The 128,346-nt window shown below is 43.0% G+C and overlaps 2 protein-coding genes and 1 long non-coding RNA gene across 9 annotated transcripts; 2 read left to right on the top strand and 1 right to left on the bottom strand.

Annotated features, from left to right (window-relative positions):
• Window positions 1–41,409: 41,409 nt before the first annotated feature.
• On the top strand, window positions 41,410–56,731 carry ISYNA1 (inositol-3-phosphate synthase 1). The gene is made up of 11 exons (XM_026670972.2): window positions 41,410–41,530; window positions 42,594–42,714; window positions 46,472–46,633; window positions 48,395–48,524; window positions 48,714–48,907; window positions 51,360–51,509; window positions 52,576–52,791; window positions 54,295–54,459; window positions 54,615–54,728; window positions 55,022–55,236; window positions 56,172–56,731. The coding sequence occupies exons 2-11, from the start codon at window positions 42,601–42,603 to the stop codon at window positions 56,368–56,370; spliced, it is 1,659 nt and encodes a 552-aa protein (XP_026526757.1). The 5' UTR covers window positions 41,410–41,530; window positions 42,594–42,600; the 3' UTR covers window positions 56,371–56,731.
• A 917-nt stretch (window positions 56,732–57,648) lies between these two features.
• Window positions 57,649–116,054, bottom strand: SSBP4 (single stranded DNA binding protein 4). Of its 7 annotated transcripts, none has more exons than XM_087952563.1 (19): window positions 115,749–116,054; window positions 101,233–101,305; window positions 97,191–97,252; window positions 87,868–87,952; window positions 82,242–82,328; window positions 80,130–80,213; window positions 76,886–76,945; window positions 72,105–72,171; window positions 71,248–71,318; window positions 68,958–69,025; window positions 68,762–68,807; window positions 68,119–68,154; window positions 67,877–67,922; window positions 65,328–65,395; window positions 64,792–64,870; window positions 63,649–63,677; window positions 62,500–62,607; window positions 58,581–58,634; window positions 57,649–58,483 (listed from the first exon to the last, which is right to left on the bottom strand). In XM_087952563.1, exons 1-19 carry the CDS (start codon window positions 115,802–115,804, stop codon window positions 58,475–58,477), a joined length of 1,188 nt encoding a protein of 395 aa, XP_087808689.1. In that variant the 5' UTR covers window positions 115,805–116,054; the 3' UTR covers window positions 57,649–58,474. The 7 variants fall into 7 exon arrangements, with proteins under 7 accessions (XP_087808689.1, XP_087808690.1, XP_026526754.2 ...); XM_087952564.1 differs by having other exon boundaries at window positions 71,248–71,315; XM_026670969.2 differs by having other exon boundaries at window positions 58,373–58,634.
• LOC148133516 (uncharacterized) lies at window positions 58,630–61,647 on the top strand. The gene is made up of 2 exons (XR_015746938.1): window positions 58,630–60,070; window positions 60,380–61,647. It is a non-coding gene; the product is annotated as an uncharacterized LOC148133516 (long non-coding RNA).
• Window positions 116,055–128,346: the final 12,292 nt, after the last annotated feature.

Below are 128,346 nucleotides of genomic sequence, written 5' to 3'. Positions count from 1 at the left end.
CCAGATGCTGCTTTAATGTCCTTAGCATGGCTGGCCATTGTCAGAGAAGCTTGTTCAACTTGTCCTGCCTTCTCTATGCAGCAGCTTAGTTTTATGAATTGCCGACTGCCCAGACAGAATATCTGTCTCTGGGCATTAATTTTAACAGAAGGGAATCTTAGAATTGAGGCTTCCCTGTTTCTTGTGATCAAGACGAAGAGTCCTGTTTCACTGTGAATGATCCTCAGATCTTTCTGTCATCTCATTTGGTGGGATCCTTAACCCTCCCCCTTATGTGGAGGGGTGGGAGGCATTGCAAAATGTGGGTCTGAGTTTCCCCTTTTTTTTAACTGAACTTCTCCAAAGGGAACAGCACAAAATCAAAAGTCATAGTAGAGAGGCTGCTTCGTTTCTGAAGAATATGTACAATTTGTTTTTGTTTCTCTGTTTTGCTCGTTTTGCCAGCCACAAAAATCAAGAGTTCAGGCAGAGGATCAAAAAGCACAATTCTGCATCTGCCCCCTTCCCCGCCCCCCTCCACATTCTAATTTTGTGGGTGTGATTTTCCTCTTCTACATCTGCTGGAATTAAAAGTGGAAGGAATGCAGAATGTTTCGGCTTCGAAATGTTTTGTGAAATGGGCTGTTCTGACCATCCCGCTAGTGTTTTGAATTCAAAACATCTCTCAATTCCAGTTTGAGGGCAGATGTTTTGAGCTTGTGACAGGGCCATTTCCCAGCATAGATGGAGCAAAGTGTTTTTAATTCAGAATGTTTTCCTGGCCCCCGATAGACATGGTGTCAGGACTGAGGTTGCCACTCTTCCTCCTGATCTTTTCCCTCGAGTGAAAATCACCCAGGATGAAAAAAGCAGCCTGTGTCTGCAGTTTTTCGCTCTTGACATTTTTTGTGGTATGGCAGGGTAGAGATGGGAGAATTATTTGCAAAACACTTTTAAGATAAGGCTGGCTTAGGATAAGATTGGGGGCTCTCTTATCTTCTGCTTGTTTGTAAACAGAAAGATTTCTTGTGCTGTCTACTCTGAACAGAGAGCAGATTATTTTAAAATTAATTTCCTTCTGCTGCAGTTCTTGCGTTAGATTGAAATACAAGCATTTTAGCTTCCAAGGACTTTCCCAAACACTGGTGGGACCCGGCCCAAAACTGAAGTCAAATACTCCTGTTATAGGAGCGTTAAGAATTCACATCCCGCTCTTAAATTTTTGCAGTTGTGAAAAAGAGATGTGACTTACAAGGGAGGGGGGAATTTTCAGCTGGCAATTTGTGTGTCGTCACGAGGTGCCATTTCCTGTGAAACAATGCCGATCAGTTTATGAGGCATTGGCCAAGGCAGGAGGGGAGCTGTAAGTATTTGTATCCTGTACAGGACTGAGACTTCGGCCTTGTGTGCTCCAATCCTTGTCTTTCTTCCCATTACCCCATTTTAATCGGCACTTGCAACTTCTGACAATCTTAAATCCAAGCCTTACCATGGTAGGACTGGGCTATCACTGAGAAAGCATCGCAGCAAAATGTTACAAGGGAATCCAGTTTATGACCAAAAACAGCATTTGGGTCTTGTTTCCTAATTTCCTTGAAAGCTCTTAAAACGGAGGTGGGTGGCATGGGGCGCAAAACACTTCCAATCTAAATTCCCTTAAATAAGGAACTGTGTGAAACGGAAGGGCTGTAAGTTGACTGTTCTCTCTTTAATCTTTTTTTTTTTTGGGGGGGTCTTGCAGAGTTGGGAGGGAGGGAGGGGGAAAATATTTTTGGAGGGAAATTATTAAAAGAGAGGGATCTCAGTTCTTTATATGAATAATCTGTTCAATATAATATTTTTGCAAATCAGAGTTGGATACAAAGATGTATTGTGTACATTACACAGGTGTGTGTATATAAATAAAATAAAATATATATTCTGGAACTTTCTAGAATTTGGAACAGATATTTAATGACTATCCAAAAGAGGGAAAGTACTGTGAGGTTCTGCTTTGCTGCTTCATTCTGAGACTGTTTAAACGAGCATAGTTTTGTTTTGTCTTTTAATTTTAAAGGTATGTCATCTGCTTTATTTCCATCTTAGCAGTTTATAAAGCTCTAGGCAAATATTTCTGCAGGGGTAGGTGGAACTTTGTAAACCCCCTCCCCTCAAGCCTATTTGAATATGATTTAATTTATTCATAACATGTGTTTTTGTAATACTTGTACAATGACGAATAAAAAGATACTTTGAGCCATTAAGCTGTTTACAAAAGACTTAAAAACAACAGTTTTTTCACGCTGCCAAAATTATACTGTTTAAAATGGCATTTCGGCCTTCTTTTTTTCTTTTATCTTCTGAAGAAAAAAAAAACCGGTGGTGGGGACGGATTCATACACAGTGAGGGAGAAATAAAATACAAAGCTGAATACTGATTTTTATTATTTTTGCAGCACATAATAAAATCACTGTTTTGGAAACGCATACCGACTTTTTTTTTTTTTTGCATCTGGTATCTCAGGTGTCCCAGGCATTGTAGCCTTTTCAAATGCCGAACATGAATCTTGAGAGAATCACCGGCTTGGGGATTTCTGTGATCTGAGGGGACCTAGAAGTGAATATGTTGATTAGAGATCTACCCACCTTTTGTTAAAGAGGTGCAAGTTGTGTATATTGGACCCTTTCCCTGTTTTTCCGCCACAACAACCCTGTTAGGAATAGATTGGGATGGCAAGAGAATAGTCGTGACAGATTCAACCAGCATTCTTGTCAGAAATGGAAGTTTTGGCTACTTTAGAAACTTTTTAATTTTTGTTTTGTTTTTTTAATCAAAAGAGTAACATAACGACTAATGGAAACTTAGCATACGGGTAATCCTCAACTTACAACCATTAGTTTTTCCAACTTTGAAGTTACAACAGCATTGAAAAAAAACTATGCCCTGTCATGGTACTCAATGACCACCGCATCACCGTTATACAGGTAGTCCTCAACTTAACAACAATTCATTTAGTTGTAGTTTTAACAAATGTCTCACTTAACAGCAGAAATTTTGGGCTCCATTGTGGTTGTACGTCGAGGACTACTTGTAATCACATGATCAAAATTTGGTGACTTGGGAACCGGCCAGTATTTATGATGATTGCAGCATCCTGAGGTCGTGCGATCCACCTTTCCCAGCCAGCTTCCAAGGAGTAATCAATGGCAGAAGATGGATTTGCTTAACAACCACATGATTCACTTAGCGTGACGCACTTAACAGCTGTGGCCAGAAAGGTTGTAAAATCAGGCATGGCTCCCTTGACTACCCTCTTGCTTTGCAATGGTAATTCTGGTCCCAATTGTGGTTCTAATTTCAACACTACCTCAACTTGCTGCAAGAATTACAGGTAGTCCTGGATTTACAACAGTTCATTTAGTGACCGTTTTAAGTTACAACAGCGCTGAAAAAAGTGCAATGGCCATTTTTTATACTTATGCCCGTTACAGCAACTTCATGGTCATGTGATTTACATGCAGATGCTTGACAAGTGGTTCATATTTATGACGGTGGCAGTGTCCCGGGGGTGGGTGGGTCAGGTTATATCACCCTTTGCGACCTACCTGACAAGCCAAGTCAAGGGGGAAGCCAGATTCACTTAACAACCAGGTTACTAATTTTAACTGCAAGGATTCACTTAACAAATGTAGCAAGGAAAGTCGGAAAATGGGGCAAAATTCACTTAGCAAATTGCTAAATTGTGGTTGCTTTAATGGGCACGAAAATGTCCATGTATTTTCACTACATGCACCGTGCCACAAAATTGTGATCGCTAATCATCCTGAAATTCACATTTTAAAATACATCTTGGTGGGTACTTTTGAATTTTAAAGCAGTTCTACAAAATTTGGAGAAGCATGGACTCCCAGGATAAATTCTGCTGCAGTATTCACCAGAAAATGCCAGGTAGATCTCAGTTGCCTTGACATGAAGAATCAAAACAAATATTAATGTTTTGTTTAATCTCTGCTCTGTTAATTCCATTCAAAATATCACAACCAAATTGGAAAGTACCCTTTGCTTGAGCACTCCACAACCAGGAGTTATTTAGAATCCCTCAACATAGCTAGTTTCTCTTAACAACTATTAAAAGTATTATTTTTCCCAATTGGTATCTTTTCTTCCTGTAATTTAAGACTCTTATTTCCACCTTCTGAAGGCTTCCTGAGGAATTAAATTAATATACCCCCCACTGCATTTGGCAAAATGCCGTGGTGTTAGTCTGTGGGACCTCCACTCAAGTCCTTGTAAATTGCAATTTTATTTTCCACTTTAGTCAGGTTTTTCCTCAAGGCAAAACTCCCTGTTTCCTCTCCCTTTTAAAACCTAATTTTATTTTATTTTTTATTTTATTTGTCAATTGCTTACAAGATAATAGGTATAAGTATAGACATACTTATAAATACATGGATACATATAAGAAAAATAAAAGAAACAATAGGACAGGGATGGTAGGCACGTTGGTGCGCTTATGCATGCCCCCTACAGACCTCTTAGGAAAGGGGTGAGGTCAATAGTAGACAGTCTAAGACTCTAAGGTTAAAGTTTTTGGGGTTTGGGGAAGAAACCACTGAGTCAGGTGGAGTATTTCTGCTTGCCTTTTTCACACTGGGCTCACTTAAAGTGCGTGGGTGACCACAGTCCTGTCTCTAGGGTTTAGCCTATCCAGAATAAAATGGAACTTGTCCTTTTTATGGTTGGGACATCAGGCTTCTTTTAGTGCAGCCTAAAATGGCACCTCCCCTTTGGGTAGCCACATCCCACTTCATTCACCCTTCCTCTATCCTATCAAAATTATTTTAATTTTGTCCTGTTTGCTGAAGTATTTTTTATTGAGCAAATTTATATAGCTGCCTGTTATGTCTCACCTGTACAAACAAAGTAATAAGTCCAAATTTCCAACTGAAACACAAATAAGCAGTCAAGTCCGGTAATTACAGGGTTAAATTCCTTAAGCCGATAACATTCTTGGAAGTCTCACGCAAGCTGTCTGCCAAGTTCGCCACACACAGGATAATTCTGAAGCGTCTCTCACTAAATAACACGTTGTCTCGAACAAGAACCCAGAGCTAACACACCCATTTTTATTCCCTGTGGGGCGTGTCAGTCCCTCATCTCATTCTCTGATTTGTCCTTTCTTTCTGCGTTGCATCTCATGCTTTTGCCTGCGTCTTTGCCTCGCATCAAACCAACATTCCTCAGCTTGATCCTTAGTCAGAGGCTCTGATACGCCCTCCTGGTTATCTGCCGACACTTGAGGCACAACCAGGGAGGAAGGTCTTGCCGAAGAGGAAAGTCCTGGGGAGGAAGGCAATTCCAAATCCTCTAACAAAGCAGGCTCAAACCTCAGAGCCAAATCCTCCTCTTCCTCATTGTCCAAGTCTGTGTCCTCTAACAAAGCAGGCTCAAACCTCAGAGCCAAATCCTCCTCTTCCTCATTGTCCAAGTCTGTGTCCTCTAACAGAGCAGGCTCAAACCTCCGAGTCACAACAGCTGCCCATCTCACTTAAAGTGACACCCCCCCCAATGCCCCCTGCGCATGCACACACAATCCCCCTCCCACCACCTCCTTACCTGCAGTGCGCCCCACTGCTGATGTTCAGCTGGTTTGAGGCCTTTTTCAGCCTCCCAGAGGCTTGAAAAAAAAGCCTCTGCAGGCTTTGCAGGATGAATAATAGGCCTGTTTCGTCACTTCCAAAAATCAGCTGTGAGGTGCGCGTAGTGAGGTAAGTTTGCCTGTGGCTCACATGCCGGCACAAATGGCTCTGCGTGCCACCTGTGGCACATGTGCCATAGGTTTGCCATCATGGGGCTCTAGTGTATCAATAGAAGAGAATATTTGTAGGTCAGGTTTGGACTTTGCAGACATTTCATTATCAAACTAGGACTAGGTAATATCATCAGTGAACTGATGATGTTACTTAGTTTGGCAATGAAACATCTGCAAGGAAACTACCAAGTTCAGAAAGCACCAAGGACCCAAAAGCTACAGTGCAATTAAGAAACATATTGGTGGGAATCACAATCTTGCAACATCTGCATCTCTTTTCTGCAATATAATATGTGCAAAAGCATCACCCAAGTCATTTTAAACTTAATCATAGAAATGTAGATGTAAAAGATGTCACATCAGGTCCAACCCTCTGTAATGTGAAGGAAACCTAGTTAAATAATTGAGCTGAATGTTCAGCCTCTTCTTAAAAACCTTCAGAGACTGACAATCTATAATCTTCACAGGTAGACTGTTCCACTGTTTATAAATCTTGCCACCAAGAAGTTCATCCTTAAAAAAAAAATCTGCAACTTACACTTATTTCTGGTCTTTGTTTCTCTCACCACAAAAAAACAAAACAGTTTTTGTTTTATCTTCTCTATTGGTTCCCTTTATTTACTTCTCTGTGGCTATTATCATTTAATGCAGCTTGATAATTATGTAGAAAAACCAAAGGAATAAAACACTGGAGAAATTGAAGACCAATCTTGGCACAGGATTGAGTGGTGTTAAGGCTTCAAGCATGTTAAGGCTGAAATGTGTTGCTCTAACAAGGCCTAGTGGGAATAGAAGGAGCTGAAAGGGAACAGACAAATAAGTCTCAAAGCACGGATTGAAAAGGCACTGAGCGCAGAGGTGAATTTCTTGAGATAATGCTAATTTAGATTCAGTTCCTTCCTATTGAAAAATATACCTTTGGAATCCTGAAGCAGTGGCAGCAAAGTTTATTGGATAAGATTTATTTTGGAATGTTAGAGAAGCCAAGTTTGTTTTAACTCAGCTAAAAACAAAACCTTGCTGCTAGTTATCCTCTTTTCTTCTGCTCTTCAGGGCCTGTATAACTTTGAAGGGACATTAAGCGAATGGTTGCAAATTGAGGAGTACTTGTAATATTTTATTTTATTTGATTTGATTTGTCAATCGCTTACAAGATAATAGGTATAAGTATATACATAGTTATGAATACATAAAATGGGTACATATAAGAAAAATAAAAGAAACAATAGGACAGGGACGGTAGGCACTTTGGTGCGCTTATGCACGCCCCCTACAGACCTCTTAGGAAAGGGGTGAGGTCAATAGTAGACAGTCTAAGGTTAAAGATTTTGGGGTTTGGGGAAGAAACCACAGAGCCAGGTAGAGTATTCCAGACATTGACCATTCTGTTGCTGAAGTCGTATTTCCTGCAATCAAGTTTGGTGCGGTTAACCCTAAGTTTGTATCTATTGTGTGCTCTTGTGTTGTTATGGTTGAAGCTGAAGTATTCATTGATAGGTAAGTCATTGCAATGTATGATTTTATATACCATACTTAGATCAGACCGAAGACGACGTAATTCAAGGTTTTCTAGGTCTATAATTTCAAGTCTGGTGGCATAAGGTATTCTACAACGAGTAGAGGAGTGGAGAACTCTTCTCGTGAAATATTTCTGGACTTTCTCAACTGTGCTAATATCAGATACGTAATGTGGGTTCCAGACTGATAAGCTGTATTCGAGTATTGGTCTAGCAAATGTTTTGTATGCTCTAGTTAGTAGTGTGATATTACCAGAGAAAAAGCTACATAGGATTAGGTTAACAACTCTTAATGCCTTTTTGGCTATGTAGTTACAGTGGGCTCCAGCACTTAGATCATTAGAGATGAGTATTCCAAGGTCCTTTACAGAGCTTGGATCATCAACAAGGTCTTGACTATTCAGCTTGTATTTTATTTTCTGATTTTTTTTTGCCAATATGTAAGACAGAGCATTTATTTGTTGAGATTTGAAGTTGCCATTTGTTTGACCATTCTGATACACAGTCAAGATCTTTTTGAAGGGTAGCAGTATTGATTGTGGTATTGAACAGCTTTACATCATCAGTGAAAAGAACGCAGTTGCTCTTAATATGATCACAGAGGTCATTTATGTAGAGTATGAAGAGAGTTGATCCCAGAACACTGCCTTGGGGGACACCACTATTGACAGGTACAGATTTTGATAGGACACTCCCAATTTTGACCATTTGTTTTCTGTTTGACAGGAATGCTTCTATCCTGTTATGCAGTTGTCCAGAGATACCATAAGATTTTAGTTTTAGGAGTAGTTTATCGTGTACCACTGAATCAAAGGCTTTACAGAAGTCTATGTAGATTGCGTCTATTGTTTTGCCCTGATCGAGTTGTGTAGTCCATATGTTTTTGCGGTGTAAGAGTTGTAGATTACAGGATAGTTTTTTTCTGAAACCAAATTGTTTATTGGAGAGTAGGTTGTTTGTTTCTAAGTGGAGGATAATGGATTGGTTAATAATTGATTCCATGACTTTACAGGTGACGCAGCATAAGGAGATTGGTCTGTAATTTTCAACTAGGCTGGGGTCTCGCTTTTTGAAGATGGGGATGACTGTGGCTTGTGACCATAGGTTAGGCAAGGAGCTGGTCCTGAAAGATTTTTCAAAGATTATGCTTAGAGGTTCGGCTATGGCAGTGGATAGCTTTTTTAAGAAGTAGGCACATATTCCGTCCGGTCCAATAGATAGAGATGGTTTTAGATTGCATAGTGCTTTTTCAACATTGTCTTCTGTAAAATCGATATGTATTAGATCATTGTAGTTTTCTGTGGTTCGGCTAGGAAATACTGGGCATGATCCATTGCTGTTTACAAATACTGAGCTGAAGAATGTGTTAAAGATGTTGGCTTTAATGGTGTCATCGTTGCAGTCTTTACCATTAGGTCCTTTCAGGGGTGGAATGGACCTTGAGTCTTTTAGTTTGTTGTTTACAAAATTGTAAAAAGTGTGGGTGGAATTGGTACATAGAAGGTTTTCCTCTTGTTTAATGTGATAATTGCTGCATTCAGTCTTTATCTGGTGGCATAAATTTTTCTATCAGCTTTTGAAATTGGCAATGTGACCAGATTTGTTTTTCCACCAGAGTGTTCTCTTTTTGGATTGAAGTTTCCTTATTGTTATGGGTAATCTGTTTTGTTTTGTTTTGGGAGTTGTTGTTGGTACATATAGTTTGATGACTCTTTTGACTTCAAGTAAAAATATGTTGTAATGGTCTTCAACAGTATTGCATCCAGTGAATAGAGACTGCCAATCAAGGGATGAGAGATCGTTGTCTATAAGATCATAGATGCCTTTTTTAAAGTTATAATTGGGGATTACGTCATTGTGATGATTTTTGTGTGGGCGTATGTTGAGACAAAAGTCAATCATATTGTGGTCACTGCTGGAAAAGGGTTCTTTAGTTTGTATTCCATAGATTAAATTCAAACTATTGCAGAAGATGAGATCAAGGCAGTTGTTTAGTCTAGTATTGTTTGTTACTAATTGTTCCAGACCAAGATTTGTAACAGCATTGTAGAAGGTTACAATGTTAATAGTTACAGCAGGGGTCCCCAACCACTGGTCCCCGGACTGGTACCGGCCTGTGGATCATTTTTTACCAGGCCGCAAAGCTTGGGCGCCGCCATCTTGTTTCGACAGCGCTTCCGGGTTTTCGGTTGCTTCCGGGTTTTTGGTTGGAAAGTGCTTCCGGTTTTTCAGTTGGAAAGCAGCGTTTGGGTGCTCACGCCTTAGTTTCGTCAAAGGGGGGGGCGGCTTCGAACGAAGAGCCGTCCCGATGGCGGTGGAGTCTCACGTTACTCAGGTACCTATCCGTGGAAGAATAAATAATCGTGAAACTGGTCCCTGGTTCGAAAAAGGTTGGGGGCCACTGAGTTACAGTATGAAGCTAGAAACCAGGAAGTGGTGAGTTCTAGTCCTGCCTTAAACGCAAAGCCAGCAGGGGGCGGAATTGGGAGACAGTCCTTCACTCAACAAGGAAGTCACATTCATCTCTGGCCGAAGGGGACGTATGGATTACAAGGATTTGCTTTTGCTCAAGGGACACCTGATTGTCAGCTCTGTTTGATATAGATCAACGCATGCAAAACAGACGATGTGGCCCTAAATAAAAAAGCAAGGCTGGTCATGGGCTGTTTAAAACCTACCCCACGACCAAAGTGGCATTATCTAGCAACAGCAATAGCATTTAGACTTATATACCGCTTCACAGTGCTTTTACAACCCTCTCTAAGCAGTTTTACATTGTTGCCCCCACCAACAATGTGGGTCCTCATTTTACCCACCATGGAAGGATGAAAGGATGAGTCAACCTTCAGGTTTGAACTGCCAAATTGCAGGCAGCCGGCAGGCATTAGAAGTAGACTACAGTACTGCACTCTAACCACTGCGGCTCTAATACAGAATTCCCCAAAGTTTCCAGCTTTGCAAACTGGGGGAGGTGGGAAGAAACCGGGGATGATGGTGTTACGTGAATGGCCAGAAAGCGTGCCTGCGCTTGGCCATAGGAGCATATGTGTAAACAATTGGCCACTGTTCATGCAAGTGAGGATATGTGTGTGTGCACATGTGCTCGCCAACCATTTCCATGGCCCGGTTGCAAACCCATCATGGCCCACTAGTGGGCCACAGCCTAAAGGTCAAGGATCTCTGATCTATCTGGTATCCCCCCTTCAAAACTCTGCTGATAAAATGCTGCACAGAAAAAGTGGGTTAAAGCGACGTCTACAGAAACACAGCTATTAGACCAACATCAACCTCCAAGGTTCAGACTGAGATTGAGGAACAGCTTCCTCAAGACGTCTGCCCCTCCTAACAACCAACTGCCACAGGTCACCCTGGAACTATGGAAGGTGAGTAAGAAGCTACCGGGCAACTGGTTACAATCACACGACTGTCTGCCGCCTGGTCAAGAACAATCTTGGCCTGTGTGGAAATTGCTAAATAGATTATACACCGTGGTAGGAAGACCGAAGGACAATCTAAGAAAACAGGGTTTCCCTATAGAAGATACTGTGTGTGAATGTGGAGAAGAGCAATCCATCTCACATATGCTCAGTGGTGGGTTTCAAGTAATTTAATAACTAGTTCTCTGACCGGTTGCTGGGTGGTTGTGACCATGGTGGGCCTGGCCTAGTCAGCCTCCTGCACTATCCTGGGAGTGAAAATGGGCTGTGGAGGGCTCAACCTCCTCGGGCTCCAGAGGCTCTCTGGAGGCCGAAAATAGGCCCATTTTCGCCCTCCATGAGCCTCTGGGAGGCCTGTTTTCCATCTCCCCCCTGCACTTACCTGGGATCCCAAACAGGCCGTATGGGGACTTCTGGGAGGGGAGAAGCAGGGTGGGGTGGGGCTTGCCGGTCATTGGAACTACCGATTCACTGAACCGGACGTAAAATTAACATCTGGTTCACCCGAACCAGCGCAAACTGGCTGAAACCCATCCCTGCATATGCTGCAGTTCATACAATCAACTGTCTATCCAGGAGCTATATAAACGAACAAGACTCTTCACTCAAAAACTCCATTGATGATGTTACCTAGTTTGGTAACGAACCATCCAGGAGCCAAGTAGCAAGCTCAGAAGACAAACCTCTGCCAGCCTAGATTTACAAACCGAGCTACAGATATTCTCTACAATTTTTAACATACAACGTCCTTCAACTTGTATGGAGGAAAACCTCATGTTGCGAGAGAGAAAATGCTGTCGACGTGGTCCAAGACTAGGCAAATGCCATTTAGTTTTAATCCTATTTATTTTCTCCCAAGCTCTGTTTTCACTGGCAGAGGGCTGCAGGAAGCCGTCGCAGCTGAAAATGGAGCTTGAGAGCCCATTTTTGCTGGCAGAGCAGCCAGGCCACCACAGGCGCCCCTGACACGAGTGATGTTGAGCTGCCCCCCCCCCCCATCACAACAATGCACGAGCACACAATAGATACACACTCAAGGTAAACCGCACCAAACTTGATTGCAGGAAATACGACTTCAGCAACAGAGTGGTCGATGCCTGGAATGCACTACCTGACTCTATGGTCTCTTCCCCAAACCCCGCAAACCTTAGACTGTCTACTGTGGACCTCACTCCATTCCTAAGAGGTCTGTAAGGGGCGTGCATAAGCACACCAATGTGCCTACCGTCCCTGTCCTAGTGTTCTCTTTTATTCATATCCATTTCATGTATTAATAATCATGTTTATACTTATATCTGTTATCTAATACATGCTTGACAAAACAAACAAATATATAAACAAACAAACAAATAAATAAAGCAGAATTGCAAGCAGACAGCAGCAGACACATCTCACAGATAGGGAAGTGCCTGTATTTGTTTTAACTTCCATAAACCTGCCCAATAGTCCCCCCCACCCCCCCCCAGGCCCTGCTAGATTCTGCTTTCCATCCAGCTGAGTCGCCCGGCCAGGAGTGGAAAGTTACAGCTCAACTCTCTCCCTATTGTCTCTTGATCCTGCTTTGGTTCCACTGCTGAAATTTTAATGTGCCAGCACAAGCCGTGTGCAGAATATTAAAGCAAAGGTGATTTAGAAAGAGTCTCCCCTCACACACTCTTCACAAATTCCCAACATCTTGATTTTTTTTTTTAAAAAGGCAGCTGAAATAAGAGGATTCTTTGTTTAACATTCTAAGGTGTTTTTCCCCCCCCTCCCTTATTAAAAAAAACCAACAAAAACAAAGGAGTGTTTGGTCAGGACACTTGTTCTCGAAGTATCTACTTCTGTGTGGACTCTTGGAATGGAATCTATGCACTCAAAGTTAAACTTTCCCAGTGGAAATTTACCAGCAAATGCTCCCACAGCTGTTGTCTACTTACTGTATGGAAACCGTCCAATATTTTTCTGGGTGGGGAGCGGGGTGGTGGGCTTTGGGAACAGCAGTGGGGACAGAAATAGAGCTGACCTGGGGTTCTGAACACCCTTTTTACATGCAGAAAACTTCAAAATGCTTATGTTAGGGATGTTAATAATGCAGTGGCTAGTCAATCACTCAGGAAAAAGGGATGTTTCTGCAGTCAAACTGATCCTGGTGGATAAAAGAATTGAAGAAGGAAAAAGCAGTTTTGCATGTTTGAATGCACATAGTCCTAAATTTACGACTTACATTTATTTAGTGACCATTCAAAGTTACCACAGCACTGAAAAAAGTGATGTACAAACAGCCCTCGCATTTTTAATAGCAATAACACTACACATGTAAGTCTCTATGGAGATTCTCAGTCATTCAGGTCATGGTTATCCCAAAGGTGCTTTTTTTCAAGAGGCAACTGGACTTCCTTGTTTTTCTCCGAAGACATTTCGCTTCTCATCCAAGAAGCTTCTTCAGCTCTGACCAAACGGGAATCCTTCCATTCCCCACCATCCAGTCAGAGCTGAAGAAGCTTCTTGAATGAGAAGTGAAATGTCCTCAAAGAAAAACAAGGAAGGCAGGGGTGGGATTCAATTTTTTTTAACGATCGGTTCTCTGTGGGCGTGGCTAGGTGGGCAAGGCCATGTGATTGGGTGGGCATGGCTTCTTCCTTTTTGGGCAGCACCCACACACTCCGTTTTGGGGCTTTCTGGGCTTCAGGGAAGCCTCCTGCGAGGTGTTTTTGCTCCCAGGAAGCTGCCCTGGGTCCCAGGAAGGCAAAAAATGGAGCCCTGGGGTGGGGTGGGTTTGCTGCGCCTCCCCCCCTCCATTTTTTGCCTTCCTGGGCCTCAGGGAAGCCTCCTGGGCGAAGCAGTAAGACAGCGAGGGTGATCCTGGCACAGCTGATCATAGGAATAGCTGATCGTCGGGAGGGGAAACAAAAGAAATACCTTAAGGAGTGACTGGGAGGGGGAGAACGCAGTCAGCGATGTCAGGCATGCGTGATAAGGACTGCCTGGGCGGGGAGGGGAGGGGCAGGTGGAGAGGGAGGGGCAGGTGGAGAGGGAGGGGCCAGCCAGGGACACAATTTGCTGGTTCTCCAAACTGCGAAGAATCATAACAACCGGTTCTATAGAACCAGTCTGAACTGGTAGTATCCCATCCCTGAAGAAAGTCCAGATGCCTCTTGAAACAAAAAGCACCTTTGGGACATAAATGTAAGTCTTATATACCACTTCACGGTGCTTTAGAGCCCTCTCTAAGCGGTTTACAGAGTCAGCCTATAGCCCCCAACAATCTAGGTCCTCATTTTACCAACCTTAGAAGGATGGAAAATTGAGCCAAACTTGAGCCGGTGAGGATTGAACACCTAGTTGTGAGCTGAATTACGTTTCTCCCCAAAATAAGACCTATCACAAAAATAAGCCCTAGCATGATTTTTTTTACACATGCACCTAATATAAGCCCTATCCCTAAAATAAGTCCTATTAAGAGCCTGTGCAGCCGGTTGCCCGTTCATTCTGTCTGGTTGCTCATGGCGCTGCCAATACGAGGCTAGGTGAAGCAGGTGGGGGGAGTGGAGCTGCCTCACATGCCCTGCACTGGCTTACCTCAGGGCCCCTGCAGCCAGGCCATCCACACCCTGACAACTGCCTCGCGGCTGCAGTACAAGCAACCATGTCCAGCAGGATCCGTGTGGCCGCTAGCTCACTTCTGCTTGCTCACATGGCCACAATGGAACATGAGGCTGAGCAATGTGCCGGTGCCATGGCCACAAGGCGAAGCAATTGTCAGAGCATGGATGGCCTGGCTGCAGGGGCCCGAGGTAAGCTGGTACAGGGCATGTGGGGCAGCTTCACCCTCCCACCTCACCTCATGGCTGTGGCACCAGCACATTGCTCAGCCTTCTGCTCCGCTGCGGCTGAGACCAACTAGAAGTGGACTGGTGGCCATGCAGGGTCCTGCTGGACATGGCTGCTGGTGCTGCCACCATGAGGCAGTTTTCGGGGTGTGGATAGCGTGGCTGTAGGGGCCCTGAGTAAGCCGGTGTGGGACACATGGGGCACCTCCAACCTGCCTGCCTTGTAGAAGTAGTATTAGCATGCCATGTGGCCTCCTACCCCATTGTGGCCATGAGCAAGCAGAAGAAGTGGGCCTCCCATACATGGGGAAAAATAAGAATTTCTCAAAAATAAGCCCTGGTGCTTATTTTGGAGCCCACAAAAATATAAGAACGGGTCTTAATTTCGGGGAAACACGGTAGCTTGCAATACTGCATTCTAACCACCGCATCATCGTGGTTCCTCTCACCATCACAGCATCCCACAGTCACGTGAACAAAATTTAGGCTCTTGGTAACCAGCATATATTTATGACAATTGCAGCATCCCAGGTTCTTATTTTGAGACCTTCCCAGTTGGCTTCCATCAAGCAGAGTCAGTGGGGGAAGCTAGATTTGCTTAATGACCGCATGAGTCACTTAACAAACATGGCAAAAAGTCATAAAATTGGGTGTGACTCAACAACTGCCCTGCTTAGCAATGGAAATTCTGATCTAAATATGGTTGTAAATCAAGGACTACCTGTATTGAAAGGGCTTCCTTGAATCAAACTCAGCACCCAAGGAATCCAGGGAAATGTTCACAATTGTTTCCATAGCAATATAGGTAGTCCTTGAATTATGACTATAACGGACCCTGTCCATCACAGTCATAAATCATGAGAGTTATAAAATGGTCATACGACCAACACAACTTTACCACTTTTTGTGGCAGATGTTAAGTGAACCCTGAAGTTGTTAAGTGAACCAGTAGGTTCACGATAAGGCACAATTATGCCAAAAATCAGAAATAACTGCCGATTTTCAGCAAAAATGTTTTTAAAATGCAGTTCACTTCACCATAGGACGCTGCAAACGGCCGTAAATACAGACTGGTTGCTGAACATCTGAAGTTTGGTCACATGACTTGGGGATGGGGCTGACCACTGGAACTTGAAACTGGGGTGATAAGTAACTCCCAAGTAAGTGCATTTATAACTCTGAATGGTTGCTAAGCGACCAATCATAAGTGGAGGATTATCAATAATGCAGACATGACAAGGCTATCTGCAGGGGGGGACGGGTTATCTAAAAAGTCAAAATGGCAGCCAAAAAACACATTAAAAACCCAAACTGAGTTTTGATTGCATGATTGTGGAAATTATCTTGACCTGTGCACATCCCTGCCGATAGTTGGCTTCTGTTTTTTCTAATAATCTTTTAAAACCTCCCAATTTAGTTGCCAGCCCTGAGAATTGCTATAATCTCCCATCTGGGTATTCTGACTTTGCTTTTGATGTTCAGCGGAGTTGTGCTTGGTGTTGCAATAAGACAACACCTCACATTCTCCAACCAGGACACTGGCAGACTCGGACTTACTGGCGAGATTTTAAGTGAACCATCCACCTCAAACGATTTTTTTCATAGTGTAGATCACTGTTTCTCAACCCCAGCAACTTTAAGATGAGTGGACTTCAACTCCCAGAATTCCATAGCCAGGATGGGGTTGGTTGAGAGTAACCTTTTCAGGATTGGGACCAGAATTTCCATTGCTCAATGATACAGTTACAAAGTGCAATCTCTGGTGGCAATCTCTGCAGTCCCATGAGCCACAATGGTGCAGTGGTTAGAGTGCAGTATTGCAGTCTATTTCTACTGACTGCCGGCTGCCTGCAATTTGGCAGTTCAAATCTCAGCAGGCTCAAGGTTGACTCAGCTTTCCATCTTCCACCGTCGGTAAAGTGAGGATCCAAACTGTTGGGGGCAATATGCTGACTCTGTAAACCACTTAGAGAGGGCGGTAAAGCAGTGTAAAGCAGTATATAAGTCTAAGTGCTATTGCTGTCTGCTGTCGTAAGCTGAATTCTGCAGTTGTTAGGTACGCAACTTCCTGCTGACTTCCCACAACCAAAGTCATTGGGGAAACCAGCAGGAAATTCCAAGTCCCAAGCAAAGAAGGCAGGTAAATGGCTCCTGGGGAGGCTCAGGGAGGATGCAAGGGGATGCATGAGGGTGCAAGGAAGGCATGGTGAGGTTGAGGGATGGGGTATGGGATGTGCGAGTGGCTGGCACAGTGCGAGCACAGAGGATGATGAGGAGACATACATCAGTGACTTCCTGCCGGCTTCCCCATTGACTTTCTGGGGAAGCCAGCAGGGAAGTTTGTAAATGGCAATCACATGATCATAGGGTATTGCAGCCTGTTGCCAAGCATGCACATTATGATCACATGATCATGGAGATGCTGAGTCAGCGGTAAATCTGAGGATGGGTCTAATCACCACTCCTTCAGTGCTGTGGTAATTTTGAATGGTCACTGAACAAATAGCCGTAGATCAAGGAATGCCTGCATTTCATGCTCCCATTTGATAACAACCAAATTCCTAATTATCTCTTAGCCCTGAAGCCTATCCTAAAGGCCTATCTGGAACCAAGCTGGATTACGGAGGATATATAAACGAATTAAGGGCTTCAAAAGATCGGTCGGTGAGTGATTGTGCAGGTAGTCCTCAAGTTAATGACCTCAGTTGAGCCCAAACTTTTTGTTGCTAAGTGAATTTTGCCCCATTTTACAACCTTCTTTGCAGTTGTTAAGTGAATCATTGCAGTGAAGTTAGCGATTCACTTGTTAAGTGAAAATGGCTTCCCTATTGACTTTTCTTGTCAGAAGGTGCCAAAAGGGGATCACATGACCCCCGGGAAAGGGTGACATCATAAATATGAACCAGTTCCCATGCATCTGAATTTCGATCATGTGACTATGGGAGATGCTACAATGGTTGTAAGTGTGGGGAAAGGCCATATGTGCCTTTTTTTTCAATGCTTTTGTAACCTTGACCTGTCACCGAACAAACTCTTATAAGTCAAGGATTACTTATTTGGTTTTATAAAGCAAAGAGATGTGTTAAATTCACCAATTGGATTGTGCCTGGTGCTTTCTTCACTTTAAAAACATGTTCCTTTTTTTTTTTTTTTTGCTCCTTTTGGGGGGTTTTTTGGATGCTGGATTAAGAATGCCTCCTCTCCAGAATTGCTTTTCTGGCCTTCCTGTGACCCAGCGCCTGCCCCAGGCGCCATATCAGCCATTCCAAGCGTGCCAAAGGGGTTGGGAAGTGAGGGGGGTGGGCGAGAGAATCTTCTTTCTCACTGCCTGCTAATGCCCTGGTCAGAAAAAATAAGGGGGGGGGGGCAGGGAAGATAAAAAAAAACTTTCCAAGTTGGATGTACTAGTCTTTGTAACCACTGTGGCAGATTTTAAACTGTATCTCCTTATTACACAGATTCACAAGCAACAGCAAGGCCAAATCCAGGGTTAGCAAAAATGATACTGCTTGTATCGCTAGGAAATTTATTTTAAAAAGTCTCATTTATAACCTTCTTGTTATTGTAGAAAACTGTGGTTCTACTATAATTGCACACCTGCTTTGTTGCTACCTTTGTATCTTAACAGACCTGCAACTTACTTCTTGCAACCCCCCCCTTTTTTTTGTAAATTTTATTTGAGTTTTCACAAAGAGAAAAAAAATACAAATAAAACATCTTTTTGTGAAAGCAGCATAATCCCGTGTTACATTTCTTCGTACAGACACAAATTCAGGTTCATGCTCATTTTTATATTCTATTCCATATCTTATTACTATTTTACATTTTCTGCATAGCTTCTCCCCTCTTTTAATTTTCTCAAATTTATTTTAATTATCTCATCTCAATTCAAATCATTGTATTTATATTTTTTGTCTGTCCTGTTTCAATTATCTATTATCTTTTCTCATTAAACAAAATTTCTCCTGTAGTTACTGATTGGAGTATGGTGCCTTTATATCTTTTCCCTAAAGTTGTAACATTCAATATAATACATAACTTCCATTCGGATTCTGCTTGGTACATTCTTAAAATACACACTGTATTCTTAAAAAAAGAAAAAAATTATAAATGTATATAATTAAAACAACATTCCATTCCAAGTCAATTCTATCATTAATATTAATATTCCCTTCCTAATTCAATTTTCTCATTTATTTTATTTCACTTATTTTATTCACAAACATTTCACTAAATTACACTATTTTATCCCTCATTTTAATCATACATTGTTTCCAATTTTCTAAAGTTATTTCTATTACTAATATAACAATACAATCTTATGTATCTTTACAGAATCCCTTTTTCAGTTACATTTTCATTCCATTATCTCTAAATAGGTCCTGTTTCTCTATATCTTGCTCCGGTCCTTTGTAACTTCTTTTCCTTTCCTTCTTCCCTCTCTTCTTCTCGCTCCCCTTTTTACCCCCTTGTCTCTCTACCTCTATTTCTCTCTTCTGTATTCCCCTTTTCTGTTGCTTTCCAGTATTATACTTATTTTTTGAATTATTTTTCTTTTCTTTTGTTGTTTTGTCTTAAATTCTCCATTCTCTTTCCCCCCTTTCCTTTTTCTTGCCCACATAAAATTACTTGTTCATTAAAGATGGCTTCTTCTTTGTCCCAGTCTTCTTGTTTTGCAGTCTTTTCTTGTTGTGTCTCATAGTTCCAAATCTCCATTTCTAAGAATTGAAAAACGAAGCCAAAAGAACCCTTCCCTTCTTGTGCATCCTCTTTGTACTTTTTAAGTTCCATTTTCAATTCATCCAGAAGTGGTGCCATTGTATAAAATTTTAAACAACCACCCAATTGATTTTAGTCATTCAAATATAATAACCAAGAATCCAAAGATCACCAAATAATCCAAATACACGCAAGCTGTTTCTTTTTTGCTCTTTTTTTTTCACTTTCTCTTCCTGGGGTTACTATTTAGTTGCAAAGTTTCAGTTAAAATGTATCTTTTAGAAGTCTTGTTGAAGTTTAGATTCTTTTTAATTCCAGGCAGTCTCCTCCCTCTTCCAGATCCTGCCCTTATTCTTTTTCTCTCCCTTCCTGCTTATGAAAAAGAAAGTTTTTAATGTCCAGAAATCTTTATTATCCCTTTGGCATTTTATTTTATTTTCAGCTTAATTGCCTATTGATGTCAAAGTGGATTTTTCCGATTTCTTATTTAAGTCTCTTAGTTGTCAGTACAGGGAAGGAGAGAGAAGGAAAAAAAAAGCCAAACCTTTCCCTTTTCACTTTCCTTCACTGCTTCCGACTCTTCTTTGGGAGCGATGTTATTTTTTGTAAGTTTAAATTCCAGGGTACCTTGGTTGTTGCTTTTACAATTTAACCCGGTCAGCCAAAACTTTCACTTCTTATCTTCCTCCTGCACATTCTTTTCCGGTTGAGTTCTCCTTTGTGGTGGCCATTTCTGACCACCGCTGCAACCGCCTTCAGGAAAGGGAGTAATGGCCAGCTGAGGAGGAGTGATGCGGCTCTCCTCGACCCTGCTGGCGGTCTCCCCCCTCTTCACCACCTCTACGGGGTGGCTTAGCCCTGAAACCAGCTGGCTCGGGGCGCTCCAGCAGCAAGCCCAGACAGAAACCGTGCATGATCACGGATTTCTGTCTGTCGCCAAAGCCCTTCAAACCGGAAGTCACTTCTTGCAACCTTTTTTTTTAAACCTGAGAATTGGATTATTTTTTTGAAGTTTCCATCCAATGATTCTCTTGCATTAAAAAGACCTGTTCTTTTAGATATGACTATTTCTAAACAAGAATGGTAAGCATTGTAATTCCATTCATCTCCAATTTTAGGGGCTTCTGTTTCAATTGACTTTTTTTCCCCAGCCAGCAGATTCCCAAAAACAATGGTAACGATACTGGGCACAATATAACCTTGAAAAACATTACTGTACAAGTTTTCAAGAGATCTGGGCCATTAAAATATTTGCAAGCAGGGTGTAGAGCTTCAATTGTTGTGACTATGTTGACATTTTCTTTTTAACCAAACTCTGTGGAATGCTCTATTTGCAAGCACTGGGATCACCACCATGGAATCAGTGAGAGGATTTGAGAGCGCCAAGATCCTTGAAAACAATCTGAAGTTGGTGTAATAATTTTTGATCCACTTTTCTAGAGTGCAAAATTAAGAATAATCGCCAAAGGTGATGAGAAACTAAAACTTCCAGTGATGAAGCACCCGTAACTTCTGGAGACAAACCATTCCACTGGTTAATTGTTCTCACCATCAAGAAATTTCTCCTCAGTTCAAAAGGCAAAGAAATACTGGACAAAAATACATACACGGTTGGAAAAAATGATAAAGCAACATATAGATTTAAAATCAGAAATATTTTTGTTGGGCATCTTACCGGAAAAGTATAACAAGAGGGAATACGTATTTGATTTTACATGTATTAACTGCAGCTAGAATTGTATTTGCACAACAATGGAAAAGTGGAGAGATCCCTACAGATGAAAATGTAATTAAAAAAATATTAGAATGTGCAGAAATGGATAGACTAACACTTAAAATTAAGGAAAAGGAAGCAACTGAATACTTTCTAACATGGGACTCATTTTATCAATGGTTAGCCAATAAAAACAGAAGTTAGAAACATGGAAATATAGAGAAGGACTAATGTTATAAGGAAGGTTTGCTAAAATGGATAAGCAAATATTATTATTATATGACTAATACCAATGTAATGAACATTACTGTAAACATTATGACTATTATTTCCTAAAATTATTTATACCTAGACAACACACTGTTTATTTAGAAATGGAATTTTATATGTAATTTTTAAAAAGAAAATAAATTTATCCTCAGCTCTATGTGGCTCTCTCTTTGTTGCGATTCATTGCTTCTTGACCTACCCTCGGTTGCCTTGGAAAATAGATTACCCCCTCTTTTCTGTGACAGCCCCTCAAATATTGGAAGAATGCTATCATGTCATTTTGTTTTTGTTAGACTGGACATATCCAGTTCCTGTCAGCTGGATGTCAGCATTCCAATGAAACTCCCCATACCATTCAGCACTCATTCAAGTAAGAATTGGCACACCTGGGAAAACCCAAATATGAGAGTTCCAGGTTTTCCCTTCCCAATTGAAAATCAAAAACCCATCCCCTGCACCCACCAATCCATCACATAGTCCAATCAACCATCGTTCCAACTGGAGACATTCCTCCAAACATTCCTCTGTGGGTGCAGGGTGACTTGTCCTTGACTTTTGAAAAGAATGCTGTTGAGTCTAATCTTCCTCCTCTCTATGAAATCCCCCCTCCCTAATTCCCAGGCACTAAAATATGGCAGCCTCGAAGCTTCTCTGTAAAATATGGCTTCCAAGGCTGACATCATCCTCTTTGTTAACTAGGCATATCCAGTTCCTGCAACCATTCGTACATTTTACCTTCTGGTCCCCAAATTGCCTTAGTTGCTCTTATTTGCACTCTTTCTAGAGTCTCAACATCTTTTTTGCATTGTGGTGACCCCAGCTAGATGCAGTATTCCAAATGTGGTCTTAACCAATGCAGTATAAAGCAGTGCTAACTCTCCACCTGAGGGCAGGATAAGAAATGATAGATGGAAACTCATCAAGGAGTGATCCATTGTAGAATTAAGAAGAAATTTGGAACAGCTTACCTGCAGAAGTTGTGAGTGCTCCATTACTGGAGGTTTTTAGAAAGAGATTGGATAGCCATTTCTTCTGAATGATTTAGGGACTCCTGCTGGAGCAGGGGGTCAGACTAGAAGACCTCCAAGGTCCCTTCCAACTTTGTTTATTCTGTATTCCAAAACCAGTTCTGTACTGTTGACAAGAAAATTGTTGAGCCTGATATCAGATGAGTTCAGAGGTCAGAAGACACTCCTATAATATATAAACGGGAAGACTGTCAGACATTCCCAAGCAGACCTGGAGATGGGGATGATGTGGTCAACCTAAGGCTACAAGGAAGCTTGTAAAAAAAAAAAACATTACAGGGACATATATAGTCAGAACATGGACACGGGGTGAGGTTAGGAATGAAACAAATACATTAAAAGTGGGGGGAAAGCTACTAAAGAGTATATCAGTAAATGGGGACCCAGTTGGAGGCTGTATGTAAACTGTTTAGAGAGTGCTGTGAAGCACTGTGAAGCGGTATATAAGTCTAAGCGCTATTGCTATGCCCTAGAAATACATGACTTTAGATTTGAATTCAGGGCATGATCTGTGAAACAGCGATTCTCAAAAAAGACAATACTCCATAGGTGTTTTGCTGAACCCCACAGAATCTTTAGGTACAAATGTTTTGCTGAAGGAAGGAAAAAATAAAATTGTGATATATGGGTTTGACAATTAGAAAGGATATACAGTGAAAAGAACAAAATTATGATATGACAGGATGAAATATAAATGCATTTATAAGCGATATTAAAATCGGAAGATGCTTCTTTATCATATTTTCTTATTTCCTTCTTTTTCTTGTCTATTCACACTATTTCTTTATTCCTTCACTAGAATTGGTATTCTTTTTATCTTGTTAAATATTTTTTTCATAAAATGATTTTATTTATTAATTAAATGTATATGTTGTACATTCTCACTGAAAAGCGGCTCTGGGTGGCTTAAAATTAAAATAATAAATATTAAAATCATTAAATACAAAGGCAAGAGGGGAAAAAAAGGGGAAGATCTTCTCAATTAATCTACCAAACACCTCCCATGTTGAGCCCCCCATCAAGACCCCAAGTTATCTGGCACAGCCAGAATAAGCAATAGCAATTTATGCATTTGACAAGAGAGTACCTCAATTAGGCAGCACCAGAGGTGGTTTTCAACAGGTTCTGACCAGTTCCAGAGAACCGGTAGAGGAAATTTTGAGTAGTTTGGAGAACCGGCAAATACCACCTCTGGCTGGAGATTTTACAGTATCCTTCCCCTGCCACACCCATCAAGCCACGCCCACAGAACCGGTAATAAAAAAAATTTAATCCCACCACTGGGCATCACCGTATTTCCCAAGGAAGAACATAGAAGAACGGAGCTGGAAGGGATCTAGTCCAACTCCCTACTTGTGGGTATAGAACATCCTATACCATTCTGGGAACTGGGATCTGCAAACAACAATAACAGCAGCAGCAGAAGTAGCAGTAGAAGCACAGTGTACTGCAGCTCTCAGTGAAGGGTAAATTGAAAGGACAGATGTGAAACAACTGTACCTATCACCAGCAAAGAATCAGGTAGCTTCAGGGTTGGGATGCTACCGTTTCTGCCCAGCTCTATAGAACCGGTAGCTCTGAAGAGCAGCAGACACAGAACCGGTTCTGTTTTTGCTACTGTTTGGCTCACCCACCCGCCCGGGCTCTTACCTGTCCTTTATTTCCTGCTTTTTCAACCTCAGCTGCCTTGCGCGGCACAGAGGCTTTTCGGATGCTGCGCACCTGCGCACTTTTCAGCTTTCTGGGAGGCACTACCTAAGGTTAATTTACACACATGCGCAGCGTCCGAAAAACATAATCACCGAACTGGTAGTAACGCCGATTGAATCCCACCCCTGGGTAGGTTGCATTGTATTCTAAACTCTAAACACCTTCCAACTGACCAGGTGATTTTTATTCAAAGGTTTGATGTAAATACAGTGGCTCAACTTGAACACTGGGCCGTATCTAACAAAATGAAATTCAATGTAGAGAAAAGTAAAGTCTTACACAGGCGAGAAAAACCAAAGGTACACATATAGACTGGGTGAAACCAGGCTTAATAGTCTTATTAAGTCTTAGTGGACAACCAGCTAAATATGAGCCAGCAGTGTGCGGTGGCAGCCAAAAAAGCCAACACACTCCTAAGTTGCATTGATACAATGAAGATCAAATGAGGTATTAATATCACTCTAGTAAGCCTTAGTAAGACCACACCTAGAATACCGCATCCAGTTTTGGTCACCACACTATTAAAAAGATGTTGAGAGTCTCTAAAAAAGTACAGAGAAGAGCAACCAGGATGATTGGGTGTATGGAGACTAAAATATACAAAGAACGGTTACAGGAACTGGGCATGGCTAGTCTAGTGAAGAGAAGGACCAGGGGAGACATGATAGCAGTCTTCCAATATCGGAGGGGATGCCACAGAGAAAAGGGGGTCAAGCTACTTTCCAAGACACTGAAGGCCAGACAAGGAACAATGGATGGAAACCGAACAAGGAGAGATTCAACCTGGAAATAAGGAGAAATTTTCTGACAGTGAGAACAACCAACCAATGGAACAGAAGTTGCCCTTGGAAGTTGTGGGAGCTTCATCACTGGAGGCTTTCAAGAAGAGACTGGACTGTCATTTGTCAGAAATGGTGCAGGGCCTCCTTGGGTGGAGTGGTGGTGTTGGACTAGATGACCTACAAGATCCCTTGCAACTCAGTTAATTTGTAATCTAATCCTATTAATAACTGAAGAAATTAGAAGGAAAAGCAGATGTCTTTTAAATTCACACTTTAAGAGCATGAGATTCTTAGAATATTCGCCAAAAGGGTAATTTGCTGACCCAACCTCCCCGCTATGCTTCCTGCTTCCCCTCTGCCCATTTTTTAAAATTTCATATTATCATACTTACAAGTTACATGGCTCATTTTTATTGTTTTATTCAGGGGTGGGATTCCATTTTTTTTTACCACCGGTTCTGTGGGCGTGGCTTGGCGGGCTTGGCAGGGGAAGGATACTGTAAAATCTCCAGTCATACTCTACATAAATGACCTATGTGATCATATTAAGAGCAACTGCGTTCTCTTCGCTGATGATGTAAAGCTATTCAACACCACAGACAATACCGCTACCCTTCAGAAGAACTCGACTGTAAGGCATCCAGAAAGTATCCATGATATCAATTACTCCGAGACATCTTCTCTCCAATTGATTTATTTAGAAACAGATCTGGCATGTCAAACACAATTTCCCAAAGTGAATTTTTTTCACTTAGAATCAGAATCCACCTTATCTCCTCCCTTCTCTCCTCCCACTTCTACACTTCATAAATCACAAGAACCAATTAACTGCCACTGGAATTTCTTAATATGCCATACAGAATAACCTTGAACTTTTCAACTCCTCCAACTCTCTTAAAAAAAAATGTGGCAGCTGAATTTCAAAGCTGACAGGCGTCCCCCACCCTTGAAAACTCCTCCTCCTAAAAGAAAAGAAAAGAAATACAGATACAGGGGTTAACACATTGTCCTTAACGCCCTCTCCCCCCTCCGCGAGGACCCTTCGGTTTGTGTGGAAAATCCTTATGGAATTGGTTTACCAATTGATCAGCATGAACACCCCAATTCTTTACCCAACTAGCATGTGAGAGGGGGTATCCTTTCCATAAGACCAAATATTGCAATCGGCCACAGTGTATCTAGAATCGAGATTTTTTTGAATCTCATAATGTGTTTCCCCCTGTACCACTGACAGTTTAGGGGGAGCGATTGGCGGTGGTCTTATCATTGATGCAGTAGCTGGTTTTAGTAAACTACAATGGAATACTGGATGAATTTTCCCCAATATTTGAGGAAGACTTAATTGGACAGTGACTGGATTGATTATCTTTGAAATTGGGAACGGACCCAAGAATTTTGGACCCAGCTTCTTACTGGGCAGTTTCAACCTAAGATACTTGGTCGACAAATATACGTTGTCCCCTACTTTAAAAGGTGGTTGAAGGGATCTATGCTTATCCACCTGTTTTTTATAATTTTTTTGCAGCTTCGGTCAAAGCTTTTTTTGCATCTTCCCATCCTGTCTTTAATGAGTTCATCCATTCTGTTAGGGACATGGATGAGGGAGGTTGTCTAGGTAACTCTGGCATCGGGACAAAATCCATTCCAGTATTGATTTGGAATGGACTCAATCCCGTGCTGCTATGTACTGCATTATTGTAAGCAACCTCTGCAAAAGGTAATAACTCAGCCCAATTCTCTTGTTGATAATTTACATAGCATCTAATGTATTGTTCAATCATGGCGTTAGCCCTCTCCACTGCTCCGTTACAAGCAGGATGGAAAGCTGAGGATAACCCTTGAGAAGAACTAATGGATTTCAGAAATTCCCTCCAAAATTTTGCAGTAAATTGTACCCCTCTGTCTGATATTATTCTTTGAGGTACTCCATGTAGTCTATAGATATATTTCACAAACAGCTTTACAAGTTTTTTTGCAGATGGAAGTCCTTTGCAGGCTATAAAATGGACCTGTTTAGAGAATAAGTCAATTATAGTCCAAATGATTGTATTCCCTTCACTTTTTGGTAATTCAACAATAAAGTCCATTGCTATCTCTTCCCAAGGTTGGGTTGGTTCAGCGACTTGTTGCAGGAGGCCAGGGGTTTTTCCAGTTCGGTGTTTCATTGTGGCACAAATTGAGCAAGTTTTTACATAGTCCTTGGCATCAGGTTTTATTTTTGGCCACCAGAACTGTCTTCTCAGTAAATGTAGGGTTTTTAGGAATCCGAAGTAGCCTCCCAGCCGGGAGTCGTGGCTACACTTTAGTACCAGTAGTCTTAGGGTTGTGGGTACATAAAGCTTAGTCCCTTTCTAAGCTAGTCCATCATTCATTGTCAACTCGGTTTGATGGTCCAGGAACCAAGGATCAGTCAACAGGACCGTTTTCAATTCTGCAGTCAGCTTATCTTCCAGGTGTTTGGGGTTGCGGTTGGCTTGGGCTCAAGTGGTAACTTGGCCTGCTGATTGAGCATCTGAAATTAAGGCTTGTACTATTTCCTCTCGGTGGCTGTCAAACTGAGGTTTTCTGGAGAGAGTGTCCACCACTACGTTTTTCCCTCCAGGGATATATTTAATGTTGAAATCGAATCGCTTGAAATATTGGGCCCAGCGGACTTGTTTGGGCGATAATCGCCTAGGGGTCTTTAGAGCATCGAGGTTCTTATGATCAGTCCATACCTCAAAGGCCTCTGGCGCCCCTTCTAGAAAATGCCATCAAGTCAACAAAGCCCATCATATGGCAAATACTTCTTTCTCCCAGACCTCCCACCTTCGCTCTGTGTCTGTCAGCTTTTTGGACACATAAGCGCAAGGCATCAGTCGGCCTTGAGAGTCCTTTTGCAGCAAAACAGCTGCCACCACTACATCACTTGCATCCGTTTGGACAATAAAAGGTTTGGTTGCGTCTGGGTGCTGGAGGATGGGCTCAGCTGCGAAGAGGCGTTTTACGGCCTCGAAAGCTTTCTGACAGTCCATAGTCCAAGCCAGGGGTGGACTTGGCTTCGGTTTGGTGGGTGGCGGGCCCGTTTTTAATATCAATGGGAGGGCAACTGTCAATGGGAGGGCAACTTCAGCAAAGGACGGAATGAATTGTCTATAGAAGTTGGCAAACCCCAAGAAACTTTGAAGTTGTTTTCGGGTTTTGGGGGTTTGCCAGTCCAGCACCGCTTTCACTTTCTAGGGTCCATTTCAACCCCCAGGTTGGATATTCGGTAGCCTAAGTAGTCCAGCGACTCTTTGTGGAATTTGCACTTTGAGAGTTTCGCATATAATTTGGTCGTTAGAAGTTTTTCTAGAACCTGTCAGACCAATTGAACATGTTCTTCCATGGTTTCGCTGAAGGTAAGGATGTCACCCAGGTACACGAGGACCCCCTGGTAAAGGTGCGGGTGTAGCACCTCATTGATGAGCTGCATAAACACTGCAGGAGCCCCCTGAAGTATGAAAGGCATGACTTTGAATTGGAAGCTACCCAGAGGGCAGTTAAAAGCAGTTTTCCACTCATCTCCCTCTTTGATGCGGACCCTGTAGTAAGCTTCCCTGAGATCTAGCTTCGTGAATACTCCGCCCTTCGACAGGTGGTTCAATAAGTCCTTTATAAGAGGGGGAGGATACATGTTTTTGACACATACGGCGTTCACGCCTCTAAAGTCAACACACAATATCAACCTGCCATCTTTCTTCTCCTTGAACAATATGGGGGCAGCTAATCTTTATTTGGTAGGCTCAATAAAACCTTGTTCCAAATTGCTGTCGATGTATTTCCTTAATTCGGTCATTTCAGCAGGCATCACGGAATGCATCTTTGATTTTGGTAATTTTGCCCCGGGCTCTAATTCTATGGCACAATCAATGGCTCGATGGGGAGGTAAAACATTACACTCTTCTTCACTGAATGCTTCAGCCAAGTCTTTGTATTGGTTGGGTGCCTGGGGGTTATTTGGGAGAAGGTGGGATGCCATGGATGCTGGCTCAGGCTCTGGGTTCAAGCTGACCGGTGGCTTTGTAGTGGGTGGAAGAGGGGGCAATGGGCCCGGTCCAATGAGGATTTTTCTGAATCCATCCTCCCATTTGATCATTGGGGCCCATTTGTCTAACCAAGCAAGTCCCAGTATGATTGATTCTGACATCTTGGGGGCCACTATGAAGCGTATGAGTTTGTGATGGGGCCCTAATTCCATCTTGATCAATTCTGTCATTTGAGTGGCTCCCCCCCGCATTAAGGTTCCATCCACTTGCTCAAATATGATTGGGCATTTTAAAGGGTTAGTCTTTATGCCCAATTGTTCAATGATGGGGAGGCTGATAAGACATCTAGAACACCCAGTATCAATGACAGCTTCTAACTTCCCGGCCTCCCCAGTGTTTGGTACCACTAACTTGACCTTTACTGTAAAAGGTATGATGGGATCACTCACCATTGGGTCGTCTTTGCAGGTCAGGTTCTCGGGGATGTGGTGTCGGTCCGGTGGTCCGTTGCTCCCATCTGCGCAGAGGGGGCTTTCCCAGCTGTGTTTGGCGAACCCACCCCTACCCGGAGGTCTTCCTTGATTCTTCCAACCTCTAACAGTTGTATTAGGCTTCGACTGCGGAGCTTGTGGTACAGGAGCAGGGGCCAGTCTGCTGCCCTATGACCAGCTTGGCCACATCGGTAACATTTCAGCACCCTGGTGAGTCGGGTACGAGCAGTTTCGGCTGGTCCGGCCACAATTCTCTTAGTCAGGGCTGCTGGAAGGGGTTTCCTGTGTGGGTTGATGCTGCAATCTAAGCTGAGTAATGCAACATACCATGATTGTAAGGTCTCTGGGATTCCCCTAATTTCACAGGCCTTCTTTACTTCTGGATCAATGGCTTTTTAAAAATAGTGTAGTCATTCTTTCAGGTCAATCCATGAGGTGGCTTGCGACCCTTCTAAAGTCCCAAATGAATTCTGACAAGGGTTGCATGCCTTGCCTCATTTCCATTAACTTCTCTTCATTCTCTGCTACCCTGTCTGGATTTTTAAATCTCAGTCTTAATAATTGAATAAATCCGTTTACATCATATAATTTGGGGGCTTGTTCATTGTGTAGTTGGGCCACCCAGTCTGAAACATCCCCTTCATTCATCTCATTTGTTATGGCCGCAACCAAATCGCGCTCTGTGGCATATTGATCTCCAAATTACTCTATATGGGATCAGATTCGAGTGAGAAAGTAATTGAAATGTTCATGGCGACCATCAAATATGGCCTTAAAGGGTATTTGGTCCGGCCTGGGTCGTGGTTGCGGAGGTGGCACAGGCCAGGCCTCTGCAGGTTGTACTGGAATTAAAGGAACTGGCCTGGTGGTGTACGTAGGCTGGGTAGGCCCCCTGTATCCTGGCTGGGTGGTGCCTCTCTGGAATAGGGGTCCCTGTGGCCTCACTGCCAGTTGGGGCTGCATTTGTGGTTGCCAGGAGGAAGATGGGTGTGGCCTGGTTCCCTGGTCAGGTGGAGGGGAAGTGGCTGCTGTCTGCTCTCTGGGCAACCCCCCTTCAGACCAGGGCTGTGTTGGTGCTGGCTGCCATTGGCATTGAATCCACCCCTGGCCTGGATAAAATCCCCACCCTGGAGGGATACTTTCTGAAGGGGGCAAAATTCCTTCTGGAAAATGAGGGGATTGCCTGGGGGGGCTGCAACATACCTCTGTCAGTTGATGCTTCTTTCTGGCTTCCACCAACTGGCATATGTATAGTCTCCTCATTCCTCACGATACTTGGGTAAGTGAATATGGGTGGTCTCAAGCTTCCACTCGTCCAAACAGACTGTGAGACCAAACCTGTCACCTTTAAATTCTGGAACTGTTGATGTAAATCTGCCCTTGATGGACTTCCAGGAATAATCTGGGGGTTGTCTTCTTGAGAGAATTCCGACCCCAATTGTCTCTCTTCCCACCAATCTGACAGAATAGCCATATGCCTGGGGCTAGAGAAAAATTTCTCTTCAGACAGCTGGGTTACATCTGGGTTATAACAACTTCTTGAGTGGAAACGCTTCAGTATAGCTCCCAAATCTCTTTCTCCTACTGCCATCCTGAAAGCATCCATCATCTCCTCCAAACAAGGGCTGGCAGTTTCAAATAATGCTCCGGAGGGAGGGCCGCCACACGCTCCCCCCTGCACATCTTCAACTTCGGCTGATTGTTGATCTCTCTCTATTTCTGGGAAAAGAACTCCAGGGTATCAGCCAACCCCTTAAAAAAAATGACTTTGGGAAATAAATGTAAGGCATCCAGAAAGTATCCATGATATCAATCACTCCGAGACATTTTTTCTCCAATTGATTTATTTAGAAACAGATCTGGCATGTCAAAGGCAATTTCCCAAAGTGAAATTTTTTGGGGGGCGTTACACAGAATCCACCTTCTCTCCTCCCTTCTCTCCTCTCACTTCCACACTTCATAAATCACGAGAACCAATTAACTGCCACTGGAATTTCTTAATACACCATACAGAATAACCTTGAACTTTTCAACTCCTCCAACTCTCTTAAAAAAATGTGGCAGCTGAATTTCAAAGCTGACATTGACTATGTATCAGAATGGTCAAACAAATGGCAACTTCAAATCTCAACGAATAAATGCTCTGTCTTACATATTGGCAAAAAAAAAATCCGAAAATAAAATACAAGCTGAATAGTCAAGACCTTGTTGATGATCCAAACTCTGTCAAGGACCTTGGAGTACTCATCTCAAATGATCTAAGTGCTAGAGCCCACTATAACTACATTGCCAAAAAGGCGTTAAGAGTTGTTATCCTAATCCTACATAGCTTTTTCTCTGGTAATATCACACTACTAACTGGAGCATACAAAACATTTGCTAGACCAATACTTGAATACAGCTCATCAGTCTGGAACCCACATTACGTATCTGATATGAATACAGTTGAGAAAGTCCAGAAATATTTCACAAGAAGAGTTCTCCACTCCTCTACTCGTTGCAGAATACCTTACACCACCAGACTTGAAATTCTAGACCTTGAACCTAGAACTACGCCACCTTCGGTCCGATCTAAGTATGGTACATAAAAATATATATTGCAATTTCCTACCTGTCAATGAATACTTCAGCTTCAACCATAACAATACAAGAGCAAACAATAGATACAAACTCAAGGCTAATCGCACCAAACTTGACTGCAGGACATACGACTTCAGCAACAGAGTGGTCAATGTCTGGAATGCTCTACCTGACTCAGTGGTTTCTTCCCCAAACCCCAAAAACTGTAACCTTAGACTGTCTACTATTGACCTCACCCCTTTCCTAAGAGGTCTGTAGGGGGCGTGCCTACCGTCCCTGTTCTATTGTTTTTTTTCCTTATATGTATCCATTTTATGTATTCTTAACTATGTTTATACTTATACCTGTTATCTTATAATTGCTTGACAAAACAAACAAACAAACAAACAAACAAACATTTGCCGGTTCTCCGAACTACTCAAAATTTCTGCTACTGATTCTCCAGAACTGGTCAGAACCTGCTGAATACCGCCTCTGGTTTTATTCCTTTTTTGTTATGTTTACATTTTTGTGATTTTTCCCGTTGTATTGTCATAAACCACCCAGTATAGCCCCACAGTGAGATAGGCACCAAACAAATTTAACAAACTAAGAAACAAATGGGTAACTTTCTTATAATCGTGGAGATGAGAGAGAAGGAGAGAAACTGCAGCACTGCGGTTTGTCAAGAAGAATTAGGCAGGAGAAATGGGGAGCCCCCTTCCCTTCCCCTCTGGTTGGCTGATAGCCAGAGCAGCTTTGGGGTTGCTGTGGCTAAGGAAACAAGTGGAAATCTACTCAACTTGGCATCGCTAAATGGGACCAAATAACCCAGACAAAGAAATGTGATTTTTGGAGCCCAGAATTTGCTGAGGTTGGGGAATTCCAATGCAGAGCTCGGATTTCCTCATTGCAGGACTGAACAATGTATGATGGGATAGGGAGGGGTGGGGGGAAAAGGAGGGGAGAAATTAAATAAACTGTTCCCAGTCTTCCCTTGCAAGCAAACAAGGCCCTCGCTTTCCGAACGAAGCCACTGCCTTACTGATAAGAAGAAAGAATTGTGGGTTGTTGTTTTTTACCTCCAGACAGTCACAATGTTTAAAAATAAGAAAGCATTACTGTATGTGGAAGGCAAAGAAGCAAACCCTTCGGATCTGACTTCCTGAGGAAGGTTCCCTGCTCTGCTTGCTTTGTAGAAGTTGCAGTTTTTTCCCCCCAAAGGGAAGCTGACATTGTGCAAAGCTCCAGCCACCAGTATAATCTGCATTTTTTTAAAAAAAAGGTTTCCTGGCCCAGGCAGCCTGCAAAGGCATTCTTAGAAAATAAAAGTGGCTTTGTTTGGTTCTAAGTGTCTCCACCTGTCCTGATGAAAACATTGCATAAAGTGAGGTAGTGAGAGGTGAAAAAAGGAAAGCTACTTTGTTAATTAGCTTTGTGCTAAACTGATGTGGTTTAACTGGCCTCATCCAACAACATATGGTTAGTGAACAATCTATTTTCTCCGGCCATTAGATAATTTTGTAGGGTTTAATCACATCTCTCTTTTTTCTTCCCTATCATAAAAGGGTGAAACATAGGAAAATGTTAACATTCTTGGGATTTATTTATTTAATTAATGCATATGGCCTCCTGTCTCATATACCAGCGTACCTGTCAGATTGGTCTAGTAGTAGTTAAGAATCAGGCTAGAAAGCAGAAGGCCATGAGTTCAGGTCCTGCATTAGCCAGGAAAGCCAGCGGAGTGATTTTTGGGGCAATCATTTTCTCTCAGACTCAATCCAACCCACCTCACTGGGTTGTTGTTGGGCAAATAGGAGGAGGAAAGTGTGTTGGATATATTTGCCGCTTTGAGTTATTTGTAGAAATAATAAAGACAAGATTCAAACAAAGGAATAAGTTTCTGGGCAATTGATAATCGAAACCAAATTGAAACACCCAATATTTAAAAACCACACCCATAACATAAAATTAGTTGATCAGAACATTCATAGCATTCCACATTCAGATCAGTATAATGTTACATGATCTCCCGTGTGCTGCCAAGGCCCCAGACCAGATGACAAAGTCAAGATTTTAAGGTCCTGTTCCAGTCTTTTAAATATTTTAAATCTCCTTTTCTGCACCTATTTCAGATAAAGTCCAATAGGAGCTTGAAATCCAATTCCATAACAGAATAACAGAGTTGGAAGGGATCTTGGAGGCCCTGTAATCCAACACCCTGCTCAAGCAGGAAACCTGAGGTGGGTATTCAGCAGGTTCTGACCAGTTCTGGAGAACCAGTAGCGGAAATTTTGAGTAGTTTGGAGAACCGGCAAATACCATTGCAGCCTGGCCACGCCCCCATCTCTTCTCTGCCTCCCGAGTTCCAGCTGATTGGCTGGGTCTTCTTTCGTTACCCTGCACAGGAGAAGGGAGCCGGAAAGCAGGTTAGTGGGGTGGGGAGGGAATGGGGATGTTACAGTATCCTTCCCCTGCCACGCCCACCAAGCCACGCCATGCCCACCAAGCCATGCCCACAGAACCGATAGTAACATTTTTTGAATCCCACCACTGCGGAGGAAACCCTATATCTATTTCAGACAATCAGTGATCCAATCCCTTCTTTAAAAATCTCCAGTGCTGGACCAACCACAACTTCTGAAGGCACATCTTTAAACTTAGAGAAAGGTATTGTGATTTGGGTTTTTTTGGTTATCAATCCTTTTGCTCACTTTTCGCCTCATGGCTGTAGCTCTGCCATGCTGTAAGAAAAATGTTGGTCACCTATTTCGAACAAAAGAACGTGTTGGTCTGACCCTTACAAAACGCTTTTTCTTCTGTCTTCTATTAAAGATAATGTCCAGTTTCCCCTTCTTTGCAGCTGTTTCTACAGAGAAATTTGCTTGACTTGGTGCTTCCAAGCATGATCACACGTAAGCATAACTCTACCCTGCCCTTGGCCTGATTATTTTCATTATTTGATATTTTTTTTTGGAACTTGGTTTATTTGGGCATAAATGCTATGCAAATGAACATTCACTAATAAAACAACAATAATGCAGAGTAGAATTTGCTTTCTTCTTATCAGCAGCTGCTGCACATGAGATCCACTCATCTTTTGCAAAATCAGTTTCCCGCTTCACCCCTGCCCCAATCCTGCAGGAATCTCTTCCCTTTTGAACTGTACTTTTTAGAAAGGTTGGATGTCCTTAAACCTTTTCCCAGGATATGATATCCGCCAATCAATTTTGCTTGGTTCAGTGGGTAGCATCTGTTAGTAACTCACATTAAAAAACAAGGCTGTGTTAACCTTCCTGGAAGAATCAAAACTGCAGAAGCTTCATCGACGTCATATAACAAAAAGAAGCTTTGAAGAAATTGGATCCAACCACTGCTCCATCCAGGGATCTGAATTAAAGCATTCCTGAAATGAACTGCTAGAACACGGTTTCTCAAACATGGCAACTTTAAGATGTGTGGACATCAACTCCCAGAATTCCCCAAAACTCCTCCAGAAGAGGTCTGTTCTCATCTGCTTCTGAAAGGCAGTGAAAGCTAGCTAATCTGATTGCTAACAAAAGGCTATTTCCCAGAATTCCTCAGAAATCCCCAGGCAGCAAAGAATTCTGGGAGTTGAAGTCCACACATCTTAAAAGTTGCCAAGTTTGAGAAACCTTGTATTAGATTCTGCTTGGACATATTCAGAGAAAAATTCATTCCCTCCTGAAGTAAATGATTCCATTGTCCACCTATTCTTGATGTTGGGCCATTTTTCCCCTAACATTCCTTCCTCTTAATTATTCTGCATTCTTCTCCTTTGGATGTAGGAGAACAGCCTTGATCTTCCTCTAGATGATATGTTTTCATGAACTTAGGAGTTTTAGCATTCCTCTCTCAGGCTCCTTTTTGAAGTCTAAATATCCTCAGAATCTTTTTCTTTCATAATAAGTCAAAGAGCTAAGCAGATGGAGATACCTCAGTGAGTGTGTATACAGCAACATCAATGAAGAGTGCCATGTTCAGCTCATGCCTACCATAGTAGGAGTTTAAAGAGGGATTTTCCAGCTGTGCCATTGGGCAAAGTAGGCATTGGCAAGGTTTCTGGGGCTGGTGGTGTTGTGTGTGAAAGGGCCCCTTGCTTTTATTGACTATGTCTGCCAGCTGCAGGCATTCCCCCCTGGTTCCTGATTTTCCAATTTAACTTTTTTAGTAGTTTATCGAAGTATAAAATACAAAGAAAAAAAATGATAAGTAAGAGAGGAAGGGGAAAAAAGGGGGTATAGTGTAACGGGAGAAGAAACAGGAAAAAGGCAGCAACTTCTGAATCTCTTTGGCACAGTTGAAGGTAGCAACATTACAACCACAACTTTTTGCTTTTAAACAAACAGTATGAACCAGCCATTTCTATAACAATAAGCCTGCCCGGTTTACAAAAACAGAACCAAAGTTTCATTCCCCCCACCCCACTGCAAACACAAACATCCGGAAGCAATTTCAAACCAGAGACAAAATTAAATATAATCTCTTTATTTGGATAAAAGGATTATTTTAACCATCTCAGCTTCTCCTTGCTGTGGGGAATAATACAGTAGATCATTCATTCTCGTATTTTCAAATCTAGTCCATAATATTTTACTAACTTTAGAATATTATTCAGCATTGCTTAAAGAACCAGCAGACCTGCATATACATACTTATTTTATATGGTTCCTGATTTTCAAGGTCACTCACTTTTTGGCAATTAGCAAAGTGGGGTTTTGTGGTCATGGTGGCCAAAAGTCATCTTTTCCACTTCTCCAAGCGAAGCTTCATCCTGGAGATGCTGCTACACAGCAACTTCCAAGGTCGTCTTTATTGTTGGGCTCTGGAGGGGGCAAGGCTGACCACAGAAGCTCTCCTACCTCAGAAGAGCTGTTCCCTAAATTATGGTAGCTGTTTAACATACATGTCCCACAGGTTTTGCTGCTAGATGCTTATCCCTAACAAAGGAGGCCTCTGTACTGGGGGAGAGGGCAAGCCTTGCTAGCCAGCACCCTCACATAAGAGCCGTGGTGAGGCAGTGGTTAGAATGCAGTACTGCAGGCTACTTCTGCTGGCTGCCGTCTGCCTGCAATTTGGCAGTTCAAATCTCACCAGGCTCAAGAGTAACTCAGTCTTCCATCCTTCTGAGGTGGGTAAAATGAGGACCCAGATTGTTGGGGGCAATATGTTGACTCTGTAAACCGCTTAGAGAGGGCTGTAAAGCACTGTGAAGCAGTATATAAGAATAGAATAGAATTATTTATTGGCCAAATGTGATTGGACACACAAGGAATTTGTCTTGGTGCAAATGCTCTCAGTGTACATAAAAGAAAAGATACATTCGTCAAGAATCATAAGGTACAACACTTAATATTAGTCATAGGGTACAATAAGCAGTCAAATCGTACTAGGAAACAGTCAATATAAATCGTAAGGATACAAGCGACAAAGTTACAGTCACAAGTGGGAGGGGATGGGCGATAAGGAGTGATGAGAAGATTAATAGTAATAGTAGTGCAGACTTTGTAAATAGTTGGACAGTGTTGAGGGAATTATTTGTTTAGCAGAGTGATGGCGTTCAGGGAAAAACTGTCCTTGTGTCTAGTTGTTCTGGTGTGCAATGCTCTATAGCGTTGTTTTGAGGGAAGGAGTTGAAACAGTTTATGTCCAGGATGTGAGGGGTCTGTGAATATTTTCACAGCCCTCTTTTAACTCATGCAATATACTTGATATATCCTTGATTGAAGGCAGGTTGGTAGTAATTGTTTTTTTTTCTGCAATCCTAATTACTCTCTGGAGTCTGTATCTGTCTTGTTGGGTTGTAGAACCAAACCAGACAGTTATAGAGTGCAGATGACAGACTCAATAATTCCTCTGTAGAACTGTATCAGCAGCTCCTTGGGTAGTTTGAGCTTTCTGAGTTGGTGCAGAAAGAACACTTTGTTGTGCTTTTTTGAGGACATTTTTGATGTTGACATTTTAGGTATTGTGATATGATAGAACCTAGAAATTTGCAGGTCTCTACTGGTGATGCAGTCTAAGTCTAAGTGCTATTGCTATTAAGGCCGACCTTGAAAGTAGCTTCTTAACCAGTATTCCAGCACTGAAACTGCTTGCAGCTGCACCATGGGTGTCCCAGATGAAAATCATCTTTCTTAGTGCAAAATAAGCTGAAGAAGCATCTCCTCATCTTCAACTGAATTAGGTTGGGGGCGGGGGGGAGGAGATGCAGAACTCTGTTGGTGCTGTTTCTAAAGTCAGAAGGACCTTCCTCCCTCTTGCCATGGGCAGGCTGAGAAGTGGGTCTTCTGCTGCTAGCAATCAGCACCCGCTAACAAACAAGCAGGTTTAAATAAACACAGAATTAAATTAAATAGCTATTAAGAATATGATCATTTCCCACAGGGTGAATTATTTTCCAACACTTGAAAAGTGACTACAGGCAGTTCTTGACTTACAACCATTTGTTTAGCAAACCAAAGTTACAGTGGTCCTGAAAAAAGCGACATAATTGGTTCTCACACTTACAACTGTCCCTGTGGTCATGTGATAAAAACTGAGGCGCTTGGCAACTGACATGTACTTAAGACAGTTGAAGCATCCCAGGGTAGTATTATAACTTAATGCCAAAGATTGCTAAAAGTATCCATTTCAAACAAAAAGTAATGGTAAAGGAAAAGGTTTCCCTTGTCCAGTCATATCTTATTCTAGGGGTGGTACTCATCTCAATTGCTTAGCTGAGGAAGCCAGCGTTGTCTGAAAACATTTCTGTGGTCATGTAGCCAGCATGACTATACACTAAGGCGCACAGAATGCTGTTACCTTCCCGCTGATGTGGTACCTATTTATCTACTTACATTTGCATGCCTTGGAATTGTTAGTGGGCAGGAGCTGGGATAAGGAATGGGAGCTCATCCTTGGGTCCTGAACACAAGTCGTCAGCTTTCTAACTGACAAGCTTAGCATCTTTAACCACTGCTTAGCTGAGGAAGCATCACACCCCCTATTATTTCAAACAAACCCCCATTAAAGAGTTCATAGAATTTCTGCCCTGCTTTAAAAAAAAAAACACCCCTCAGATTTTAATGGCCTTTCTACAACTCATGAAAGTGCTGGATATACCAATCTTGAGGGGAGGGGCAGATGCTGTTCTATAGAAGGAGGATAGTAGTTATAAAGGCCACCCCTGAGGCCCCCCACTGATTGGATCCCCTAGTGAAGGGGCCTGGAGAAGACCTCTTCTTCCAACAGCCAATATTGTATGGTCAAGTGATGGTTTCTTGAGGATGCATTATCTCCTTCAAGGCAAAAGGGAACCCCCTTGCTCAAGGATGCTCTCTCCATTGCCTTGACTCCATTGCCTGACACCTGTCTGGAGGTTTTGAGCAGTCATGCTGGCTGGGGAATTCTAGGAGTTGAAGTCCACACACCTTAAAGCTGCTGAGGTTGAAAAACACAAGACTTAGAGACCCTCTTGCTGAATTTTGGATTATATGGTCCTCTTCCAATGTTTTAGATTACACTGTTGTCCATTTCTCAACTTCTGTAACCTTGTTCTGTAGAACCTGAAAGCTCACAAAAAAGTTTTTTGTTTCTTGGTCCAACACACATATAGGCCAACTATGTTTTTTTGGACGAAAGAACAATGGGCAGCAGTCTCTCCCTGCGGGGCCTTTCAGAACACAAACAGGCTTAAGTACAAATTGTTATGAATGTAATCGTGATGGGGGGTGTGTGTGAAGAGGGGACATTCCAGGGCTACAGTACTGTGATCTCTTGCCAGTTCTCCCAAAAGGAATGGGGTCAAATGATAGAGGATTTTAAAACCAGATTACCTTTGCAAGTCTTCCTTTTTTTGCTTCCAGAGAGCTAAAACTTTATCTAGCTTAATGCAATGGATCTTAAGAGCAGTTAGGGAAGACCAGGCCTAGAATGACTAAGATAATAATAATAAAAAAAAACACTGTCCAAAAATCACCACTTCTTATCTGGGATTAAAGACCTCCCTTTCAGAAATGTCCACAAATTCCATTACAGTATTAAATTCCATATTCAATAGTCTAGGACTGCACCTTGGAAGGAAGCTGGAATCAAAAGGAAACTTGGAATGGTTCTAGGTTGTGGTTCACAGAAACATATTTGGGATAAGATTTTGATTCTTCTGTGGCCCTGATCTCAGCAAAAGAATTAACCATTGTCTAGGGCAGGGAATCAATCCCAGCTTCTGTTCTGGTGAGTAAAGCTATCTCCTAGTTGAGCTGAACTCCTGATAGATGCATTCCCAGGAGAGAGGTATGCATGTCTACTGCAATAACTCAGAAGAGGCTTGTTTATTTATTGATTTGACTTTTATCCCACCTTTATTGCTTTATAAGTAACTAAAGGCTGCAAACATGACTAATATTCCTTCATCCTCCTATTTTCTACACAACAACAACCTTGTGAGGCGAACTGGGCTGAGAGAGAATGACTGGCTAAAAGTCATCTAGTCAGCTTTCGGGCCTAAGGCAGGACTAGAACTCACGGTTTCCTGGTGATTGGCCAAAGTCATCCAGCCAGTTTTTCATGCCTAAAGAGGAACTAGAATTCAGTCTCCTAGCTTCTAGGTAAACACCTTTACCATTACACCAAGGATGTCTAAACTTGATAACTTCTAAGACTTATGGACTCTAAAGAGTGCAGAGAAGAACAATGAAGATGGTTAGGAGACTGGAGGCTAAAACATATAAAGAAACGGTTGCTGGAATTGGGTATGTCTAGTTTAATGAAAAGAAGGACTAGGGGTGACATGATAACAGTCTTCCAATATCTCAGGGGTTGCCACAAAGAAGAGGCAGTCAAGCTATTCTCCAAAGCACCTGAGGGCAGGACAAGAAGCAATGGGTGGAAACGAATCAAGGAGAGAAACAACTTAGAACTAAGGAGAAATTTCCTGACAGAACAATTAACCAGTGGGACAAATTGCCTCCTAAAGTTGTGAATGCTCCAACACTGGAAGTTTTTAAGAAGAGATGGGACAACCATTTGTCTGAAATGGTATAGAATTTCCTGCCTGAGCAAGGGGTTGGACTAGAACAAGGGCCTCCAACCTTGGCAACTATGCATGGACTTCAACTCCCAGAATTCCTGAGCTAAAATGACTGGAGGAGGAATTCTGGGAATTGAAGTCCACACGTTTTAAAGTTGCCAAGGTTGGAGACCCTTGGACTAGAGGACCTCCAAGGTGCCTTCCAACTCTCCTCTCTTCTCCTCTAGTCCCAGAATTCCACAGTCAGTCTTGCTGGGAAACTCTGGGACTTGACGTTTCCGAAGGGTGCACTATGCACCATGGCCACGGTCTTCTTTCCAGCATGGCAGCTCAAGTTCCCAACCCAGGATTTCCTAGCAGTTCGATTGCTAAGCACGGTTTAGCTGAGCTTGACCTGTTCAGAGACACCCCGAATTCCGCTCCGGCTTCGCTTCAGAAATAAGGATTCCCACCGAGCCTCAGACCAGAAGGGGCGCGCAACCCCGCCAGAGCGCAAACAAGCCCAGCGCACGTGGCCGGGCGAGAGGGGCGAGCTGGGGGGTGGGGGGGGGGAAGATGCAGGGTTTCCCCCCCCCCGAAGAGGCGGAGCCTTCGCGTTGTGGGCGGGTCCTGAGATTTAATAAATCCCCGGCGCGCTGGAACGGCGAGTAGGACTTCACTTAGCCGACCGTTGAAGCTCGAGGTGGGTCTTTGCGCTAAGCTGGAGCCGCTCGGGGTGCCTTGCTGGGTGGGGGGGGGGAAAGGAGGACGGGCACCTGGCCTTCAGGAAGAAGAGCGGCGGCTGCGCCCCCTTTTCCGCTCAGCCTTTTGTCCTCCTGCTCTGACGGGAGTCATGCTTTTAAATGGCCCGAGGCAAGCGGGCAACTGAAGCAGGGCACCGAAGGAGCCGGTTCGGTCGGGAGGAGACGACGACGGTGGGTGGGCGGGCGGCGTTTCCCCGGGGTCCCCCTCCAGCCTTCGGCGTTACCTGGCCGCTTGAAAAGAAAGGAAAGGCGGAGTGGGTGTCTAAAGGGACTGTGGGAAGGAGGCCGGGCCGGGTCCACGGCTCTCGGCTTGGCAAGGAAAGCCAGGATCCTTGCAGAGCCCCGTTGCTGTTCTGCATGTCTCCCCTTAGGGATTCCGCCGCCACCTGCGGGAGAAACTCCCCCTTCCCTTGTCCTGTCTCCCTTGAACTTTTCCCACTTTATTCTGGGAGTCTAGAAGGGGTTTCTCTCACCTGCCATGTATAGGCTGAATATCCTGAGAAAGTATCGTTTTTTTCAAACCTAGGATCCCCATAGAGAAGAGTTGCTTGTGGCGTGTCTATAGCAGCAGCAACAGCACTTAGACTTATATACCGCTTCACAGTGCTTTTTACAGCCCTCTCTAAGCTGTTTCCAGAGTCAGCCTATTTCCCCCAACAATCTGGGTCCTCATTTTACCCACCTGGGAAGGATGGAAGGCTGAGTCAATCTTGAGCCTGGTGAGATTCAAACTGCCAAATTGCAGGCAGCCGGCAGAAGGAGCCTGCAGTACTGCGCCACCTGGTATAGGTTGCTGGGAAAGACTTAAGCAGCCTAGTCTGAGATAGGCTCCTTGTTTAGCCCTTTAGTCCTCAGCAAAAGGACTTTGCAAGCTGCCTGCCCTAGAGAGGCATCTTACCTTTCCAGCTGAACAGAATAGTAACTCAAACTCTGTCCAATTTTAACTAGAGGAGAGAGTTAAACCTCTGGCTAACTCGGTTGTTCCCATCCTTCCTGATCCAGCACAAATATGGCAACATCATTTCTAGTGGACAGCCCAGACGTGAAGTACACTCAGGAGTTCATTGAGGCTAAGTACATCTATGACACAGTACAGGTCTGCCAGGAGAATGGTGTCACCAAGGTAAGATGGGGGCAGGGCTTTCTTAACATATGGGCCTGATGGACACTTGCCTGTGGTCCCCATGAGCTCAGGGACCCCTTACTAATCTGTGTATGTTAACCCTTCAGTGCACCTTGTATCATATAAATACGGCAACATATTACATTTACTGCATTTTTAAAATTAATACTAACATGCAAAAATTTATTTAATTTTATCGACCGTTTACATTTTTATTCCTGTGAGTAGTTGTCGTAGGGGCCCCAATACACTGCTTTGCCTGGGGCCCATAATGCTGTTAAGATGGCCCTGAGATGGGGGCACACTGGCTTTTCTTGGTTGAAAAAAAATCACAATAGTTTGTGCTTCAAATAGGAAAACGCACAGTTAAAGTCAGTTGAAGCAGTCAAATTCAGCTTTGCCAGTGCTGGGTGGGGGATTATGAGAGATAAACATCTGGAAGGCACTGGGGGAAAACTAGCCAAATCATTAGATCAGGGGTATCGAACTTGCATCATCACGGCATTACCGCGTGATGTATTACAACTTTTTTCTCCTTTGTTAAATTGGGCGTGAGCATGGCCAGTGTGTGATGCATCCAGCCCAGGGGCTGCAAGTTTGACAGCCCTGCATTAGATGATAAGGAAGAGGATGGTAGCAATAAATTGTCTGAGGTGTATATCCAGTCAGTACTGTTGTTAGAAGCGAATATTGACAAGCTCTGCTGAACTTCACATTTTGCTGAAATGTGAACATTTTTAGAGGGAAAATCACCAATGAGACATGAGGGGCTAATCAGGATGGAGCAGTTAACTGTTAACCAGTGGTAATGTGGCTGGAAAAGTACACTGCTCAAAAAAAATAAAGGGAACACTTAAATAACACAATGTAACTCCAAGTCAATCACACTTCCGTTAAATCAAACTGTCCACTTAGGTAGGAACATTGATTGACAATCCACTTCACATGTTGTTGTGCAAATGGAATAGACAACAGGTGGAAAGCATAGGCAGCTAGCAAGACATCCCCAATAAAGGAGTGGTTCTGCAGGTGGTGACCACAGACCAACTCTCAGTTCCTATGCTTTCTGGCTGATGGTTTGGTCACTTTTGAATGCTGGCAGTGCTTTCACTCTAGTGGTAGCATGAGACAGTCTACAACCCACACAAGTGGCTCAGGTAGTGCAGCTCATCCAGGATGGCACATCAATGCGAGCTGTGGCAAGAAGGTTTGCTGTGTCTGTCAGTGTAGTGTCCAGAGCATGGAGGCGCTACCAGGAGACAGGCCAGTATATCAGGAGACGTGGAGGAGGCCGTAGGAGGGCAACAACCCAGCATCAGGACCGCTACCTCTGTCTTTGTGCAAGGAGGGACAGGAGGAGCACTGCCAGAGCCCTGCAAAAAGACCTCCAGCGGGCCACAAATGTGCATGTGGCTACTCAAACAGTCAGAAACAGACTCCATGAGGGTGGTATGAGGGGCCAACGTCCACAGGTGGGGGTTGTGCTTACAGCCCAACACCGTGCAGGACATTTGGCATTTGCCAGAGAACACCAAGATTGGCAAATTCGCCACTGGTGCCCTGTGCTCTTCACAGATGAAAGCAGGTTCACACTGAGCACATGTGACAGACGTGACAGGGTCTGGAGACACCGTGGAGAACGTTCTGCTGCCTGCAACATCCTCCAGCATGACCAGTTTGGCGGTGGATCAGTAATGGTGTGGGGTGGCATTTCTTTAGGGGTCCGCACAGCCCTCCATGTGCTCGCCAGAGGTAGCCTGACTGCCATTAGGTACTGAGATGAGATCCTCAGACCCCTTGTGAGACCATATGCTGGTGCGGTTGACCCTGGGTTCCTCCTAATGCACGACAATGCTAGACCTCATGTGGCTGGAGTGTGTCAGCAGTTCCTGCAAGATGAAGGCATTGATGCTATGGACTGGCCCGCCCGTTCCCCAGACCTGAATCCAATTGAGCACATCTGGGACATCATGTCTCGCTCCATCCACCAATACCACGTTGCACCACAGACTGTCCAGGAGTTGGGGGATGCTTTAGTCCAGGTGTGGGAGGAGATCCCTCAGGAGACCATCCGCCACCTCATCAGGAGCATGCCCAGGCGTTGTAGGGAGGTCATACAGGCACGTGGAGGCCACACACACTACTGAGCCTCATTTTGACTTGTTTTAAGGACATTACAACAAAGTTGGATCAGCCTGTAGTGTTTTTTTCCACTTTAATTTTGAGTGTAACTCCAAATCCAGACCTCCATGGGTTGCTAAATTTGATTTCCATTGATAATTTTTGTGTGATTTTGTTGTCAGCACATTCAACTATGTAATGAACAACGTATTTAATAAGAATATTTCATTCATTCAGATCTAGGATGTTTTATTTTTGTGTTCCCTTTATTTTTTTGAGCAGTGTAGAAAGAAGATGGCAGAGAATATTCTAGAAAAGAGAATTGGTGGCTGACAGGAATTGTGAACAAGAATTCAGATTGCAACTGTCAGTTTCCTATCCTAGGTGTCTGAATATAAATAAAGTAGTGCAAAATTAAACAGGAAAAAATCATCCAGAAGCTTTTAAATGGATGTTACATTGCATTAAGACCCAAAGGAACACCACCTGTTCTTCAACAATGGGTGAAGAGGAAGACACCTAATTTTTTTTTCAAGTAGGGCACCCCTTACAGAGTTAGTAAAATCTGTAATGAAAGTCTCAGGTTTTTGGGAAAAAACGAAAGGGATTACAGGTTTACAGGGATCCCACAGGTTCCAAATTGCCCAATGAGAAGACAGAGTTGGAAAAAGGTCTTGAAAAGTGGAAAGCAAAGGTAAGGGGAACAGAAAGAAAATGAACATACAAGGAACTGTAAAGACCAGACATCTGGCTGAGAAATAATAAGAGGCTAGGTGACCCTAGTATAAAGGGCAGAGGTGAAGAAGAGGCCTGAATGTCATCCTTGCCTGTTTTCTTTCACTTACTGGCTTTAGGCCTCTTATGTTATAAAGGCTAAGCTAGATCAGAAAGCTTCCAGACATTCCACTTGCTTGGGAAATAAACTGGAATGCTTGTAAGTTGGTTTCTTTGAGACTAGTCCCTATTTTGTCAAAGAAACCAACTTACAGGCATCGGGGAGGGAGGTGGTAGAATTTTATACTGATCCTGAGGAAAGGGGATTGTTTCTTGGAGTAAACGCAGAATTTAGGAAGGGGTTTTGAAGGTAGATTAGGAACCCTAAAGTCCTTGGCAAACCAGCAACAAAGGTCATCTGGGAATGTGATCCATCTTCCTATTGGTGCCTCAGTTAACCTGACTGCAATAAAATCTGAAAGTACCATTTCTAAATGGAAGCAGACAGTTCAGCCAGATGAATTAAGAACCTTCTGCACAGTATTGCTCAAGCGTAGGGGTTTTGTTAACAAGGAGAAGAGAATTTGGGAATTTGAGAATTTTCTATGATCCATTGGAATTTTGAGCTGTTATTGTAATCGTTCACCTACATTAGTGTTTCTGAACTTGAGCAACCTTTCGTCCGTGGGCTTCAGTTCCCAGAATTCCTCAGCCAGCATCCTGGTTAGGGAATTCTGGGAGTTGAAATCCACATACCTTAATGTCACCAAGGTTAAGAAACACTAACCTAAATAATGGCAAATGGTGTAGGAGTAGAAATAAGAATGATTTTGTGTTTTGGAGTTAGCATATCTTGCTGACTCCTTTTATCCTCACTGAGCTTCTGATCTCACAAGGTTTCTATGGTGGGCTGTTTCCACAGGTCAAGCCAACTTCTACTGATCTCACTTTCCACACAGGCCTGCGGGTCCCCAAGTTGGGTGTGATGCTTGTTGGCTGGGGGGGAAACAATGGCACAACAGTGACTGCTGCTGTTTTGGCCAATAGACTGGGTCTCTCTTGGATGACCAAGAGGGGTCAAAAGGTAAGTGAGCCATTCAGATTCTTGGTTATATGTGTCACGTTTTCTGAGAGGGACTTAAATTGTGAGCAGGAAAACTAGTTTATAATCTCCAAAGTCTAATGAATATCAAGCTTTATCTTACTCCTAGTGAGAGGAGACCAAACATAAACATTATGGAATATTCTACCAGGTTTCATAAATGGCATTTAATGGGTTTGGTAAAATATCCTACCCTAGCATTTGAGGTGACTATGTTGCTCAATTTTAGTGATTTTTTAAACGGAAAATATTTACAGTTTTTATACTCCCAAAATTTGAGTTCAAGTAGTTTGGGATAATCTTTTCTCCCACCTTTCCTTTTCAGGAAAAAAAACAACCAGAATTTTTGTATTAGAATGTTATGTACTTAACCTTGTATATTAAGGAATGTTTTTATATTTTAAGATTAGCAGGAAAGGTGGAAAACTAATAGGGTAACTTATAAGGTAAAAATATAAACATGTTACATATTAATCATGCATTCCTCTAGTATTCATAGGTTCTGAATAAATCCTTGTCTGGATGGTGGAAGGACCTTAATTTTATGGGGAAAGGGAGATATAAAGATCATGTCTTAAATCTGTACTAAACATGACTTGAAGGACTTGAAAGGTGATAATTTAGGCAGGAGAAAATAATAGGGTATGATGCTCACATATAAAGTGAAATCTTAGTGGACTTGTGGGGACCAGCTATTTTCCCACTAATGTTTTTCCTAAATGTCTCTAAATTGTGTATAAGAGCCAGTTTGGTCTAAGAAGGCACCAGGCTAGAAACTGGGAGACTGTGAGTTCTAGTCCTCCCCTTAGGCACAAAATCAGGTGGGTCACTTTGGGCAAGTCATCTTCTCTCAGCCCTAGGAAGGAGGCAATGGCAGATCAATTCTGAAAAGCCTTGCTAAGAAGGACTAGTCCAGGCTATCACCAGGATTCAATGCTGATTTGAAGGCATCCCCCCAAAATCTGTGCAACCTGGTGGGTCTGATGATGCTGGACGAAATTGCCTGCTGTGTAACTCTGCTCCTCAAGTGTCCTGGATGAACCAGGCAAGTTCTCCAGTATTTCCAGCAATTTTAGGCCATTCTCCTCATCTGCTCTGAAATCTTTTGAAGTGCAGATGAAAGGACCGTGTCTCTTTTCCCTAACATTAAACACTTCCTAAAAGTTTTTCAGAATAGTGCTTTTTCAGCAGAGGGGACAATTATGCAGACAGTCCTCTTCTCTACATATGTTCAAATGGAGCCTATTCGGTTAGAACGGGGGTAGGGAAACTTGACTCTTCTATCACTTATGGACTCCAACTCCCAGAATTCCTGAGTGAGCCGTAAAAGGTTCCCCATCCTTCGCCTACTGGTTCCCCATACCCTGGCCTAGGACATATTCTTTATCTGTCCTACATTTGTATATTAAACAGTCCCACTCAAGTCAAAAATTGATTTCCCCCACAACTGAAAAACCAGTAGGCCAGGGATGGGGAACCTTTTATGGCTCACTCAGGAATTCTGGGAGTTGAAGTCCATAAGTGATAGAAGAGTCAAGTTTTCCCCCTTGGGTTAGAAGACCAAATTAAAGGCTATCTAGGGTGCTCAGGTAGGAGTCGGTGGCAGCCCCTTCCAACTCTAGGCTTCTGAAATGTAATATAAAAAGCAAATGGTCCATGCTGGATAACGTCATTAGGTGGTTCCATTCAATGCTTCACCCTCTGCCTAATCTGATGCCGGGTCTCCCCGCTTCTACCCCTCAGCATGCCAACTACTATGGCTCTCTTTTACAAGCATCCACAGTATGTCTCGGGACCGGTCCCTCTGGAGATGTCTGTATTCCTTTCCGTGATATGCTCCCCATGGTGCATCCTAATGACATTGTTTTTGATGGTAAGTGCTGGTTTGGAGGAGGAAAAAATGTCAAGGGAAGGGGGTCTGCCTGCCTTCTTTTTAAAGTTGCATACTTTAATGAGGAGAACAGTCAAAGGCAAAAAATGGAAGTAGGTAGTCATATTAAGGTATGGGCCTTACCCTGTGGTAAGATAGGCGGCCAATACATTTTGAATTTCATCCTGCTAGGCTGGGACATTTCCTCCATGAATTTGGCTGATGCCATGCGCAGGGCTGAGGTCTTAGATTGGGCCCTTCAAGAACAGCTGCGCCCTTACATGGTAGGCCTGAAGCCTCGGCCTTCCATCTACATCCCGAAGTTCATTGCTGCCAATCAGGGAGAAAGAGCTGACAATGTTCTGACCGGAAGCAAAGCTGAGCAGGTGAGTAGAAGGCGTAAAGTTACTCAGTCCTTGATAGCAATAGCACTTAGATTTATTACAGTGCTTTACAGCCCTCTCTAAGCGGTTTACAGAGTCAGCTTATCGCCCCCAACAATCTGGGTCCTCATTTTACCCACCTTGGAAGGATGGAAGGCTGAGTCAATCTTTAGCCTGGTGAGATTCGAACTGCCAAATTGCAGTCATCAGTCAGTCAGCAAAAGTAGCCTGCAGTACTGCATTCTAACCACTGTGCCACCACGGCTCATTTAGCTCAATATTCATTTGTGCAGCAGGTTAACAGAAGTCTGTTTTAAAAGGAGCCCCTCTAAAAAATGGTGAGATCCATTTTTGATAGGGCTAGGCTTAAAAACATTAGTCAAAACTGGATTTAAGTTCAAACTGAATTAAATACGTACAATACTTCTGCAATAAAAATACCATTTGGTTATTTTGAATAGCAATTTTGGGAAGTGTGCTTGGGGCACTTCCTTCAAGGCTTTGGGGGAGGAATTTGTTGTACAGCTTTTGCATTTCTGTCCAGCCTGCAGGTGCTTCTTATTGAATCTCAATTCTTGGCAATGAGATGGACAGGTCCAAGCTGTTTTCTTGGGAGCATTTTTTCCAGGTTTAAGAGAGTGGCCAGGTCAAAGCCACTCTCCTGGCTTCCATGTCTAACACAGGGACAGAATTTGGATTTCCCTGCTCTGTCTAGTGCCATAACCATTAAACCAGCGGTAGTGAGCTTTTCAATTCAGCATGACAAAAATATGGACATTGCTGGTGTGTCACACCTTCCACCCCATCCCAAACAACAGAAAAACTATGTCCCTTCTACCTAGGTCACCCTGAGCATAGCACCTGGCTGCACCAAGGCTGGCCCTGGGCCTCAGCATCAGTTCTAGCATCACCTCTGCCACTTTAAAAGGCTGCCTTGCACCATTTGTCACGGAGCACAAGGCTTGGGGAGTTGTGCAGTTCCTCCCCCCCAACCCCTGGCCCAGGGTTCCCCAGGATTGCCCATGCACCACTTATCTTCAGGCAGTGTTTTCTTCTGTTGACAGGCCCCTGAGGCCTATTGGAGGCAGCTCCAGGGCACACGAGGCCCTCCATTCTTATGTGGCTTTGGAGAACGCTTTTCCGCAGCCTCTGGAAACCATGTGAAAGTATGCTCCATCCTCGCATGAATTTTAAAGACTTTAGAGACTCACAAGAGCACACACCATTCTTGTGCAGCCTCTGTAACCTCTGATAATCATATGCGAATGGGTGTGCTTTCATGAATAGTTGTTATCAGGTGTTGATGAATGCTGGCATGTCTCCTTTGACATACAGGTCACAGGTTCATGACCACTGCAAAGTGATTTCTCAACCTACACAAGAGATGATTTTTGCAGGGTGAAGAGGTGTCTTCAAGTCAATTTTCTGACTCATGATAAATGCCTGGATTAATTCCTGCTATTTTCTTAGCAAGGTTTTTCAGAAGTATTTAGCCATTGCCTCCTTCTTAGGGCTGAGAGTGACTGACTGACCCAAGGTCATCAAGCTGGCTTTGTGCCTGAGGCAGGACTAGAACTCAGAAACTCCCAGTTTTTAGCCTTAGGCCTTAACTCCTACACCAAACTAGCTCTCCTAGTTATGCACATTTTCAAAGCAGATCAAGAACTGAGGGATTATTTTTCACCTTAAAAATACTTTTATCCAAAACTTTTGGAGATTAAACTTGGCATATCTGCCACTCTTCACTAACAACAGGACCAGATGCTCTAGGAGTACAACATAGCTGTCTAATTTTCCCTCCCATTAAACTAGGAAGCTCCTTAGGCCATTTAGGCCTAATATTCTCTCCAACAATTTGCAGGCAATCTCTGTGGTCCTATTTCAGTAAGAGGCCTTTCCCAGTTGCTGCTGGAAATTACTTGCTTGGAAATTGCTGGCATTGTTAGGCACTGAACAGAAATTTAAAAAATTAAGGATGCAAATGTTACAGCAGTACTATATATAATCTAAATTGCCTAGATTAGTTAAATCCCAATTTATTTTCTTTTATCCAGGGCTTTTCCCAAGTGGGCAGTATATAGCATGTATTATCTTATTCAGCTTGGATGTTACCTTCTTATTTCAGATGGGAGAAGAAAGGGGTTTATTAAAGGCTGCTGGGTCATTTGAACTGGCAATTTCTCGCATTAGATCCTGCTTATTTGGATCCAAATTTATGGGTAGTTTATTTATTTAGCGAATTTATATTGCCACCCTTTTAGTGACTCTAGGTGGCTTACAAACAGTAATAGTTGTTTGTGATGCATCCAGGATATATTTATAAAGGTTGGCTTAAGTGCCTTGATTAGGAATCTGGTATGCCTTTTTGGAATTAGTTCTTTGTGAGAAGCATCAATGCAATTCATTGTTTGTAGTAAAGATCTGACATTTTGCTTACATATTTTTTCCTCCAAAGATGGCTCGGATTCGCCGTGATATCCAGGACTTCAAGAACTCCAGTCAGGTGGAGAAGGTGATTGTCCTCTGGACAGCCAACACTGAGTGCTTCTGTGAAATCCATCCTGGTGTGAATGATACAGCTAGCAATTTACTCCAAACAATTGAGGTGAGATATGAGTGTATTTATTTCCTTGCTTCTTTCATCCCATATTGGCTCTTCTTGTTCCTTTAAATCAGGGGTATCAAACTGGCAACCTGCACGTCAGATGCGTCACATGCAGGCCACGCCCTCTGCAAAAGCCAAAACCGTATGTCACGTGACACGATCGAGTTTGACACCCGTGCTTTAAATGTATATTCCTTTTCCTTTACTTGAACTTTAGTTTTTAGAAATGTTGCATTGAGATTAGGCACCTACATGTTACAAATCTAAACCAATTAAAAACTTATTATTCCCGTTAGTTGGCCATCTACTCTCCTCCCCCACCCCATCACATACGACTTATGAGCCAGGCTTTTAATGAAAGTATATTTGTATGTTTTCTCAGCTACTTGACTATGCTAGGGAGGTTAATGCTTTGGAAAACCAACTTATAATTGTGGTGTAAGTATGTCCCAAATATCGCCTACTTTAATTTTTAGCTGTGGTACATAATTAAGAGAAAGATTTTTGCAGAAAGAAAATACAATAGCCTAAGTTTTAAAGGAACACATTTGTAGCAAAGGTTGAGGGAGAGAAATATTCAGCTTTATTTAACTGTGATTACCTTGTGCAGCCTTGTCCAATCCCATTTTCCCCCCCAGATGTACAGGTGTTACAATTTCCAAAATCCTCAGACAACCCTGAGCATTTGCAGTTATATTACAACTTTTGTATTTCATCAAAAAGAATTGTATTATCCACTTTCCTAAACATATTTGTGTTTTGGTTTAAGTGAGATAAGTGAACCCAGCCAGTTTAGTTCATAATAGCTCAGGGTTGACCTTATGAATGAACCCAGCCAGTTCTAGCTGGTATCTTGGCTTAATACAATGTGTGAACCAGCTATTCTGTACTCCAGATTGTATCTCAGTCCTTCCTCCTCCATTGCCCTCTTCTGTGCTTTCTCTAATTTATAGACATTTCCAACAATAGTTCATTGAAGATGTGGGTCTCTGTGGGCTGAAGGGGCAGAAGAGGAGCTCTGCCTTTCAGCCTCCTGACCAACTGACCTCTTGATGCTTTTCCCCAGGCTGGCCTGGAGGTTTCTCCTTCTACACTCTTCGCTGTGGCAAGTATCCTGGAAGGTTGTACCTACATCAATGGCTCCCCACAAAACACCTTTGTGCCAGGAGTTATGGAGCTTGCTACCCAGCAAGGAGTCTTTATAGCCGGAGACGATTTCAAATCTGGCCAGACTAAGCTCAAGTCAGTTCTAGTGGATTTCCTCATCAGCTCTGGCATTAAGGTGAGTGACAACAGTAGGATGGGACATGATGCCCTTGGACTTGCTGGTTATTCTGTAAGATTGGGTAATACATGGCCTCCCACAAGTGGTGGAATTCCAGCTTCTAATAACCCCAGACCCCACAGCTTATGATGAGGGATGCTGGGAACAGTAGTTTAAAAACATAGGGAGGAGGCATAGATTTTTCCACCTGTGCTATAACTTTAGTACAGGTGATTCTCGCCCTGCAATCATGCCAGCTATGGGACAGGTGTTTTATGGCCTTTATAACACCCCTCCAGCTGTCATAGATGCATCCTCCCCCCAGGCATATGGCTGCATGTCAGTGCTTGGCAACTGGTCACTTTTTATGACTAGTCATGGCATTCTGCAGTCAGTGTGGCTGCAAACCCATTTTTTTTATGTTCCAGCAAAAACTGCCATTTGATTGAATTGATTTGCTTAATGACTGCCACGTATGTTTAACAATTACTGCGTTTTCTTAAGAACTTGGGGGAAAATGTTGGAAAAACAGTTCCAGTCATGTGGGTGTCTCAGCGTGTGACCGTTAACAACTTATAACTGGATTTCCGATCTCATTTGCAGCCATAAGTTGAAGGCTACCTGTATGATCTTCGCTGGAACCAATTTACACATTTTCATATTGCAAACCACGCAAAAATTCACAGGCTCAGGGTAAAAAAAAATAGGAAACTCCATGAACATGTACTTCATAATGCTAATATTTTGTAATTGTAATTCGAATGATATGTGAACTTCAAGACCTCCAGAAAGTTCTTAAATTTATGCCAATTTCAAATAGAACAAATCTCTGGTTGAGCATGGGCAGTTTTTTCCCCCATGCGAATATCTGTGGTGGCGCAGTAGTTAGAATGAAGAATTGAAGGCTAATTCTTCCAACTGCCAGCAGTTCAATTCTCATTGACTCGACCTTCCATCCTTCCGAGGTTGGTAAAATGATCCAGATTGTTGGGGGCAAGATGCTGAGGCTTAGAGAGGGCTGTAAAGCACTGTGAAGCAGTATATAAGTGCTACTGCTATCCTCCTGACGCATTTGCAATTATATTGCCCTTTGGCTGAATTTGAGGTGATGGGTGTGATAGGCCAGCACATCTGGAAGGGATTGTTTCAAGGCAGATTACCTCCCATATGAAATGGAAACCTTTCGCTTTTAGTTAATGAAATTCAGGAATAGTTGAAAAGCTGGAGAAAGATTAACAAGTCTACAAATGACCATGGGAGATCTCTGGCCTCAGGTATCCCTTCCATTAAAATCTATGTGCAAAGGTAAGCAGGCTCTGTAACTTGATCTCAATGGGAATGCAAATGCCATTCTTCCAAAGACGAACAAAAGGATGTAATCTCCCAAATTGAGCAAGCAGTCATTGCTTTGCAATATGCATATGGAGTAGCATTCTTTCCTCTCATTGTTTTCCCCCAAAAGCTCATACTAAAAGACTAGAAACCTCACGTTTTCAACAACTGCCCTTTCCTTCCTTACAGCCAGTCTCCATTGTTAGCTATAACCACCTGGGCAACAATGATGGAAGGAACCTGTCTGCACCAGCTCAGTTCCGCGCCAAAGAAATTTCCAAGAGCAATGTGGTGGATGACATGGTGAAGTCGAACCCCGTCCTATATGGGCCAGGGGAACATCCGGATCACTGCGTGAGTAGGAGGCAGTGGCACGGTTTGGGGCAACGGTGATCGTGGCCCAACCTAGTTGTGTGGTGTGCATTATCAGGGGTGTTCATCTCTTTTAGCTGCAAGGGGTTATTTACTTGTTGCTTGCTCATAGACACCACTGCACACTCCCCGGACAGGTGGTGATCAAGTACGTGCCCTACATCGGTGACAGCAAGCGGGCACTAGATGAATATACCTCAGAGATCGCTTTGGGGGGGACCAACACCATCGTCATTCACAATATGTGCGAGGTGGGTACAACGCTTTAGGATTCCACGTGAGGCAGACGTGTTCTGGAAGCCCTATATTGGAGAGGAGATTACGGATTATTTTTTCCAGCAACCCCGTTCAAGCGATTGGAAGGGGAGGAGCATAGAAAGGAGGTATTCCGTTTCTTGCTTAGCCCACAGGCAGGGGGAGAACTGCCAGTTCCGAATTTAGGAAATTGGTGCACCTGGAATTCCTACACCGGGGTGGTGGTGGTGGTGAAGGAATGGTTACGTTGGAACAACCTTCAGAGTTGCATTTCTGATGTGTTCTGCAGGATTCGTTACTGGCTGCTCCCATAATTTTGGACTTGGTCATTCTGGCTGAACTCTGCCAACGGATCCAGGTGGGCATAGGAGATGCCAAGCCGGAGCCCCTTCACAGCGTCTTGTCCCTCTTGAGCTTCCTCTGCAAGGCTCCCCTTGTTCCTAAAGGCGCTCCAGTGGTCAATGCACTCTTCCGTCAACGGGCTGCCATTGAGAACCTGTTCAGGTAACCCTCTTGGATAACATCCTGAACTTGGGGCAGCAACCAGCTGTATATGAATTGTGTCACAGTGGAAATCTGTACTTGCTCTGCATACTACTACACTTTATTTGCCAAATTTGGGTACCACCCACCTCACTCTCAGTGTGACTCTGGGTGGTGTACAGCTAAAACAACACAACTAATTTTAAAGCTAGTTGAGGCTTAATTAAATTCTCAAAGAGAGTGGAAGATGCATCAGGGCTCCGGTTACATAGGTTCACTCCCAGCTGCTCTTTGGAGTTTGCAAAAGGAGCATTTTCTTTCATTTTTTATTCACAATTCTGAACCTCCTATCTCCCGCAAAGAGTTGTGAAGGTAACCATAGCAACTCCTGAATTTGTTTGACTCGGCCTGCTGAGAACTGTGTTCGAGTCACCATGGTAACCCTGCACATTTCTTCCTTGCAGGTCTCTGGTTTCTCTCTTTTTCGGGCCCTTCATTAGCCCCTAAACCTATTAACTTTAACTTAAAATGTAGCACTCGGTTCCCACATGTTAAGACAGACAACAGCCCTCCTGTTTTCCCCAAGGACCTGATACTTGGAGATAGCTCCCTCCCCTGATTTGTATTTAGTTGTCATGGTTACAAGTTGCTGTTACACCTATTTTTGTGAACTTAACCAATTTCTGAAAAGCCAGAAAGCCCTTTTTTTTATGGCAGAGTTCCTTAAAGTCTGTGTTACTCCTCAGCCATAGATTTCCTAGCCAACAGTTTTAATTCATGGTCCTCCCTTGAGTTTTATAAGCAGAACACACCACCACCCCTTTCTTCCTGCATGATGGTATCAGCCTGTCTCCTTTTGACTGAAAATTTAAACCGTGTGTGTGTGTTTGGGAGTGGGAATGATTGCTTGCAAGGAAAGTATGTTAACCTGCTGGCTTTTTTCCTTTCTTTCACAGGGCCTGCGTTGGGCTCCCACCTCAAAACCACATGCAGCTGGAATACAAGACCCAGAGATTGTGGAGCTGTGCAAAGCATGGCCATTCCCCTGTGCCCCCAGCTTGGGTAGCCACTCCTAAAAAGGCAGCCCCCCACATGAATGGCTTTGTGGATCCCATTGAAAGCAATGGCCTCCCAGATTGCAGTGCCCGCACTTAAGTGACCTGCAAAATTAGAAGCCCACAGCATGCTCCACTACTAGTCAACACTGTATGGTAACCAGACCAGATTTACAACTTGGACTGTCTGCCTCCTTGACACTCCCCCACCCACCCAAAACCCTTTTATATTTGGTTACTTAGATTTTTATGTAGTAAGTGGCAAAGCTGTATTTTGGGGACAGGCAACATACCTTCTTTTACTGTGTCCTTACCTGTTACGAATGAAATTTAATTTGAACGCTTGAATGTTTGAAATCAGATGTAACTATAGTCGTATCTTTCCTCTAGCTCAGAAATTTAGATATATTTGGCTGTCCTTTTTTTAATGGTGACATTGGAATAAACACACTGAAAGATGACAGGTCCTGGTTATTTTGTGATATTCACCTCCAACCTTTCATTGTCGGCTAAGAAGGCTATCCCAACCCCTTCTGGCATGCAGATCTCTGTGGCTTGTACAATCTATAGCAGGGATGGCTAACCAAGTGCCCAAAGCGCACACACATGTGCACCCCCAAAATGTAACGTGCATGTGCCCCACCCCTGCACATATGTGCATGACAACTGCTCATGCAACCCCGTGTGCGCCCTTCCCCCTGTGCATGGGTGGCAGATACCAGAAGACCAGCTGTCTGGCGGGAGGCTCACGTGCATGCACAGTGGAGCTGAGCCGGGGCGATGGCTCATGTGCCCAGAGAGAGGTCTCTTTGTGCCACCTCTGCCACAGGTTCGCCATCACGGATCTATAGAAAACTCACGTATAATACATCCTGTAAATGATAACTAGAAAAAAACACACATCCAGTGAAGGTTTACGTTGTTGCTAGGACTTGACAAAGGACTTGACAAACTGGTTGCTGGTACATTTAAAAAACAACGAATGTTGATTGAACCAAGCTGATCTTAAGATGGCTAAGTACAGCTTCGGTATTAAGAAATAGTGTGCCTTTGATGATTAGGACAGGAAAGAAGGGTTTCTTGACTAACTATGGAGATCTGGCTGGATCTTTGCTGTAGTAGAAAAAGATTGTACTCAAATTTATTCTTGCTCTGCCCTACCAGTGCCTCTGTAGTCCGAATGAAAATGAGTTGCTGTGATTCAAATAAGAAAAACATGTGATCTTCCTGCAGGAGGCTTGCTGCTGGCATCTGGCCACCAGATGTTGGCTTAGTTGAATCTTGGATTTTATCTTAGCAGTATAAGGGTTTGTCCCCTGAGGGAAGATAATAGATTGTTCTGCTTGCTGAATGGGAAAAAACAAACTACTTGCAGACATTTTTTTTTCTTAAAAAAATCCAAATTACATTTATTGATGCAAGTTTTCTCATTGGAAACCTTAAAAATTCAACGACTTCCTCCAAAAATGGTATTTTATTTACACAGAATAACAATGAAAAAAAGCCCAAGCTGATGCTGTAATTCCTTTGGATCTGGATTGAGGCAGCAAATTTGTCTTCTTTCCCATTCTTTGAATTTGTGCAGAAGCTGACCCCAAACCCAGAGAAAAGGAACAGAGTCAAACATTTCTCTTCTCCCCAATATACTTTTTACAATCTCACAAAAGCTGTGAAACCCCAACACTTCAAAAGTGTTAAGATGTTATGAATATGAATTTGATTCCTCATTTTTTCCAGCCACAAATTAATTTGCTTCTGTTTCTACATCACTCGTAACTTTAAAACTATGACATTTTGGATATAAATTTTTTTCCCTAGCTTTTTGTGTATCATTTTTCCTTACATACATTTTCGTAGTTGCTTTTCCTTGCGGTTTGGGGGGAGGGGAAAGCTATATTATAAAATTCTGAGATGCAGAAATATCCCCCCAAACAATTTAGATTTTGTGAGACGTGAATTTGATAAGATACCAACTATGGATATTTATTCCCCAGCCATAGATCCAGGTTAAGTTGAGGATGTTTTGTACCAAATGGGAATATACCATCCAAATCCTCAAATCTTTACATGTAAATATCGTTTGCTATTAAAAGATCACACACATCCCAGAGGTATGGAAGTGCTAGGTGTAAACATGATTTTGGAAGTTACAGTGACCAGGCAGAAATGAGAACATGATCAGGACAGCCTTCCCCGCCTTCTTGCTAAATTTTCTAAGGAGGAAAGAATAGGATAATGAGCCCACTTTTACATAAATTGTTGAAAAAAAAAAAAGATTCTGCCTTTTTGCATTGCTATTATGGAATGTACCTGTTTCTCCTCAGGGTGGCAACAGAAACAGCACTGACATGGGTTCTTAAGTTTCTGAAATGAAGATGGGAGGTGGGAGAGTGAGTCAGTATCATATTCCAGTTACGCTGGAAAGATGGGACTGCAAGCTGCATCCGAGGAGAGCTGGGTAGAACGGCTGCGATCAGCTAGAAATTGCTCTTACATATATAGGTTGTTTCTTTGTGCCTACCTAAATTCAGCCACTGAAACCGTAGGCTTATGGGAAAAGGGGATCTTCCTGAAATAGTAATGGCCTTTCAGAGAGGTAAACCCATTCTAAATCTGGCTCTCTCATACTTGCATCTCTATGACCAGAGCTGTTCTCACATAAATGAAGCGAGTAGTGAATGACTTATATTATGCCTTTTTAAAAAAAATAAAAAACAAGAGCGTATAGCATTAGCCCGTGTAAGAGGAACAAGAGCTGATGGGCTATAAAAAAGCAGATGGTGAAGAATGGCATTTGAAAGAGCTGATGGGGGGAAAAAAATCCAGAACTAGCATTTTCTTTTCAGAAAATCTAGAACTAGCAGATCTAAAGCAGGGAATGCATAATCTGCAACTTCATTAAACGCCCCTGTAAAAGCTGTCCCTTAATTTTTAATATGCCTGGAGAGGGGAGTTATCGTGGAAAGCCAACATATTGTCTTCAGTTCATTTGAATCAAAGGTAAATTAAGGTGAAATGGCTTTTGTTCTCACTTTTGTATGTGACCTCTTCCAGCAGGTCTTTCATAGTCCGAATTTACCCCAAGATCTATGCTGATTATTTTATTGGATAATATACAGGCATCCATGTGTCTAATCCTAATACCAAAATAGATAGGAACATCAAATACTAAGGGGCAGAGTTTTTGTCACGAGAGCACTGTACAATTATGTTCTTCGCTTTCTCCCTTTGAATGCCTATGAATTGTAATGATCACTCATATCTAACCAAGCAAAATAGAATGACTCCGTTCTTTTTTCGCTGATCTCAAAAGCCGAGATCTGAAATCCCAATGTTTTCTGGAAAAGTTAAGCCCAGACATCTCAGCTTGCAGAGATGATAGGGATGACAATAATAAAGATAATGCCATTCATTGTTCAGCCTGGTTCTGGATGCCACATTTTATGAAAACAAACTGGAATGATTTTAAAGAAAGTAGGGGAAAAAAGACAATTGGGTTCAGGAACTGTAGGGACAATGGAGATGATCTTGGAGAAGACACTGAGTAGCCCACGGAACAACCACAAATGCTGAAGCATGCATTAAGCCCAGGTAGGTGGGAAAGTATTAGAAAAAGATTCAGATTGGTTCCTCCTGATATAAGAAGGATGGAAGGGAAAACATGGGCAGACTTGCAAGATTCTGTTACTGTAGCCTGATCAATAAAGTTTAGTTTTTTAGTCTTCCTGTTTCTTGATCTTGTCTGCTCGTAGGCCTGGTAGGAATTTTAGTCCTATGAGAACAGACTGAAGGAGTTGGGTGTGTTAAGCCTTGAGGGAAAAAGAACAAAGGGGAGAGGAAAAATACGATGGCACTCTTGAAGTACCACTGAAAGTCAAGATCTCTGTAGCTTGAATGAATTTAAGACCCAAGAAGACAAACTGGTTACATATTTGGGTAAACTTTCTGCTGGAAGAATCCTGTAATAATGAAGGAGAAGGTGGGCTCCCCTTGGCTTGAGCTCAAAAGCTGTCCAGCTATGGTGGTTGCCTACTATACACCAACCAAGTAAATCACCCATGTTTGGGCTGTAATTTTTTTGCAGCTGATGGCAACATGGTGGTTCTTAGAAAAAAAAAAGATAAGTAGGTTTGGCCCACTTAGCACGTGGCTGTGAGACCTTCAGGACATTCCAGAACTATAGACTAGACTGGGAAGTCAACCCTCCCAGATGGCAAAGGCCAATTGTTGCCACTTTCACAATATAAACCTCAAGGGATACCCCTGTTCGGTCCCTTTCAAGGACCAAACCATCTCCATCCATCCCGGAGGACATGTGTTCCTTTGATAACAGTTTTGAGAAGAGGCCAAACAATTAGATCTCTTCCAAAGTACTGTATTCACCGACAGACAAACACAACAGGCTTCCTTGAGTTGATGCTCTTCTTCACAGGTCTTAGCTTTCAGCTCCCAACACCCAAAGTTGCTGGCTATGGTGACAGGAATTATAATAGGAAGCATCTGAAAGCTGACAGATGGAGGACTGACTTTTGAAGAGACAGTCAAAAGGTGTATTTTTATATTCTTGTTAATGTTGGGAAGAGATGGAGGTGTTTTATATAAGTCATTCACAGTATTTCCCCTTTACCTTCTTAGCTGGAAGGGATGGAAGACAGAAGAAGGGAAATCTCTAATGTGCACCTCTGCCATAAAGTTCTCTTACACCCAAGTTTCTTTTTCAGTTACTGCTGGCAGAGGTGACAGAAAAGGCATGTCATACCCTATTTGAGAGAGAAAAATGAAAAAGGCTAAAAACATGATGCAGGGAAAAACAGTAACCACTAACATAATTTGTATCTTTGCATAGCAACTAGTAGATCAGCTGGTGGCAGCATCCGGCTGACCTTGTCTAGGCTTGGAAGCTGTGCAGATTTTAGTCTGGTTAATACCAGAATGGGAGACCATTAGGAAATCCCAAGGCTGTAGGAAGCTGAAAATACATCCCATAAGAATGCAATGGCAAAATACTTCCATGCTATGGCCAAGAAAACAACATGGAAGTTTCTGTTGAAGTCATCAGGAACCAAGCTCAAATTCACCTTGAGTTCAATATTAGTGTATCTTTTCCCCACCCCTGTAGCATCTGTTACCACACAGTCTCTGCCAACCGATATTGGCAGAATCAAGAATACTTCCATAGAAGTCTGTGCAATTAGGAAACAATTTTGCTATTATTTTTTTTCTGAACATAGGCAGGAAACCAAAGCTGGCTGCAGACACGAGCGAAGAGAATCTGCCCATTTCTCAAAAACTTTTGTATTGCCAGTCAAAGCCCACATACCTCCCGATTAATTCGATCAGCTCATGGCACCCAATTTTCACCTACCACGTCTTTCCCGCTTACCTCCCAAGCTCACCAAAAAGGGGCTTTGTGTCTTCCTCTAGGCCCCCTCCTGCTGAACTTCAAGACTCCGGAAGAGTCTTGACCGTGTTTCCTGATGCACATGCTTTCCCCCACCAACTGTACCACCAGGTTTTTAAGAACGGAGACCAAAACGAAGCTTTCCAAACAGCTCAACTGTTCCTGCTACAATGCAGAATTTAAAAGTCCAAAGACGCACGGTAGACGACAGTCCCAATGTCCAATGGATCATCATAAACCCTTTTCGGGGTAAGGGATGCTGCAGTCCAGCAGGAGAGGAAGGTGCATCTCCCTGCCTTTCGTAATTGTCCACTTGTGCAGCATTATCAAACCTTCGGCTGTCCCACTTGATTAGTGACAATTCTCAACGTCACTAGAGTTTACTGAGTACCAGTTAGAGAGGGCAGGTGGTGACCTGGGCAGGGATCAAAAGTCCAGACTGGGGGCAGGGAAGGGCTGAGACTAGCAATCAAGGGAAGCTGTTATTAAATACAGGGGGGGGGAATTAAGACCCCTGGGGGGGGGCATCAGTCTGGCTCCTCTGGGACTGGGCATCCAGGCCAGGTCACACGCTCATTGTCATGCTGGGCGAATACTGGGGAGACAGATGGGAGACACCACAGCATTAGAGGAAGGGTCCATCATGGAGGAGGGGGGGCACCGGCCCCCTCTTCACACCTCTGACAGCTGCTGCTTCCAGCATGAGATGGCACTGTTAGCTGTTGGTACTGACAGCCCAGTCCGACCCTGCCACAGGGTGCCCCGCCCCCCGCGTGCCCCCCGAGATCCCCGCCCCCTCCGCGGCCGCCGCTCCACGCAGGCCCTTACGCTCTCGCTTTGGAAGGGGTTTATGAAGCTGCTGCCCATCTCACTGCTGCTGTCATCACGCGGGGTGCCCGGTGGGTTAGCTATGCTGGCCATGCTACCCGGGGAATTCTTGGGAATCAGAAATAAAAAGAGAAACAGAGGGGAAAAAAACAACAAGAGGCAATTCACACCTGAACCATGATTAGAATACATTCTCAGAGTTACTGTATTAGATAGCATTGTTAAAAAAGGCATCACGTGGACAAGATCGGCAAAAAAATTTTTTTTTTTTTTTAAAAAAGAGCCCGTTTCCGGACCTTATGAAGTTCTTAGATTCTATTTGCACGATCAGTTTAACTAGATCATGGGGAAACCAACATTGTTGTAGGGATTTTCTCACAGAGAAATAACCTGCTTAACTGCAGGCAGTCCTTGACATACCAGCGTAATGGAGTCTGCCCAGTCTGACTGAATGTCATAACGGTTGCAAAACAGGCTGATCCCATGACCAACCCAATTTTACAACCTTTTTTTTTTTGTGGCAGTCAATAAGCAAGTCCTTAGTTGTTAAGTGAACCCATGGTTTGCTATGGGAGCAGTTTTGTCACATCTTAGAAGCGCCAGTTTTTGGTAAAACGGTCCTAAAATACGGTGATGCTGCAAATGGCCGTAAATGCAGCCATTTGCAATACTGCTAAGCGCCCAAAATTCAATCACAGTCAGGGAGACCCAACCACCGCAACTTCCAGAGTCATCCAGAGAATAACGGGTTGTCTCTAAATGTAATAAATAAATAAATAAACTTTGAATTTGGATCGTAAGTCCTCTTTTTTTTTATGGCTCGGTCATAACTTTGAACAGTCACTAAGTGACTAGTTGTAAGTCAAGGACTACCTGATTCAGATAAGAGTTAGTTCCAGAAAGACCCTGGTTCCCTCCCAAATATCATTCCTTCAATTTTAGGCAAACTAATTACTGGGGAGGTCAACTGACTCTCTTTATTCCTAAAGATAAATATTCTACAGTGAGAGGGCCCCACTGAGTAGAGAGATCATGATCCCCTTGAACGCCATATAATCTTTCCTGATCCCCTTCTGATCCCTTGGTCCCCAGGGCCTGTGGAACTCCAGCTCGCCCTCTGGAAGAGGACACCATGATGCAAACCCTTACCTTGGGCATCCCATCTATTTCACCTGGACCTGCAATGAGAATGGAAGCAGTTAAACCACAGCCTTTAGGTGGTCCCTACCAGGTTGGAAGGCTTTTGTGGAAAGCAGAGATTTGTTGGCAGCCAAAGTCTTAGGAGCCTCCACTTAATCCACAGAAATTCTTACCAATAAAAACTTTCTGCCAATGGACTTTAGAAAGGTATAGAATATCAGCTGCCGTCACTATCCGATTTTAAGAAAGTCTTACAAAACCTATTTCTTTTCCTCAAGGCCTCTTTCGAATGGGATGTTAAGGTTCAGTTCTTGATTCTGGCTCTATGGTCCCTTTTACACAATCATTGTTTTACTTCCACAAATCTTCAAGAATAACTGGATCATCTGCAATCATGCCATTTCATGGAGCTTTGAAAGCAAGGACCGAAACAACTAAACTCAGGATGTCTTTGAATGAAGAAAGCTATTACTCCTGAATTCAGACGGGCTAGCCCAACATCTATCTCGTCCTATCTAGAGTAGTTCCGTTCTTATATCAATTTCAACTAGAAAGCAAGCTGTGCACTGTTCATTTTAGAGCCATTGTTAGCTTTTGAATGGTTATTGAATGAATGGTCATAAGTCAAGGACATCTGTATCTGAGCTCAGGAATCTCAGTCGTATAACATCCCTGCTAGGCAACCAACAGATAAATGGACATGTGTGTAGGAACACCAATTCCCCGATACTGAAACATGGAAGCTGTTCCTCATCTTTCTCTGCCAAAGTTAAAGATAGAGGATACTCAGAGTTAGCATTCTGGCATCCAGTGGTCTGCACTCCTGCTTCAGTCAGAACCAGCAAATCTTGGCAGAACTCAAAAAGCTAAGCAAAGTTGGAGCTGGTCAGGACTTGCATAGGAAACCACCAGAAGATTTCACATCTAGAGATCAGACTGGGAAGTTAAAAAACATCTTGGAGGAAACCACTGAGAAAACATTTCTAAATAGACATAAGTAATGTGAGAATTTTATGGATGTGCCCTAAAAATCACCGGAAATCATGCTCAACTGGACTTGACCTCTTTTAGCATGCAAGAGGACATTGAGAATTTATTGGATTTTATTTATTTATGGATTTTTATTGTCCATGCAGGAAAATCCATGCTTACCTAAGGATCCATTCATATGATGGGGCTCCATGGCACTCATTCCAGCCATTGGACCTTCTGGACTTGGCCCCATGGAGAACTAAACATTATGCACAGACAGCGTGAAAAGAAGAGAAATACTGAAATAATGAGGAAGGGCAGATTCCAGGCGGAGAAGCATGACAGTTTTCTCCCTCATGTTTGTATTTTATTTAGAGCCACGGTGGCGCAGTGGTTAAAGTGCAGTACTGCAGGCTACTTCTGCTGACTGCCAGCTGCCTGTAATTCGGCAGTTGAAATCTGACCAGGCTCAAGGTTGATTCAGCCTCCCATCCTTTTGAGGTGGGTAAAAGGAGGAGCCAGATTGTTGGGGGCAATATGTAAACCACTTAGAGAGGGCTGTAAAGCACTGTGAAGTAGTATATACATCTAAGTGTTATTGCTATTTATTTATTAAGAAAATGTATATGGCCACCCAACTCACTCATGGTGAAATAAGAAATTTGTCATAGAATTATCACCCAGCAACAGGGTGTGAGCAGGAAGAAGGCACTTACCCCAGGCCGGCTTGGTGGAGGGCCAACGGAGTTCATCATGTACATATTTTCACTAGAGTTGGTGGAGTCTGAAACAAGGACGGGACATTGCAAGAAAAAGTTACCAAGGCGGTCTCTTTTGATACAGTGAACATCTAGAAATCTCAAGGAAGTCCATCAGCAGGACATGAAGTTGGGTGGTATTCAGAGATAAGCTGCCTCAAATAAATGGAGGCTTCATCCCTAGGGTTTAAAATCTGGCTGAATGAGGTCAAAAATCTGTCTAGTCCCAGAGCTCCGTTCCAAAATTTAGCCAGAGATGCCTCTTCAATCTACAATAGGCTAAACTGTATTATGCACTGGAGGAGGGCTTTAGCTTGATATGTAGATTAATCTGTAGATTGGTTACAGTCTAGAGAGACTCTAGCACTGTGATGGCGAACCTATGGCACGCACGCCAGAGGTGGCACACAGAGCCCTCTCTATGGGCGCGCGAGCTGTTACCCCAGCTCAGCTCCACCGTGCATGTGCATGCGTGCTTCCCATTTCCCAGCTGGTCTTCGGGTCTCTGCTGTGCATGCGCGAGGGGGGTAGGGCACATGCAGGGGTAGGGTACATGCACGGGAGACGTGCGTGCATGAATGGGGATGGAGCGCATGCACATTGCATTTTCAGGGCACTCACTGCCAGAAAGGTTAGGCATCACTGCTCTAGCATAACAACTAGACTAGGATCTGCTTAACCTTGATTTAGCTCAAGGTTTACCATGGCTACCTGGGGAATTCTCAGAGTTGAAATCCATATATTTTAAAATTAGCAAGGCTGAGAAACATAGAGCTAAACTAAGGTTAAGCAGACCCTATTGCTCAAGGGAAAAAAATGTGAAGTACCAGAAGGCCAGAAAGCTGAGGCATTCCTATGCAACATCCTTGATTAGGCACTTTTATTTTTAGCTGGACTGTGTGTATCTTTAGATAGAAAGGGTCCAAGTGGGAAAAGAAAAGGTTTTTCCCCACCACAGGAACTTCTCTGGAACTCTTTTTCAGTGGCTAAGGTTCCACAACATGCTTAATCCAGCTAAGACCTAGTGGCTACATTCCCACAATATACTTGGTTTTTCTAAATTAGAAGTAAAAAAATAACAGGAGGAAGTCTATGAAACCTGACAGTATCCTCCCCCATGTCAATGCATTTACCTATTGTTTTTATTCTAAATCTCCAATTTTCATGTTGGCTGAGCCCCTGATTACATTTATCCAATGAGGTAATCCAGTCTTCAAAATTAATTTAAAACAGCGTTCTGGAAGATAGATTCATTCATTGTTTCTCTTTCTTTCTTTTCTTTCTTTTCTTTCTTTTCTTTTCTTTTCTTTCTTTCTTTCTTTCTTTCTTTCTTTCTTTCTTTCTTTCTTTCTTTCTTTCTTTCTTTCTTTCTTTCTTTCTTTCTTCTTTCCTTCCTTCTTTTTTTTCTTTCTCTCTCTCTCTTTCTTTTCCCTCCCTCCCTCTCTCTATAAATAACTCAAGGTGGAAAACATAGCTAATACACCTCCTATTTTTCTCACAACAACCCTGTAAGGTGGATTGGACTGAGAGACAGTGACTGGCTCAAAATCACCCAATTAGTTTTCATGCCTAAGGTGGGACTAGAAGTCACAGGGTCTGGATTTCTAGCCTGGTCATTTAACCACTAGACACCATGACAGCATGGGCAAACCAATGGGTGGACACTGGAGAGGGCAGGCAGATAGGCTGGGATCCCGGGTTGATAAGGGGTTAATGCAGGCGAATGCACCCTATGGAGTGTGGAGGAGGGGCACTGTGGGCAGGAAGGCAGGGGATGCTAGACAGATATCTGGAGTCTCATGCTCCACAGCGGAGTTCCTCAGGAGAATATGCAGTGGGATCTACTTACAAGGGAGACTTGTGAGCAACCCTGCCAGCTTTCCGCTTGATTTTGCTCGTGGGAAGCTGGCAAATAGGAAGGTTGCAAATAGTGATCATGTGATTGTGACTCAATACAACATTATAATGGAGCCTGGATTGTGATCACATGATTGTAGGGACACTGTGATGACCTCAACCTTGGGGACTGATCATACCAAGTTCCCTCAGCCACAGCTGTTCCAATTTTGAACAGTGACTGAATGAGTGGCTGTAAATCAAGTACTACCTATATTGCCTTCTTTCCCTTTTTTTGTTCTTTTTCCCCTCTCTCTGTTCTTATTAAGTAAATAAAGCAAAAGAAAAAGTTGACTAGTGACTGTAAGTATTGAAACTCAAAAATCTGAATGACACCAGGATAAGGAAGATTTTCTGAGGCATTGTGACAGAAAAGTGGGGCGTTCAGAAATAATGTCCTTCCAAAATAGAATCCAGGATACATACAAGGATCCAATCCCAGTTAGTCACTGGGACCAAAGGTTTATTCTTCCAAGCTTTCAGGGTCATGCTGGAACTCGTCATCAGGGAAGCTTGGAAGAATAAACCTTTGATCTCAGTGACTGACTCGACTGGACCTCCAACATTATGCTGGGGACGCATATATTTACCTTCATTCGTAGGATACTTACCTCCAGGGCTTGGCATGAGAGGGGTGCCAGGGGGGCCTCCGCCACCCTGTGAGGAGAGACACAGAGAGAAATAACGTTCATGATCCTGGGGTTTGCCTTGTGGAGGAGTCGTTCTCATCAACCTTAACAACCATGTCTTGCAAGCAGATTTATTAGAATCACCTGCCCTTTATCAGGACAGGGGTTCAAAATTTGCCTAGGAAGTCCACCCCACATCTTTTCACACCTCTTCAGCCACTTACCCCATAGCTGCCAGGGGAAGACGAGGAATAGGATACCTAAACGGGATAGAAAGGAGAGAGCAAAAAATCACCAGCTGGGGACCAGATTTATTTATTTAGCGTAGAGGTCTCCAAACTTGGCAACTTTAAGACTTGTGGACTTCAACTCCCAGAATTCTCCAGCCAGCATAGCATAGCTGGCTGGAGAACCCTGGGAGTTGGAAGTCCACAAGTCTTAAAGTGGCAAGTTTGGGGACCCCTGATTTAGCGTATGGCATATCATACATGGACTAACAATATAAATTAACATTTCATCTAGATTAGTAGAGTACAATAAAATATCAATGTTAAGACGATCTTATCTGAGAAGCCGTATATATCAGGCATTGGCTGCATTTGGTAGGCATGCTTAACCTGGTTACTGAATTAACCCATTTGTGGAGACTCCACCTAATTTACTGAATGACAAAATAAATAAACTGGTTGGGTGTGTGTACTACCAACCGAGACACAAAAACTCTGATCAAACATAACATGTTGTGTAAGCGCAGCCACTAAGTTATTTGCCTGCTTGGTGAAGTCTGTTGTGTGGATGCAACCACTGTGACTTTCTGAATTGTGGAAGAGAAAGTTTTATTTAAATAAAAAAATAAACCAGACATACCGAGTTTGTGTTTATATTTGACCAGGATCCTCGAACACCCGGAGCTCTGCAGAGAAAAATGTACAAGACTGACCTCTCAAACATTTGGAAGAGTTCCTGGGAAGGGATGGTGATGTTCCTGTTCTGTTGAAAGGACACACTCTCCCCGATTTCCTTTGGCTACCCCTTCCCAAGATAAATTAATGCAGACACTTACATGTTCATTGTGGCCATACCGGGGCAAACCAGAGACCCTGGAGGAGGTCTTATGCCACCACCGTAATTCTGGACGAAGAAAAAGCAGGAAGGGATTAGGGGAAGGAAGAGAAACCGATCGAGAATATTTGATTCCCTTCCCAGTCATTCCTCACCAATTTTACCCAGCAGAATTTATCTATTTAGTACAGAGGTCAGGATCTTTGCATTATTACCATTACAGCTACCACTGATAAGAAACATCACGCCACTATTAAGGGCAATTTTGTTCCTCTAGTTCAGAGGGTGTCGAACTCAATTTCATTGAGGGCTGCATCAGAGTTGTGTTTGACCTGAGGGGCGGTGCAGGGCCATGAAGGGTGTGGCCAGCTCAACAGAATAGAATAACAGAGTTGGAAGGGAACTTGGAGGTCTTCTAGTCCAACCCTCTGCCTAGGGAGGAAACCCTATATCACTTCAGACAAATGGTTATCCAATCTCTTCTTTAAAACTTCCAGTGTTGGAGCATTCACAACCTCTGGAGGCAAGTTGTTCCACTGATTAGTTGTTCTCACTGTCAGAAAATGTCTCCTTAGTTCTAGGTTTCTTCTCTCCTTGATTAGTTTCTACCCATTGCTTCTTGCCCTGCCCTCAGGTGCTTTGGAGAATAGCTTGACTCCCTCTTCTTTGTGGCAGCCCCTGAGATGTTGGAAGACTGCTATCATGTCTCCCCTGGTCCTTCTCTTTTCTAGACTAGACATACCCAGTTCCTGCAACCATTCTTCATATATTTAGCCTCCAGTCCCCTAATCATCCTGGTTGCTCTTCTCTCCACTCTTTCTAGAGTCTCAACATCTTTTTTACATCATGGCGACCAAAACTGTCACTCATGTCGGGGGCATCTGTGGTGGCCCGGGCAGGGCTGGGGGAGGAGAATCCACTTTTGCTAGTAGTTTGTTTTGCTAGCACTCTGCCAGCGAAAATGGAGCCCAGGCTGTATTTTCAGTTGTGACAGCCTCCTGCAGCCTTCTGCCAGCGAAAAGGGCCACTGCCCATGACCCATGTGAGCTCTGTTTTTTCTGGCAGAGGCCCCCCGGGGCCGGTCCTTTGCTGTTTACAGGGCAGCCCCGCGGGCCAGATCCGCCACCCCCAGGCCTTGAGTTTGACACCCCTGCTCTAGTTCAAACAATAATTAGCTGTCACTATTTTTAAAAAATTATAAAGGCAGTCCTCGGTGTATGACCACAACTGGGACCAGAATTTCCATTACTAAGAAAGCTGGGTTGTTAAGCGAATGGCACCTGGTTTTTCCCCCCTGTGATTCTTTAATCAAAGCACCGCCGTTGTTAAGTGAATCTGGCTTCCCTTATTGACTTTGTTTGTTGGAAGCAGCTGGGACGATTACAAATGGCGACTGTGTGACCCCGGGACAGGCGGGACACTGCAACTGTTATAAACATGTGCCACTTGCCAACTGCCCGAATTTTGATCACGTGACCATGGAGATGCTGCGATGGGAAGTGTGAGGACTGGTTGTAAGTCCTTTTCTTCAATGCTGTTGTAACTTTTGCTAGATGAATGGTTGTTAAGTCAAGGATTACCTGTGTTTTGGTTACTGTTTCACATGGACATTTAAGAACCTGCTTTCATGTTTTCTTCATATTTTACACTACTTAATCCACTGCCTTGAAGTCTGTTCGCTTACTGTAAGTCACTATCACAGCTTCTATCCCAGAGCAGTAACTCTACTGTATAGTGCAATATTAATGCAATATCAGGGGTTTTCAATTCAATGTATAGAATGTGTGTTTGTGTTTATTTTCAGTCATAATGTACACTGAAGATGATATTTAATTTCGTTGTACGAGGTGCAATGACAATAAAGTAAAGTAAACTATGCAAATTTTAATAGGAAGCAGCATACAGGTTTAATATGAATAATTAAAAGGTGAAATAGCAGATCAGAAACATCTCGTGCTAGTTTTTATTTTTTAGTTATATACTTTAAATAACCCAGGAGTCCAGGGTTACATAGGGTGCCCATCAGATTCACCATCGAACCTTTCTTTATTCTAACTGAATGAAAAAAAGTATGCAACCATTTTAATGCAAATTAAATTGCGGGCTTCAAGAAGTTGGAAAACTCCCAGAGCTTCTAGAACATATTTTGCATTCAGATTGGAATCCATGAGCATAGGCGCGCACACACACACACACACACACACAAAAACCCGTTACAATTTCATATCAAATAATACTTCCAGAATCCACCAACTTGTTTCAAAATCTATCCCCCATTTTGGGGAGCTCACCTGTGGAGCCATTCCTGTCATACCCCGTGGTGGTGTCATGCGCTGCATCGGGCCCATGTTAGGATGCCCTACTGGTGGCAAAAGGAGTGGGAAAAGAGGGGAGAATTGGGGAGATCAAACATATTTAAGATGCAACTGTAGAATCAAAGTCTCCAATGAGCCTGGAGCCTCCAAAAAAAGAAGCAACAATAAAAAAAAAATCCGCACATTCAAGCAGTTAAACCAGAGGTGGTATTCAGCAGGTTCTAACCAGTTCTGGAGAACTGCTAGTGGAAATTTTGAGTAGTTCGGAGAACCGGCAAATCCCACCTCCGACTGGCCCCGCCCCCATCTATTCTCTGCCTCCAGAGTCCCAGCTGATCGGCTGGGTCTTCTTTTATTGCCCTGCACAGGAGAACGGAGCTGGAAAGCAGGTTAGTGGGGTGTGGAGGGATTTTGCAGTACCCTTCCCCTGCCACGTCCACCAAGCCACGCCCACAGAACCGGTAGTAAAACTTTTTTTAATCCCACCACTGAGTTAAATCAAGCAAAAGGAACAAGTTCAGATGTTTATAGCATTTGTATTTGCTTTACCAAATGTGACTACATACTGCGCTGAAAGAAATATAGGCAAGGATTTGAAAAGTTCAGAAATATTTCAGAAGTGTTTTGAATTTTTTTTAAATGCAAATAATTTCTAAGTAAGATACTTTTACATTTATTGATTTGTTTATGAGATGTGTATCTATCTCATTTGTTTATGAAATGGATGGATATAGATTCTAAAGAGATGCACCATTCATCTCATTTCCCTGCTTGGAACCATAGTCTCATGTCATGCCAACTATCCACTCATCCCATTTTAACTCACCGCTCACCTTGTGATCGGATTGCCGGATCCATTGCACTGGGCATCAGAGGTTGGCCAGACACACCCATAGATGGCTGTGGGAGGGGGAAAAAATCCATGTCTTTTTAATCAGGTAGATTATGATGCTTATTCACCAAAGAAAGAAAGAAAATATATCTAGAGAAAATCCAGACATAGTAAACTACTACATATACCTTGGCCAATGAATCTCAGTGGAGGGTGATACAATAAAGGAAATTGAATGGTGTGTTAAATGTGGTTGGTAGGCATCTGGCAAGCTAAGTGTAATTTTCAAGAACAACCTCCTCGTATCCCCGAAGAGAAAAGTTTTCAATCAGTGTGTGCTACCTGTTCTAACAAATGCCAGTGAAACATGGACACTAACCTCACAATGATACTAAAGCTACGAGTGATGCAAAGAGCCATGGGAAAGATACATGCTCGGCATCACAAGACAAGATAAAAAGACCTGCACATGGATTAAAGAACAAACAAAAGTATATGATATCACCAAGAGAATAAAAGAATGGAAATGGGCCGGTCGTATAGCAAGAACAACTGATGGCAGGTGGACCAAGGCAGTCATAGAATGGATCAAATTTGATGAAAAGCATCCAAGAAAGGGACCTAAAACAAGATGGATTGACGACACAGGCAAGTATTACGGGCCCAATTGGCACAAGATAACTAGAACCATATTGATTGGAAACATGCTGCAGTGGATAGACAATGGCTAAAATATTAGTGATGATGATGATATTATGATGCTTATTTACCAGAAGTGTATTTTTAACTAGGACCAGATTTGGAATCTGTCCATAAGCTTCAGTGGTTGTAAAATTTAGCAATTGGGAACAAATCTGGTCCCCAAGTGCAGGTTGGTGACCAAATCATGAACATTTTTCAGCAGCCTATACAGGTTTGAATGAAAAGCAACACCTCCAATGTTAAACACTGCCAATGTATGGTAATACTGATGTGTCAGAAGCTCTTACATGTTCCTTATATTGTTCTTTCATTGCAGTTGTCACAAGATTGCTGGGAAAAAGTTGTGATGCAATTGTTTGCGAAATGGCCTTCAAGGAGTACTCATCAGTGCACACCATGATAAAACTTTTGATTGATGGAAGAAATCCCTCCAACTGATAAAACTCCCTTTTTATGACCTTGTAATCCCTTAATTAGAGGTAGAATCAGGGTTGAGCACTTCTTGGCTGGGTGCCTTTCCTGATGCCACGTGGAATTCACAGCAGATATTTTTTCTTTGTGCCCTAGGAGAGAAACATCTGCCAGCTACCTAATATTGAACTCTCAACCTTCTGAGTGGGAGGTGAGTGTCATCACCATTAGGCTACCATGCCGCTCAAAGTCCCTCCAACTGATATTCACTGCTAAATGCTTGTTGTTTATGGAGATGCAGTGTTGATATGAGTATGGTGCAAAAAAAAAAAAATACAGGCTACAAATTGAGAAGAGCTTATTTGTGTGATGAAAAATGAAGTGAATGATGTGTGACAGTTTACACGAGAAAGACTGACGAACTAACAGCACAATTGTCAGATCACTCAAAGAGAAACTGCTACTAAGTTTGGCATTTCACAGGAACTTTTACTGTAGGGGAAAAAAATTCAAATTTCATGCTCCAGAAAGAAAACTCACAGCTACAATTCTTATGATGCAGCTGATTTTATTCACATGGATTTGAGTATGCATCACCGACAACTCAGTGCTAACTGTAGCACTCAAAATATTGAAGCAAAGATAAAGCAAGTTTCAGAAAAACAAGAAGGAAATTTTGTTGCACCAGAACAGTACTAAACCTCAAATCTTAATAGCCACCCAAGAGGCAATTGCAAAGGTAGACCTATCCTGCTTATCTACTGTATAATTCAGACTTGGCACCACAAGGCTTTTACTTTTTTCCAAAATTGAAGGGATAGCTTCATGGGTGTATGTTTGACTCTAATAAAAAGGTAAAAAGGACTGCCGGGATCTGGTTGAAAAACCAAAGTCCTTTTGTGATGGTTTTAAGAAGTGTGCCTATAATTGGCAGGGCTAATTTCAATTATTATTTATTTCCCCATTGTTTCATGTATTAAACAACATTGCAAAGTTACAGACATAGAGGTATTACTTTTCACTGATCTATTGATTTATTTGTTGGTTTATTCATTGATTCATCTCTGAAATATTGGCTACCATTCCATTCACTTATCATCTAAGATAAGGGTCTTCAAACTTGGCAATTTTAAAACTTGTGGACTTCAACTCCCAGAATTCCTGAGCTAACATGACTGGAGGAGGAATTCTGGGAGTTGAAATCCATAAGTTTTAAAACTGTCAAGTTTGAAGACCTCTAAACTAAGAGATCCTTAAAACACCGAAGAACTTGAAAAGTGGTCACTTGTAGAACCTTTTTCACTAATATACTATATCCTACTGTGATAATAAATAATATCTTTCCTGCACCTATGTTAAGGCCATTTGTTTGTTTTGGATTTTTCTTTGACTTTTCAGAACAATAAGCAGGCTAGAGTGGTCATCCTCTACCTGGTGCTATCAACACACATGGAAAGGTATTAGTTTGGGAAGATCATTATAGAAGGAAGCTAGCATAGATCTTGGAATCTAGATCTGAGACAAAAGAAGGATGAATGGGAGACAGAGAATTATGTAGGTACGTTGATTTATAGACCTTTGTGTAAAGGCTGTCAGGTCACAGCTGCCACTTGCTATCTACTCCCCAGGCAGGAACTGCAAGTCTAAGAAGATCCCAAAGGGGGAAGTACAACCCATTCAAGACTAAAGATGGAACATATCCAGACTTGGCCAGTCAAATACCTATAGCTTACTGGGTCTTGTCAGAGCTGAACTTGATTCTCCCCATCTGGATCCACATAGACTCCAGACACTGGATCAAGATCTTGAGAACATAATCTAGTTGGCCGAGGTCCAAAATGTAACATGGGCACTATCTGTATAGTGATGATACTGGATTCCAAACAGAGGGTTGATTTGTAGTTCTTTCATGTAAATGTTAAACAGGAGGAGCAGGAGAATCCAGTCTTGATGTCCTCCACATTAGGGGCCTCTACTCTGACCTCCTTTCTCCCCCTCAACACTGATTGAACTCAATGACAAAGAAAGGAAAACCATGCAACAGCATACTCCCATACTCCTAAGGCAAACCAGAATAATTGATATCGAAAGCTGCTGAGGGGTCAACAAGAACCAGGATGATCGAATTCCATCCTCCAAGCTCTGCTAGAAGTCATCAGCAGGCACAACTAATGCTGCCTTAATATTATGTCAGTTTCAAACAAGAAAGTCTAGATAATCCATTTCCTCCAGGACTCTCCAAAGTTGCAGTTCAACCACTTTCTCAATAATCTTACCTAATAAGGGAAAGTTGGAGATTGAATGAAAATTGTCTAGGAGTCTCATCTCCTTTCAGGCAGGTGGTACCAACTCTCTCAGCAAAGTAAATACACTTCTTTATGGACACATCACCTTCTGGATATCTTTCAACAGCTGTTTAGGATTACAGTCCCAAGGACCCCGTCTACTGCTTCAAGAGTTGTAAGTTGAAATTCACCCCCAGATAAACATATAACACCATGCTCCCATCGCCTCAGGAAGAATTGTCAAACTCCAAAGGAATCTGAACAACTTTATCCACCAGATGCCTAGAATATTCCTCGGATGGAGAAAGGCAGCTCCTCCTTTTCTTTCTTAGCACTATCCTCAGAATATTGAAATGCACGGAAGCCAGCCTCATTGAAGAGAATATTATTTTGCCCATATAGGACAACGCACCATTTTTCATGTTCCTGGTCTATCCAACAAATGAAGAATTATCTAGTGTCTAAACCCACTTTTCTAACATCCCCTGTCAAATCTTTAAATGTGGTCTAATTTTCATCAGTTATACCACTGAATAAGTGGGATTATCCAGGCAACAGTTTGTGGAAAACAAAATTCCATTTATTAAGACTTCTTAGCATAGAGTTAATTTATAAGGTGCATTGGGGGCATTGCTATGCCATATCATCACAGATGGCCAGATGGGCAGCCAGAGGAACTATAAGGTGGAAAGCAGAAGTAACTGAATGCTAGATGTCAGAAGGTCCCTGTCAGCCTTCAAGATTTCTTTCCTTTGTTTTGCATCTTTTGGCTGTCATAAGTAACGGGGGAAGGAGGGGTGAAATAGTTGTGGGACGTGAGCTGGTGGTTCTGAGAGAATAAACTGTAATAGTTGTGGGGGGGGGAGGGAGGGGGAATTTCTTGTTTATGTTTCTTTCCTGTGATATGCGCAAGCGCACCTCCTTCAATGGACAGATGCCTGCATCACCACCTGAAGATGCCCCACATGACATTACATACAACTTTTGATTGGATGGACAGTTTGAACTATTGTGGATGGGAACATTGCTATCACTTTGTATATGTGATTTTCACACTCAGTTCCTCAGATTCAGAATTCCTTTGATGCTACCACTTGATTTCCAGTAAAAGATATTTTTTCTCTAACGGAGTCTAAGTGTTTCTTTCTTGGATTTTGAATGGAGCACCAGCTGACAGTCCCAGAAATTAAATCATCTGGTGGAAAGAGGAAATGAAGATAATCTTCTAATGGAAATGATTAACTTGGCCATTTACTAAATTGCTATCAGTAAGAAATGGAAAAGCTATACAAATGCTAGAGAATATGACAGGATACCAGAACTGGACTTTTGTAGGTGAAAAGGGAGAGGTGAATTACCCAAAGTAGTCCCCAGAAGAACTTACCTGGCTTGGCATTCGAACGGAAGGACGGAGCCCACCAGGGAAACGTGAAGGCATGAATGGCTGCAGACAAATAAAAGAGGGGTGAACAGCTCCAAAACGTAGTAAATCGCAGAAGGACTCACACATATCCATGCTTTGGGAAAGGTCAACCTCAAACAATGCAAACTGGATTGGGTATCTTCATGAGAATCAGTAAAATGGCACCAAGCAAGTTAATGAGATACAGCACATCCTAAGCTTCTTATCACTAAATCTAATGACTGGTAACCAATTTCCAAGCTTCCAAATGCTTTTCCAGATAATCTGGGAATGCCAGAATTAAAGGCAGGTTATTTTACACACAAAGCCTATACTCTATGGCTTTTCCCCAATTCTGGACATTTTCAGTAAATAATTAAGTTCCTCTGAATTTCAACTGGATTTTTTGGTGGAAAACATTTTTGGCCCTCCAGCTATAGCTGAACAATTTCCAGGAATCTCAGAGGGATGCTGGGAGTTGTAGTTCACTAACACTGGGGAGGTCACATGTTGGCCACTGTTTCCTGAAAAGAAGTTCACTGAGGACTAAGAGATGGAACAATTAAAGGCTGATACCCATTTTAGTTTTCTAATATCATGAAAATGGGTTAAACTTGTCTTCAGATGCCTGCAATAATTCTCTCTGTGCACTCATGGGGTATCTAGAAATTGGCTTGAATATAATTTATTGTAGTCCCAGCAATCTAAATGAGACAAATGGCAACCTGACAAAAAGACTGGCAGCCACCTTTTTCTCTGGTTTATCTTTTACAAGTCCCTCTGTAGTTCTGGCTTGGTTCCTTGCCATCCAGGGGTGAGATTCTACCAGTTTGGACCGGTTCTAGCGAACCGGCAGTTCCGGTGATCATTTGGCCTCACCCACCTGCCCCTGCTCTTTCAATGCTTTATTTCAGGGGTGTCCAACCTTGGCAACTTTAAGACTTGTGGACTTCAACTCCCAGAATTCTGGGAGTTGAAGTCCACAAGTCTTAAAGTTGCCAAGGTTGACACCCCTGCTTTATTTCCTTGATTTGGAGCACAGCTGATTTGCGCGGCAGAGAGATTTTGACGTGCCTCAGCTGTTTTACTCACTGGGGCTGTAGTAGAAGGTAAGCATTATAGCTGAAAATGGGCTTTTTCAAATGGCGTGCAGGCGCAAAGCGTGCAATCACCAAACCGCTTGTTACATCGGTTGAATCGCACCACTGCTGCCATCCCAATTCCTGCCTTGCTAAGTTCAACATGACAACTTCAGAGATACCCTGAAGGTGTCTCTTTCAGCTGGGGTGGTCCCACTGGTATCATTAGGAGAGTGATGTTGTCTCATCTTACGCAGTTGCTGTTGGGCAGCAGTTTCCAACCTTTCCCTTATATATACCACAATGGTGTCATGACTAGCTTTTTAATTTATTTTTAATTTATCTTTTTTTTTTTTAACTTTTCCCATCTCCTCTACAAGGTGACTTTGAGCAGCTTTTGAGAACCACCTTGCCGGTCAGAATTGGAAATGCAGCAATCGCAAAACACCACACACATATACAATATAATCCCCCATCCAAATGGTTATCAGAAGGGTCCAAAATTAAGTAAAAATTAATTTGATGTAGGGGCAACAACAGAGCATCTCTAGAAGAGCTAGTTTGGTTAGGGTTAAGGCACTGTGCTAGAAATTGGAAGACTGTGAGTTTCAGTTCCACCTTAGGCACAAAGCCACCTGGGTGACCTTGGGCCAGTCATTCTGTTCAGCCCTAGGAAGAAGGCAACAGCAAATCAATTCCAACATCTTGCCAAGAAAATAATAGGAACTTTTCCAGGCAGTTCATCAGGAATCAACAATGTTTCAAAGACTTAAATCACTTCAAATCCCAAATGGCCAAAATAGGGAGATTTTTTTTTTAATCAATCTTGCAAGATTTTGTATTATATGAAATTTGTGATATTTGGGGCAACCTCTGCCCCCCCCCCCAAAAAATAAAATAAAATCTCATGAAGTTTCAAGTAAGGGATCACGGCAATTAAACAAGATTCTTACAATTTCAAACATACAATCCTTAACCTAGGATGGTAACTTAGCAATGGCAATCCCTGCAGTCCAACTATTATTGTAAACTGAATTTTCGTGGTTGTGAGGCAAGGCAGCTTCATGCCGGCTTCCCGCAATCAAAATCAGTGGGAAAGTCAGCAGGAACTTGAAAAATTGCAGGTCAGCAGTTAGGTAAATGGCTGCTGCCAGATGTGGGAAGGACTGAGGGCATGCACAGGTAGCACTACACGGGTTGGGGAGGGAGTGCATCATGAGTTGGCAAAGGTGTGCAAGAGGTGCTGCACAGGGAAGGTATGAGGGGATGCACAAGAAGCATTGCATGGATCAAGGGGGGTGTATGAGGTTGCAAGGGGCTATAGAAAAGTTGCTATCCAAATTGGGGAAGGGCATGTGTGTGTGGGGGTGCAAGTGACTGGTGAAACATAAGCGGAGAGGAATTGGGGAAGACTCAACCCAGAGACTTCTGACATTCCTTGCCAGCTTCCCCACTGACTTTCTGGTGAAGCCAGCAGGAATGGTTGCAAACGTTGATGACATGATTGTGGGGTGCTTGGCAACCAGTGTGAACAGGTTGCTAAGCACCCAGATCATGATAACATGACCATGGGAGGGGGTGCTGGGACAACCGGAACTCCAAGAACCAGTTGCAATCATCGTTCATTCAGTACCATCATACATTGGAACTCGGGGAAGAGGAGATGGAATGGACCACGCAGGGGGAAGGGAACCTGGAAACGACATTTCAATGCGAGGTGATTCTCATATAGTTCTAGAAGGTACAATTCTCTATTCACAGATAACTGAAATCAAGGCTGGAGCTCTGTGGCTGGATCTGCACATAAGAATAAACTACTGGATGAATTTCTACAAGCAGCTAAGCCATATAACATACAATGTCTGAGTTCACAGAGCATCCTAATCTAAAACAATTCTAGAAAGAAATCTCCCAACAATTCAATAGTACTTCCTTGTGAATAGACCACAGTTATGGTTTCTTGGTATGGAGTAATGGATTACAATAATCTGTGGTACACCTTCCAAAATACTTGATGCGTTGGGACCAAAATGTGTAAAACAAAAGATACAAATGGCTCAAGATTTGGGGAAAGAATGAGGTCAGATAGCAGAGCACAGTTGGGACCAATGCCAGTTACAAAAGGCTGCCTCTTTCTCTGGTCTTACCTGATTATGGGGTCCCATCATTGCCGCATTGGGGTTGTGCATGGGAGCTTGAGCATGTAGGGATGGCTGGGAGCCAGGTGGTCCCTTAGGGAAAAAGCAGAAATGTAATTATGGGGAGACAGCTGTGGCTAATTCTCTTGTTCCACGGTAATTTTGCATAAATCCAAGCAACAGGGATGCATGCTGAAGCCTGGGGCTACAAGAAAGGGACAAGTATTAGGGATTACTCCCTAATGCAGTTTTTCTCAACCTCGGCTTCTTTAAGATGTGTAGACTTCAACTCCCAGAATTCACCAGCTAGCATGGCTGGCTGGGGAATTCTGGGAGTTGAAGTCCATATATCTTAAAATCACCAAAGTTGAGCAACACTGCCCTAATGGTATGGGGATCCATTAGCAAACGAGCTTCTGTTACAAGATGCAAGAGGAAATGTTATGTTGAAACACAGGTCTTCCTGTTCTGTCTCTCAACTGACACCTACCAGAGCTCCCAATCTTATAACCGCAGGGTTGCCACAGTTCAAACCTGAGCTACAAATAGTCTCTTCCATTGCTACTTATAACTGCCTCTGTTTAGAGCAGAGGTCTCCAAATTTGGCAACTTTTAAGACTTGTGGACTTCAATTCCCAGAATTCCCCAGCCCGCAGAGCTGGCTGGAGAATTCTGGAAGTTGAAGTCCTCAAGTCTTAAAGTTGCCAAGTTTGGAGACCCCTGGTTTAGAGGCACAAGAAGGCCCTGCTAATTACACACAGTTCAACTCATGCAGTATGTCATTTTTAGTAGTAGTCCTTGACTTACGACCGCAATTGGGACCAGAATTTCTAATGCATGGGTGTCAAACTCGATGATGTTTTTTACCTTTGCGGAGCCGGTGTGGGAGTGGCCTGTGTGTGAGGCATCCGGCCCGCAGGCCACCAGTTTGCCAGGCCTGTTCTAATGCCAAGCAAGGCAGTCGTTAAGTGATGCACGCCTAATTTTATGGCCTTTTTTTTTTTTTGGCAATAGATGTTAAATGAATTACTGCTTTTATTAAGTGAATCATGTGGTCATTAAGCACATCGGTTGTAAAATGCATTCAGCTTCCGCCCACTAACCAGGTTTGTCAGAAGCAAATGGAGATCACATGACCCTGGGATGCTTCAAATGTTGTAAATACATGCCAGTTGTCAAGCATCCAAATTTTGAATGCACGATCATGGGGATGCTGTGACAGACATAAGTGCGAGGACTGGCTGCAAGTCACTTATTTCAGGGCCACCGTAAATGTGAACGGTCACTAAAATGAATGGTTGTTAAGTCAAGGACTATTTATAAGGTAAACATTCCCAACCAAGTTTCTGACAGTGTCAAAGGTAGACTGCCTTTGAACATGGAGGCTCTACCAAGATGATGGCAAGTTCTGCAGGATGCTTAGGGTTCAGCAATGGTCCCTTTCCTAGTCTATTTGTGATGGCCCGGGACATGGCACAAAGCCAACACAGTCACATAAGTAAGAAGAGTCCCTTTGTTATCTCCAACTGTGCCCCCAATGTCCAGGTTACCTTTGGCTGGAGAAAGACTCTCCCAGGAACAGCCTTTAAGTGGAGAAAATTCAGTCCAAAACAAGGTACATATAGACTGTAACTAAAAATCCAAACAAACCAAGCTGCAGTAATTAACTTGACAGGGCAGGAGGAGGACTTTCAGACTTGAAAGCACGGCAAAACTCACACAGTTTGGAAGATGCCAGGAACCCAGATAAGGCACAACAATACCAGATAAATTCATGATTTGATCCCAACAGCTTGCTGCACACAGCTTCCCTTTTTAAACACTGTGTTCCCAGCTGCAGCTAAAGAAGGGAATCAGGGCCCTTTCCTCCCCCATAAGCCACGCAACTCACATTGCTCCCTTCTCAGTTCTTCCCTGCATGCCTAGGATAAAGAGGGGGTGGGCCTGGGTCTTCCTCTGAATTCTCTCTGCCTTGCTCTACCTCTCCCCTGCTCTGCCCAGCTGGACTTTGCCCTTCCCCAGTTTCTTCCACAGCCAACGGAGACACACTCCCACTCCCTGTCAGCTGTTCGGCCTCCCCCTCCAAATCAGATTCTGACAGGGGCATGACACAATTCCCACCTGGAAAAAGCCTGACAACATAGGCCCACTGATGGCTTCATTGGGCGGCAGGTTGGCCATCACAGGACTGGTCGTAGCTGCGGAGCTCTGTGGAGAAGAGGGGAAGAGGTCAGAATTGATGGACTCTCATGTTTTCCCTGCCCAGCCCATTGTGGACCAGCACAACCAGCCACTCCAGCAGGGCTGAGAGTCTTGGGCGGCAGAGAAAAGATCTGCAAGTAGTGGGGACTTGGAAGTTCTTTTTCAGGACTTTCTGAGCCACAGCAGCCAGAGTTGAGATTTGTGAGATTTGTGCGCTGTGGAGTGAGCGAACGATCTAGCTGCATTTTCTGATTCAAGGCAGGCATTCATTGGGAGCCAACTTGGCTCCAGGGGGAGCTGTTAAGACGGCAGGAATTTTCTGCCTTTTTTTTTTCCAGCCTGGCCCCTCACGCATTGTCTCCACTCCAAGTGGTTTTAATTTAGAGGGAGGTGGTGAAGGACTGCAGCCCCCCCCCCCCATCTCCACAGGAGGCCAGCTAGAACACAGTATTCAACACTGCTGCTGTTGCTTCGAAAGGCAGGCAGAGAAGATGGCCCCGGGATTTTTGCTCCCCGCTGCCATTTCCAAATAATTTAGTGCTTCCTCCAAGCTGGGGAGGTTGGGATTGGCTTAGAGAACAAGGAAAAACCAAGTCAGAGTTCAAAATAGCTCTTGGCTGCCTTCCCTGCCCCACAGCTGTACAACCTATCCCTTATATGAGTGGCGGGGGGCGGGGAGGAGAAAGGACAGGCACAATCTTTGGCAGGGAATATGGACTTAGGCAACAGACAACTGATGTCTGCAACCTGGTGCCCTTCAGACACATTGGGACTACAAAATCCCTCCTCCACCAGATGCCAGCCAACATGGCCTTGTTAACTGGAAAAGCCCCAAATAGGCCAAACTGGAGAAGGCAAGCAAACAGAGAACAATTCTCCCTGGAGGAATTTCGTATGTGGAGCTCCGCATCATTGACTTAGAGTTCTTCCCCTTCCAGACGTTTAATCCTTTTATAATCTGCCCTTCATGGACTTAATTAACCCCCTAAAATTTCAGGAGTCCGTCATCTTTCAGTGCCTGGAAAGACCTCGTAGGCAGGCTCACAAAATGGCTGCCTTGAAAGCTGATATTACTTAAATCTCTGAAATGCATGCTCTGGGGATAAACTCAGTCAGAAAACACCCACTTCCCCCAATACCAACTGAGGCTCAACGGCAAGGAATTCAGGCAATAAATTAAAATCAAAGCAAACATGAGAGAACAGAGTAGAAAAATATTGTACTGCATATTTGTCCCCATCAAAAAAAGCCTCCAGATCCATTTCTGAAAGGATAAGCTGTCAGCCAGCATGTCCGCTGGAAAAGAGGTGTCAAAAAGTCAAGATGGCGGCCATAACTGTGCAAACAAAACCCGATCCGTTTTTTTACCTGAATGTATAGAGTGGGGCTTTGACTGCACGGTTGTGGGTGCCACCTTAACTTTTTTGACCCCTCTCCTCCACAGACATTCATGCTGGCAGTAATCAGATAAATAATCAATCTGGAAGCCCAGCAGAAAAAATACCACACAAATCTTCCTCTCTCTCTCTCATCAAGATTTTAGTTCAGCTCAACCAAGGCTTTATTCAGAGGCAGATGGACATCTAGGCTATTTGGCTACACATACATGATGAGCTTCCTTTGCTGGCCCTAAATAGTTTTACATGAAGCCATGATTTGCTTAATTGCAGTTGCTGAATATATCAAATGATTTCAGTTCACAAATCATGCTAGGCCACAGAGATGTGTCAACCACAATAATTAGTCTACGTCTACTAGTTCAGAAACAGAGAAAGTTTTCTGGTATTTAGGTGACACTCTGTGCTTGAATGTGTTTTAAGCATGTGTGCTTAAAACATATAACGGCCAGAATATTGTGAGGCTTGCTCCAAATCTTGTTAAGACTTCATAAAAACGCTTTTGTGGTCCTTTCAGAATCAATCTCTATGAACATAAAAACTGAGGATTATTTTACATTCCAAGGAATTTTTGGAACCACTTGAACACCATATTGATCATGCAGGAAGGAGATCGGATTTGGCTTGGCTATCAACAAGAACAATCATTCATTAGATTTATACCCAGCTTTGTCCAGGAGTTGAAGGCAAGGCACCTATGGATCTGCCTTCCCTGTTATCCACACAAAACAATGTAGATGGGGTTCAGTGTGCCTACTCAAAGCCTCCCAATGAACTTCCAGGACGGAGGGCAGATTTAAAACCTGGCTTTTCCTATTTGTCATCCAGCATCTTATCCTCTGTATCATACTTAATGTATACTGCTACCTTTCCCCCAGATTAATACAGGTAATCCTTGACCTATGACCACAATTGAGCCCAACATTTCTGATGCTAAACGAGATAGTTGTTAAGTGAGTTTTGCCCCATTTTATGACCTTCCTTGCCACATTTGTTAAGCGAATCACTGCAGTTGTTAAGTTAGTAACAAGAGTTGTTAAGTTAATATGGCTTCCCCATTGACTTTGCTTGTCAGAAGATTGCAAATGGGGATCCCATGACCCCGAGATGCTGCAACCGTCGTAAATACTAGTCAGTTGCCAAGCATCTGAATTTTGTTCATGTGACCATGGGGATGCTGCAATGGTCGTAAGTGTGAAAAACGGTCCTAAGTCACTTTTTTCCAATGCCATTGTAAATTTGAACAGTCAATAAACGAATTATTGTAAGTCAAGGACTACCTGTATATGGCCAGGCTGGAAGGATAAGCTAGCGAACGCAGCCAGCCACCCATTGTACTCTATGGCCATGCAGGTTGTTGAGGACTGTGTGTGTGTGTGGGGAGGTGTATTTCCATCACTGAACATTAGTCATTTGCTATGCAGAGAGCTCCTGCAGCGCTCCCTGAAATATTGATATAAGTGGCACACGGCCAGTTTGTGGGCAACATCTAGGACAGTTAACCCCTGCTGGCCTGTGGGCAGAGGGAGAGGTGGGCAAGGGCAAGGGCTGCTGGCCTCAGCATGTGTCAGAAGAAAGGTGGTCCAAAAAGAATGCGGTTCCCATGGAAACAGGCAGGGAGGAGAGCTGGATGCGTGGTACAGCACCGCGTGGCCACCTAGCAAGGAAAACAGCAGAAGCAAACGCCGCATGACTCCTCTTAGGCAATTTTTCCCTCACAAAGGATCCAAAGCATATTCTCCAGGGGAGTGATGGGAGGGGGGCACACACACACACACACACACACACACACACACACACACACAGAAGAAGGAATAAGAGAAGGGTTTGAGTCTAGAAAATTAAAATGTAATTTCTCTCTTCTGTCTCTGTTTCTGTCTCTCTCTCTCTCTCTTTCTCCCCCTCTCCCCCCTCCCAATTTTATAGACAATTAGACTGAATTTGAATGCAAGCATATTTTGGTGCATTTTTATTTCTAAACGAAAGCATTTTCGTTTCTCATTTCCTCTTAACTGAATCAAAATGTTATACCTTAATGAATCCAATTATGGATTGAAACAAATAAATAATTGGATCTTGTTCAATTCTTTGGTTTTACTACTGTCTGTTTATCTTCGAAGTCTTGGGGCTAAACCTGTGTTTAATAATGTATTTAATAATGCCTGCTTAGCTTAGCTTCTAATTAGAGGCTGTTCTGCTCTTTTTCTTCCTCAGATACAGACTATTGTAGAAGAGCTGAACATCGACGATGAAATAACTGCATTTCACTCTCGACAGAGAGGAAATGACTCTCTTATACTGACACTATAGCAGTCAGTCCTTCCCTTGATTTAAATCTTATATGTAAAAATTAAAGTACCTTTTAGACTACAATTTAAAACAGGTGTGTCCAACCCACAACCCACGAGCCACATGCAACCCTGGACAGCTAGTAATATGGCCCCACAAGATAAAAATTGAAGGAAGTTTGTTATTTGTGTACATTCACTATATTATATATTTTACATGTGACCCAAGACAACTCCTTTTCACTCAGTGTGGCCCAGACAAACCAAAAGGTTAGACACTCATGATTTAAAAGCTTTCCAAAAAGGCGGCAGAAACATTCAAAAACTTCACAGACATGTTGTATTTAACTATATACTATTTAGGAACATGGAGGTTCAATTTTATATAATGAATAACAGCCATTCATATACCAGCTGGCCCATTAACAGGGCACAATGGGACAGCCTACCTCTATTAGTTATTTCTTAATGACTGGTATTTAGATGTAGACTTTCTCATTCCTAGGAAGAAGGCAATGGCAAATCATTTTTGAAATCTTGCCAAGGAAACTGCAAAGATTTGTCCAGGAAGTTGCCAGAAGTCAAGGCTGACTCGAGGGCATATGTGTTCGCGTGCACGCACATACGCACACACATAGTAGACTACCTCTGAATATGAAATTTTTATTAATTATAATATTGACTACATTGAATAACTGCTGATCAACCTGCCAAAGTAGAATTACTTCTTTAACTTAAAACAGGGTTTTCCAATCTTGGCAATTTTAGGATACATGGAATTCCCCAGGCAATCATATCTGAGTTGGGAATTCTGGGAATTGAAGTCCACGTGTCTTAGAGGTACCAAGATTGGGAAACCCTGACTTAAAGACTTACAAGTTGCTACTGATTATATAAAAGTGTCTGGAGGTTTTTATTTATATTGCTTGTGAAATACTGACATCTAATCAGATGCTATGAGAAAAAGTGCTGGGTTGCTACTTTTTCTAGAACCAGGGCAGATTTTGTATAAATGGTAGAGAAACATTTGGGAAGCTCTCATTCATTGCCCTGTCCTGATCAGTCACCATCATGATGGGCATTTCTACCTTCAGGTGTGACTCACTATTATTTACTCCAGGTGAATGGTTATTGGGCTGTAGAACAAAAGAATATGCATGCAAATCATCTTGAAATGTTGAGCGGTGATCAAGGATTGACTGGTGTTTGATTGTACTGCCTTAACAGATTAACAGAGTTGGAAGGGACTTTGTAGATCATCTAGTCCAACCCCCTGCCTAAGCAGAAGACCCTACATCATTTCTGACAGAGGCAGTCCAGTCTCTTCTTGAAAGCTTCCAGTGATGAAGCTCTCACAACTTCTGAAGGCAAGCTCTTACATTGATTGTTCTCACTGTCAGAAAATTTCTCCTTATTTCTAGGTTGAATCTCTCCTTGTTCAGTTTCCATCCATTGTTCCTTGTCTGGCCTTCAGGTGCTTTGGAAAATAGCTTGACCCCTTCCTCTCTGTGGCAGCCCCTCAAATATTGGAATACTGCTATCATGTCTCCTCTGATACTTCTCCTACATCATCCATGTTGGGATTGGTAGGATGTCTGCAGTTTGGTATCACGACCATCAGGCTAGAGCAAAGTCCCTTGTGCTCAAAATATGGCTGAAATAGAATTCGTTTATGGGTTGTTTCAACCAGACACCTTGAATATCCCCAAGTGAAATGCTTTCACCTCTCTTCAAATTGCTTTCACCTCTCTTTCACTACATTCACTTTGGTCTCATTGAGGAGGCCCTCCAAAGTCCAAATCACACAGCATCTGAACGACCATACACATGATTGGCATCAGCCTCACAGACTATACTCACATAATCATGGAAAGCTTTGGCCTCACTTGAGTGCTCGCAGGTCTCTCGCCGATCAGGAGCTGCACAGTACAGGTCCCAAAACACACTATGAGATAGCAAGGGAACAAGAAGAAAGAGAGGCATCATTAATATGGATGTCATGCCCCTGTCAGAATCTGATTCAGAAGGGGAGGCCGAGCAGCTGACAGGGAGTGGGAGTGTGGCTTTGTTGGCTGTGGAAGAAACTGGGGAAGGATAAAGTCTGGCTGGGCAGAGCAGGGGAGAGGTAGAGCAAGGCAGAGGGAATTCAGAGGAAGACCCAGGCCCACCCTCTCTTTATCCTAGGCATGCAGGGAGGAACGGAGAAGGGAGCAACATGAGTTGCATGGCTTATGGGAGAGAAAAGGGCCCTGATTCCCTTCATTAGCTGCAGCTGGGAACACAGTGTTTAAAAAGGAAAGCTGCGCACAGCAACTTGTTGGATGCAAATCGGGAGTTATCTGTTATTGTCGGGGCTTATCTGGGTTCCTGACATCTTCCCAACTGTGTGTGATTTGTTAGCCTTTCAAGACTGCAATTCCTTATCCTGCCCTGTCAAGTTAATTGCTGCAGCATGGTTTGTGTGGATTTTTATTTACAGTTTGTATGTATTTTGTTTTTGGACTGAATTTTCTCCACTTAAAGACTGTTCTTGGGAGAGTTTTTTTTCTCCAGTCGAAAGTAACCTGGACATTGGGGGGCAAAGTTGGGAGGTATTAAAGGAACTCTTCTTACTTATGTGACTGTGTTGCCTTTGTGCCACACCCCGGGTCATCACAATGGATTTGGGAACTTTAGGAAAAAGATGCCAGGATAAAAAGAACTTAAAGATCTCCATGATTTCTTTGCATCCAAATTTATTTAGTGTCACTTGTGGTCCTCCAAATGTTGCCATATTTCCCTGGCTATGGCGAAGCTGTTGAAAGAAAAAGTTCTAGAAAACCACATGCTAGACATCTATAACTTAACTAGGAGATCCTAGAAGAAATCTGGACTGGTGGCAGGTAGATTATTTGCTTTCACAGATTAGATCACTGATTTGCCCAGCTCTGATCAAGAATGTTGATTCAAGTTCCAGGAAGAGCAGCTTCTCCCAGCAGCTTTAACTGAAATGCTAAGGCCTTGATGTGGAGCCTCCACATAAAATTGGAACCAAACCAAGATTATCAGCTAACCAAGGCACAGAAGCAAATGTTTGTAATTACAGGCAATGTAACCCAACAGAGATTATCTTTCTCCAGACTCATTTTTGCAAATTAAAAGTTTACACAACTTCCTAAAATCTGAAGGAATCTGGTAGCACCTTTTCAGACCAATGTATTTTGTTAAAACAAAACCTGTTCGTCTAAAAGGGTGCTATCAGTCTCCTAATTTTTGGCTATCCCTGAGGAACAGCTCTGTTCCCACAATGACAATATCCTTTACACACACACACACACACACACACACACACACACACACAACCTCCTATGTAATCTGTTTTCTAGACTCAGAAATATACCGAACCAACCTAAGCAAATGGAATGACTCACATCGTGCCCTGTTACCCCAAATGTTAAACCTAACACAGCTCATTATGGGATCTGAACGCTAAATGCTTTAACTGATCTCCTTAAGAATTTTTTTTTAGAATGTAGCCAACTAGACTGAGAATTGTGCTTAATGAAAGGTCAGGGGCATCCTCAGGGCAGGGCAAAAAAGTCAAGACTGAAACTATGACGTACATAAAAAAGGAACAGGGTTCCAATTAGGAGAGTAGAGCCACCATCTTGATTTTTTTTGACAACTCCTACAGATGACCGTGGTCCAGCAAACATAGTGCTTTCATGAACTGACACCAGCCCTGGGTAGACAGTAGTTTTGAGGTCAAAATACCTCCAATTGGTGATTCTGTAGCAGAATTTAAATCAAAAGTGAGTCACTGGAGCTGTGATGTCACTGAAAGCACTCCATGAGGGACATGAGTGGTTTCTATCATTAATTCGAAGGAGAAGGAGGAGGAGAAGGAAGAAGAGAAGGAGAAGGAGAAGAAAGAAAGAAAGAAAGAAAGAAAGAAAGAAAGAAAGAAAGAAAGAAAGAAAGAAAGAAAGAAAGAAAGAAAGAAAGAAAGAGAAACAAAGTAAAGGAAGAAAAAAAGAAAAGAAAGAAAGAAGGGAGGGAGGGAGGGAGTTATGATCCTCAGCATCTCCAGAATGATTATCTAACTTTAATTTTTAATGCAACAGGAGGACAGAATGATTAAATAAATGGCTGGAAAGTATTATTACTTACATTTAATTTTAAATACATAAAGTGAAAGCTGATTTTTTTTCCAGAGCATAGGACTGTCTTGTACTACCCAAAGGGGACATACAGCTTTTGTTTGGGCCAGAAAAAACAACTCTCCATCTCACATCAGAATGCCAGAAAAAGAATATCTGTGCAGAAACTGCCAGAAGACACCACCAGCTGCCCCTTAGCTACCAGATGCAGAAGCTGGGCAGTCAGCTACTGTTAAGAGAATGAAATGTCATTTCAGAATGAAATGAAATTTCATCCCTCCCTTTGAAGATACATACTCTCATCTATTTCTCCCAACTCCATCTTGTAATCCAGCAGGTCAGACAGGTTTACAAAGGACACCACAACCAACCGAACTATTGGGCTGATATCAAACTTCCTGGCCAGGGTCATGAGCTATAGATGCGGGCACCATGGGCTCCCACCCAAACGCTAACAAAGCAAGGCTCTGTCTTTGGATGAGGATCCGTCTTTTTGTAGCTGTGCAGATGCCCAAGCCACCCAGTGGCCAAATGCCCACTTCACATGCCTTTGACCTTCTCCCTCTAGCTTCTGAAGGGTTAAGCCCAGCAGCCTGGATCCTCTCCTTGCTTGTTCCAGCCTCCAATAAATCAGGCTGCTTGTTGGATTTCTGGGAAGCAGTCCCCTAGCCCCATGGGAGAGGAATCACGTGATCTCCGCTGCTGCGTGGGGCCTCTCCCCTTGTGGTCTTTCTGTCTTAGCGGAGGTGGGGGAGAGAGAGGAGCATAACTATCCCCATAGTGTCTGCCAAGAATGCAGAGTTGCCAAGAATGTTTAGAGGGACAAGGAAAATTAGCCATGGACCTGGAATTTCTATCTCGCCATCAAGCATATGTATCTGTAGATTTATACATGCAGACTTTGCTTTGGCCATGATTCTTGCTGTAAATTTAAAAGGTTGAGGAAGACTTGCTCATAAATTACACCAAACGACGGTTAAATGGGGCTGGACCAATTGCAATTGCATCCTATTGTGGAAAAACCCAGCAACTGTCTTAATATGTTGTAGGATCCATTGTCCTTTTGAGCCATCGTTTTGTTTTTCTGTTGGGAATCGCTTGTAACACAAAACCTGTTTCCCTAACCTGCACTTAAGGTGTGGTATGAGCAAGCCATTCTGCCCCCATGGGCAGGTAAAAAAAATTTTTTTGGGGGGGAGGTACACTAGAATGAGGTTTAATTAATTAATTAATTAAATTTATATGCCACCCATGTCTCCTAAAGATGAACTTTGAACTAATCTGAACTATTTCTGAAAAAGAAAGGCGAACAGGGACTGATGCCCAAGATCAAAACGATGTGCTAGCTAGACAACTATTAACATCTTGTCCCAAAGGTGCTTTTTTCAAGAGGCAACAACTTTCTGGTTTTTCTTTGAAGATGTTTCGCTTCTCACCCAAGAAGCTTCTTCAGCTCTGACCGGATGGTGGGGAATGGAAGGATTCCCATTCGGTCAGAGCTGAAGAAGCTTCTTGGATGAGAAGCGAAACGTCTTCAAAAGAAAAAAACAAGAAAGTCCAGTTGCCTCTTGACAAAAGCACCTTTGAGACAACCATGAAGTGGATGACTGAGAATCTCCATAGATATTACCATCCTGCTTCTCGGTTGCAAAACAAAATCAGTCCCACTTCCAATCCTGAAAATTAGCTCTATTATCCAAATAGAGTTAGTGGGGGATTAGCACATACGATGCCTGGGAAGCCCCATTAAATTCACCCGGGCTTACTTCCTGGTATACGAGCCCAAGATTATTGCAACCATTTGCATGTTACTCTGAGGTGGCTTCACTGAATTTTGCAGGGCTCATTTCCTAGACTATCAGCTGTTTTGCTGGGATTCTGCTGAAACAAATATGTACCTGCCTTGAAATAAATGTGTTCATGACCAAAATGACAAAATAGTGCATGCAGCAACTTGTAATTTCATATATACCAAATGAGATTGCTAGAAGGAAGACAACTCTTTCTTTCCATTTCTTATTGCAGTAACAAGGATCACAATAACCTAAAGGATAGGCTATCTCGAAAGCTCACGTCACTTAAAATGACATGGGGCAGTGGGAGGAGAGGAATTTTGGATTTATCACCCAGAAGGCTAATGCTGCCAATGAAGACTGATCAAATTGCAAGCAGGAAAAAGGGGTTTCTGTGCCTGCTTTTATTCCCGTGTGCTTTTGAAAAAAAAAAGAGATGTGATTCATTTTACAATATTTATCACTTGAGCCAGTCCTGATTCTCTGGGCAGGATACAATAAAAACAGAGCAAAAATGCAAATTTAATTTAAACAATTTAAAGAACATAATCCAAAAACATCTGCAAATATTTAATCTAATCTAATCTAACCTAACCATTGAACATGTACTGAAACTAAATTACTTTGACTTGTTTACAAAATGCCAGCAAGTTCAGAAACATCTGTACCTTTGAGAGAAAGTATTTCTAATATGGGGGCCACCACTGAGAAGGCCTATCACATGGTCAATAAGGCCCGTACTTTCTAAGGAAAGCATTCCTGCAACAGATCCTCTTTGGAGAACCACACAGGAGAAGCAGTTTTAATTCTAACAAGTTGTTGCCCAAATATCCTGGTGTTGCTCCACAAAGCATAATACAAAATATGTCTGAATATATATGTGATGCCATTTTGCTGTACAGAACAGCATTTAGTGCTCGGAATACACTACCAGAAGAAGCCTTTCACTCTTGATTGATCTCATCTATTGAGAGTGATCGATAGATGGGATCTCATCCTTCCTAAATGGTTTGAAAAAATAAAGGTAATTCTTGTTTAGTGACCACAATTGGAACCAGCAACTCAGCTGTTAAGCAAAGTGGTTGCTAAATGAAACCATGAATGTGCTTTCGATCTTCAGTTTTCCTTTGCTTTACAGACCCGCAAAGACCTAGTCATCACCATTGTAATCAGTCACTAAACAAGACACTCATTAGATGAGGACTACCTGAATTCCATTTCCGTAGTTGAGTTCCCTTTTGATCCTATCTAGAATCAATTGGGGGGGGGGGGGAGGGAGAGGGGGAGAGAAAGAATGAGAATATACTGTAGATATTCTTGAACAGAGAATCAATAATTGAGGAACTGCCAATGAAGATTTGGCATGTAATAAAACTATATTTTGTTAACTACTGTCTATTATATATACAGACATACATACCTATGTGCATGTGTCTTTGTATGTAAGTAATTGAGTTTACAATGCTTAATCCCTTAAACCAAATACTGTATATATTTTGCCACAAACAATAAATTAGATGCCAGGAGGAAGATAAATACCTTGCAATGCATATGACATCAGGCAGATAAAGGAAAATCTAGTCATTTCAACAGTGTATCTGTGCATTTTTGACACTTTTAATGAACTGTCTCTTATTATACCATGATGCTGCCAAATCTTATTGCTCTAGTGTCCCTTGATCCCAAACTCTGATTCTCATGAAGGGCAATAGAGAACTATGCCACCAAAAAGGAAGATTCAGAGAGAAACAGAGAGGAAGGCTAGAAAGAAAGAAAGAAAGAAAGAAAGAAAGAAAGAAAGAAAGAAAGAAAGAAAGAAAGAAAGAAAGAAAGAAAGAAAGAAAGAAAGAAAGACAGGAGGAAGGAAGGAAGGAAGGAAGGAAGGAAGGAAGGAAGGAAGGAAGGAAGGAAGAAAGAAAGAAAGAAAGAAAGAAAGAAAGAAAGAAAGAAAGAAAGAAAGAAAGAAAGAAAGAGAGAAGAAGGAAAACAAAGAAAAGGAATTTGTGCATGTACTTTTTTTAAAAACGGGGAAGATGCAAAGAGGAAAAAAAGTGCAGAAAACGTAGCTGCAGCACGATCGCGTACATAATAAAACAAAATCAGCCCCTTGGAAAAAAAAGGGGGATGTGGTGGAAGGGAGAGAGGGAAGGCGGTTGGAAGAAGGCAGATGCTCTAAACAGGCCCATCCGTCTAAAACTGAAGAGCCAGCCAAGTTTTGAGACTGGGGCAGGGGGAGTCAGCGTAGTTGGGAGGGGGGGGCATGTACAGCACTTAATCCATCATTCCCTCCAGACTCTCTTCCCACTGCACAGGGAAACACACACACCCCCTTTTTTTTTCTAGGCCCTTTCCCTGTGATAAGAGCCAAAGGTTGAGGAGTGGGGGAGACACACTTATCAAGCCAGATCTCCATTGCCGCCACCCCCAGTTAGGTCCCTGGAATATTCTGCCTCTGGATTCCTCCAAATCACATCCATGTGTAGAAGCTGGAGCCAGACGCCGCAACGGACAGGGACAGGGGGGTTTCCGGGAAGGAGTGTGCATTGAGGGGGGAAAGCTCTTGAATGTGTTCCAGTTGTGCCTGAAGCCAACAACAAGAATTGGGAGGAGGGGGTGACTTTTAAGGTTGGGGTTGAAAGAGCAGAAATCCAGAACACACACACACACACACACACACACACACACACACACACACACACACACACAGAAAAAGACGTGCACACGTGCACCCTTCCCCAGTCAAACGCCTCTTCCAAACTTCCCTACCTTCCGGGAACTTTCTCCACCCTATTTTCTCTGCCAGCAAACTCCTGCAGAAGGGCAGGAAAAAAATAGAGATGGGTGTGGTAGGCCCGGATGTGAGTATCTGTGTACAGAGAGATTCCATGAGCTACCTCTGTTATATGAAACTTGGCACCTCGATGCCACCTTTTCTGCCATCATCCCCAGCTTCTCAGGTTTTCCCACATGCTCTATTTCAAACTGCATGAAGGACTAGTAAGTTAAAACCTGTTCCATATTTGTTTTTTGAGGGATTGCAGATACTCTCAGGACAGTGGTGGGATTCAATTTTTTTTACTAGCGGTTCTGTGGGCGTGGCTTGGTGGGCGTGTCAGGGGAAAAAGACTGTAAAATCTCCAGTCAGAGGTGGTTATTTGCCGGCTCTCCGAACTACTCAAAATTTCTGCTACCGGTTCTCCAGAACTGGTCAGAACCTGCTGAATATCACTTCTGTCTCAGGATGCTGATTGATCCTTCCTTCCTTCCCTCCCTCCCTCCCTCCCTCCTCTTTATTATTATTTATTTTTAATTTGGTCAGTTCATGGTAGCATCCATACTTAATACTTCTACCTCCTGTCTTTCCCACAACAACTACCCGTGAGTTGTTGAGAGGGAACAATTGGCCCAAAGTCATCCAGCTGGCTTTCCTGCCTAAGGCAGAGCTAAAATTCAGTGTCCTGTTTTGTAGCCAAGCACCTTAACAGTATAGCAAACTGGCTCTTGAGCCCAGCGGAGAATACAGATAGTCCTCTCTTACCCACTGTCTTGTTTAGCAACTGTCAGAAATTAGGACAGCGCTGAAAAAAGCAGGCTTGTGACCAGTCCTCAAAATTAAGAGCTGTTACAACGTCTCCAGGCGTAACCAGTGTGCATTTTACACCCGCTGTAGAGTCCCACAATCACATGATTGCCAATTGCAAGCTTCACTGCTGGCTTCCAACAAAGAAAATAAGTGGGGATGCTGGCAATAAGTTGCAGGTCACATGATGCTGTGTTTAAGGATTCACCATTATTTCACCATTATTTGCTTAATGATTGCAGCAGAAATGATGTTGTAAGTCTGACTCAGCCACGTGATATTTCACTTAACAACTGTGTCACTTGGCAGTGGAGTCGCTAGTCCCAACTGAAGCTACTAAGTGAGGCTACTACATTCTGAGAAGCAGGATAGGGTGAATTTATTTGTTTTATTTATTTGATTTGTCACTTACAAGATAATATAGGTAAAAGTATAAACATGAGTAAGAATACAGGAAATAGGTACGAAGAAATGGGGACAATAGGACTGGGACAGTAGGCACGATGGTGCACTTATGCACGCCCCTTACAGACCTCTTAGGAATGGAGTGAGGTCAATAGTGGATAGTTTGAGGTTAAAGGGCCAATCCTTTAACCTCAAACTATCCACTATTGACCTCACCCCATTCCTAAGAGGTCTGTAAGGGGCATGTATCAGTGGGGGTTAGACGATGTAACGTCTGTTGGTGTTGATTTGTTCATGGCTCGATCTGTCATTGGAAATTCTTGTTCTCAAATACCAATGGTGTTACTGAAGAGGAAAGGAAACTTGTTCAGTAAGTGCACAGATTCTTTATCTGAGAAAGTTTCTGAGTTCAATATCTGACAGCATATATCCCCTTAAAAAGATCTCCACCAGGGTGTAATGGAAAAATCTCCTCCGATCCAAGATCCTGGAAATTTTCCATCATTCAGAAGAGCCAACAACAAATTTGATGAGCTGAGCTGATAGGAAATAGCCTCCTATGTTCACAGACCCACCTTCCTGAATCTGTCCTCTCCAAACAGTTTTGGCTAGGAATTATGGTAGGTGATGTCCAGACACCCGTAGAGTAGTGTATTTGGAAAGACTGACACTGAATAATCAAGGGAATATCCATCTACTAGACCAGGACCGTCAAATTCGATTTCATTGAAGGCCGCATCAGGGTTGTGTTTGACCTTGGGGGCCAGGTGGGCAAGGCCGGGATGGGTGTGGCCAGCCGACATCACTCGTGTCAGGGGCACCCTTCCCAGGCTCCGTTTTTGGCTGCGATGGCCTCCTGCAGATGTTCTGCCAGCGAAAATGGAGCTTGCGCAGCTCTCCCGAGCTCCGTTTTCACTGGCAGGGCACTGCAGTAGGCTGTCACAGCCCAAAATGGAGCTCGGGAGGGCCACGCATGGCTCTCCCGAGCTTTGTTTTTGCTGGCAGAGGTACTGTGGGCTGGGCCTTCGCTGTTTCCAGGGTGGGCCAGATCTAGGCACTCCACAGGAGGGATTCAGCCCGTGGGCCTTGAGTTTGACACCCATGTACTAGACTAACCTTCCTTAACTTTGGCAACTCTAAGATGTGTGGACTTTTGTGTCCCGGAATTGAAGTCCACCCATCCTAAAGTTGCAAGGTAGAAAAAGATTGATCTAGACAATGCATTCCACCCACCATCCCATTGAGAACACTGTGGATGCTACTCACCACCACCAGGAGTGAAGGAAGCCAGGTGGTTCTCCCAGGGTGATGTTCTTTTCCCACCGGATCTGGGGAGAAGTAATAAAGTACCAGTTAAAGAGGTAAGACCAGCTTTCCTCAATTTACCACTTCCAAAAGGGGCAGAACTACAACACCCAGAGTTCAACTGGACCATAAAAAAATTGCTTCCCAAACACTTTTGGGTGTATCTTATAGATTTTAGGCAGCTAAACACAAAAGTCATGTATGATTTAAACTATCAGGTACCACTTTATGGAAATGTTCTGTTTTTACACAATGGCCTTTAGTGCCAGTTGACTATGCTGCACACGTGAAAGAAACAAACGAAAGCATGGAACTGCTGTTGAAACACATCCAGTACACCAAGCGCAACTGGAATATCTGTGGAGATCTAAAAATAGTGGTTCTGCTGTTTGGAATGCAGCTCAGATATACCAAATGCCCGGATGAGCTCCCAGGCTGGTCTCATCCCATTGGAATTGGCCTGTCCCACCTGTGCCAGCAGAGGAGGCATTCTACAGGCCAGATCAGCCTGATTGTTCTACCTGTCGGGATCCAGGAGAAAGGTCATCCCTGCTGCTGCAGCTGACCTTTGGAACAACTTGCTGCCCCCACCATCCCCACCTTCTTCCCATGTGAGGTTGGGCCCATCTTTCCTTACTTTTCACAAGGGCATAAAGACCTGGCTCTGCCAATGGGGCAGCATCATAGTGGAGGTGACCTGAAGGCCAGACAAAGAATAATGGGTGGAAACTGATCAAGGAGAGATTCAACCTCTACTTCATGATTCAACCAAGAATCTTGGGAAACTCTAAAAAGTATGATCATAGAAGCCCAGACCAGCACAATACCACTGAGAAAGAAAAACAAGAAATCCAAGAAGAAACCAGCATGGCTACACAAAGATCTCTCTGGCAAATTGAAAGAAAAAAAGGACAAGTACAAAAAATGGAAAGAAGGACATACAACTAAGGCAGAATGTCAGCAGATAGCCAGAATCTGCAAAGACGAAGTCAGGATAGCAAAGGCTCAGAACGAACAAAGACTTGCAACAAAAGTCAAAGATAATAAAAAAAGTTTCTTCCAACATATAAATAACAAGAAAAAAATCAAGGAAACAGTCGGTCCACTAAAGAGAGAAGATGGCAAGGAAGTAACAGGTAACAGGGAGAAAGCAGAACTGCTTAACTCATTCTTTGCATCTGTCTTCACACAAAAAGAAACCATAGTTCAACCCACCAAAAACATAACTGTAAAAGACAGACCAGAAATAAAAGTTAAAATAAGCAAAATAATAGTAAGAGAACACCTGTCTGATCTTGATGAAAACAAATCACCGGGGCCTGATGGATTACATCCCAGAGTTTTAAAGGAGCTGGCAGAGGTCATCTCAGAACCACTGCACCATATCTTTCAAAAATCCTGGAACTGGGAAACTACCAGAGGACTGGAAAAGAGCTGATGTGGTTCCCATCTTCAAAAAAGGGGAAAAAAACAGACCCAGGAAACTATTGGCCAATCAGCCTAACATCAATATCTGGGAAGATACTGGAAAAGATAATAAAAAAACAGATCTGCCAACATCTAGAAACAAGTAATAACTAGCAGTCAGCACGGGTTTGTTAAAAACAGATCATGCCAAACCAATCTTATTTCATTCTTCAACACAGTGACTAAAGTAGTAGACCAGCAAAATACTGTGGACATAATATATTTAGATTTCAGCAAGGCATTCGACAAAGTAGACCACAACCTACTTCTTAGTAAGCTAGAAAAAAGTGGAATAGATAGCACCACCACTAGATGGACTCGCAACTGGCTGGCAAACCGTACTCAACGAGTAGTCCTTAATGGGTCTAAGTCTACATGGAGGGAAGTAAGCAGTGGGGTGCCACAAGGTTCCGTCTTAGGCTCAGTACTCTTCAATATCTTCATTAACGACTTAGATGAAGGAATAGAAGGGGAACTTATCAAATTTGCAGATGATATTAAGCTGGCAGAAATAGCTAACACCCAAGAAGATAGGCTCAAGATCCAGATGGATCTTGACAGACTAGAACACTGGGCCGTATTTAACAAAATGAAATTCAATGTAGACAAAAGTAAAGTCCTACACTTAGGCAAGAAAAACCAAAAGTACACATATAGACTGGGTGAAACCAGGCTCAATAGCAGTAAATGTGAGAGGGATCTTGGAGTCTTAGTGGACAACCAGCTAAATATGAGCCAGCAGTGTGCAGCAGCAGCCAAAAAACCTAATGCAATCCTAAATTGTATTAACAGAGGGATACAATCAAGATCAAGGGAAGTACTAATACAACTCTATAAAGCCTTAGTAAGGCCACACCTAGAGTACTGCATCCAGTTTTGTTCACCACATTATAAAAAAGATGTTGAGACTCTAGAAAAAGTACAGAGAAGAGCAACCAGGATGATTAGGGGACCGGAGGCTAAAACATACAACGAACGGTTGCAGGAACTGGGCTTGGCTAGTCTAGGAAAGAGAAGGACCAGGGGAGACATGATAGCGGTCTTCCAATATTTGAGGGGCTGCCACAGGGAGGAAGGGGTCAAGCTATTTTCTAAAGTGCCTATAGGCCAGACAAGGAATAATGGATGGAAACTGAACAAGGAGAGATTTAACCTGCAAATAAGGAGAAACTTTCTGACAGTGAGAACAATCAACCAATGGAACAGAAGTTGCCCTCGGAAGTTGTGGAAGCGCCATCACTTGAGACTTTCAAGAAGAGATTGGACTGCCATTTGTCAGAAATAGTGTAGGGTCTCCCGCTTGGGTGGGGGGGGGTGGACTAGATGACCTACAAGGTCCCTTCCAACTCTGATTATCTGTTAACAATTTAGATTGAATAAATTAATGGAGGACAGGCTCTTTAATCACTCAATGTTCTCTCCAGGTTGGGAGAAAACTCCTTCTGCAAAAAAAACAACAGTGCGAGAAATATGTCTCCATCTTCTGCATAGGAGCACCGAAGATGCATCTAGTTGGCCTCTACGGGAAACACAGTGCAGGACTACAATGGACATAGGCTTGATCCAAGAGAACTATTCTTCTGTTCTTTAAAATGATAAACTCTGGCATCTTGTTCGCAAGAGAGTGGGCGTGGAAGTACCAAATCAGACTTCTGTCCTTGGAGAATTCTTTCCTTTGAATCACTAACGACATTCTTAAGCTATCACTGCGTTAAGATTCTCAAGGAATATTTTTTTTCTCCCAATTTATTTGCGAATTTACTCTTTGCTCAAGGGGATTACTCTTTGGATTGCAAATTCAGTGTTATTAAGATTTTGCAGTAGTAATAGTGTGCGAACTGTGTTTCTGAGAGACTTGAATCAAAAAGATAAATTGGAGCAAATAGAAGAACAATTCATTTTACCCAGCTCTGTCATCTGGTACCTTTCAATTATACATTTCTGTTTTAACATTTTATTCGGATTTGTCTTTCCTCTATCCCCAAGGGATGCTTTGAAGACACAAAGGAATTGCTTGAATAAAAATATGTAACTAGGAAAAAATAAGAAAATACAAACATATGTTTAAATTAGCCTACTAATTGGCCACACCTGGCTTAACACCTTGACAGTTAAAGTTCTGACTTATTTAGTAATGGATGGGAGACCACCAGGCGATATAACACTGAGAGCTAAATTGAAATGTCAAAGCAACATTCCCAAAGAAGCCAGTGTCAAATCATTTCATTAATGCTGCTAAGAAAACCACTCAAGGGAAACTTAATTTTTTATTTTAATTACTACAAATCACATTACAGTATGAGGACCTCTGGTCTGTGTTGAAAAATATTTTTAAAAAGAGATTACAAACCTTGCCTGGAACAAAGCACTTCCAAAACTTTGTATTTTTTTGTCGTTTATTAGAATCCTCTCTCCAGAACCTCCAATTTTAAAGAAAATATATCCTATCTACAATGATCACATCCAAAGTGAGGTGCGCGTCAATGGATATTCCTCCCTCTGCTCACCTCCCCCAAACTTTGGTTCCTATTCTTACCTCTGAGAGGAAAGTCTGTGCAGATTTCTGAGCCCCAACATGAAGGAGATATTCATACACATACAGTGCCAACCTGGGAGAAAAAGAAAAAAAATTCCAATACTTTACTTAAGGACATATTTGCTGCAATAACACTGGCTTAATGTTCTTCCTGATTTTTGTACATTTTAATGTATTTTATAACTGTCTGGCCACTTCTATGCAGGTTTTATCTTATTTGTTATGACTGCCAGTCAAAACAATGAACTGATTGACTGTAAATATTTAGGAACTCCACCTCAACACAGTGACATATGCCCAGGTTTACCCATGTAACACCTCTGTTGGGTGAGCTGCATTGGCTCCCAGTATTTTTCTGGGTGCAATTCAGAGGTGGTATTCAGCAGGTTCTGACCAGTTCTGGAGAACTGGTAGTGGAAATTTTGAGTAGTTCAGAGAACCAGCAAATACCACCTCTGACTGGAAATTTTACAGTATCCTTCCCCTGCCACGCCCACCAAGCCATGCCCACAGAACTGGTAGTAAAAAAAAATTGAATCCCACCACTGGTGCAATTCAAGGTGCTATTACCTCTAAAGCCCCCTATGGCACAGGGCCAGGTAATCTTTTCTTGTGTAGTTTCCCTAAGAACATCTACCTGTCCTACCAGGTAAGCTCCTTGTAAGCCGCCTTGAGTTGCCATGTGCGAGTAGGCCGCAATATACATTTTCTAAATAAATAAATAAAATAAGATAGAATGGGCACGCTTCTGCTAAATATTTCCATATTTTGGGAGCCAGGAATTTTGCCTTTCCCATGAGAGCCTTGTGGATTATTCTCCCCCCCTGACGTTTGGCAGGCCTCTATTGTCCTAGCCTTCCGAAAAGCATTGAAAAATTGGGTTTCTCCCCAAATGCTGCATATGGAAAGGTGGGTGAGAGATTTAATGAGGAACTGTATGATGGAAATTTAACTTTGGCGGCAAGTTTTTAAATGCACATGGTTTTAATAGATTTAATAAGATATTATGTTGTTTTATTATTAATTGTTGATTGGGAGCAGCCCAGAGTTCAATATAAGATAAACAGCTATATGCACGTTTTAAATAAACGTATAAATAAAAATAAATTAAAAGGCCTCCCCTCAGCACTGCTGCAGATCAGGAAGGTTCTTGAAGAGGCATTGGTAGCAAAGAATTAACAGCATCGTCCACCCCATGATCAGTTTTGGATTATTTTGCAAGATCAGATCAAGCTCCATTAATCTTGCAGCTAAACTCCAATAAACCACGGCTTTTAGGAAATTTTCAAGTGAGATATAAAGCAATTGGGCTCATCTACATTGCCCAGTGCTGAAATCAAAAGTCTGAGTAAACAGAGTGCCAGCTTTAGTAGCAACTAACCAGAGTAACTGTGTATTTCTTTCAATCTTTCTCACATCATCTTGGCTCAATCTTCTGAGTTCATACATCGTACTGAAGTTCCTTTGACAAATATGCATTATGTGCATATAGCCCTTGATAGCTTCCTATCTGACCCACTTCCTGTATTGTATTTGCATTCTGACATCTGCATTTACATTTAAGCATCTGAATAATATGCATTGGGGCAAACGCTAGTCTGCTACTAACACCTTTCCTACCATTTTCCAATATTCTTTTTTTAAGCACAAGGATAAATTTGTACAGCGTAAGCAATAGGAATCAGGAGGATTACAAAGAATTAGAGATTTAATTATAGATTTTTGGAAACCCTTCAAATTCTAAATATATTTTGAAAAAAAAAATTGCCACAAGTACCAACCTGGTTTCAAATGAATCAAACCCAATCAATCTTTTGTAAAGTATCCAGGTGTCTTTAATTAAAAGCAAGAGTAGCTTGAAGCATGGTATATATTTACTTCACTTGTATTTCATTAATGTTATATCAAATACTTATATTAAACGTAACAGCTTCTCTTGAACATGTAAAATTATTTTGAGGAAAATGCTGGGTTTTGAACTTGCAAAAAACTCACTGGAACACTTTGGAGCATTAATTTATTTTAAATGTATTTCAGCAATTCATTAAGAAGTGACTGAAGTGATCCATAGGCAGTATTACACTTTCCGTAACATTTCAACATTAATTGTAATATTTCCAGATTGTACTGGTTGGATTGTAAACAAATTGGCACATATTACTATTTTTGGTAGCAATGTCTAATTAGTTAGTATTTTGTAGTTGAAAGTTTTTGAAGAAATTGGAAAAATCACCAATCGTTCATAATGATTCCTGCTGTTCGTTTTTTTTTCTAGCACATATAAATTAATGCAATATAAGGAACTGATTCAGTTCCTGTGCTAGCTGCCAAGTTGATGGTGTAAAACACCAGAAAATAACATTTCTTTGGATGAGTATTATATAAAGGTATGGAAAATCATTATAGGTGAAAAATAAAGAGCTTTGAAATATTCTAAGAACAAATTCATCCAAATCTGGTCATCATTTATTGTCCATAATAAATTACCTTTATTTGAATAAGTAATTTTGGCCAGGGAAACTATATATATTTATGCATTTCTCTATATGATTACATATCTTATATATACATATACATATATATATATGGCTTCTAGATGCTCACTAAGAAAGGATTTTTCAAAATGACCATCAGAACATTAGTATTTTGTACATTATTATTAATATACTCTGATGCTAATATTCTATTCCCCCTTCCCACCTGAAAAGAAATCTGTTCCAAATGCAATACACAAGCAGAGGAGAGGAATTTCAGTTTCAGAGCAGCAAACCAGCTTTAGTACAGAACAGTTGAGCTAAGCCACGCCTAGGCTCCTTGCTGTCTCCTTGCTCACACAGCAAATACAGTTTAAGTTTCCATGTTTCAGTTTCCAAACAGCCCTCAACTCTCACACACTGACAGGATGCTGGCCAGATGATTACCAATGGATGCTGTTAGGCAGAGGCACAATTTTCCCCCCTTATTTTCCTCCCCAAAAACGAAGCCCCATCACATAGTTTCGTAGCGAAGCACGGATATTGAGCTAGTGTGTTTATACGTGGTAGCAACTTTTCTTTTTTATTTGTACTGGCTTAATGGTCCTTTTTAACTCAATAATCTTTCTTTTGTTGCCTTATCTTGACACCAAGATTTTCTATTCTACGACAAGGTTTTGAAATCCTGGCATCTTTAAAAACACATGCTCCCAGAATTTCTCAATCAGCCATGCTGAGAATTCTGGGAGTTGAGGTCCACACATCTTAAGTTTGCATAGGTTGGGAAACCCTGATCTAGGAGAAATTACACAGTGAGAGAAACTTGCAATACTAAAAATTCAGGAAGCAGAGAAATTAGAGAGGTCAGACTGGAGAAGGTGAGAGCAGACATTTTTCTTCCACTCTCTTAATGCTAAAACCTGATCAACGTTTTCCACACAATACATAGCTAAAGGATGAAATTGGCCATTGGAATCTGGAGCTACAGATGTCCCCAGTGAAGTCAAAGAAGTCAAGATAGTATATGTGTCTGTGACAATGTGGTCAAGAAGAGCCCCAAGGGTGGGGGGACCCACTCTCTCTATTTCCTTTACTGTCTGTTGTGACTGTAGGAAATACGTGTCACTAAACTCTCCCACCTCCCCATGGCTCTAGCTTCAAACAAGCCACCCCCATTTATTTTCACACTTTAACCAAAAGGAAACCCAACTAAGAATCTGCTGCCTAGCAGACTGAGATGCTGTCTAAGATGAACATTCTTCAATGTCTCCGGGAGACCCCTTGGATCAGGAGTCTCCAAACTTGGCAACTTTAAGACTTGTGGACTTCAATTCCCAGAATTGCCTAGCCAGCATGACTAGCTGAGGAATTCTGGGAGTTGAAGTCCACAAATCTTAAATTTGCCAAGTTTGGAGACCCCTGCCTTGGATACTTCACTCATCTTGCAAAGGGTCAGTAGGTGACTTCCCAGGAGTGTCTATTGGGGCGGGGACAAAAATTATGAGGGCTGCAGCTATGTAGTCAAAGTTCTGCCCCTTTTATTGACATCTATGAAAGGGATATGAACCATGGTGGCACGGTGGTTAGAATACAGTATTGCAGGCAAACTCTGCCCACATACCCGGGGTTCAATCCTGACCGGCTCAAGATTGACTCAGCCTTCCATCCTTCCGCGGTCGGTAAAATGAGGACCAGATTGTTGGGGGCAATATGCTGACTCTGTAATCCATTTTAGATAGGGCTATAAAGCACTATGAAGCGGTATATAAGTCTAAGTGCTATTGCTGTGGCTTCAATCGTGCAATCATCATCACTGTTGTCCCTAAGGTCAGCCTAAGGTCCTATAACCTGTGTATGGGTACTGTAATGATAACTATTTTTAATGTCCCTTTTGAGTCAGTCAATAGTGGCAACTACCTCCAGTTTACTTGCCAATATTTCAGAAGTGGTTTGCCATTGCTGCATTTTTTGCTAGGATTAAGAGAGGATGATTGACCTCAAGTCACTGAAATGGCATTTTGCCTAAAACAGGACTAGAACTCAGCCTCCTGGCTTCTGATCTGGCACTTTTAAATACAATACTCCACCAAAGTGGCTTCCAAGCAACAAAATGAACTAATGGAACAGCTTGCCCTTGGAAGTTGTGGGAGCGCCATCACTTGAGACTTTCAAGGAGAGATTGGATTGCCATTTGTCAGAAATGGTGTAGGGTCTCCTGCTTGGGCGGGGGGTTGGACTAGATGACCTATAAGGTTCCTTCCAACTCTGATTATCTGTTATCTAAGTAGGTGGTGTTACCAAAAAAGGGAACTGGATAAAAGGCTATTAAGGACCACGGGTAGTCTTCAACTTACAATCATTTGTTTAGCAACTGTTCAAAGTTATAACAGCACTGGAAAAAAACCTGACTCACAACCAATCCTCACCCTTACAACTGTTATGGCATCGCCATGGTCACAGGATCAAAATTCAGGTGCTTGGCAGCCAGCATGTTTTACAATGGCTGCAGCATCCCAGAATCATGTGATCACCATTTGTGACCTTTCCAGCTTGCTTCCGACAACCAAAGACAATGGGGGGAGCCTGATTCACTTAATAACCGCATGATTCACATAATAACCATAGGGTTGTGCTCAACCGTGGCAACAAAGGTCATAAAATCAGGAATGACTCACTTAACAACCACTTTGCATAGCAACAGAAATTCTGGTCCCAATTGTGGCCGAGGACTACCTGTACTAGTCAAGACTTTCAGAACCAGACACAGGGTTGTAGTATTCACACAACATGCTAAACCTGATCAGTTAAAGACATAGCAGTTGTATCCCAACAACATGCTAAGGGTAGTTGGTTCATTTAAATTTACCCACTTTGGAGGCACAGCCGGTTGCACCACCAAGCTCATTTGGTTTATGGCTCCGTTCTTATGTGAACTCAAGAAATGGATTATGCACTTGCCGATTGCCTCTCTGTCCATCTGGACTGGCAGGAGAGACATGCTGAAAGTCCATTGATCAAGGATCCAGGGCGCATGCCTTTCCTGCCCTTTGGAATACCATCCCCACCCCTCAAGATTTGAGGTGGTCCAACCCCACCAGCTTTTTGCAAAGCCTTGAAGGCCAGAAAATATTTCTAGGCACAGAGTAGAGATTGGTCATTGCAGCCCCTGAAGTTCTTGAGTTGTATAGGTGCATGTGGCTTGTATTTTGATTTTAAATGCTGCTGAAAAATCGCTATGCTGCAATGGGTGGCCATATAAATCAAATGGGATTTCAGATTAATAAACATTCAGAACACAGCCAATGGGTTTTTTTCATTGCAGCTGCTAAAACTCCAAGAAGAGGAAGAAAATGTGTTCTGGCTCTTTCGGTGTGTGTTGATTTAGAACAGTGTTTTTCAAGCTTGGCAACTCTGAACTTCAACTCCCAGAATACCCCACTTAATCATGCTGGCTGAGGAATTCTGGGAGTTGAAGACCACGCATCTTACAAGCTGTTAAGTTTCATAAATACCGATATAGAAAGTATTCTTCTGGGAGTAATTTGCCAGGAGAGGGAGGTTCTTCCACAAAGAGGGTGGAGTCAGAGGTAACAGTGGGAGGGGTCAACATTTTTTACATTTCTTTTCTCCCTTTTCTTTTTTTCTGACATTACTTTCTCTTTCCTGATGACCCAGAATAAAGCGAATCGTTTTGAAATGACTGATTGCTTAAAATCTTTAAATGTTACGGCAGGAGTCGTAATAATATATCTATGTGTTGCAAAATATACACACGTACCTATTGCAAAAGGATTGACAACCCAGCTTAGCTGTTCTTTGTAGGAATTCTAGTCAATACCTACACTGACCATCATATCAAACATCTGTACTGCATCATGCAGTCGATATTCTGCTTCTCACAGTGATCCACCAGATCAGATAATTTCATGAAGCCCACGTATGCGGCACAACGGGAGCAGCCCATACTTTGCATTTAGAGATAGAATGCCTCCGAACATGGAGGTTCCACGCATCAATCCTAGCCAAAAGATTCTAAAAAGTTTTCTTCTTTCACCGTAAACGTATCTTTATCTCACATTAAACCCCCTCCAAAGTCAGAGCCCACCCCCATCTTTTGAGGCCGCTTGATACATTTGGAATTCTGGGCACTTGCAGAAAATAGCTTCCAGGATGCGCATAGCAAAGCATGAAATATTCATTTACCTGAAGACAAACTGCCTCGCTCTGTCCTTTTTTTCTGAGCAGGTAGGCATATTTGGGGGGTGGGGAGGAATTCACTAGGCTGCAGCCACTCACCAATTTTTACTTTCTGCCTTGGGGATCTATGTGGGGCCTAAAAACATTGGTGTAATTTTTGGTCAATACTAAGTTTGCTTCCTATTTTTAAAAAATAAAAAATATAAAAATAAAGGTAAAGCAAGTATCTATCAAGAAATCTTGATAGGGGAACATCTGGCCTGTAAAATATATACCGCAGACTAAGATTAGGACAGCGGCTATTAATACCTGTTGAAACTAATGAATTCTGTAAATTAATTTTCCACTGCACTGCATTGCATTCCTTTAAGCTGCCTGGAAATGCCTGGCAGTTGCCTATGAAAATCAGTGGAGTCCTTTGGATTCAACCACAAACCACGTTCTGGAGCACGTGGGAGAAGGGACAGGTACCTGCCTGCAATTCCTTAAAACAGCCACACCTATCCCAGGATTGCACAGCAGCTGCAGAGCCAAAGATGCAGATGTTTCAAAGAGCTGCAGACAAGATTTGGGTTCCTGTGCTGCACAGTTGTATCTCTCCACCACTGTCCAAATTCTACTGCTGTGGGAAGAACAGGCACTGTTTCTCCTGTGTTCTCAAAACTATCTAGCTTTGTCCTCATCTCAAACAGGTGAGCCCACCACCACCTTCCTTTCAGTCAGTAGCCCCTCCAGAGCAGACCTGGCCCCATGCCATAAAAGGGAAGCATAACCTCCTTTATTCCCCCCCCCCCCTCCCAACATCATTTCTACTTGGAATGGGCCTCTTTCCAGAAATCTATAGCTGCAAATCTGAACCTATGATTTGTTAGATTTATACCCCAGCTTTCCTTCCAGAGCAAAAAGTAATTCAATAGCAGCCTCTTCTCTAATGTTCTCCCACCCCCCCACAAGCAATTCTACGAAGGGCACCAAAGTCCTCCTTCTTCTGAATCAATGGTATTTAAACATGTGTGAAGAAAGACTGGCTGGAGAATTAACAGTGCAGTCAAGAGCCTTGAAGAATACTTCTGTTAAGGACTGTTTGAGTCATATGCGGTTGCCATGTTTTTAGTTCCTAGTAGATCACCTCCATAATTATAAAAATGTCTGTTTTAAACAGGAGGAATGGGGTCTGAAAAAGGGAGGAGGGATGTGTGCCAAAAAAATCAAGGTGGTAGTCGTGACAATGCAATCACAGCCTCAGCCTGTTTTAATGTGCCATCGTCTTGTCTTTTTTGGTTCTCATGTAGGCATTCTCAAAGCGTTTAATATAGCTGTTTAAAATTTTATATGGGTAGTCCTAGAGGTACCACCACCACCGAGCCCAAAATTTATGTTGCTAAGTGAAACATTTGTTGAGTGAGTTTTGCTCAAACACCCCACCTGGGCTCTCATACTGACCGTTATTCCCTGCTTTTGAAGCGCAGCTGCTTGCATCAGCTGTTGAAGCTACAGGGAGAGTGCAGGATTGCAGGAGGTGAGTAGGAAAGCCTCTGCACCTGTGCAAAGCGCGCCTACCAAGCCAGGCCCACCAAACCGGTGGTAAACCACTTTGCAAACCACCACTGCTTGTCGTCTCAAAAGCTGATCACGTGACCCCAGGACACTGCAACTGTCATAAATATGAACTAATCGCCAAGCATCTGAATTTTGATCATGTGACCATAGAGATGCTGCAACGGTCGTAAGTGTGAAAAATGGTCATAAGTCACTTTTTTCAGTGCCGTTGTAACTTTGAACAGTCATTAAATGAGCTGTTGTAAATCGAGGACTACCTGTATCTGCAGGAGATGACCAGGTTGAGCCTGAGGGTGGGATCAAATGTGTCATCAGTTTGGCGTCGCTGCGCTCCTGCTAGAGACTAAATCCAGCCCACCCCTCGTGAATTCTATTGACTCATCTAGTGCCAGGTTGCCTTGACCAAATTCTTGTCTATAGGCAGCATGAAATATAAACTCATAGCATTTTGAACTCTGTCCCGGCTCCTGGTTACTTGCGCCTGACAATATTTTTGCTTAAATAGCTAGTCCAACATAGATATTACAAAATGTGGCAGTGATTTAAAAAAAAAAATACGTTTTTACTCAAACTAGAGTGAGGATTTTTTTTCTTCCTCTTAATTATGGCATTTTGTATTTCCGGTGTTTTCTTGACACTTTTTAAAATATACATAGTCCTCAATTTATGACCGTTCATTTAACGACAATTTAAAGTTACGACAACACTGAAAAAAGGAGCTTATGACCAGTTTCTCGCACTTAGAACCACTGCAGTGTCCCTGCAGTCACATGATCAAAATCCAGGCACTTGGCAACTGGCATGTATTCATATGGCATTTGCTGCCTCGCAGGGTGATGCGATCACCATTTGCGACCTTCCCAGGAGGCTTCTGACAAGCAAGTCAGTGCAGAAGCCCAAATTAACTTAATGAGCATGGCAAAAATGTCGCATATTTTTTTTTTGCACCACACAGGTAACAACCGCATCAGTTAGCGACTGACGTTCTTTGTTCCAGTTACGGTCATAAGTTAAAGATTACCTATAATTTTTTTCAAATCTTTCATCTTGTCCTTCAGTGCAAGTTCTCTGGCAGACAGGGCATGAATGGATTTCTCTAGTCCTAGCTGAACAATACAACCACTAAACTGTTCTGACTCTCTGTGCACAAGAAAGGGTGTGTAGGAGATGACCAGGCTGAGTGCCCAAGGGAGGAATCAGACACATCATCAGTCTTGCATCCCTTTGTGCCCACAAAACATCTAAGTCCAGCCCATCTTGAATTCCATTGACTCTTATCTACCGCCAATTTGCTTTGACCGTCAAAGATTCTTGTAGAGAGCTTTCGGAGAGACATACAAAAGCCCTGTCAAGCTTTAGAAGATATATATATATAAACCTTGTCAAGCACAGAAAGTCAGGAGTCCAGGCAGTTCAAATGAATATACAGATTTATATATTCTATATATTCATTTGAACAGCCTGGACTCCTGACTTTCTGTGCTTGACAGGTTTTTTTGTATATCTCTCCTTCTTTCCTTGGGAGCCGTGGTGGTGCAGTGGTTAGAATGCTGTACTGCAGGCTACTTCTGCTGACTGCAGTTTGGCAGTTCGATCCTGACTGGCTCAAGGTTGACTCAGGCTTCCATCCTTGTGAGGTCAATACAATGAGGACTCAGATTGTTGGGGGCAATATGCTGACACTGTAAACTGCTTAGAGACGGCTGTTAAAGCACTGTGAAGTGGTATATAAGTGCTACTGCGATGGCTATCCTCCATACAAGAGGAACGGTAGTACAGATGTTGAAGTGATCGACCAGAACAGAGTTTCTCAACTTTGGCTGCTGTGTGGACTTCAACTCCTAGAACTTCCCAGCCAGCATGCTCTAGTCCACTTTCACCTATGAAAGCACACCTTAGGCCACTCACTTTCTCTCAGCCCAACCTACCCCACAGGTTTGTGGTTATAGGAAAATCCCCACATGCACTGTCTTGGGCCCCTAGCAAAAAGGCAGATGAATTCTGGGAGTTGAAGTCCACACATCTTCAAGCTGCCAAAGTTGAGAAATAGCATGCTCTAGTCCACTTTCACCTATGAAAAAACACCTTAGGCCACTCACTTTCTCTCAGCCCAACCTACCTCACAGGTTTGTGGTTATAGGAAAATCCCCACATGCACTGTCTTGCGCCCCTAGCAAAAAGGCAGAACATAAATCCAAAGAATAATGCTATTGTAATAAGTCTGTGTTGTTATTTTTTTCAAATGCAAAATTCACAATAAATGACGCGGATGTTCCATCAACTCACTGCTCCATATTGTCGACATTTTATCTAATAATCAGGACTCTCCTTGAGCTCAGGTTTTTTTTCCCAGCCATTGAACTCAAGAACCATTTAAATGGAACTGATGCTTCTTAAGTTGGGGCTTTCCGTGCTCAAGCCAAATTGTGGAAACTTAGATTAGCTGCTTGAAACAGTTGGAGGACACAACATTTCAGAGCCATGTTTTGCCAGTTGCAGCTATTTAAGATATTAGTTCCTGGAGATATCACAGATTGGACCTGGAATTCCTGCAGATTAAAAAAAAAAAAAAGTGTTCTACCTACTGAAAAAAACTCCTCTCTGTCAAGAAAATTACTTTAACCCTGCAAAAAGAGCTATAAAATCTAGATACAGGCAGATGATCTAGCAACCAACTAAACACTGCTGTATTAACCTCTGCCAGCAGACATGTATTTATTTAAAAGGTTTATATGGCCATCCATCTTGTAAAACAAAACTCTGGGCTCTTCACAATAATAATAAAATCAAAAACAAGAAAACCAGACCCCTGACCTACCATCTCCAATCTATGCAATCCTCAGGTTCCAACTGTACCCAACACAATGCCTAGGGCACAGATGGCTGACCTTTTTTGTTGTCGCATACCGAAAGTGTGCGCGTGTGCCATAGGTTCGCCATCACGGACCTCGGGGAAGACCTGGCCCTTTATGGCTTTCCGGAAGCTAAAAGTGGGTCTACCGGATTCCAGAGGGAAGGATATTATTCAGTTGGTCTAGGCCAAAATGGCCACTGATTTCCCCAACCGGATTCTTGTCAGAAGTGCTGGACTTCTAGTACCCATCACCTTGGTCAGCATGGGAATCCAAATTCAACATAACTTAAAAGGCCCGAGTTAGGAAAAAGTGGGTTCTACCATCTGGAATTCTCAGACAGCAATTTTGCACAAACCTAAGGCATAGTTCAGATGCACACCTTGCCTCTTTCAAGGCAAACTCATAAATGCACCTAAATATCTAGAGACTCACTTCCAAGAGAGAATTCAGGTAGTCCTTGACTTACAACTGTTTACTTGTTTAATGACTGACGTTACAACGGCACTGACAAAAAGTGACCTACGACCAGTACTCACACAACCACCGCAGCATCTCCAGGGTCATGTGATCAACTTTCATGTGCTTGTCAATAATTTTGGCATATATTTTACAGGGTTGCAGCAAACAGCAGTGGTAACTCTGCTCTCTGCAATCTTCCCAGCCAGTTTCTGACAAGCAAGTCAATGAGGGAAGCCAGATTTGCTTAATGACTGTATGATTCACTTGTCTGCAGTGTTTTTGTTTAACAGAGAAAAACAGGTCGTAAAACTGGGCACGACTCACCTAAGAACTGCCTTGCTTAACGACAGAAATTCTGGTCCTAACTGTGGTTTTAAGTTAAGGACACAGAATCTTGGAATTCACCAAAGCAAACTCTCGGGTTCAGCCTTCCTATCCACATTACATGAACAAAGATGAGTGGCCTGCCTTATGGGAATTTTCTAAAGGGAAATATTTTTAAAAACCTTCTGAAAATACTGTGTTTCTACCTCTCACATACCCTTATTGATTAGCGTAGCTACTAGAGCTGTGCAGGGGAAATAATTCAGAAAAGATGCTTGATCAGAGCATGCAGGAATACAAGCATAGCACCTATCTGTAGCTATTTAAAGCAGTAAGATTTTTTTTTGCCCTAGAATCTCACCCTCTGCAGTTATTCCATGGTTCGGGAAAAAGACATGGTTGCCTTAAAGAGAAGGAGAGATGGGTTTCATTTCTCTGTGTTTTCCATTGCACTTTTGTACAACTGAATATGATGTATTGCACAGTCTTACTAGATGCTATGCAATCTCTCTCTCCCTCTCTCTCCTTCCCCCCCCCTTTTTTTTTTGCCTCAGAACGCTGGCCGATTTTGCTTTCCTTAAAAGCTCCTGTTCTACCATTATCTGGGATGCAAAAATCCAGATGTCCATTGGACATGAGAAATGAGAAACAGAAAATTCTTTATATTGCTATCAAGTGATCACCCAACTTTCTACAGCCCAGATAAGATGGGTTTACCTTATTAGACCCTACATTTGCAATATGTTTCCAGAGCCCCTGCCCAGCTGCTGCCATCACAATTGCCAACTTTCTTTCTTGCTGCTGTTCTGGTGGTTTTAAACTGCACCTCAACAAGAAGGAATTAATTAGCTGAAGCTTGTTCAAGGCATGGAGAGGAAACAGTGGGGAAAAAAGGCATTCCCTGACCAAATGTCTTCTGGCCAAACAGCTGTTAAACCAAAGGGGAAGGGCCAGGAAAGGGGCAAAGAGAGATCTGCAGGCCTCTCAGCAAATTATCCAAGGACTTTATTAATCATATTTATGTAGTAGCACTAGGGCATCTGCCTACTATAAACAGATACCTTCTTCTGTAAAGGTATCATAAAAAGAGAATCTTCTGTTCCATAGATCTTAGACTCTGTGAATGCCCCCCCCCCCCCCAAGAAAATAAATACTGTAGTCCAAGATGGTGAGCTCTCCCATATCTTGAGGCAGCTTGTTCACAACAGGTATCTTCAGATTTTTTTATGTCAATGTTCCTAATTCACAGATAGCACAGCTCAGATCTGTGAGCCATACGTGGGCATAAGAACAGAAGTCTGTGGCCTGGAAAAACCCTTAACATATCCCATATGGCTCCAGTGACGAGGAGCAGCCTTGTTGTATCTGGTGGCCATGAGTTCCATATTTCCTCTAAACCAGAACTGGGATATTGCAGAGACTTTCATCTATGCCTGCCTACCTGCCTAGTCCAAAATCAGGGAATGGGAAGCCCTCTGTAAGATTTGGTGGGGGGGAGCTCTGCAATACCAGCCTCTGGACTGTAGAGACCCCTCCCCTGTAAATAACTTTGATATGCACATTTTAATCCTTCTCCACTGAGGTCTGCTTCAGCAGCCTCCCCCCCCCCCTTGAGTAGCCCCCACGTATTTCATAACCTCCTCAGCTCCAGCAAGCAAACATCAGCGCTGAGGAAAACTGAGGTCAACACCCCCCCTCCCGAGGTATTCAGCGTCCTCATTCCAGCGCATACAAGCAGAGACACGGCGGTTCCATTTCTCGAGGGAGGGGGGGGCTAAACTTCACTTGTCACGGTCTTCCTCCTCCCCCGATCGCGGGAAGATTTGGGGAGGGGGGGGGACAACAGAAGGGGTCTGTCGAAGACAGGAAGAGACACACCAGCCGCCCACGTGTGCCTGGAGCAAACAACTGAGCGATGCAAGGAGGAAGCTGGGGGCGGGGGCGACGGAGGCGAAGCTGCACTCAGATGCACCCCACTCCCCACCCCGGGTGTATGTATGTCGGGGGGTCCTGCGCTTGGTGTCCAGGCAAAGGCCGCCCGCCGGATGCGTTCAATCCCCGCGTCCTCTTCTTGCCTCACGTCGGGCGAGAGCGCAATGTACCCCAGGGCTGTCCAACCTCTCTCTCTCTCTCTCTCTCTCTCCCAGGGTGAAGGCTGCGTGTGCGGGGTGGGGAGGGGGGAGAGAAGGACGCCTCCGATCTCCCCCTTCTCCGCCTCTAACCAGGGGCAACTCTTCCGTTCTCAGGCGGCCCCACTCCCGCCCTTCCCCAAATTCCAAAAGACCCTCCCGTAACTTTCCCACCCACCCACCCCCGACGGGGCTCGCCGGGAGCGCCGAGACGCTGCCCCCCGTCACCTCCACCCCCTGGGTCAGTCTCCCTCGCGCCAAGGGGAGCCCGCCGGCGCCCAATCCGAGGGAGGGAAGGAGGGAGAGGGCGCGCTTTTCAGGGGAGGGGTCGCGGCTTGGAGCGGCGCGCGCGCGGCCAACTCCGGCTTCAAAGTTTAAAGCAGGGAAGCGCGGAGTTGCCTGGAAGCGGGGAGGGGGGAGGCCGGAGGGTGGGGTCCCGAGGCGTCCCCGTCGCCCCCATCCCCGGGGAGAAAGAGGCGGCGGGGGTGGGGGAGGCGTCCGGGAAGCGGAGCACTTACTTCTCGCGCGCTTGTCCGTCGGAGGGCACGCTGGAGCCCTTGCCCTTGGCGTACATGGCTCGGGGGAAGCCCCCGCCGCGGCACCTGCCGTTAGAGGAGCTGGAGGAGCTGGAAGAGGTCTGGGGATCGGGGCCGCCACCCGCAGCAGCGCTGGAGCCCCATCGCGCCGCCGTCGAGCGCCCCCCGAGCTAGACTGAGCGAGGAGCCCGCGGACGCCACCCCAACTGAGGGAGGCTGGGCGCCGCGCCGATGGCTCCGAGCTGCCTCCAAAGAGCGAAGACAGCTCCGGCGGACCCTCCCCTCCCCTCCCCGCGATCTCCCCTCCCCTCCTCGGCTTTTCGCGGTGGCTGTTCCAAGAAAGGGGCCTCCCTCCCCTCCCTGTTTCCATCGCCTGGGCTCTTAAAAGGGCGATGCCGTTTCCATTCTGGAGGAAGGCGAGAAGAAGTTGGGGGGGGGGGGATCGCTCAAGCCTTAGCCGCTGGTTCGCGCTTTTTTCTGGGTCTCCCGGGTTAGAGCTCGGTGATTTATGCGAGCGGGCTGAGTTCCCGCTCCACGATTAGCCAAGTCAGATGGAGAGACCTAGCGGCTGCGTTTGTGAAATCGACCGGGCTTGAATAGGGCTAACTTCGGGGGTTTAGTGGGGAGGTGAGGAAAGCTATGTGAACCCTTGTCCCGTCGTTTAATTTATGGCTTAGTATATTGTTAATGGGTTAAATTCGGTATTGGAGTTAACTCTACGAACAGTTGCAAAAGTAGCGGGGGGGGGGGCATTTTTGAGCTTGAAACTAAGATATGATCTTGGATGCTGCTGGTCATTGCCCTGCCTTGCAAGACTGTTGTAAAATAAAAACAGAAACGTTATTGGAAAAAGAATAAATGCAACGGTAATACATAATAATGTAATCTTCTACAATATTGCACAGGGAGAATCCCATCTAATAGCTTCGATAAATAAACGTAGTTATTTAAAAAGGGATCAGAACCCAAGTTTTATTGTTTCCAGCTCCACAGAATGTTGGGGGGGGAAATGATGTGAAGGGGCTCAGGTCTTTTGTCAGTTCGTCTTTCAGCAGATAACTCTGAAAAAAGCAGAAGGAACCGGAGGATGGCCTTACACCAGAGCAACCATCTGAGAGGCTGCCCCTTACTAAGGCAGACTGTAGTCAGGCTAAGGTGCTCAACCCCTAACAACACTTTCCAATCCTGTGCTCTCCTGTGCACATTAGTTGTCTTCAGAGCTGGAGACCAGCTGTGAAATCAACACTCCCATTGCACCATTTAATTCATCCATGGGGTGCCGCACCTCCCTGTCCAGTTTTGTTATCAGAGAGGAGACTGGACATCTCAGTTCTCCTCCTCCTCCTCCTCCTCCATGTTCAGGCCCAGCAATCTTACTCTTCTGGAAGAAGAGACACAGTTATCACCAGAAGGCTGATATTCCCCACTGATGCATAAACCAAAAGGCCCTGCAAGGCAGCCCCCTCCCTCACTGGCACAAGGGCTGACTTTTCATTGAGTCCCTTCCATGGAAATTGTGTGTGTGGTGTTTTTTTAAAGTCCTAGCAATGAAGATAACACTCACATACCACCACCACCACCACCCCACACACACAAAAACAAGATTTCCAGCCCTCAGGAGAAGTGGCAATTCCAGTAGCAGATTCTCCTAGTTTGGGGTTGGCTGGTCGGTGAGGGGCTGTCCATGCAAGAGAGCTCCTTTCCATTCTTGAAAGGAGTGGCACAGTGGTCACAATGCAGTATTGCAGGTAAACTCTGCTCACATTCAGGAGTTCGATCCTGAGCAGCTCAATATGGACTCAGTCTTCCATCCTTCTGAGGTCAGTAAAATGAGGATTCATATCCTTTCCATTCTTGAAAGAGCTGGGGTGGCACAGTGGTCACAATGCGGTATTGCAGGTAAACTCTGCTCACAGCCAGAAGTTCGATCCTGAGGAGCTCAATATGGACTCAGTCTTCCATCCTTCTGAGGTCAGTAAAATGAGGATTCATATCCTTTCCATTCTTGAAAGGAGTGGCACAGTGGTCAGAATGCAGTATTGCAGGTACTTTGCTCACAGCCAGAAGTTCGATCCTGAGCGACTCAAGGTTGACTCAGTCTTCCATCCTTCCGAGGTCAATAAAATGAGGATTCATATCCTTTCCATTCTTGAAAGCTGGGGTGGCACAGTGGTCAGAATGCAGTATTGCAGGTAAACTCTGCTTACAGCCAGGAGTTCAATCCTGAGCATCTCAATATTGACTCAGCCATCCATCCTGAGGTTGGTAAAATGAGGACCCAGATTGTTAGGGGCAATATGCTGACTCTGTAAACTATTTAGAGAGGGCAGTAAAGCACTGAAGCGGTATAGAAGTACTATTGCTATAATGGGTTTTCTATTGGCATGTGTCCTGAGTTTGAAAAAACTGGATCCGCCCAGGGACTGCAGAGAAAAAAAAATCCTGACAAACTCTCCATGCATCCCTATGGAGAAACAATTGGCCAATGGCTTAGACAGAAAGTTACTGACTGTTCCATTCTAAGCCTCCCTCCTGTCTCTTGAAGTCATGTGACCCAGAGTAGAATTATCAGCAGGATTTCCTTTCTTGTTTTCTTTATATTTTGTCTGTTAGATTGTGAGCCTATAAAACAATCCACATTATTTTCAATCCAATACAGGTAGTTCTCAGCATACGATCACAAGGTTAATTGGAAAATGCATTGTTAAGCAACGTAGTCATTAAGTGAGCTAATTTTGCCAGATTTTTTGCTGTAGTTATTAAACAAGATATCATGTGATCATGATTTGCAACCTTTCCTGCCAGCTTCTCCCTTGATTTTCTCGACCAGATTTCCTGTTAAATTTTATTTGCGTATGGATTCTTACTGTTTGATGAATACTTCCACCCCCCCCCCCTTTTTAATATTATAAGAACACCAAAAGGATATTTATCTAGATCATGCTTACCCTTCTTGAATTTTGTGATAGGATTACTTGGCCTGCCATGGGTTGTGGGTTGGACTAGAATGGGTATCAGCAACTGGCAGCTCTGGAGCTGCATGCGGCTCTTTGGACCCTCTGCTATGACTCCCTGTTCAGTGATCTCACCACTGTCTGGCCCCGCCCCTCACCCTCCCCTCCCAGTCACTCCTCGCCAGGCCTGAGAAGGTAAAACACAAAAAACAGAAATGAGAGAGAGAGAGGAAGGGAGGGAGAGAGAGAGGGAAACCCATTTGCCATAGAAAACACAGGGAGACACAAAACCTGGGTAGGCGTGGCGAGGGGGTGTCATTTGACGGTGGGAGTGACATTGAGTTGGCCAGCCCACCCAGGTTCTGTGGCTCCTGGTGTTTTCTGTGGGAAACTGGTCCAAATGGCTCTTTTGAGTGTTTAAGGTTGCAGATCCCTGGACTAGAAGATCTCCAAAATCCCCTTCAATTGCAATAGCACTTCCTAGACTTATATTCCGCTTCACAGTATTTTACAGCCCTCTCTAAGCAGTTCATAGAGTCAGCATTTTGCCTCCAACAATCTGGGTCCTCAATTTACCAACTTCAGAAGGATGGAAGGCTGAGTCAACCTTGAGCCGGTCAGGATCGAACTGCTGGCAGTCGGCAGTCAGTAGAATTAGTCTGCAATACTACGTTCCAACCACTGCGCCACCACGGCTCTGATTCTGATTCTAGTATGATTGTCCTAAAACAGAATTGTGATTGAGCTATATAAGTAGAAGCATGCAGGCCTGCCACCCCAAAATGTAAGATCTTAGTCTTTTTGGTCTATTAAGTCTACCCAGTACTACATTTTGTACCTACTGAGCTCAACAGGATGCTTTCAGGAAGACCATTATCAACCCACAAATGCAGTTGAGACTTCTGTTCATGTTCCCAAGCAACCGGCTCTCGGTAATAAGAACAGAGAAGGATATTTCCTCTCTGGAGGTGGTGACATACAGCCATCATATCTAGTAGCCATTTAGAGTATTAAATGTCCAGGAATTTATTCAATTGCTTCTTAAGTTACCCAACTTGGTACCTATCATGAAATCCTGAGCAAATGAATTCCACAGTTTATTTACGTGGGTATGAAGAAATAAATACATTTTATCCAAGGGAGCCTCCTTCATACTACACAATGAGGTAGGGGTTTCATTTCTCCCACATTTACTGAGATGCAATTTTTGCCAAATAGGCCTTCCAAGAAATTATGCTTGGTCTTCTGGATTAATTTTTTCCCCATATAGAGCAGTGTTTCTCAACCTTGGTGACTGCTGGCTGGGGGATTCTGGGAGTTGAAGTCCACAGGTCTTAAAGTCGCCAACGTTGAGAAACACTGCTATAGAGAATAGAGGATGACACAAAAGGGTAGACCATCTTGGCTTGATCCTAAGCAAGAGGAAAATGTCAAGTATAATTTCCCCTAGTGACTTGCAGTGCCTTTAACATTCTTGGGGTAGTCCTCGGCTTACAACCCAATTGGGACCAGAATTTCCATTCCTAAGCAGGTAGTTTCTAAGTGAGTCATGCCTGTTTCAGTTGCTCTAAGCCTCTTCCTTCTCTCCAATATAACGATCAGATTTTTTTGAAGCTGCTTTGGGATGAGGTTGGAATAAGGAAAAAAAAAGTACTACTTACCGCAGTGGAGAATATTTATAGCTCAGGGTTGAACTGCTGGCTTCTAGGTAATTTCTGAGCTTACTCTTCTTGTAGACATTTTATTACCAGTCTAGGTAACATCATCAGTGCAGTGGGAATGGAGAGCACTGGTGGTTCATCCTATCAGCCTTGAATGGGCATTGTACCTTCTTTGATCATTCTTTGTCTGATGCTGGTTTTTACTTAACTGGCTAATAATAATGGGATGAGGAAGGGTGTGTTCAGATCTATTTACCTCTTTTCTTCATCTTAATTGCCTCCTTTCTTGAGATGTAAGCAGTAGATGGAGCTTCTCACATTGTGTTTATGGATGGCTGATTCTAATAGAAGAGAATATTTCTAGCTCAGGGATATACTGTGAGTCCTTGGTGCTCTCTGAGCTTGGATGTTTTCTTGCAGACATTTTATTACCCAACTAAATAACATCATCAATGCTAAAAAGGACTGGGCTTTGCTCTCTGTTTATATGCACGTGGCTTGCCCTGGAAGTGCTGATGGGAGTATTCCTTGATTAAGCTGTGGTTTATTGACTTGGTAGTTCCTTGACTGGGGTATCATTTACTATTTGATGTTAATCTCTGCTTATCTGGATATAGATCGCTAATCAGGAGGTGTTGTGATCTTTTAGCTTTTGGGTTAAATTCATTTGGCTGATTCATCTGAGTGACAAACAATGAAATAAAGAACTATATTCCACCCCAAAAAGCAAATATTCCAATCAAGACTGGTAGGACAAGCTAGCAGATATTTTTAGAAAGCCAGCAAAGTCACTCTAGCATGCACTAACAATGTTACCTCTTGTTGGAAGAAATATCTTTCTGGGTTCAGTTCCAAGTGGGGAAAAAGACACGGAGGCTGTTTGGAAAGATGGTTTAATGGTGGACAGAACCACAGGGCTTGGAGCTCCAAAGTGAAAAGGACGATCACATGCTTCAAGATGTTGGGATAAGGAACAAAGATGCAAAGATGCTGAGACACCCTAAGTTATATACCCTCTGCTGGGCCCTACCTTAGTGTTTCCTGTTCCTGTATAAGAAATATATCCCATTGGCTGTCAGACTCTAAGGGGCGGGATTCTTACCTAACTTTGTAGGCTTTGTCTGGACCACATGGCTTCACCTGAGTGCTGGCTGATGCAATCTTCCCAGGCCATGTGGTGAGATGGGTAGAGGGCTTTGTTACGTAGAATACTCTGGCCTCAGCCTTTATAGCCCGCCCATTAACAACGGTGGGGGTGAGCTTCTGCTTCTGAAGTGAATTTCTGCTTCTGAGTTTCTGCTTCTCTTTTTAGGGGAAATATTATGCCTTTTTAATATTTCCTAGGATATTTCATTTTTCTAGGAGAGGGGTGGGTGCTAACTTCCTACTGGTCCCAAAATGTCTATTGGAAGAGAAGCAAGATTAGAAGAGCCAGCTCAACACCAAGAACACAACCTACAACAGTATTTTCTTTGGGTTTGGCTAACAGTATTTTAAGGCCATCTCATTCATGGGCTGGAAACAAGAGGAAAGCAATAATACGAGGGAGGATACGAGGGAGGGGCTAGGCATGATTGGATCACATTCAGGTTCATGTGGGGACCTGGCTGAATATTGAAGGAAGGGATCATGTACTAGGTAGTCATCGACTTACAAAAATTCATTTGGTGACCGTTCAAATTGTTGGAAGAAATATCCTTCTCGGTTCAGTTCCAAGTGGGAAAAAAGACACTGGAAACATGGAGGCTCTTTGGAAAGATGGTTTAATGGTGGACAGGACCACATGGCTTGGAGCTCCAAAGTGAAAAGGATGATCACATGCTTCAAGGTGAAAAGAGAAGGGAGGGCCAAGATATACCCTCTGTTGGGCCCCACCTTAGTGTTTCCTGTTCCTGTGCAAAAAATGTATCCCATTGGCTGTCAGACTCCCAGGGGCGGGGGTCTTAACTAACTTTGTAGGCTTTGTCTGGACCACATGGCTTCACCTGTGTGTTGGCTGATACAATCTTCTCAGGCCAGGTGGTGAGATGGGTAGAGGCCTTTATTATGTAGAATACTCTGGCCTAGGCCTTAATGGCCCATTAGCAAAGGTGGGGGGGCTGAATTTCTGCCTCTTTGAGGTGAGTTTCTGCTTCTGAGTCTCTACTCTTTTTAGGGGAAATATTCTGCCTTTTTAATATTCCCTAGGAGATTTCAATTTTCTAGGAGGGGGTGGGTGCTAACTTCCTACAAAAGTTACAACAGCACTGGAAAAAAATGACATGACCATTTTTCACAGCATGAAAAATGCATCCCCATGATCACATGGTCAAGATTCAGATATTTGGCAACTTACACATATTTGTAACCGTTGCAGTGTCCTGGGGTCATGCAATCACCTTTTGAGAACTTCTGACAAGCCAGAAGAAATGGGGGATCCAGATTCACTTAACAGCTGTGGCAAGAAAGGTTGTAAAATGGGAGAAAGCACACTTAACAACTGTCTCGCTTAGCAACAGAAATTTTGGGCTCAATTGTGGTCGTAAGTCGAGGACCACCTCTAATGCTGGAGTTCTTGATTTTAAAGGAAGAAAAGCTACATGTAATTGAACATACATTTGCAAAAGAGCAGGTTTTAACAAGAGCAATAAGTAGAATTCCTTGAGAGGGGAAAGCTAATGGAAAAGGAGTTCAGAAAAGGTGGGAATTCCTGAAAGAGAAGATACTAAAAGCACATTTGCAATCAGTTCCAATGGAAAAAATAATGAGGACAGAAAAAGAGGCCAATGAGGTAACTAAAAAATCTTAGAAAAAATGTGAAAGCAGAACAGGGCACAGACCAGAAGTTTAAAAAAAGAAGAAGGGGGGAAGAACTCAGGTGAGGGGAATTAATGATTAAAACAAGCTGAATTTGGTAAAGGTTGTTAAGAACAATGAAAAGGAGGTTTTTTAAATAAGGTTTCAAAAAGAAGGAAAATGAAGACCACAAAATGCAGACAACAAAGAAAAGATAGAACTAATCAGGTTTTATTTCATTCCAATCTTCCAAGCAGAAGACTTCTATAAAAAAGAGAACGAAGCTTGAAATGGATAGAAATGTGGTCAAGGAATACCAGATTACTTTTAGTTAATTCAGGGACAGGTGCAGAATACGGTGAAAAAAGGAAAAAGAAAATGGCAGCCATGACATCGTGATATGATGCATATAAGAAACAGATGGAGCTTTGATTGCATCGTGGTTCCTGCCCTCTTGACTTTTTTCTGACTGCAGTGTGGACACCCCTGAATGAAATAAAATCTTCAGGGTCCAATGAATTGCAATCTAGGGTACTGAAGGAATTTCCTAATCTTTAGATGAACCTCTATGCCTTTTCTTTTCTTTTCATGACGCTGTCATCCCATGCTTCGGGTGGGGTCAGGATGATTGAAGCTGAGCATTTACAGGCCTGATGCCTTCCTGATGCCTCTGCAGAGTTCGCAGCAGATATTTTCTCTTTGCGCTCTGATAAACATCTGTTGCTGCCTAAGGTTGAATTCTCAAACTTCCAAGGTAAGAGTCCTCACCTCTTGGCCACTGTGCCACTCTATGAACCTCTATGCATTATTTTTGAGAAATTCTGAAGAATGGGTGAAGTGGCAGGCAACTGGCGGATAGCAAATTTATTTCATTTTATAATACTTCAGAACTGACCATCTCCCTCCCAGATATACTCAGGGCAGTATACAATAAAATATTTTAAAAATACATAAAAACAGAATATAAAATTTAAAAAATATTGTTCTTGTGCTCAAAAAGAGAGGGAAAGGATGCAGGAGATAATATAGAATTCAGCCTGACTTCAATATCTAGAAAGACTAAAGAATTCAATTTGGAAGCACTGGAATAAATAATTCCACCAGTCAGCATGGATATGTTAGGAAGACATTTTGATCAACCTAAACTAAGTTTATTAGTAGACTGTGGGAATGCTAGACATAGCATATCTTACTCTCAGCAAAACATTTGTCAATACAACATTCAGAAAAGGAAACAAGTGTGGACTTGATAACATGCCAATTAAGTGGATTCATAGCTAGCTTAAATATTTATGCTCAAGCATGTTTATCAATGGTTTCATTAAATTGGATAGACGTATCAAGTGGGATAGTATCATGGTATTCAGTCACAGGGCTTGTAATCTTCATTAATTCTTGGCATGGTTGTTGATTGCCTGATGCGGCTGCCAGAAAGACAAATGCAATTTTGCATTACATCAATAGGAATTTACTGAACACAAGCAATAATAATCTCAATTTAGGCTGCTCTGATTTATCTAATTCCATTTCAGGTTCTGACCCCACTTCTGGATACTGCACTTGTTGAATAATTCAGACAAATGGGCAGGCTTGAGGTAAGCTAATGAGGAGGGACAGGCATCTAAAAACTAAACCCTATGAGATAAAAGGTTTAGGGAAGAGAGGGCTTAGCCTGAAGAAAAGAGAACTGAAAGGGAATAGAATACAGGAAGTCCTTGCCATACACTAAATAACTAAAAAACAGGTAGTCCTCGACTTATGACCACAAGAGAGCACAACATTTCTGTTGCTAAGTGAGACAGTTGTTAAGTGTGCTTTGTCCCACTTTGCAACCTTTTTGTCACAGTTGTTAAGTGAATCACTGCAGTTGTTAAATCAGCAACATGGTTGTTAAGTGAATCTGGCTTCCCCCATTGACTTTGTGTCAGTGGTCCAACAAAACCAGATTCCAATCAACAACTCTGAGACAGGCATTTTCTCAAAGTTTCTTTTTATTGGAAAAGTCATACTGGCACATCTGGGGAAACCCGAATCTGAGAGTTCTGAGTTTTTCCCTCAGGAAACCAAAAATCAAAACCCAACCCCTGCACCCATCAGTCCATCACATGGTCCAATCACCATCTGTCCCAACTTGGAACATCCCTTCAACCACTCTTCCTCCAGGTGCAGGAATAACATGACCTTGACCGAAAAGAAGAATGCTATTGTGTCTACTACTAACACTCTAAACATCCCCCCATCTAATTTCCCAGGCACAGGAATGTGGCAGCAGGGAAGCTTCTGGTGTTAATACGGCTTCCAAAGTGACGCTTTGCTTATCAGAAGGTCACAAAAGGGAATCACGTGACCCTGGGGACACTGCAACCGTCATAAATTGTACTATTTTATTATTGTACCCTATGACTATTATTAAGCGTTGTACCTCATGATTCTCGACTCTTGACAAATGGATCTTTTCTTTTATGTTTACCGAGAGCATTTGCACCAAGACAAATTCCTTGTGTGTCCAATCATACTTGACCAATAAAGAATTCTATTCTATTCTATTCTATTCTATTCTATTCATAAATATGAGTCGGTTGCCAAGTGTCTGAATTTTGAATCATGTGTCCATCAGAATGCTGCAGTGAGCGTCAGTGTGTGAAAAACAGTCATAAATCACTTTTTTCAATGCCGTTGTATCTTTGGTCACCAAATGAACTGTTGGAAGTTGAGGACTACTTGTAGCAGTTTTCAAATGTTTGAGAGGATGTTACAGAACAGGTCAAGCATAGCATAGGTATCTATAGGTGGTGGAGGTAGCGGCCACCACCATTCATTTGACATTTTTATTTTACATGCATTGTAAGAGGAAGACAGGTGGTACAGTAGTTAGAATGCAGTATTGCAGGCTAACTCTGCCCACAGCCAGATGTTCGGTCCTGATGGGCTCAAGGTTGACTCAACCATCCATCCTTCCAAGGTGAGTAAAATGAGGACCAGAGATGGTGTTCAGCAGGTCCTGACCAGTTCTGGAGAACTGGTAGCGGAAATTTTGAGTAGTTCGGAGAACCAGCAAAATGCCACCTCTGACTGGCCCCACCCCATCTATTCTCTGCCTCCTGAGACCCAGCTCATCAGCTGGGTCTTCTTTTGTTGTCCTGCACAGGAGAACGGAGCTGGAAAGCAGGTTAGTGGGGTGGGGAGGGAATGGGATTTTGCAGTAACCTTTCCCCAGGAGTGTGGTGGGAATTAAGATTTTACAGTATCCTTCCCCTGCCACGCCCACCAAGCCATGCCATGCCCACCAAACCACGTCCACAGATAGTAAGATTTTTTTGAATCCCACCACTGATGAGGACTCAGATTGTTGTGGGTAACATGCTGGCTTGTTATACAGCCCAGAGAGTACTGTAAAGCACTATGCAGCAGTATATAAATCAAACTGCTATTGTGGGATGCATGTAAAAATACTCAGGGCTTTGAGCACCAATCAAGATTGCTAGCTTACTCTCCGGAACCCCCTTTCTGTGAAGGCGTTTGGAGCCAAGGCCTGTTGTTTACCATCCTAAAAAGCAGGACATAGAACAATGGAGATAAGTTCCAAGTGGGGGGGGGGGGAAACATCCGAATTTAAGAGTGCTTGGACTGTGGAACCAATTCTCAAGTCTTGCCTATTGCTGAATGTCTTCAAGCAGAGCTGGATTTATTCCTGGGGAGGATGCCTTAGTTTGGATTCTTTTGTGATCTGTTATGATTTGAATTCCTTTATGGTTGCCAGAACTAGAAGTCTGGATTCTGTACTATTCGTCCTCTCTCTGTTCAGCTTCATTCGATGATGCAATTGTTAAGGAGACAAACTCTCCTATTTTTCCTGCATGCTGCACATTTTATGCACTTCTTATTCCTTCTCCTTCTCCATCTTTATTTTAGCTGAGAAAGAAGCCATAACTTTTTTCCCCTTGGGCTGTTGCTCCATCTCCTTTTTCCCCCCTTCTTTTTTTGGACTTTTCTGGCACTAAGATATTCAAACCCAAGTACAGAAAACGGCACACATTTTTCCCAGGATTGCTATTTTATAGATCTGTATATGCAGGAATATTATAATATTGGCAATTTTATCATCTGGAGGCTAGCCACATCTGAAACATATTTTTAATGGCAGCCCTTTCATGTTATTAATATAAAAACCATGGGTTAACAATACTCTTTGAGGGGAAGGTGAAATTCACTATACCTCCTTAGCAATTAGGTTTCACCAATGAATGTGTGGACCAAGCAAAAAAACCCTTGTGTTGCATGAATATACGGGTGGAGGGGAGAGGAGAGAGTGAGAGCCTCTAGCAATCCTTTCTCCAATTAGCGTACTTCTGCATTAAAAGCAGAGAGGGGGTGAATTCTTGCTCTTCTCTTTAAATTATAGAGAAATAAATCTAAAAAAAATCTCTTTCATGTGATTCTAAATATATCCTCACTTTCCTTTAAACTGGAATTAAAAGAAAATTGGCTGCATTTTTCTTTTCTTGCCTCTGTCTAATAAATACTTGGATTATACTGGATGGAGAAGCAGAAACATAAAAACAACCACCTTATCTCACATATTTTTCTCTCCTTTCTTTCTCATCCTTTCTCTCTCACACACAGATACAGTAGAAACGTTCCTACAGTGCAGGCAACACTACCTAGCCATGGAAAAAGAAGGTTACAGATCCTCTTAATCTGTATGTATCCATTTTAATACGATTCTCTTGTTCTGTGTTATATATTTCATTTATACATATCTTGATATCCTCCACACCTTGCACTGGGGAGAGGAGGAATTGCATGTTTTACTATGCAGCCCACTATCATCATCGCAGTGCTGTCGAGTTTTACTTTGCTCTAAAATTCTCTGTCCATTTTTCAGGGCTGTCTTCTTTCCTCTTGCTTTCTGGTCAGCAGGAAATACCGTAAATTCTCAAAACGTGATCAGGGATGTCACTTTATAGAGCGATCGGTGGCCGGGGATATGGGTTTGAAGGAAGTTGCTATTCAATAAAGGAAGGTCAAGATGTCACGGACGTACTCACACACTTGTCCAGAGTTAAGCTCTCCTCAAAAGCATCTTTTATTATTTTTGATGATTAAGGGGACATCCTGTTGAGGGGCCTTAGTGTTTTGCTGCTTGGGCCATAATCAGTGTCTGAGTTCTGGGCACAAATTGTCTGTCTT

This window comes from Notechis scutatus, chromosome 1, assembly GCF_049901735.1.
Source record: "Notechis scutatus isolate UNSWTSFEM ecotype Mainland chromosome 1, rNotScu1.2, whole genome shotgun sequence".
NCBI classification, from domain to species: domain Eukaryota; kingdom Metazoa; phylum Chordata; class Lepidosauria; order Squamata; family Elapidae; genus Notechis; species Notechis scutatus.
Note: the sequence above shows the minus strand (reverse complement) of the source record. Positions and strands in the feature narration are given on the sequence as shown.

What these genes read in the sequence shown, in the direction of transcription:
- ISYNA1 (XM_026670972.2), top strand. Translation starts at nt 42,601, where the DNA reads ATGGCAACATCATTTCTAGTGGACAGCCCAGACGTGAAGTACACTCAG. An exon ending in ATTTACTCCAAACAATTGAG is followed by an intron (nt 51,510 to 52,575) that starts GTGAGATATGAG and finishes GCTTTTCCCCAG; the next exon opens with GCTGGCCTGGAGGTTTCTCC. An exon ending in GGGAACATCCGGATCACTGC is followed by an intron (nt 54,460 to 54,614) that starts GTGAGTAGGAGG and finishes CTCCCCGGACAG; the next exon opens with GTGGTGATCAAGTACGTGCC.
- SSBP4 (XM_026670969.2), bottom strand. Translation starts at nt 115,804, where the DNA reads ATGTACGCCAAGGGCAAGGGCTCCAGCGTGCCCTCCGACGGACAAGCG. An exon ending in TTCCTTCACTCCTGGTGGTG is followed by an intron (nt 87,953 to 97,190) that starts GTGAGTAGCATC and finishes GCTATCTCATAG; the next exon opens with TGTGTTTTGGGACCTGTACT. An exon ending in TCCGGCAATCCGATCACAAG is followed by an intron (nt 71,319 to 72,104) that starts GTGAGCGGTGAG and finishes TTTTGCCACCAG; the next exon opens with TAGGGCATCCTAACATGGGC.